Source organism: Daldinia vernicosa (assembly GCF_022497035.1).
Source record: "Daldinia vernicosa strain CBS 139.73 unplaced genomic scaffold F5Y00scaffold_3, whole genome shotgun sequence".
NCBI lineage: Eukaryota > Fungi > Ascomycota > Sordariomycetes > Xylariales > Hypoxylaceae > Daldinia > Daldinia vernicosa.
This window is the reverse complement of record NW_025953919.1, coordinates 946,372-1,078,357: the sequence shown is the minus strand read 5'-3', so window position 1 is coordinate 1,078,357 and position 131,986 is coordinate 946,372. Positions and strand designations below refer to the sequence as shown.

Below are 131,986 nucleotides of genomic sequence, written 5' to 3'. Positions count from 1 at the left end.
TGAGGAGAGTGATAACGCGAACTTGGAACCCATGTTTAACTTTAGAAGCTTAGCGGAGATGGTTGGTGTTCCCCTAGACGGCGAGGCCCAATCACCCGGAAGCGGAGAAGCGAGCCCGGGAAGTAAATCGGCGGAGGCCGAAGAAGCTCACGGCGAACACATAGAACATGTCGCAGATCATCCGGTCCAAGAGGAAGGAGACAAGAAAGAAAGCTTACCCAAACTTGATACCCGTCAAAGCAACCAGAACGCGGAAGAAGAGAAGGGAGAAACTACTACGCCGCCGCAACTGATGATCACCCCCGAGACCCCAGCGCCTACTGGCGATGACGACAGGGATTCTAAACAAATTGGACACATCACTATGGCGGATAAGCGGCAAGAAGTCGCACAATAGACATTTTTTTTCGCCATTATTTGATTCTCGCTGCAGAGGCGGTTTCCGGTCAGGGTGATAAATGGGACTGAAGATCATGAATATCTGCATTAACGGGGAGGCTGGCACTGTTGACTTTCTCTAGTTCGGAGTTGAGGATTGTATACATAGATGGTTGGCATTCACAGGCGATATAAGTTAATTCCCCTGAACCAGATCGATGAAGTATAAGGGGGCTTAATCCCTCGGTTGAAGTAAAGATCTCTCCGCGCAATTCTATTTTCTCCTATGTGCTGAGCCTCGTCGTAAATGATGGTTGACATCGCCACAGCATCCAGTGGTATATCTGGCTCTACTGACCTAGAAGAGCCAACTTCGATTTAAGAAGTAAATAGAATCATTCGTCAATGGTACATATTTAGCCTTCACGCAGGTAGCTAGTCAAGTGCCTACCCAGCTTTGTGTTTAATAGTATCTAAGTTATTTAACATTCATGTTTTCCCTACAGCGCATGGGCGAGAATTGGCTATTGGAACGATATTCACATGAGCTTCTATCTGTCTGCAGATTTGTGGTAAGCCCGGAGGTAGGCAACATTTTGGTACCCAAGTGTGATTATATTCATTTCTTCATTACTATCCAAATACGCTTCACGTACTAATCAATAGACATACGAAGGTACCTCTCAGGTAGGTAAAAAAGAAATTTACAGCTCAGTGGGATTCTTTGCTAGGATGTATTTCTAGGAGCAAGAGAGCCAGATGTGAAGACATAATACCTCGTCCGGGTTTTTCCATTGCCCTAAGTTTTACATGTTAAGAGTACATATGGATCGCGAAGATCATAACGCCTCGATGGGTGTAGAATCCCAATCCTTATACGTGTTTATAGCGCTATCAGGGTTACATCTTATAAACCCCGCGCGAGTCTCTGTACCGAAGGATTTTTCGTGCATTATAATGTTTGGTACATTTATATAGTTACCTCCTATATAATGGATAACGGTAACTCCTCAATGTTCACACTCACATTAGTTTTAGCAGCATGCTTGGCAAGAATCCCATCGTTGGGCGTAACACCGATATCAGCAGACTTTCTCGCATTGACGAATCCAGGCTCGGGACTACTCCAGCTGTAGTCCTTCCATTGGCCCAGGACCGTCCACATCTTTTCTACTACCCCTTGGATCTTCTGACGACGATCCAAGCTCCATTGCCTTCGTTTCGACCGCTCAATATCAGAAGTCTCCGGTTCGAGGCCCTCGATTACGCTCTGGAATACGCGGCATGTTTCTTCTAGTTCGGGGACGCTCGAGATGCCCATGACGCTTACGCCGACCCGGTCCCCGGTCGGTAGCTTTTGCGTACGACTGCCTCTAGATGCGCCGATTCTTGACCAGTTGTCCAACGCCCACCGGATAGCCACAACCTCTAATTTCTCGTCCGCATCTGCCGCGATAGATACCAAATCCTGACATGTTTTTCTCAAACCCTCCGGGCTTGGATGCCACGAGGCTAAGGGACCGGTAGCCGCGCCTCTGGTTGTTAGCAGGCCCATATTAAGCATGCTAGCATTGAGGACGACGTCGACTCCTGCACTCTCAAACCTAGCCATAGCGGAAGTACCCAATGTCGTGTTCTGTATGGTATAATGGCCGTAGCTCAGTACGGCGTCGAGAGGCTCTCCCGTCTCATGGAGAATCATCTCGGCGAGGGCGCACAGCTTCTCGACGGGGTAGCCGCTGATACCAACGTAGCGAATAATACCCTCGGCGCGTAGGCGACGCAGCTCGCGCACGGCGGCTAGCACCTCAGGGGGCGAGACGAACTCGACATCATGCATGTAAACCAAGTCCAGGTAGCTGGTGTGTAGACGCTCTAGACTTCGCAGGACCGAGTACCGGACCCAGGCGGGGCTATAGTCGAAGACGTCAGAGGCGATGCGGCCGGCTTTAGTAACGAGGAAGTAGGAGGAGCGGGGATATGCCGTGGCGACGGAGGGATGAGCTAGGGCGTCGCCCAAGATTAACTCCGATGGTCCGTAGTATGGCGACGTATCGAAAGCGCGGACGCCGAGGTCGAGAGCGCGCGATACGATAGAGATAGCTGGTAGATCGTAGGGGTTTGGAACATATTGCGTGTTGAAGGTAGCGGTGCCTAGGATTAGAGGAGGGATGGAATCGTGGAGGGGCCGGCGCGGCGGGTTGGAGTCGGAGTCCGGAGGAAGGGAACCCATTATGAAGGATACGGATTCTCTCTACCTGTCTACCTATAGATAGCAATATAATGTACACGGTATACGGACAATGAGGCTACGTATACGAAAAAAATGAGAGGTAGGTAAGAGTTTGAGATGGATGAATATGAAGGGATATTAGATATTAGGGGGAATAGTTAAGGTAGACTCTATACAAGCTAAGTTAAGTATCCTAAGCTTAGAAATATAATCGAGGGATTTTCAGGGTCCCGGCAGGTGAAAGTGGGGGATGATGAACTAGACTATACTATATTATAAACTAGTGCAGGAGGTGAAGATCAATCTAGATGAGAAGAGGCAAAAGGTTGACTTTGTTGTAGTTTAGGTACTTATATGTGTAATCCTCCGCTGACGGGGTCGCAAACTAAAATATTATATCGGTCATGATCGTCATTTTGGTTGTCTTAGAAAAGCCATAATATTGAGTTAGGTATTTAAGTACAAACGAGACCAGCTAAAAGCCAAGATGGAATTTTGCTTATTCTGCAAGCGGTCCAAGACGGGAGAGGTGCTAACGCCGCATACACTTACACTTACAAATGTATAGATGTAATACCGACTATACATACCGACTATACCGACTGTCTCACATGAAATCAAGATATCCATGTTAGAGTCCGTCTTTCCGATCAAAGCCGATCCGATAGGAAAGGAGGGATCGGAAAATCTGGAATCTGGAATATCTAATGCAAGATAAGAGAAGAGAAGAGAGAATCACGTCATCCAGTTCGAATCTTGCCCTATTCCCCTTGCCTCGCCTTAATCCGCATGCGGTTAACCATGTGGCGCCGTCATTGTACTACTGCGCTACTGCGGTACATACCGAGACGAGAACAAGTTTGAGCGCAGCCACTTCTTGGGAGCCGGAGATAATCATGTGATTGTGCATCTCTTAGGAGATAGGAGATAAAACGAAATATTGCATTTCCTCTCGGATTACGAAATCCTAAACAAGCGAAAGTCTATAGAGACTGAGAAATGAGATGTAGAAGTCTGAAATGCGTTTTTCTTTATTATTATTATTATTATTATTAAAAGTTACGAAATAAATCAGACTTATACGAATACTTATGACTCGGGATATTTCTGTCAAAAATTCTAGAAGCTTACCTGTCTTTTATATAACTACCTAGGTGAGTAAGTTCTTATACTCTTGTCAACAATGTCGCCCATAAACCATGCCTTGTCACATGTTCAATACGTTTAGGAGTTAGGTAGTCTTCAGCCCTCCGGGGATCCTTCGGAGCGATCGTCTCCAATCCATAAGTTGAAATCATCGGAATGCCGGACTAGCTTTCTGGGATTGCCTCGGGTCAATAGACGGCGGCATGGCAGATCGGCAGCATGAACTTTGCCCTTCTTGATCAGAACGTTTGGTATAAGAAGACTCATCTCGGCAAATTGGCGCGATGCATATGCGCCGTGGCTCGTTTAACCGCCTCAACCTAGTACTCGGCGGTATTCACCGCATCTACCTACTAGGTTTCTCGTGATTTTACCTAGACGATATCTTCACGTAGAATTTGAACTGGCCTTTTGATCGTGTTCGATTAGGTTCCGCTTTCAGCCCTCCCTATATTGGATAAGAGCTAAGCTTCGTAGTAGATTGAAGCTTAACATACCTACTGTTGCCAGCATCGGTAACGTTTACCGGTCTCCGATGGGCTTGGATATGCTACCGGTATCGTCATATAGCATGATATAGTTATTACATCGAGTGCGAATATTACTATAATGCTGCTGGTCTAGAACGCTACTGTGTGTCACGACTACGTCTCGCAATCTCACAGTTTGAGCCCCAAAACTATCTGTTAAGAGGAGCCACTTGGATGCCCGTGGGTATGGAGCTGTCTTATTATTCTTGGACATTACATTCCTTAGTTAGTTACCATTTTGTGGAATGATATGTCGAACGGATACTGGCTGAGGAATGATCGTGAGATGAGGGCTTGAATTGATCTGAGGAGACAGCTATCTACAGTGTGTGTGTATGGTCTCCTTATAGGAAGCGAGAGGGTCCACACTAGGGCTATCCACCCTGTTGGCTATAGACCTTGTCAGTCCGACATGATACCAATTAGTTATAATGGGGGTTCGTTCTCGTATTGGCTTTCCGTAAACCTGGCTATATTAGGTACTAGGGATACAAGGTCTCTGTCTATTCTACTAGGTATGACTGAGACCATGACGTTTAATTATCTGCTGCCATATTGTCTTTATGTAGGTTTTCGACATAATAACGCTTGGTTTAAACTACGCCCATACCTCTATACCCCCCGATCGGGTTCAGCACTGACCCAGTATCATGTTTATGATTATTCCTGATGTCATGCTGCAGTAGTATGAGGCAAAGGAGATCAGTCATTTTATATACTTCTTATTTACGTATCTGGGACACATATCGCGGATGCCTTTGTTATGCTATTCCAGGCTAAATTGCTGGCTTGGAGTAACCCAGGTTGAGAAGTTGATTTCCATGTGGGGACTTAGGGGTATAGGACATCTTCGACAAAGACATGCCCGTTTTGACTCGACAATTGGAGAAGATCGTCTGAACTCCTTCGTGAATAATTTATTGGCAGAAGTTGTAAGCGGAACGTAGTGGTAAAGTAAACCCATTTGAAGATTCAGGCTAATGTTGTCTCCGGGAATCCTTGCCAGGCGTCCGAAAGACCCAATCAGGTTGAGGGTAAAACTAATGCGTTCTACTTATGACATATATATGCAGGGACGTACGCCTCTCGGCCTCCTCTCGCTACTACGTGGGCACATGTTATTATAAGACTACAACTGTGTCTTTTCCTAACTCGGGTTATTGTAACCAGGCGACCCCACGCGGAGCGACGAATTCCATTTCCGAAGTTTGATGGCAGAGTATAGTGAAGCCTGCGGTATACAATATACCACATTTAGAAAACATGTCCTTGGCGTGAAGGTTATTCCGGTTCTAGTCAATCTGCCATTTATGCCACGTTAGCTTCAGCCGCGCTAAGAGGCGTTGGCCCCCTTCAAGCGAATGTAGCAAGGGGCAACTATGGACCCTCTTGATCTTACATCACGAAGAGCATCCGGCGTGGTATCCTAGATGGTACCTTGATATGCAGAGGTGCTATATTGGCCTACCCGTATTGGCCGTTCCGGAGACAGCTCTCCAAATTAATTTCTCTCGGTTGAAGCCATGCCCTGTATGTGACGACGCTGTTGACGGCTGTTGATATAAAGGGAGGGGGGCTTCCTTCTAGACACTCGTGTCGACTCGTTGGTTATTTCTGTCTGCTCAACATCCCCCCAAAAGAAAAATCATGAAGTGGTCCGCAGTCGCCGCCGGTGTTATTGGCCTTGCTGGGTCTGGTAAGTAGAGTTGTCAAGTCTTAAGAGAAAGTGAAAACAGATGAGCCTAGCACTTACAGTACCGCAGCTCTCGCCCAGCTGGACTCGAGTCCATTTGTCGACGCTGACACTGGAATAACCTTTCAGTCTTACACAAGCACGGACGGTATTACTTACCGACTGGCTCTTCCGGCGGAGGCAACTGGCGATGCTGGCTATGATGTGATCCTCCAGGTCGTGGCACCGGTAGAATTGGGCTGGGCCGGATGGGCATGGGGCGGTGCTATGACATACAACCCCTTGACTCTCGTATGGCACGACGGAGACAATGTTCAATTTTCCCCCCGCCAAGCTACGTGAGTGAAGCCTTTAATTATACGAATACCTAACTTAGTTCTCAAACAATTTCTAACTAACGAACGTAGGGGATACTACTTACCTGGTCCGTACGAGGATGCTAAGTACACGGTCCTTAAGGGCACCGGCGTGAACGAGACGCACTTCAAATTCACGGCACTCTGCACAGGTTGTGCTAGCTGGACCGATTTTGACGGGAACCCATACATTCTCAACGGTGCCGGAGATACCAACTTCGCCTACGCCTTCTCATCGACCCCAGTTGAGGAGCCGGCAAACCCCGAGTCGGGCTTCAGCATTCACGACAACGTGGGACGATGGATTCACGACCTAGGGGGCGCTCGATCTGACAAGTTCAATGAGTGGGTGACGACCAACACCGTTGCGTAGGTGAAGATAGCTCGACTAGTTAATGAGGTAACTTGGACTTATAATCAGAGCAGTACGGAGCTAGAGCTATAAGATTCGAAGTATTCGTTAGGTATCGTGGCGTAGCTTATACTAGACAGGTGCCTATGGCTTGTTGGATTTAGGGGGAAATGAATAGAGAAAAAATAAATAAATCTAAAAGATGAAGAGACCGTTATTATATGAAGAGTGCGAATAATGTGATAGCCAGCGCCAGCAATTGATTTAAAGACGTCTCATCACGTCCGGGTTGATGTTAGTGGATGCTTATCCGTATATGATGATAAGGGGGAATCTCACTTATAAGGTATTATTTAATTACAGGTTGCTTTGCTGGCTACATGAATTCTTTTTAAGTGGGTACCTACAGATAAGTACAAGATACATGGAGGTACTTATGATAAATTCTTTTTTGGTTTGGCGCATCGAAAATGTTGTACCTACCAAATACCAAAAATACATCGTCATTCTTGATAGCTTCAATGTTTCTTCAACATTGATATTGCTACCAATGCCTAATAATCCTCGCCTTCCTCTCGCTTCAGATTGAGCAGTAGAGACGTCGTAGCACCTTAATGTAAATACTTAATAGTCATTATGGCTCCTACAAGGAAATCAAAAACAAATCAACCTCCATCGCCATCGCGAACCTTGGTTCTCGACAATGGTGCGTACACCATAAAGGCTGGATATGTGGCGGGTGACGTCGTAGACGAGCCTCGTATAATACCGAATTGCATCGCCCGAGATCGCAATAAGAAGATCTACATTGCTTCCGACATTAATAAATGTACTGACTTCAGCGAGGTCGCTTTTAGGCGACCCGTTGAGAAAGGCTTCGTCGTGAACTGGGAGGCCGAGAAAGAGATATGGGAACACGAATTCTTCGATGACAAGGCTCCTCAACCATGCGATCCCTCCGAGACTCGACTACTGCTAACCGAACCCCCAAACTCCCTTCCTATACTGCAGACAAATTGCGACCAGATGGTATTTGAGGAGTTTGGGTTTGCCAGCTACTACCGGGGAATTGGTATGTCGCGGTCGTCTTCTATAAGCCGTCAAAGATGGCCCATAGCTGATAACCATTGTCCCAGGTCCGTCTCTCAACGCCTATCACGACGTGCAAGGTATTCTTCGAACACCACGAGACCCCGGGACCCTTGCTCAGCTTCCTGCCGAAATTCTACTCCTCATCGACACCGGGTATTCCCATACTACTGTTACGCCCCTTCTCCAGGGCAGGCCCATCCATCCTGCTATCCGAAGATTGGATGTTGGAGGTAAACTCTTAACTAATTACTTGACGCGGTTGCTTTCGCTTCGTCATTATGACATGCGTAACGAGACGTACATTGTGAACGAGATGAAGGAGGCTGCCTGCTATGTTTCTCTCGATTACAAGGGAGACCACGAACGTACCTGGAAGGGCACAAGAGGTGAACATCGGGACACCTATCTCAATGGTGGAGGGATAGCTAAAGATTACGTGCTCCCCGATTTTCATACGATAACTAAGGGTATTCTCCGGGATTTTGATCCTCTTCGTGCCTCAAAGGCTCGAAAACTGGCAGCTGGGCGTGCTGGAGAGTCCAACGAGGATGTGTTAACTCTCCGGAACGAACGATTCTCTGTTCCAGAATTGCTATTTAATCCTTCAGATATTGGTATCCGCCAGCCAGGCATTGCGGATCTCGTCATGCAATCTCTACGCGTTCTACCCGTCGGATTATGGCCTGGTCTCCTTGCTAATATCATCGTTGTCGGCGGCAACTCTCTTTTTGACGGATTTGTTGAACGACTACAAAAAGAAATCGTGCAGCTCGCTCCTGATGAATGCTTCGTTCGAGTTGCTCGCCCTGTAGACCCGATAATTAGCACATGGCTAGGTGGTGCCAATCTAGCCAAGCATGAGAACATCAACGCGCTATCTGTTACAAAGCAAGAGTATGAAGAGTTCGGCGCGGCGTGGGTTGCGCGCAAGTTCTCCACCGGCTTGGAGTTATGATTTGCCTGGAAACGGAATCACTTCTAGAATATAAGCCTCACGCGCTGATTTACGTCACAGATGATAATATTGAACCGTTTTGGCTCTAACGCATCGCTTACATGCCAAGGCTATTCTGGATCTTTTTACGTATGAAAGATATCACTACATCCATACGCATGTTAAGGGAGCACTTCCCTGTCTAAAGCACCTGTTGCTTCAACGAGGCCCATGACATCCAGAGAAGTTTATACTCTATTATTTGACATTACCTGCGTCTCCCTGGCCAAAACGTTATTCCTAGGAGATATTAGAGCAATTAGCGTCCTACTACGGTAATTGAGACAAGATCGACATTGACACATATAGGCCGTGACGACTGGCCTTATGTCTATCGATATTGAGAGGTTGATCCACGTTTCAACTGTCGAAGTGGCCATATGCAGGAAACCCGGAGAGTCTTAGATCCTCCGAAGTTGTATATCAACTGGTTTTACTTGCTACATGGACGAATTTGGATAATAACCCATATGCTATAAGGTCGAACACGCAGTAATATATTTACTGAATAAAAACTAAATCTGCTCATTCATAACTGAGTTGGGTATCATCGTGGCCCTCGGACTCGATGGGCACGCAAGAGAAATAATTGCAAGGCCGCATGTCATGTCGTTGACCACGTCTTACTACAACCAATATCAACAATACACGCCCAACCGACCGTACCAAACATAGGAGTGGCAATGGAGTAGAGAAACCGTAACGCCGCTAGTAACCATGGAACCCTAGGCCACGGACAGTTAAAGATCATAGTCATAATGGGTAGCAAATTAATCATAATAGAATACTCGATACTTCATAATCGAGCACTTATACCTCTGAATGGGCTTTGCCGCTAATACATCTCGCGAGATCGGCGACCGCTTCTTCTCGAGCACCCTGTGAATAAATAATTTGTTAGTTAACTCGCGAACCACGTACTGTGGGAATGGAATAATAATCGTACAATCGCACTAGAATTCGAAATTAGCTCAACTCAGAGGAACCCGTAAGGGCGAGACATACCAGCGTGAGCGTAGACCCTTCGTAGTGGATGATGCAGTACCCGCCACCACAAGCTCTGCAAAGCTTCTGGGTATTGGCGATGCAATCTAGACACTGAAATTTGTGAGTAAGTATCAGAGGTCCTATACAAGGGGAAACCATAGAAACATACGTTGTGTTCGCACTCCCAACAGCTCCGTTTGATCTTAGGGATCTCGGGGTTCTAGAGCCAAGCATCGTTAGCAAGGGGGTTCGTAAAGCTTCCACACAATGAGACTCTTAAGGAGAAAGTATATTTGCGTCTGGGGATTATCGCCGCATACAATTTCCGGGGATGACCGAAAGCAGTTGATATCCACTCTCGCTATCCCTACACGAACTAGGGTCATGGGATAATACTAGGTATATTTCCCGCCTGTATGGCCGCTTCGCAACCACTCAGGGCGGAAAGGGGTTCCGAACTCCTGGCTTTGCCTCTGCGGATGTTGGGTAGCAATTAGGACAGTAACCGTTCCGTACCTTGACGTTAGACGGCTCAAGAGCTGCCGATTCATGCTCGGCTATGCCGTGGGTCTGACCGACGATGTGCACGAGCTGGCCACTTAGCTCTTGACGGCTCGGTACCTGGTAGCAGGCCTCGCACCACCACTGGTCGCAGCTGAAGCAGTACCGCTCGCGAATGCATTCCAGACATCTCGGGATGAATTTATGCGCACCCTCCGTCCCTTCGGATCTAAAGTTTGGCTTCGGGACAGTTGCTGCTTTGATAGTCGACGAATGAAGCGGAACAGGTGCCAGTAGAGGTAACTCCTCCGACGGAGAGTCTCCGTACACCGTAAAACCCTCCGGTGCGGTCCCGCAGGACGCACATCCGCCTAGTGCAAAAGTAGCAACGTTCCATGGACTCTCGGTGCCAGATGCTACTCCACGCGGCGTAACTGGTACCTTTCCAAAGGCGGATGAATTCTGATGACGAGGGCTTGTGCAGAGCACAGCGTCGAACTTGATCACTTCCCGACAGTCAAGGAGTGTCTCAGCCCAGCCGTCCGTGATATGTTTTCCTATGATGCGGCCCTTCTTATGGTACCAATCGTCTCCTTCGCTCTGGATAGACTCGTTCAGCGCATGTTGAGATTTATGATTCCAACCAATACTAATCTTAGCACCTCTCCGAGCGGCGCCATGTTGTCTAGCTATCAACGGGATAGATCGCGCGGGAGCGTCCTTCGTTCCGAATACGTATAATGCCTTCAGTCGAGGCGTGTCGTCGGGCCGCGTAGATCGACAAGCGTAGCGCAAGCTTTGCATCAGCTTGCGTTCGTTGAGGTTCTTCACATCGCGGATGGAGAGAATGCGCACACGCAAGGTGGGGTCGACAAGGATATCGTTACAGAACTCGGCGGTAACGGAGAGACCGTCGAGGACGAGGGTTTGGACCTGGTGTAAAATATCGCGTCGGCGGATGTTCCGGAAGATGGTGCGTAGAGGACCCGAGTAGAAATCGTCCTCGGTTATGTTCTCGTCAATCTGGACGTTGGGCCAGATCTCACTGCCATGATCGATCTTAACTCGGGTTAGGTCGAGGTGTCGGAAGACGCCGGAGGTGCGGTATAAAAGCAGATCGCGGAATGACGGCGAAGTCGCGGCAAGGTTGACAATACTCGAGATAGGTAGGTAGGGGATAATTTGGTGTAGGACGAGGGAGTTGGTGAGTAGGTCTAGTAAGGGATTGGAGTTCGTCGAGGCGTTGCTAGATGAGTCGCGCGCGTGTTGTTGGACGATGGCTCCAGATGCCATTACATGCAGACACAGACCAGCTGCTGGTTAAAAGAAGAAGAGAAAAGAGAGACACGATGAGATGACGAGTCGGTGGAAAAGAATTAAGTTAAGGTTTCTGAATTTAGATTAAATAAAGAAGAGACAAGAGAGATAGGTTGGTAGTATGTAGTTATGTATAAAAAATAAGAGGTAGTGGATTCTAGGGAGTCGAGTAGTCTCTTGTCTTGTCTTGTCTTGTCTTGTCTCAGGGTTGTATGCAACCCTTAGTCCAATAACTATATGTAAGTAGACTATATATAGACTATATGCAGGCAAGTCTACCCAACTTGAATAGGAGACAGTGAGTAGTAAACTGATGTTGAGAGATAAATAGACAGATCTGCTTGCTTATTACTCTACCTTGTAAGACAAATATACTGCATGTCGAATAAGAGACATGGTAATCTAGGTATACATACCTAGCATACCCCTGGACGTAGAGGGGACACGATGAGGTGTTTATTATTATGTATTATTATAACCCCTTCTTTATGATTTGCCTCGCCTCCATCACCAAGACCGTCGTATATGATTAGGCATAACAAAAGCATTGGTAAAGGCTTCTTCATTAAAATGGCTGCACTATTGCGTATAGTTTGGGTAACGATGGCAATGCAATATTCTTGAGGGTTTGCCTTTCCTTGGCAAGTTGAGCCGACAGCGTCGCATCGCATCGCACGTATGCAGGATCATAGACTGTAACTGGTCCTTGGGGTGCATGTCCGGGGGGAGGAAGTAAGCTACCATTACCACCGATGATGATTGTTGAGGCCAGCGCAGCATCGAGCTATAGCTCGCTCTCGAATCTAGACTTTTACACTTTACGAACGTCGAGACTTGGGTAGCACTGAATGTATGGTAGTGCGTAATGTGTTATATATCTAAGTATATGTATGTAACGCATCTTTTTTTTTTTTTTTTGTTGGTGGGACGCTTCGTGGAGTCGGTCAGCAATTTGTTGTTTAGGTAAATACGGAATAATAAATCCAGTCTTGAATGAGATCGTCATTGTCAACCATCTCGCTATCGTGCTTGGCTCTTTCTTGGCTCCCCTAAGATTCAAAATCGCATCCGTCTTGGAACGTCTTGGCTGTGTATGTATCCGTAGTCTACCTACCTTTAGTGCGTAGAAATGCAATATACAACGGCTAAAGTTGTCTGACAATATTATGTTTATCGTTTTTGTATAAGTGGTAACTGCGACGAAATAAAGTGATGCGGGGAGAATAGAAAATAAGACATGTTTTCAATAAATGTACGCAATAGTCTTGGCTGTGTCGAGTCTCGCTGTGTCTACCTATACTTGTCGTTGACTCTCTGTAAGAGAACCCGGCTTATTTTTATTGATACTACCGCGTGGATAATGCTTGTTGGTAGGTAACTCGATCTTGTGACTTTATTTTGACAAATAAAAGGAGACTTGGACTTCCATTGATACTTATATTATTTTGAAATACCTAATAGTTATAATCCGTACAAGTGTAATATATACATGGCAACCTAGGTAGAGAGTCCACTTTCAATAAAAGACATCATCTCTCAAGTCAATGCGCGTTGCCGTATTTGTATTTTGCATGTTAAGGAGTTCTCTTCGCGCGCTAAACGGCGGAGATACCGTACGTGTATTTTTGATTAGTAGCCCCGGAGTCGCGTCGGCAATCTACGGAGCGACTCTCCGTCTACTTGTAAATCGTAACAAGTTAAAGGGAAGTTATAAGGGCGGGGCAAGTACCTTACAAGTACCTGCTAATATTAGGACGGAAGCTGCGTCATGGAACTCTACGGAAATGGCTGACTGATTTTCGTCATTTTCAAATTCAAATCCGTTTTCAATCCTTCTTCATTCACTCCTCTACAAACGCACGATGATTTCCTCCCCACAACTTCATTTCTTATCAGGGCGTTTTTAAAACCCCGTCTGACCGTTGCCCCATCGTAGTCACTTCTAATTCTTTTTCTTCTTCCCCTTGTTTCTTCAGGTATGTCTCTCCCAGTCTATAAACTGGCTTACCTCGAAACTTGTACAATACAAACGACGCCGGTCCAACAGCTAGATATTGTCTGATTCCATTGTAATTCAAGATGGAAGAACAACCCGAGATCAAGTGGTCAGCAACTTTGAATGTCGCCTCGCCAACGACATACTCTTCTAGAGATTTGAATGGCGACAAGATTATCCTCCCGCAATCTGCTCTCGAGCAGCTACTTGCCGCTTCGACTTCGTCTTCCGTCTCAACCTCGGCTTCGGCTACGAACCCCCTCCGGAATTCGTATGCTTCGACATCCTCTCGAGCCCCATATGCTTTCGGTGGCGACCCGTACCAACAACTGCCGAGCCCTCTCATGTTCCGACTCGTCAATCCTTCGAATAACAACGCGGTCTATGCCGGCATACGCGAGTTTTCTGCGCAGGAGGGCGAGGTACTGTTAAGTCCGTATCTGTTAGAGGCTCTAGGGATCGAATTAGGCAAGGCGATACCAGGAGATACCCCTGATGCTTCTAGTAATGAGGCCGTGGTACCCCAAATAACCGTCCATGCCAAACCTCTGCCGAAAGGTACCTACGTTCGTCTACGACCCCTGGAGGCTGGCTACAACCCCGACGACTGGAAGGCGCTTTTAGAGAGACAGTTACGCGAAAGTTTTACAACCCTCACGAACGGTGCCATCTTATCAGTGTCGGGAGGCAAAGGTGAAGTTTTCCGGCTGCTGATCGACGGGTTTCGGCCTGAGGGGGATGGTATCTGCGTAGTGAATACGGACCTTGAAGTTGATATCGAGGCCCTAGACGAGGAACAGGCGAGAGAAACTATGAGACGGATCATGGCTAAGCAGCAGAGGGCACCCGGGACCTCCGGTGGTAGTTCAGTCGGCCAAGAGCTCAATATCTGGAAGTCTGTTAGCGGCCAAGTTCTCCCTGGGGATTACGTAGACTATGAGCTACCCTCGTGGGCTCGATCGAGAATTCTCGAAATTGAGATTAGCGAGCTGGAAGACGAGTACGGCGTAGACCTGTTTGTAAGCCCCAAATCCACGCGACAGAGGGCGCTACCTCGCCAATCAGAGCATGTATTCGGTGCCTTCAACTATACGCAGGACGGCAGTAAGCGCATATCCATTGAACCTACCAATGTCGAACTCGAGAACGCCGAAAGTGTGCTTATCTCAGTCCACGGATATTTGCCCGAGTCGACATCCACTGAGCCAACTGATCTCTCCCCTCGGCCGTTTAAGTTGAGGATTAAGAACGCGATGACGGTAGAAAGAGCCGCAACACCCGGTTCGATGGATGCGGAACTACAAGAGAGATCTCCGGATGAAGAACAATGTAAGAATTGTCTTCAGTGGGTTCCTAAACGCACCATCACTCTGCATGAGAACTTTTGCCTTCGTAACAACATCTCGTGTCCCCAGTGTCATAATGTCTTCCAAAAGACGTCAGACGAATGGAAGAATCACTGGCATTGCCCCCACGACGAAGCACATGGCTCCTCGGACATGACGAAAGCGAAGCATGATGCCATTTACCATACCGAGCGACAATGTCCATCCTGTCCGTTCTCGACCAATTCTATTCCCGACCTCGCGCGTCATCGCACCACCCTCTGTCCCGGCAAGATCATTCTATGCGAATTCTGCCATCTCGAGGTTTGCCAAGAAGGCGACCCGTTCAACCCATCCCCGGAGATGCTTCACACGGGACTCACGGAGCACGAGCTTGTCGACGGCGCGAGGACTACGGATTGTCATCTGTGCTCAAAGATAATCAGGCTACGCGATATGTCAACCCATTTAAAATACCACGAATTAGAGAAGGCGCACCGACTGAAGCCTCCTATCTGCCGGAATGCTAATTGCGGACGGACCCAGCATGGTGTTGGCAAGAATGGTGCTGTTAATGCCGGCACCAAAATGGGCCAAGGTCCCGGGAATGACATCGGATTATGTTCGTTGTGCTTCTCGCCACTCTATGTGAGCTTGTACGACCCCGAGGGCAAGGCTCTGAAACGACGTATCGAGCGTCGATACTTGACGCAGATGATGCAGGGCTGCGGGAAAAGGTGGTGTGCCAACGAGTGGTGTAAGACAGGTCGCGCAAACTTGAAGATAGAGCCTAAACCGTCCACCGCGCAACTTGCGCTACCCCAGATCAAACCTCTTGTAGAGTCGGTCCGTGATATACAGACACCTATGTACTTTTGTGTTGACGAAGCAAACCAACGTAGAAGGAAGTTGGCCGAGATGTTGGCAGCCGAAGATGATTGGGATCTAGAATGGTGCATTGCAGCTTGCGAAGCTGAGGGTGCTAATCTGGATATGGCAAGGGGCTGGCTTATCAATTGGGCACCGTCGAAAGAATGAAGTAATGAGCGATGGCATAGAGCATATGATGGCATATAGCATATAGCATATAGCATATGGTATGCGGCATAAACGGCGTTGGAAGATGGTTGGCATAATGATACCCATATGCAAGCATGATAGAACAATGGTTTTTCAAGGAGTGTATATTTCTCGTGCGACGCAACTGGTTATAAATCTGCTACCAGACACGACGAGCCCTGACGACGAGCCCTGCAGCTGTACAAAGTAAAGACTGTCTTCCTTAATGTATATGTCTCTCCCTTATCCGCATATTCCTCCTTATTATCTCTCCTGAGCCATGTTGGTCGGATCGAATGTTGTTACAGTTTAGTGAGACTAGGAAAAAGATGTAAGTATATGAGAAGGGTCTTTTCGAGAGCTCGTCAGCAACTACTTACGCAGCAAGAGCAGGAGTTGCTATAGTTGTATACGTTAGCTTCAATCTTCAAGCTTCAAAAGGCGATGGAAGTATTTGAAGGGGACCGGAAGCTTACCAGTCAGCGCAAGAGCAAGTAGCGCATCCACAAGTAGCGGGCTCCATTTTGAATGTTGGTGGGTTGTGGGTTGGGTTAAGCTAAGGCTTATGAAAATAGTAAAGATCGCTTTGGTGTTTGAGGTCTTGTTGTTGTTATTGTTGTACGATGATGATGTTGCTATCGAGCTATCAAAAAGGGGGGAGCTTGATGGCCTTAAATATTCGTTTAAGCTGCAAGTCATAGCTACAGCCGGATCCCTTGAGGTCGTCTTCGCCCTCCTTTACAGCTATCTACGTACATGATTGTCATGATTGTATGGGGGTTGGTGAGTTGGCGCTTTACGCGGCGTGGATAGCTCTGCCTTGTTATCACATGCTGACCATCCATTCAGACCGTGATACCGAATAGGACGCATATTGGTGCGGGGGGGCAATACAGTGTTGGAGTCGTGCAACCCCAGTTATTGTTCATTGATCGGCAGGGATGTCGAGATAGCTTCACTAACGCTTTCGCCAGCTTCTGCTCGGTATAGCATCCACATTTTTAGAAGCTAGATAACGGAGGAAAGCTGCTAAATATGGCCCCAACGCGTATATAGTACATATTCCTTTCCCTATTCGAATTCGATTCCATAGTCGTTGACCGAAGCTGCTTTCGTTCACCCATCTGTTAAGCGTAGCTTTGCCAACTTCCCGATGTCTTCTCCCCACCCTTCTCTCTGTCTTCCCATCCCTTAGCTAACCGGCTTATACGCTAAGCCAGTCCGCCCCGAATCGTCGAGTGGGATTTGCCACGCCAGTAGATGGAAGGCGTGGGAGCTTCTGTTGATCAAGGCTGTAGGCGAGTGGTCAGGTGCGGTACCCGATAACTGCTGTTTGGTCGGACTGCTCCGAGTTCTGCCTCCTTCTGGAGACCTACAGACTTGACCTGCATGCGATATACATCATCGGGACCGGTCTGGTCCGTAACTTCGATAACAAGGCGCCCACGCGCGCTCCTAATCGGCTCGAGCTCGTTTGACTAATGGGAATACAGCTACGTATCGATATCAGAACTAGGACTCAGTTTAGTCCAATGAGCCAGCTCTGTTGTGAATCAATGAGGCTGCGTGGGCTGGCTTAATACGAACGGAACATACTCCGGCCTTTCGATTTCATACTGTATGCTGTGTCCGGAGTCTCACGGTAACCAACTACTTCCAACCCGCGCCAATCCGGTTTTGACATGGACTTAGTTAGGTTGGTAACTTAATCAAGAAGAGCTGCAACTAGATCCCTATAATACATATTATCTTGCATATAGCATTAGGTATTATTATGTTGGTACTACCTATAGTGTAAACGTCTGGCCAGTTCAAGTCCAGTTTTAAGTCTAGGCAACAATTAATAGCCTCTCTAAGAATCTAAAAGTGGTTACAATACCCTCAGAAAATACGCCACGTGCGCTAAAATATGTACTACAGCCGTTGAATCCACGCGAGTTGCGAGACTACGCTCTTCAGAAGCGGGCCTACGTTGAAGAATCGAAATGTAAAGAATCGCATAGTGTAACAAGTCAACGCCGGCATCCCCCACAGAGTTTAGCCTTGTGACGAGAAGAAAGTCAAGACAAATAGATACGAGTGACTAACACCGTACAATAATTAAATCACTCACATGCAAACACTGCCGCCCAAAAGATTTAGCTAATGCCAACTCTCAGAATGACCGAGTTTAAAGAAGAAAAGTGGGAGTGGGTATAAGAGAATACATAGCAACATCCCAGCCCCAAATTACAACATACGTTGAGTCCATACGTAAAATGCATGACTGATATTTACTTGCCGTGGACGCATCGTTTGCTATTTATTACCAATTCAATGATAGGTAGCCAATGCAGCGGCGTGCGGCAAGCCTTGGCGGCAAGGGATAATCTAGATTCCATGTGCAGTAGTAGGCTGCAAGGACCCTAGAAAAATATCCATATAGAAAGCTATGGTAGACCTGCAAGGGGCTGCATGTAACATCAGAAAACATATTAGTCGACGCCGCCCGTTTATAACTTTACCGGCAGTCACATTTCGACGTTTACTGTAGTGAAAATCTGCGAGGTAGTTTTGATCGCGAGTGAAAGGTACCTTTAGTGATTAAAGTGCTTTCTATATTGATACCCTCGTGTACAGTACGGAGTGGTGTTGGGAATAACGCCACAAGCCGCGGAGGCGCTTAAACGGAATACATAATACCAATGGGGTGCTTTCTTGGTCAATATAGAGGAATATGATAAGAGGCCAGGTAGGAAGTTGGAAACTGACGTTTAAATATTTTAATGAAGCATTCGTACACGTTTGATAAAGATGCTCAGTCCCAATCATCCTTTTTGAAGTGATGGATTATTATAAACTCTTAGTACCACGATATTAAAAGGAAGAATATCTACCTATGGAAACACGTGCTTTAGATATTGAATAATCGTTATAATCTACGATCTTATAACTTCACGTCGTAAAACGTGGCAATTTACTTGAATTAACTGAGGCGAGAGATTTCGTATCTTATAGTTACAGACTCTTTAGCAACCTTCTCGCAACCTTCAGTTGCACTTACAATTTCGAAGACTGCTTGAATTAAGAAGATCAAGTATTCAAATGGGATATTTTAATATTGCTTTATTAATTCCTCTTAAATCATTGAATTATGCTATAACCCCTACCGTATTGATCAGTTTTACTGGGTGGGCTCCGATATAATACTCGAAATTGTCATAGTTACAGGATAATACTTCCAGTCGCTATTTTCACGGAGAGTGGGTATATAGCTTAACTCTACCTAATCCTAGCACTGGTGCCGTCTTTGTATATGATCGATAAACTCGTCGGAGCCGAGAGGTTTCTTCGATATGGATCCGTGGGCGCCTCTGCTGTGAGAGTCCGAACAAAACGGGGAGGGGGTCCATAAGACTACCGTTTCTTAAGAGGGTATAGGAGTCGTCTAGGCTAGCATGTATAAGATATGCAGACTTTCTCGGGCCGTTCTATCATGCACACAGTGTGCTATCGTGGGTTTCCTAGTTTGAGTCAGTCATCTTGGATCACAAGGTCCACTGGCTCCTGGCGGCATCCCGCCCATAGTCACACGGCAAATCCGGGCGGCAAGATATATCGTATTATTCAAAACATTTAGCTAAAACTGCTGATTCTAGCCTGACTGAGAACGCGGGATTTTTTTTTTAGGGGGCCTGTAGATAGCTGGAAAGGGCCGGCTTAAAGATGTCGATGTGGGATGGACTAGGTCAGAACCCAGAAGCTGGAACTGTTTCGGGCTGTTTAATTCGCATGTGGCAAGGCCATGTAACGTTTTCTCGGTCGTATTCTTTTTCTTACGTTGTTGTCGCGCGAGGATCCCGAAGACGGCTTGTTGGTGGTGTCACTAACACTTCGAGAGTAAGAACACTCCTTTTTCTGGAGATAACAGAATGATTTTTTTTTTTCATATCGATTGAAATTATCCTATTTGTGAGGGGAGTGAGATAGATGATGGAGGACAGATGAGGAAACTGTCGGGGTTTAAGAATTCATGGCGCTGGCCATCAAGGTTCTACATTTACCCCTGGAAATCTGCCCAAGATGGTACAGCACCACAGCTTATTGCCGCAAAATTAACACAAAGACCGAGACAAAGCTGTGGAAGGCCACAGCTAGTTGGTTCAACTCGGAATACGCAGATCAACATGTCAAGGCGTACGGCTGACTTGACGCTGCTCCAATACAAGTCGCTGGTCAAGATATCAAACCACTATGTCTGTATTTGTGTCCGCATTCTCCACAGCTGTATAAAGACCTAACAGCACAATATATTGGAAATAGAAATGACCAATCGCTTGAAATTCCCCCCACGTTTTACGCATAGAATGAAGGCCCTCAACCCTTAAGGCTACTGTGATGCAGTCACCAGATCCAGACAGGTTAGCCCTAATCCACACTGGTTCAAAAAAGAAAAAAATAGAAGTAGAAACCAGGCAGAATATCTTAGAATTAGAAAGAAGTTGATTGAACTTGCCTAGGTTATTGCTCGGCGCCCACGGGGGGTGAGCTGAAAAGGAATACCGGCTTCGTGACCAAGCCCCCATTGAAAGATACTAAAAACATACAAATGGCTTTGCGAAAAACGCGCTGGCAATACGCATAAAAGTAATATTACAGCATAGAAAGCACAATACCATTAAGATAAGTTTCTGACATGAGGTTAGTACGTCTCTCCTCTCCTCGAGTCTCGAACAAAGAATCCTAGCTCTCAATAATACGCAGCCTTTCGAGGGATTTGTTGCTTACAGCTTTACTAAATTTAATTCAAAATGTTTCTCTACGTTATCGGTTTAATGAAAGGGAATACTTCCTTTGCAGTACGTTATCCGAAACTCATCTGGTTTAACAAGAGTTCAGACTCTCGTATGGCCTTAGCCTATATAAGCCTTTTATTGATTGAAGGCTTGCTTACGGTTGCCTTATTGTCGCGCGCAGCCAACAATGCCCGTATACATCATGCTATTCGCGACAGTCAAAAGCGAGCCGGTTCTCGGCTCATTTCCTCGAGGTCTAGTTTTGTCAATGCTATTGGAATAGTTACCAGATCTAAACCAGATATATTCTTATTTGGTCGGTTGCTTTGGCACCCTTACGAGGGGATAGGTGAGTATCTCAATGCACGATACGGGTGCCGATATACGACAGGCCTACCCCCTTATACCTAAGTAGGTAATTCTCAACAATCGACATGGGGAGTAAACAAAGTCTTCGGACTATGTTGCTTTATAAACCAGCGAGTTGAACGAAATAATAACTTAATAACGTCACAAAAGGCCCTTTTCTTGTTCGATTATTTATCCAACTAATTTTATCATAATCGCCTCCTACGTAGTCTTCATATAAGGTGGGTTAGGAACACGAAGAGATATTATTACCAATCAACCCAGCCCAGTAATTTCACAAATATCTCAGGCAGGTTGCAATCTAATTGTTTAAGATATAGTCCCACACTAAGTTGATTTGGTGAGCGAGGCAGTGGTCTAATTACGCTACGGATAAAGACACATACGGTGGCCTTTGGAATGTCGGTAGCTACCAGTATCGGTTCAGTCTTATTTGGCTTCGATACGGGGTATAGCCGGCGGAGGGGTCATGTTGGGTAATTGTGAGCAAGAGTTCAATTTGGCCACATCAGCAATTGAATGTTCCTGTGTTCCATTGGATGTCGTTGTACCTCTCAATGCTGGGGTCTTCTTTGGCTCCTTACTACCGCTTCTTGTTACCAAGTTCATTGGTAAGAGGTCTCCGTTCGCTACCTTTTGGCAGGTTTCGGCCATCCGGCGTGCGGTTAACAACCAACTTAGAACTGGTACGGACAAGGGGAATCTGACTGTCTAATTAAAACATAGCATTGCGATGGTCAGAAAGTGATGTTGACGCAATGTGATTTCTGCCCAGTGCTCTGAATGTAAGTTATTACTCCAAGCATCTTTTCATTTGTTTTAAAAACTCTATACGAACGTAACGCTAATCATCTCATCAATAGGTCAAAGTGAAGAAATTCAACCAAGCGCGGGTAAACGGCGGGAGTAACTATGACTCGATCTTGAGAGGGTCATGAAAGGGTTGAGAAACCACACCCTAATAGCTGGCCGGACAGGTAGGTATTGCGGATTATTCATTCTTGCTAGGAGGTTACTACAAGTTATAGCTTCGAGGCCAACTCTGGGAACGGTTTATTGTGGACGCGTAGTTGCGGTTCTCGGGGTTGGGGTGATACCAAATGTTGCTCTCGTGTTTGTTATCAAGCGTGCCACGGAAGGCTTCTGTGGTATAATGGTGAGTTGAGGAGTCATATGATACGCGCTTAGGATATAAACCTAAATGTGCTTCCAGATGTTTCTCGTGAGTAGAGGGATTCCTAGTACCTAGTTGTCTAGACTCTATCATTCCCCTCCCCACTCCCCCTATTGACCTTTTATTTCGATTATATTTCTTATAGCCTGTTGAAGAAAATTCATAAACCTTACCTAGGAAGCGGCTCCAGATGGGAGTGCTCCTATTTACGTCAAGGGCTGTCTTAGCTACACCTCCTCCTACAGCCGGGGAATGGAGCCGGGTCACTGTCTGCCAAAGGAACAATTGCACTAATCTATCCGTATACTGCTGCATATTATCTCTCGTTGGTTCTCTTATGTTGGGTTTATATCAGCGAAATATCCCCGCTCAAGACAAGAGACTATGGTATGGTGATTAGGGCAACGAAGATATGGCTATGGAAGTCCGTCATATCCGATATCACGCCAATGGCTATACCTGAGATCGGATGGAAGATATGTATTGTATGCCATTTATTACTCTCGAAGATAGACGCTTATTAGCAGCAGTTAGGTCTCGCGATCCAGGCTAGTCGATCAGTTCAACCTAAACAGGAGCAAGGAGTCGTAATCTCAGATGGTATAACCACCCGAAGTCACCGCAAAATTCATAGGAGGATTTACTTCACTACTACATGTGAGTTTTGATATGGATATAATAATTTTATATCCATCTTCCGACCGCCATCCACCCCATTGGAACTACATAGCGCAAATCGAAGTCAGGCCGTATATTCACTCTAAGCAGGCCCCAGCTCCTCAGGTCTAACCGTTTCCCTATATCCACGTCTGTCTATAATCAGAACCCAGACTTCACGGGCGACAGCCCCGGCAAATACAGCTGCAATAGTCTACACGGTGCCGCAATAATTGACTTGCATCCCCACAAGACACATAGATTGCTAAAACGAGTGTTACTCATGTTTAATCAGAACAGTTCCAATTCCAAACCATAAACTGCCCGGAATTTAGCTTACTTCCATGTTTTAATTTATATATATATAGGTCGCAGCAGGCAGGATAAGAGGTATTTACCTGCAAATAAACGGAGCCTAACGTGCAGAATATTTAATATCGGAACTCTTAGTGGGAGAAACAAAGTGCATACCTTAGGTACGTGACGAAGGCTTTTATAATTTCACATCCTTTAAGATAAAATCATCCTCATATACTAAGCCATACCTCGGTTATCACACTGCGTTATATAGATTGGTTGATACCTATAACCACTAAAAGCAACAATCGATCGCGCAAATCAAAATTTTATCTTGGGTTTCACGACATGTGCCGGTTTGCAATAAACACCTTACAGCTTATGTTGTGGTATCTGTGTATAGTAATAGCGAGGCGGTATACGTAGGTAGGTATGTAGAAACGAATCCCCTTTATGCCAGGGGCCGTCTTGTCCTACTTGGCTACGCGTCTTCCTACAGCCTTTATCGTATCCAAGATTACGCCAATAGCCATAATTGATATTAAATGGAAGACCTGGCTAGTATGCCATTTATCACTCTATCATCTTGAAGATTTCTGCTCGACCCTTTTTAGGTCTTCGGACTCTACATGAGGCGATCGGGATAAGAAAGATTCGCCCGTAAACAGGAGAACATCATGCCTACCATCCGTTGTATCTCAAGCCAAGACGTGAATATAACTACAGGTACCTATGTGATTACGGTATAACATCGAAAGTAACTACTTAATACTTTTATAATCCTGTAATATAAGAGAATTTCCTGTTCGCTTCATTAGACCACGACCACTTCGTGTTCCTGAACACGCCGTAGCAGGTCTTTCAGTGCCGGCATTGGCTTCCCCTCGGCTGCACCATAGGAAATACAAAGTTTCAAATGTTCCCGACCCTGGGCCCTTAATTTCTCGCCATGATGGTAGCGGTTGAACGCTTGTAAGTCGAACGGAAGCATCTGCTTCTCCCACGCCGCCAGGGGAGCAGCAAGTCCAGCTTCAGTCGTCATTTTAGCGGCCTGCTTTCCCAGCTCCCCATGGACGTTGAGCTCCTGGATTTCCCTCACTGATGCGACTACAGAACTCCATAGTTCCTCTCTATCGATGTCTTTCAATTTAGGCCAGCCCATCAATTCACATGCCGCAAAGACGGGGAACAGAGGATTTATGGAAACGGCGCATTCTAGTGCCGGCTTGACAGCACAGCGTGAAATCCCGCTTGCATTGAATATCTCTGCAAATCCATTTGCAACGGCAGGGGAGCTATCGTCGACGGTGAACCCGTCGTCCAGCTTGTCCGTGTAGGCAAAGTCGGCCTTTGCAATCAGTTCTGGATCTGTCGGGGCCTCTACTGGCAGAGTCAACGCCTTCGTGGAGTAGGCATGAATCTCGAGATGTCCGTTAGTTACTTGTTCGCCCGCTAGTCCTGAGACCTGAAGGAACCAAGTGCGTAAGTCAAAGAATATGGAACCAAGGACGACTTTCGTATTAGTCCCTCGTGCAGCATCGCCTATCGTCTTCACCAAGTCTACACCTGCCTCGTTCCTCAAAGAGGCACCATCAAGTGCAATAACAATGTAGTCATAGTTCGATCCAAGTATAAGCGACGGGTTCACAATGTAGTTGTATCGCTTATACTCCTTCAACTTGTTATCGTCGTAGCAATAGAGTATCTGAGGATTATCCAACGCCTTGGCGCGATGTGGGCGGATGAGGAATGTCACGTCGGCTCCAGCGAGACTAAGGTGATAACCGGTGAGAATTCCCATGGCCCCAGCGCCGATAATCAGAATTCGGGGTTTTTGATCCTCGGACATTTTTATTGTACAGAAGTTCAGATGAACAATACTTTGAGTGGAAAAGATTTAGGAGGGATGAGTGTTGTGACTTAGTGCTGATGCTGCCTGCCCAGTGATAGAGAGTAAAGTCTCAAACTTAGCGATCAGGTTTTATAGACCAATATCCTACGCAATCAATGCTTATATTAGCATCTTGGGACAATGCTTACATATCAATATCTTTTAGTATGTTACCTCGGCGACTTTTTGCATCGTGTACTCGGAATACTTACCCAAATAAGTATGAGTCGGGACTGGATTAGCCCATCAGCCCATATATGACCATGACTCACGGGGGACCATCATACTAAATTAATCCATGTGCGGATCTATTTAGTACTCAGAATTCATCCACGGTAGGTGTTTCAGTCCAAGATATGAACCGTAGCATTGTTTTAATACGTAGATACTATTCGCTATCTCAATGTAGAGGCATGAATCACTATAAGGAATTGTTCAAGTAGGCGGTGTATTTATAATATCTATTACGTAGGGCAGTTCATAAAGGTTCTGCCGGTCAAGTGGTAAGTTGTCCCAAGTGAAGGTGCGATCTTGAAGGACAAGACCATTCGGTGTTTGGCCATTCGGCCAGCCTCCACAGTATCAATGCAGTCTCGGTTGGAGGTTGGTCCGTATTGCATATCTAGATTGGTATCTAAAATAGACGTTTATCAGGGTTATATCAACCAGGCCAAGTATGGGACTATCTACGGGCTTGAGTGGAAACCGGTGACGATTAATAGAGAGTGAAAGGCGGATAAGCTGGATATGTAAAAGGACCACTTGCCTTTGAGGAGATGATTTTTGGGTAGAATCCAAATGTAAGATACTACTATAGGTAAATGATAAGTTGTATATGGCAAAACCATAACGATATTATCCATCGTAATAGGCGTATATAAATTTCATTAGACGTCTATCCCTTTTATAAGGCGAAATAGACGGTGTAAACATCATTACGCTTATCACGAGGAATAAGCATATCAGAGCCTACTGACGCACTTAAATTATGGTAATTGAATTGTTAATATCAATGTACCAGTACACCTATTTGATATAGCTAAGGCCTTATCTGCCCGGTATTCGGTACGTTTATAAGGTAGGTACCTAATTAGGAGAAAACCTATTTGTCCGAGTCCTCTCCGTCTACAGGGGCTCGCCCTCCGGGTAGAGGTGATATGAAGAGGAAAGGGGGGTGTGTGGTTCTGGTATGGGCCCGGGGTGGGGCCGTAGCCGGGCCGCCTTACTATACCCTATGTAAAGTTATATTGTACCGCCTCTATAATTGGATATAAACACTTGATACGTATAGTTTTATCACATCCCAGATGGATCAAGATATCTCGAAGAGCCCCAAGCAGGGGTGCCCTACCCTGTTTAGTGCTTATCCGTACCTACATAATACATCAACCACTAAAATGACAACATCTGATTCAAAAAAAGATATCGTACTTGCACTTCCTATATACGGTTCAAAGGTCATATCATCCGCATTTCGAAAGTATGGCGCCTCTTAGCCAAGCAGAGAAAGACGCACTCATTTCTAAAGTTTTAGGACAGCTTTCAGGGACACCTTATGCTTGCTCTTCGTTGACTCACCTAACAAACGGAACTACTAACTTCGTATTTCGTGGCAAGTTAGCCCATCCTATCCGTGCAGATGGCGGGGACCAAAGTACCACTACGACCGTTATCATCAAACACTCGACGGAATTTGTCGCCGTCAGTAAGGACTTTCCTATAGATCCGTCACGTGCTGTATGTGTTTCTTGCCCCTATATAAAGTCCCTATTAATAAGAAGGAGATAATTGATAATTAATCAACCCCCTGGTATCTAGTTCTACGAAGAGTCTATGCTCCATGCTCTAAACAACTTCCCATCTAGCACGACGGCCGTCAAGGCACCACGGCTCTATCTCTTCGTCCGCAGTGTAAATATCCAAGTATTGGAGGATTTTCCTGCGGCTGTTGATTTAAAGAATATCTTAGTGTCGCCAACTGCAAATAGCATCTTCACGACGCCGGTGGCAGCGTCCATCGGTTACGACGTGGGATCCTGGTTGCGTTCATTCCATATATGGACCTCTTCCCCAAATACCGAGTTGAAGGCCATCGGCGATAATGAGCCCATGCGGAAGTTGAAATACGCCATCACCTATGATAGCTTTCTAAATGTACTTGAAAATAATTTTCCCGGTCTTCTGGAAGGGCACCGGTCGACTCTAGAACAAGTCAAAGATAGTGCGACAAACGAGTTTCAAAAGACATCCGGAGATGGATATGGGGGTGAGCACTGGGGGCTGATACATGGTGACTTCTGGACGGGAAAGTATGCAATTGCTTCTTTTTTGCTTTCAGTTCCCAGCATGGCAAATACCCAAGTAAGACTAACACAGCCAGTGTCCTACTCCCAAGCAGCCCGTCGCTGAGCACTGGACATCCGGGCGCCGCCAAACTCTTCATTGTCGATTGGGAATTTGCCCAGTTCGGTCATCGCGCATATGATATCGGACAGATGATCGGTGATATCTACGAGCGGAAACATTTCTTCCAAACCGACGGTGCCGTGCCCGCGATTGAGGGGTTCATCCAAGGGTACGGAGGGCTAGGGGATGAGCTCGCCTTCCGCACCGCCATCCACGCGGGAGTTCAACTAATCGGCTGGTATACCAGACGAGCTCCAACTGCTCCTCTGCAGTTCCCCTTAGAGAAGGTTACCGATGCGATGAGGATTGGGAGGGATTGGATTCTGAAGGGGTGGCAGAAGGACCGGGATTATTTCCAGAGCAGTCCCTTGGCATCTTTGTTCAAGAGATAAGTACCTAATGTGAGCTTGGTTTAAGGCGCTTTGAATTTAATGGCGTATCGAATAACTTCGAGACCGCAATAAATCTAAGGACTATGTTAACATATCAGACTTTTGCGAGCCATCTATGCTTTCGAGAGGCGTCGCCTCAAGCAATTTTGAGAGGAACCCGAGAAAGCCCCTTGGTTAGGGACCTTCGGTGCTTTCAAGGTAATTTCAGACAATATTGATATCGAGGTACGGTTTATTTTACCCTGTCAAAACTGACACTATCTACCTAGGTACCTAGGAATGGCTTCAGGACAGGAGCATCGTGAATACCAAGCCGGCTAGCCCCCAGAATCTTAGCCTGCCCTTATATTCTATGGGACTTCAGATTCATGGCACATATTTTTTGAAACCGCTGACCGATCCGTCGCTATCCCGTCTTTCCACCCCACCGGACAGCACAACCCCGTCTGCTCCCTGTGGCAACGTTGCAATGGATCTCGCCACCTTTCCATAATCTCCCAGGAACTGATGAGCGCGGACGTCGTCCCCACGTACGACGCCATGGCCGAGCGCGACCACCCAAATGCCCCCAATGTCCAAGGCATGGGCCTCGGCGTCGCAATCCGGCTGTAAGAGTACAGAGTATATGGCTCCGGAGTAAATGACGATCCGGGCGTGTTCCAACCCAAGCAAGAAATCAGCCGGGAAGACCCATTCGGCGGTCAAATTATCTATTCGGATCGGGTGCCAAGGCGTGATGACAAGGCCGGCAATTTTGCACATGGCGATCCTATAGACGAACGTCTTCACTACAGCTGCAACGCGTCTGCTCCCAACGGGCGTGCGCACGTGTGAGCCCTTACGTAGGCTACGAACAGGTACCTTTCGACCGCTAGCCAGCGTAACCCTGCTTGAACCTGTGAAACAAGGTGCGTAACTCGAATTGAGCCGTGACATATCCAGGTATCTGGTTGTAGCAACCCTAGGACATGACTGTGTCGGCGGTGGTATGGTATCGAAGGCTTTATCCAAAGCATCCCTACATTTGGCGAAGAACGAGTTCTGGTTATACATCAAGGGGCCGGGATCCTTAAAGGAGTTGCACCTAGATGATAGGGTTGTCAGACATCGTGAGAGGGCAATAGGGGTCCTTTTTATAGCTTCCAGTAAGGGGCACTTACAGCTGCTTCGCGTGCGCATTCCACAGACTAAAGAAGTAGTGGCATCCCCATCGACTGAAATACTCTTGACGGGATAGAGCTAAATTTACTTGACCGGACGGGAGGTCACCCACGAGATCTGCCATTAGAGATCTATTGTATTCGTCGTCAAAGTGTGCGGCAGGGATATTAGCTAACAGCCGTTGGAACGCTATCTGGTGACGCTGTGGGTTGATCTCCTTGCGAGTCTCGTATTCACCATCACTCTGAAGCGGGAATAAGGATGAAAGAAATTCGCATATCATTGATCGGCTCTGGTGGTAGGCAATTTGAGCCTCGGACAGGACGTATGCGTTAGTCGTAGCGCTGTAAGCCAGGACACAGAATTCTGCGACTCTCATCCGCGAATATCTAAGCTCTCCTGCGATATTAGCTTCCGCCATAGAGGAGCCGAACCTGGCCCTGCAACCCTGGCTGTCGACACTCTCTAGATATATATCTCGAGACTGGCCGTATTGTAAGTTTCCTAGCTTTATGACAAGTCTGTTGAAGTCCGCTTCCTCTTGTTCCTGCCTGTCAATGACTTTGCCCGCTGTCGTTCTCAAGCAAGTGCCTTTGGGACTAATAAGTTCAAGCCGACATTCCGTTGCGTACGTCGTCTGAAGATGCGCAACTGCATGGACGAAAACGGTCCCCTATATATTATTAGCTAGCGTTGAGCAAGCGAACCAAATACTCATACTATCATGCCGGCGTCGGGAATGAAAGAATAGTTACCGCCACCAATCTCTCCAATGGACTTCAGGAGCCCCGATCTTATCTCGTAGCCAAACCCGAATGTATGAAGAGTCGTCGGAAGAGCTTCCCAGGTACTGCGTATCTTATGGACGTAGCCTTGGCCAGGACACCTGCGAGCGATATAAGTAAAAACTATCATAGCGGAGGGGGTATCTTAGAAGTACATGTAATTCGGCAATCCATCCGTCAATATCATAACCGCGGGGACGCGCCCTGTATTCTGCTCTCCGTCAAACAAATTAACTCCTTCCCGAATTCCGTGCCAGAGATTTGTTACGCTGTCAGCCCTCATCGCCTCGATGTTCTTGTGGGTTAACTTTTTATTCTCAGGCGTCATGGACAGCAGTTTCTGGACCACCTATTCTCGACCCAATCTCGATTAGTAGAGACACACACCGCTGGCACGTAAGGAACCTACCCGTGCTTCTCTGCTGAACGTCACAATACCAAGTCTATCACTCTCGTCTAGCGTGCTCAGAATCGTACGTGCGGCATGCTTTACCATGTCAAGGATCGATAAGCCGAAATGCTCAGAACTTAACTGCCCGTCATCTCCAAGCATCTTGGCAGGAGCCGGCGCTTGCATACTCCCAGAAACATCTATGACCAGCACAATATCACAGGGGACATGTTGGAGGTTATTATCCTTTGGCTTGCTCGGAGGCTGTACTCGGACTATCAGACCGTCTTGTGATGGTAACTCATGTATTTCCAAAGCCGCATCCTCCGCCATCGGGGAAATAGGTTGCGCAGAGTGCTCTAAGGAGTACTCTAAGGTATATTCACCCATCCCTGGTGTTAATTCTTGTCTGCGAACCTAATGATGTCGTTAGAATGTGTTGCTGTCACTTCGTATGGATATTTACCATGATGGGTGTAATGGTTTCGAGAGCGAGGGAGATAGATTTTAAATCAATCTGTAATAGTCAAGCTATATTCTTAGAATCGAACACGGCCGACTGGTTATAACAAAGAGGAGCTCGTCCTAGTAAATCTCGCTTTCACGGACGTCGTCAAAACTTAGTTACATGCAGGAAGATGAATCACAGCAAGAATATTTCTTATTTCGTGAGTATGAGTTTATAACTACCCTTTTGTTTGCTTGCACCCACATAAAAGGCAACGCCGATGCGCCGATGAGGCAGTGAGGCAGCTAATGCCATTGTAAAACTTCCTGACCTTCCTTACATGAGTAGCTCAGGGGGCTCTTTAGATTGTGTCGACTGCCGATTCTGGATGCCTCTCGTCTTCTTATTCGTCCATGGCCCATTGTTCAAATTATCCAATAGTGGACTCTGCCGGGGATGAACGAAACTTCAACGTGGCTTATACCAACAAGTTGAGCAGAGCTAATAGACAAACAGACTTTGACAGTGTGTCATTATACTATTGATTCTTAAATAAACTATGGGATTTCTCTGCAGGCGGAATTATTTGAGAATGAACTATTTTGAGCCATCTTTATCTGCAGTATATTAGAGTTAGTTAACTACAGTCTTTTTTTCTTCTTCTTTCTCCCAAGAAGCAGGGGCCTCCGGCATCTTGCGAGCTGGGGGAGTCTCAGCCGAGAATTGTGGATAATACATACCAAGCAGTTCGGCTTTAACGAAGTGGTCTACCTATTAGCGTCGAATTGAGTCGATCTTTCTAGGTAGGTGAAGTGAATAGGAGACCGAATATTTAAGGAAGCAAACTATATATGTGAAACCATGAAATAATTGTTGAGTTGTTCAATTTTCCGGATCTCTATTCCGTATGTAATAAGCTGATTGGTGAGACTGACAAGTTAAAGATCCCACTAGTTTATGCTGTGCCACCTGTGTTTACATAGAAGGATCTGGCTTAGACCAGACAACCAGATCTTGAATGCTTGTCGTAGACTTCTTTTTTACACATGTCACCTCGCTAATCTTATATCTACCAATACCGCTGGATTGGTAAATACTTGTGCTGTCTGCGTATACTCGACGACCGCACCCTAAAGGGTGCTGCGCTTTAATTAGGGATTGGCCCTGTAATTCGGGATTGATCCGAAGTACTTCCGAATGGGAAGGCTTCCCATATATTCTAAAAGTATTTTCAAACTTCCATCCATTTTCATAATATTTCGTGATATTATGAAAATATTGTTTCCTTTTCAGGATTTAATGAAGGTGGGAATAGCCTCTTATTCGCCCTAATCCTTGTACGCTATCCCCAATTACAGGGCTAATGCCTAATTAAAGCGCAGCACCCGAAGGGGGCGATCGTCGAATGTATGAAGACAGCACAAGTAATATGAGAGGTGGCAGTAACATATTTTTAAGAATTCCGCCAAGAATGCTGCCATACTCTGTACATACCTACCTACATCAGGTACCCACGAATTGTCGCTTGGACTACTTAAGGCGTCGTATCTTCTACAGCTCTGAATAATAATCGCCGTTTAATCTGTATTGAAATTGGTATGTATTGACGCGCAATTGCCCGTGCATCCATCCTATGTAAGACAAGATACAAATTCCTCGCCATTAATTACATTAGTAGATGATCGCACGCCCTAGCGTAACGATGAGAGCCGTAGGCAAAGCAATGTTATGTGCATGAGACGGGTATAGATATCCAAACCAACCAGCCCTGATCATAACGACGAGCCATAGAGAAATGCCTGGAGCGCCATTGCTTTTTATACACATCCGTCAGTACCAGTACCAGCACCAGCACCAGCACCATCGCCAGGACGCCAAGTCAACCCAATTAAGTATGTCGTAATGTTTGTGAGACAGATCATCCCCAATGTCCTACCGTAAAACGGCCGACCGCCTCTATGCGCAATAGTATTTTCCAAACCCGTTTCCTGGAGATGAGCTCTCGCTAGAACTTCTACAGAAGGGATGAAACTACCATCTTGTTTAGTAACGTCTATCTCAGCAGATAGCGACCGGTTGCCTCACCTATAGCATAGCCGCTAGGGACTGGCCGAATTCAATGGCAGCTTGAGCATTCCTTGTGCTTGCACCAGGTACAATCCGTGTTGATAACAAAGATACCGCCACATTTGCAACAGTGAGCCGCATACATGGTGAATATGTTTCGGAATGTTCGATATGAGGTCCTCGTTTATTGTTGGTATTGGTAGGAGTGTGATATATATATACAATAGCAACTGTTGCTTCTGATGCCTAGGTAGTTTCTTCTAAGGATCTGTGTAAAAGAAAATTTTTTGGAAGAAGTATGTACGAGACATTTGGGTTCTTCTGCTACGGGAGGCCGGACTGATATACACGCCGCAAGGGCGAGCTTCCCCGTCACAGTGGGAGAAGGGAAAAATATCGCAAGCCCTCAAATTTCATAGTGCAGGCCGCTGGGCCCAGAAAGACAAAGACGACCTGCGCGAGTCGCACCAAGGAAAAGCTACCCCGCATGGGATTACAGTTCGCAGAAACGAATCATAGCTTGCGGGTGAGATGCAGTAGGACCTAAGAGGAAAGGCTGAAGGTTGGGGGCTGATCGTGAAGGATCAACTGCGAGCGTGACCAGCGATTTCGCAGCCCGTCGCACCCCACGTTTGTTTTTCTCCCTCCCCGACGCCAGAATTCCTACTGGTGCGTTCCATTCCCTTAGACTATCGCAACACCTAATCGCAAGGGATGAACTACCCGTATTGCTCAGAACGCCGCACACAGGTGGCGACGGTGGTGACGACCGCTTAATTCTTGCCACGGCTTCTGATTGGCCATTGTACCGCGGGAAAAATCGGGATTTAAAAAAAGAGGCCATAGCCCATTTCTGGGCAAAAGGGAACGTCGTGCGGCTTGTACCGGATGATGTTCTGCGTAAACTGGGTAAATCGAAAAACATACGGCAAACGTGCCACTTTAGAGCTATCAGAATCCCGCAGCCGTATGGAAAAAGCCAAAACTCTGTCCTAGTTAGTCAATGTTCGTCATAGGACTCAAATGTATATATATTAGGCCGTTAACTTTGGTGTCCTATGCCCGCTCTAGACGAGCGAAAATCTTATCCCTGAAACAGGTCCTCTTAGCTTTCTTTCGATCTCGATCTGTTGTTGGGCCAATGTCGTGATCCTAATTGTTGTTTTATCACAATTCTGAGGGATGACGTTTTGACCTTCGTGGAGAGACATGAGCTGTGCACATCGCCGCAGATCTGTTCGTTCATGACCACATATGTGCTCTGCCCCGGTAAACGAATCAATTACCAGTTATATTAGCGTAGCATTCCTGTTTGATGGACTTCTCGTCAGTACGAAGGTCCGGGCTAAAAGTCTTGCACATTTAATGTTGGCAAACCACGTGTGAGTTAAAAAGGGACCGCACGGTATTACTTAAGCTATAGTGGCTAATGCCGCTATAAATACAGTGATAAGCCACCTAAACTTAGCGTATGGGCCACTATCCAAATTTTATCTTAGCAGGTGGCTGATACAGTATTAATAAAAAGGGATGACGTTCGAATACAGTGCTAGGGACCTCCACATGTGCAAGACTTTTGGCCCGGACCTTCGTACTTAATATTACATTCTTATTTGCACAATGCTGCGACGATTGGGGAAAGATGTTGATCAAGTATTGCGTAGCGCTATCTTTTGGCGCGTACGGTTGCTCTCTCAGTCTCTTCGCAGATTCAGTCACATATTTTATTACCTAGCTGTCCTACCATATATAAGCTGTCAATCGCGTGGGATGACTATGCCGTTGGATTGGCTTGGAGCTAACATGCCTTGATAGAAAAATGGCGTAAAAGAACTGTATTACGATTGCATGACGATCCAGGGGGTTGATATTAAGGTACTGTAACACGATGTCATCTTGTATGAGGTTACCTATACTAAATTTGTAATAGGGCTAGGACTACCTATTCCTCATCCTCTTAAGCCATCGATATCTAAATACCATGTCCCCTGTTTATTTAAAATCCTTCGAGTTCCGTGAGGTCCTTTTCTGTGGCACATGTCATAACATACCTATTGCAATCATACTCTAGGTATCCGGCTTGCTTACCTTAGGAACGTAGGAGTACAGGGGAGGGGCGCGTTTCGTCGAAGGAAGGATTCTTCAGCGGAGTAAAAGAGGTCCCCTTCAAAAGTAAGATCGCATGATAAAATGAAGCAAACAATTTGAGTGTTTATGTCTTTTATTGGAGTCGGTTATGGTAATAGCGATACTACTGTGTATACTCGACTCGGGATTCAAATGCTTTAGCACAGGTATGTAAAGATACAAATGAAAATTACTTAGCATATGCACATATAGTATCATATGTAGTTCGCGTGCAGAGCCGCTCCTGTGCCAATATGATGCGTGTTTGTAGGTATTGTCTCTACTTTTCGCGTTTGCCCGTTGACTGATCAATCAAGTTGTTTATAATCTTAATGACCTCGTTTCTCAAGTAGATACCTATATGTACATGTTTAGACGTTCAGGTGGTTCCCAAGGTGCCTAGGTACTTGACCGAATAGAAAAATTTTCTAATTGTTCACCGATGCTCGGCGATGTTTGCGCACTGCCTGATTATTTCTTATGTACACTTTTTAGTTGGATCTACACGTTATTAAGGATGGATAGAAGAGGTACCTATCTACCTAGTACTAAGGTAGGTAGTCAGCCCTAGAGGAAGTGGATCGGGATGGATGCCGCAGCAAGTCATAGAGTGTATCCACGTTGTTGGAACTCGAGATGCCATATGTTACCGCGGAGGTAGCTAGTGATCTCATGCATTTTGTCTTTCTTTCTTTTTTTAATTTAAAAGAAAAAGAAAAGGCATCAAACGGGGTATCGGGTTGCCTATGATACTTCGGTAGGTTATCTGTCGGAAAAGGGAGTTATTGCCCGAGCTACCTAGTATAAGTCTTATATATATTAGATACCTCGGTAAGTAAGAAGCATTACTCGGGGACTTTAAATAGGGCATAGACACATTTAAATCGTTATAATGTATTTGATGTCTTTACATATGTAAATCTAGCGGGCGTGACGGAATTGTGTTCCAAGCGCTCAGCGAACATTATACTAAAATGAGATATGATAGGTACACTAGCATGGACGTTTTGGATCCATGTCTTCGCTGAACTACACTATATCTGATGCAAGATATTCACATCGTATTGTTACGGTCGCTATTCTCCCGTTTAAGTCCAGATGGGGGGGTCTTACACATCGGCGGCATATATGGCTCACTTTGTTCATCGCAAATGCTGGCCTATTGACGATACATACTTTAGACATTGGGACGAAAAGAAGAAAAATCGAAAATAAAAAGAAGCTTTATGTAGATTGAAAACGGGAAGTGCGGATGCTACCCACCATTTCAGGGGAATATGGATCCAGGGGTTAGAACCCCAACGCGGATAAGCGCCAGGAACAGTAGTATGATTGGACCGCGGAAGCTTTGGTCAGGTTAGCGATAATAGGACTTAGCGCACACCGGCGTATCAATCACTTTTTCGCAATTTGATGTCACCATGGGGTGTAAGTTGGTTAGTGCGAGACTTCACAATATATACTGTGTTTTTATGTATTGTACAATACCTAGGTACCTTCCAGGCTACGTCGTTTGAGCGAGAGGTTGAGACGCCAATTCCTACGAACCCCTGAATTTTAGGTCGAGTCTTCCTCCTCGCGCTTGTCATCAATCAGATTCAAGCATTTAAGCCTTGCCGCGCCATTGGCTTGCTTTAGTACATACCTCAGTACATGGATAGTGTCGATCGATAGGAATCTTGTTTATTATGGTACATAGCAGTTGAAAACCCCTAAAAAGATAAATTCCGGGAAGCAAAGAAAGGATATCACGCGCTGTCGTTAAGATGCAAGCCCAATCATCTGATCTGATCTGGCTGTTTGGTCCTCCGCGCGATTTGCGTCTCCCATGTGCGAACGACCCATTCCAGCGGGTAGACGGATGATGTGCCGTGGCTGCATTGGCCTATCTAGGGCTCCAGCGGGTGTCCTGATTGCTTCTTTTTCGCTTGACGGATATCCTCTCCCTATTCGGTTTAGATAGCTTTACTAGGTACTTGGATACCCGGGTTTAAATGAGAGCTACTTAAACGGACGCTATAAGCAAGTGCGTAGTTGTTTGAGATTAAGCCAAACGATTGCTTGAGATCTTTCCCAGCATGGAGAAGAGACCCGAACCGTAGATAGAACATCACGGGAAGAATGGGAGATCGCTGCAATCTAATAAGACCGTTGCATGGCAGCTGAACACTACTCCTCTCTTAAGCTGTTGTGCAACCGCCTCAAAACGCCGCCGAATCTGATAAAAGCAGGTATTCGTAGTAGGTAGTACATTAGGTATCTAGTGTTAGTTGGCTTCGTCTTTTGGTATCTAGACTTATGGTCTAGGTTAACTACCAATTTTTTATTTATTTTTTCTTCAATACCTGTAAGGCTAGTAGATATCCACTAGTACATACACTAGCAACAAGGGTCACAAGAGCATTAGGATCGTCGTGTTCTAGAAGAAGCCAAAGTATATTAATTAATCGAGTTCCATTCCGATGATCCTCTCTTGTTAGATAAGGTCACGGAGTAGGTATAGTGTATAAATGGACTGGGTACATTATAGTCGGTTTTGTAAGTAGATGAATGATAATACCCTGGAAGAGGAATCGCTTACATACCTGGAGAATAATATAAAATAGTGGCGGATCTAATCATGTAATAGTATCGTGAGATTGGGATCCTAAGCTTAGCACAATCATAATCTTTTGAATATTGTTTGATTTTTAAATATATGGTTTGCTTATTTACCTACCTCCCAAATTCCATTCTTCCTTTTCCATTTACTCATGTCATTGCATGGTATAGCCAAAAAGATTGTCTAATCAATAGTTTAGTCGTTCCCCTGCGTATGTATAATTTGATTTATATAGGAGGTAGCTATGTTCTCAGGTTTCTCATCCTCGATATATATTCTTTTAATAATACTTTGGTCTAGCCCATTTCCTAAGTAAGTGATGTATGAATACTTTATAAGGGCCTCGAGCTCTTTTGCAATTTTAAATACCTACATAGTGCAATGATATATGTAGATATTTGAGGAATGTGCGTAGATGTGCATACATATTCGGATACTAGCCTTGGCTATTAATGCTAAGAATCTAAGTTGGATTTAGTAAGACATGTGGGAAGTAAGGATATAATTGTCCAATAGGCTATCAGATGGACATTTTTGCTTTGGAAATTCTAGAGACACAAAAGTGACTTAGGAGAGACAGTGCAATTTCCTAGGAAATAGCACTGATTATAAATAAGTAGAAAATGAGGACTACATAAAAATGAATAAGTCGTACCTACAGTACCTGTGTACATACATGTATATATGTATTGTACCTGGACACCCTTGTCGCCTGCACTTACACGCTACACTACTATATGCAGGGCCCTGCACCGTTATGCAGGGGAGGAGGGACTTCTCTTCCAGGATAAGCTCCATTTCCAATGTTCTTGGCATTAATTATCCTTGTTCATCACCCTCATTTTCCACCCACTCGGTTTTTCCCACTTTCGTCTTGACTCTCCGACTTGTCAGTCACTTGTTTTTTTGTCTTGTCTTGTCTGATTTGGTTCTGGTCCGTGGTCCGTGATCCGTGGTCCGTGTTGAATCCTCGTTTACTTGTTTACTATTATCAGCCAGTCAATCTCTTTCGTTTTTTGCTTTCTCTCGGCACTCGCTTTCCTTGTCGATTGTTCGTCTTCTCTGCGGCGACAACTCTCACCATAGTCACTCGTTTTATCCCCAGCGACAAGGCGACACTCGAACTGATAAGTGGAACGATCGGTCGATTAGAATAACTGCAACAGGCCCTGGTTATCAAAGATACTGCTCGTAGAAGATACCGAAGGAAAGGGGCACCGAAGCAAAATACAGAGTCTTGTTGTGATCCTTAGGCATTCGACGAATAATCAAGACAGCCGTTGCACAAGAACTAAGAACTTGAAATCATTTCTCATTCCAAGACCCAGAGCTCGGATCTCGCAAATTAAGCAGTCACAAAATCGGGTTCCAGCATTCATCTGCCATCAGCCTATCTTACAGGAACCATTGGTCTGTTGTGTCCGTGTGACTTTGAGTATTCTCTCCTTTGGAATCCTCTGGCATCGTATGCTACGACTCGCGGATATTCCATTCCAGAAATCTCCTTGAATCGATTTTCGTTTCTCTCATTCTCTTAGACCAGGGAACAGGATTGGCTCTTTTCGAGAAAGAGGGACAAGGTCATCTCGATTTGCTTGTCTGATCGTCGGCCGGCCCATGTGCATATTCATGCTTGCTTCGCTTTCGACTATTCAGGTTACTATCCAGGTTCCCCCATCGAATCTGTGAAACGCTCCCGACACGATTCATCCCGTCTTCAGGTAAGCCCCTCCAATACCTTTCTCCAAAGCATCTTGCAACTTCTTCCAAGGAATTGTTTCTAGGTACTATTCTAGAAACCAGGACTATTGGAATATCTACCAATCAATTTGCATTTCACGCGGCACTTCCTGTATTTGAACTCTCCAACACGTCTGTGTTCGCACCGGTGCAAGCCCCTTAACCTCATCTCCTACATAATATCAATAGCCCTAATTCATTTAACTAATTATACTTCTTTTTCGTTGTGGACAGGGATCACTTTGTGCTTCCAGAGTCGACTTTTCCGTCATTTGGCACTGCCTAAATCTAATAGTAAACCTCGAGACGTATTCAAACCTCACTGGAGTCGATCGCTTTCGGCAATTTCGCTTGCTTTCATTAATGGGATAAGGAGCATAATACCATCTCGTTATCTTATATCTTAACTTGTCTTCCACCATATCGAACTGGTTTCTTGTCGCAACTGAGAATTTCCACCCGGGAACGAAGGACGAACGCCGGTATAATTCACAATGAATCGTTTCAGGACTAAGAAGAAGGCCAAGGATGAGATCTCAACGCCTAGGCCTTCGCAGGATTCCGAATCGTCTATGCCATTTCGGCCATTTAGAAAAGGGAAAAAGACCCAAGAACCAGAGAAGGTCGAGATCGATATTTCGGCCGCCCTACCATCCAATGACGAATTCCGTACTAGTTTGTTAATGACAGGCCTTTCAGCCCGGTTCTCCATGCTGCGGGAGCAGGATGATCCAAACACCAAGATCGGCAAGGCAAGCGATGACAGTGTTCTCTTCCCTAAGCGACAGTCCAGGTTAGATTACGGTGGGTTCCGCGGCTTGGGAGATATTGCCGAGGTTGAATCGATAAGAGCAGCAGCTCCTTTCGCTAGGAAGGCCTCTTATAATTCAGATGATGCGGACTCGTTGAAGGCGAGCAGTGTCATGGGACGTTCTAAACCGACTGAGGGTAACAACCTGTTTGGCGGGCGCCAGAAGATCTACAAAATTCCGGTTGGTACTAGTTCGTCGAAAAATCTTGACGGCGGAATGAGTGGACGAGCCTTGTACGATGACGATGTTGCCTTGTCTGCTTTTCAGCGTTGGAGGCAAGCAGAGAAGGAGCGTAGATCCTCAGAAGAAGACAGGGAGGAAAATGAAGAGAGGAATTCAAGCTATATAGATGCGGATGCACCCCGCGCCGATTCACCAATACTCGATAATTACAACCAAAAAAGAGAAACCTCTTCGACAACATCATCCATCCCATCATTAGCCAGGAATTCGACCGCCGCAACATCAGTAACGTCTTCTCAGCGGACTCCTTCTCTAATGGACTGGCAGCCGTCAGCTAGCTCTACTACGGGGGTAGAGAGGAGCGTGACACGTGCCAGAAGGCTATACGAGTCTGGGCTAAGCAATGATCTCCATGAGCAGCAGTCCTCGGCTCTTTCCCGTGTCGACACTCTGACACGACAGCGTACTTTTGGTACTCTAACGCCCGATCTGGCCCAGAATTCGCCTTCACCTACGACACTTGGATTTGCCGATCGGTTTAGTAGCGAGCGAAAGGTCCTGGCAAAGTCTAGCGCGCCGAACTTACGATCTATGAGCCCCTCCGCCACTGCCTCTCCTATCGGTACTCCAGACCTCGGCAATCGTGTACCCAGCGCGACCGATATGCGATCAAATTTCGGGGGGGCGCCGCCGCTGAGCCCTCCAATAAGCGAGACGGAAGAAAATTCGATACTTCAAATTCACCCCAATGACCGAGGAAAAGCTACCGCACTCGGGGTCTTCCAGAAGCCCTTACAACCATATGATGAGTCCAGGTATGCTCAACGGCAATTACAACGGCAGCAGAGCCGGGATATGCTTACGCAAAAGTCTCGGGAGGACTTGAACTTGTCTTCCGTAACTAAGAGATCCAGTTCATCATCGTCTGGAACAAGAAGAGAATTGGAGCCTAAAGTTTATGTGGCTCCCACCGAAACCGGGTCTGCGTCAATTGAGCCTACAACGTCGTTCTTGGCTGATCCTAATGACTCGGATTGCTCTCCTGTTGCGTCGCCTAAGTCAGGCGCATCTCCTCGCGCCTTGTTGAGACGTCCATCAGACCGCCAACATCCAGCCCTTCGTGACTCTACGAAGCTGACGGAATCCGATAACCAATCTGTTCCCAGGGAGAATTCGTCGATGTCACCAAATTCGAAAGGTATCTCGCCCGCAGATTCACCTACTCTAGGTCCAGCTCCTGGTGCTGGACTAAGCGGTATGGTGCGGCAACACTTGCGAGGTGACAGTAGTGCCTCGTCAATTTACGGCGTCATACCTGCTACGTCGGGTCTAGAATCTCGTTTTCCAGCAGGTCCAGAGGATGCGCAAGATTTCCAAGGATCAGGAGTAAATGCGATTCCGTGGGAGCTGCCCGATGTGGACCGGGATTGGACATTGGACTTGGACGTCAACGAACCAATGCTAGACGTCCAGTCTCGGTCGTCTAATGTGCCTACCACCGAAGAATTTGCGGACAAAAATACCAATGCAACTAAGGGTGACGACCGAGATGAATTCGCTAGTCAGCTAGCGGATGGGGCGCGCCGAGTACGTGAACGACTAACTACGTATGTTGAAACCGACAGTCGTTCTTCCTCGCCTCGACGGTCGGAAGAGCGGGTAGATGGAAAGGAGCAGACATCTAATCCACGACAAAATGGGTTAGCTCTTCTACAGACAAAGAGCAGTCAGGGATCTCTAGTTGACCGAGGCCGGGAGCCTCCCCAATCCAAGCCTATGAAGATGCTTGGTCTTGGGGCTTCAAATGGCTCTCAAACGGCAAGCTCGGCACGGGAACATGACGACCCAGAGCAGCAATCAGCGGAAAATGATGCTCATGCTGGACTTCGAGCATTTAGACAAGCGAAGCGCGAATTACAAAAGATGAAAGAAGCAGAAGTAGAGGTTAGACATCAAACACAATCTCAGGATCTTGCTCTAGACACCGATTCTGTACGATCGACACCAACTAGACAATTACCCCCCGGACAGCGATCCCCCGAACGCGAACGGAAACCGCCGCCTATATTTTATCAGCAACGGACGTTCAGTGAAGAGGGAAAGGAGGTGCAGAACCTCGCATCCAGAGGACAGTTGAGGAATGACCGCGATAGAAGTGGTTCGGACTCTAGCAACGACGGGCGGTCAAATGTGCGGCCCCCGCGGAATCTTCAAATTGGTTCCAGTGGAACCGCTGCACGACCTCCAATGCGCTCTCCAGGCCTTCCCGGCACGGATATCAAAGGGTCGCCAATCATGCCACCGCATCCGTATCCAGGGTCTAAGAGATCTAACCCTGCAGCCACTAGCAACCTCCGCGTACAGACGTCTCGCGGGTTCGAATCGACCCAACCCTCACCTGTCTCTCCTATGCCATCACCGTTCGGCCGTAATACGCCGACCTCTGGTGTGGTTCCTTCGCCTCGATCAGGAGCATCTCCGAACCGCGGCTACGACAATGCAAGTCCGACCACAAGTGATAGCACAAGACGCAAAATCAAGACCAAGGACATTTCAGATCCTACATTCGTCATGTCGACTTCCCAAGTCCCTACCGTAGCTCTGTCAGAAGCGCCACAGAACGTATCTCGCAGCAATAGTCGGGCTGCGCCGCCTTTACCCCCTATTAACCCGAGACGAAGGCAAGATTTCTCTAGCACTCGGGCTGTCTTTGACAACTTAAGCCGACGCAGCGGTAATGGCATGGAGGCAGAGGCCCTCGACCGCAAACGCCTCCGGCCGGTAGCATCCGATGCTTCAGGACTCCAATCAAGACCTCCTAGCCACGCTCCCCCTGCCGTTCCTACGCCTAGGAGAGCCGTGACTGATGGTGGCAAAAACCCTGGCATGGGATTGCCGGGTGGTATGATTTAGTTAGGAACAACGTTACCGAATCTTTTCTTCAGAGCTGTGTTTAATTCCAAACCAAACGGCCTGACCCTTGAGCATGCACGAAATGTAATGAGATACCAATTCCAGATTCTTTTTTTCAGCTCTTCATGAGGTTATGGGACGGTTGTATATTTTGTAAATTTAAGCTTGCACTTGGCATCACGCATTTGCGTTTCCTTTATGGTGGACAGACTTACATGGATGTCGCTTGCTTATGGGGCTGGCCTCGGAGTTGAAGCGGATAGGGGGAACTTATTTACCTAATCAGCAAAAGCAGGGAAGGAGGCGTATAAAAAACGCAGCTTTAGTCTCGGGATAGTTATACTCGTACCGAAAGATGTTATATTATAGCAGTTATATCATAAAACCATTGCTCTCTACGTGCCGCTACTGGGTGTCAGGGGGAAACCCTTGCATAGTACACTTATGCAGAAGCTCAAGGCAACATCTAAAGTTATAGCCAGCATTAGTAGTTCTGGGGAGTTTGCGGGGGATTTAACACGTGGAATCGGATGCGGAGTACCTAAAATGAATAAATACATCAGACAAACCAATAGCGAATGAATCCCGGTCTAACTCCCGGTCCAACTCCCAAGCCCCCGGATCATGGAAGATGTGATACCGCGTCCCCGAAAAGCTTACACGACCGAACTTAGTGGAACCCAATCAAGGTGTATTTATGTCGTGATGATCGTCATATTCCCTCCTCCACGTCTACGCCAAGTCTCTTTATCGTAGACTGCATCAACTCGATGACGGTTGAATGGGTCCCATTGCGACTCAAGCATCCTCTCTACGGCAGGTGATCATTTCTGGGCACTATGTTTTTTAGCGGTTAAACGTCAATATCCGGTTTGTTTCCCTTCCACTATCTGGGCGCCGTCTCATGGCATCCCCCAACTTGGTGAAAATAGCGACTGGCGGTGCTTCTGCCGGCTACGGTCCCATGCAGAAACCATCAAGGATACCATGGTTCGTCTTGTTAAAACCGACATGATGCCGCGATGCATCGGCCTGGTTCTAAGTCCGACGAGCCATGCCGACTCAGTGCCCAGGATTCCATAATTTCGTTTTTAAACCCCAACTTACCCGTCAACCGTGAATGGGTATGGGTTATCCGTCGAAGTAAAGTTATTAGTGATGGCTCCCTTCGCGATATTCGCAGCTCTTGGGCTGTTTTTGTCGGCTGCAAACGCGCAAGCCTGCACTCCGCTTACCCCGTCGGCGCCGCTCAAGGTAAGCGATGGTTATACCGCCCAGGTAATCTTGAACGGGTTGAGAATACCACGCAATATCATTTTCGATACGGCGGGAAACTTACTCGTGTCCGAGCAAGGAGGAGCTGGTATTAGGAGGGTCGTCTTGACTGAGAGTGACGGAAACGTCTGTGTAGCTTCAAGCGCCCAGTTGATCCCCGATACATCGGTGAGATATCTTCGGAAGTCGTGTGCGTAGGTCGTGTACTCACCATATAAATATCAAGTTGAACCACGGAATTGCACTCAGTCAAGATGGAAAGACACTCTTCGTCTCGAACATGGCGAGCGTGTACGCGTATCCGTATGATGCAGAAGCCGGGACTGTCGGCACCAGAAAGACGTTGATAGAGGGCATGAGAAGCGGAGGCCATATCACTAGAACACTCCTTACCCCCTCTAGCGCCCCGGACGTCCTCTTGGTCTCACGCGGCTCTGATGGGAATATTGACAATACGACTACCGATGTTGAAGCCGGGAAAAGTATAATCAAGACGTTTAAGATTTCGGAATTACTTGCATCAGAGACCGCAACGAACTATGTATCCGGGGGTGAGGTTCTAGGCTGGGGTCTGAGGAACTCGGTCGGCGTCGGCGAGGATCCGTCAACAGGTGGTATTGTATGCTTCGCACTTCCCCTTGAAATTGATCATTGTACGGATCGCTAACTGGGGTATCAGTGGTCTGTTGAGAACTCGGCAGATGACATCGTCCGTGGCGGTGTCGACATTCATAATGAAAACCCGGCAGAGGAGCTGAACTATCACGGCGTCATCAAAGATACGGAAAACTCCCTTAAGGGCCAGAATTACGGATATCCAGCTTGCTTCTCTGCGTGGCAAACTACGAATATTCCGTCGAATTCCGAGATTACTGTTGGCTCGCAGTTTGGTGGCGTAGCCGGAACTCCTTGTACGTGCTATTAAGTATATATCTAAGTTAATGATTGATTGATTGGTTGGTTGATCAATGGCTGACTTTCCCATAGTCGAACAGGTAACGGCACGCAGCTCATTAGAAGAAGTTGACGAGTTCTGCCGCGCTGAACGGCAAGGGCCGCGTCTAGTCTTCCCTGCCCATACGGCTCCGTTGGATATTAAATTCAAGGAAGACGGAAGTGCCGCCTACGTTGCATTTCACGGGAGCTGGTTAGTATCCTACCTAGTCTATCCATACACCACTCATCCTCGAATGCCCATCGGCTCTAACTCAATACTCCCCACAGGGACAAAAATCCTCCTGACGGATATCGGGTGGGCAAGATCGCATTCGCCAACGGCCAGCCCGTAGCAAACGTCACGGATACTGCGGCTGTGGAGTATATCCTACAGAACGAGGACACGACTAAATGTCCGGGGGCATGTTTCCGTCCCGTAGGCCTTGCGTTTGACAAGAAGGGTCGTCTATTTATGACCGCCGACATGTCTGGAGAGATATTCGTGATCACCGAGGTTTAAGCCCATTGCAAAGTAAGAGACGAAGTAGGTCCATTGAATCAGAGCGTGGGAGATCTTGTATATCAGTCTGGCTCCAAAGTAAATGTTGAACGCACGGGAGAGGGGAGTGTATAACCACATGTCAACGTGGACTAAGGAGTGACGTGATAGATTAGAATCCTGATATATTTGCGTTTCGGCACGACGATCTGCTGACGCCGAGAGCTTACTGATCTACATTATTTCATCTACGTGCGAATTCTTTTCTTATCATCATCCCTTACGTAGACAGGCATAATGTATTCCAACGAGGCGCAGACGGTAGGAAATAGACGATCGATTTCTTGAGGGTTCTTACAAGAAGCTTCTCCATCAGGAAAGCCTATCAAACCAAGCAACGGTCTAGGGCACATAAACTACTCTACCCTTGGCCTTTAACGATGCGTCATTCCAAGTCTCTTCGATGTCCTTGAGCTGCACAGACCAGGCGGGGGTCAGCTTCCAACTGGCCACCGTCGGAACCATTGTGTGCAGCTCCTTTATTAGCGCCGGTATGCTCCAGGAACCCGCTCCCGCTCCCCGGATAGTTAGGTCGAAAGACCGGAGGAGACGGGACGGGATTTGGGGAGTATGCTGAGAAAGACCCCCGATTTGGACGTACTGTACCGGCTGCTTGGCCCGGCTCAGCGATGTAAGTAGATGTATCATCGCGTCACCATAGACGTAATCTAGAATCACATCAACGTCGTGGGCTTTGGAAAAGTCAGTTTCGGCTACGGGATCTTGGAGCACGATATAATCATCGAGGCCGTCAACGTCGGCTAAAGTCGCGCTGTTCCGCGCGATGCCGATGACCTTGCCAGCCCCCAGCGCCTTAGCCGAGTGTACGGCCAAGCGACCACTAGCACTCGTCGCACCAATGATAACGGCGGTAAAGTCCTTGGGTAGGTTGGTAGTACGCTGAGTGATGGCCATCCAACTGCTCATGGCGGGATTGAGGTTCGCGGCGAATGATACCGGATCGACATGATCAGGCAGCGGGTAAACGCTGGTCTTATCGACGTTGATACGCTCCGCAAACGTGCCGCCCTGCATGGTAAAGACATAGTAAAGCTTGCCTGTGGACTCGTCTCTGGCGACACAGTCAACACCGAGGGTGTGAGGAAGCTCCCTGGCTGAGTAGTGGGCTCCTGAGGCGCGGGAGCGAACTACTTGGTGAACCCCAGCAGCCAAGACGCGGAGTTGGACTTGGCTATCTGACGGTGCAGGTGGATTGTCAACCGAGACATACCGTGGTCCTTGGGTCCAGGACTGAACTTGTGCCGAGTGCATATTTTATTGACTTGTTAACTTATTTATTTATTCGCCTCTTCTCTGGCTTTTTTTTGGCGGTTTTTTCCCCCTTTAACTTCTTAAATAATCATTCCGCAATCATCTTATATACTTATTATATTCGTAAGCTGAGTGGATTCTAAAAGTAAAACCCGCGTTTAATTCGCCTTAACGCCGTTCATAATCTGAAAGTGGGTATACTATTATTTCGAATCATTCGAGACTTACACTATGCATCTTACATACATTATGTACACATATAGACTAGAGGTTACCCTCCGGGCAACACAAAAGCCTAAGGTTTACACCGCACCATGTTTCTATACTATTTTTATTATTTTTATAATTATTATTATTATTATATTAGCAACCTACCCCCTATTAAACTGGAGGGCACCCCTACAATAGCCCAAATTTACTGCTATTACACGGCTGGACAATACTCTCAATACCCTCGAGACCTAAGTAATAAAGAAGCCTTAAATAGACGCATAAACTTATTCTTTTCATATTTACTGCTTTATAAGGCAGGAAAATTATCTGTAAGGTAGCAAGGCATGTGTCCCAAATAGGAAATTTTTACTCGCATTCAACACAACATCCTAAGGTAAACCTTAGGCATAGAAACGAATAGGAACATACCTAATCTATGTATTGTACAAGCTACTGCGTAGCCACAGGGGCTACGCGAAACACCTTGTTGGCTAATGGCTACATGTTTTACATGTACATATGCTCCTTAAAGAAACCTATATTCTGGGCAACTAAGAATCCTCTTAGGTTAACTATACATAGGACATATACACTACATGCAATGTGAGACGTCATTTTTTTATCTTATTGCTCGGTGTCCGTAGTTGGAGATGAGGTGTTGAAAGCTGCAAATTGGCTTGTCATGTAACTGACTATGTAAATAGTTCCCGGATATCTCGGGAATGCTTTATTGTAAGTAATATAGAAGAGGCAAGATTTCTAGTTGTAAGTTGATTTCTCATATAGATTTATCTCCAGTTAGCCGACTTAGGAAAGGCAGTATAGAAGATCTTTATCATATACGGAATACGTAGGTAGGTAGGTATACTTCTGGGCCTGTCGAACTGACTACCAAATCAACCGAACCACGATCAGTTTCACTAGCCTCAGGATCTTCACCTCTCCGCAACGGGGAAGAACATGGGGTTGCTAGCCCTACCGTTACCAACTTACACATGTTGTAGGTAGTAGTTTAGCTGAAAATCCTCCGGTCTAGTTCAAGGCACACTCGGACCCTTCCCGGCAGACTGAGTCGCAAACAGATAAGTATAGATGGATAAAGATGTAGACCTAATCCGTCTGTGCCGTAGTCTTGCAGCAACACTGTAACTCTAAGGATTCGATAACGACGTTTAAAGATGTGAAGGTCTTCCATTTAAAGGCATTTAAGTGTGTAAAGAATGATGTACGTAGGCTATGAAAATGGGACGAGGAGGCATAGTGCATAAAGGATGGGATAGTAGAGCGGAAAAAGAGAAACATAGCCCCCAAAAATGCATGCATAATACCTAAAGTGCGAAGTGAGAATCCTACGAAGAAGGAAAAGATGGGGAACGTCATCATAGGCGTTCTATTTTTTGACATTTAGGTAGATTCCTTCAGTCCTTCTAGGTAGCGTTGCAGATGTACTATGTAACTATGGTATAAAAAATGCAGATAGGCAGGACGGATAACTTCATTAGGTATACCTCTTATGTAAGTAGGTACGTATGTACCTAATCTTGTGAAAGGGGCACAGCTGCAGCAATAGCGGGAAGGTGTCCACTACCTAAATAATAAATGTGTACTAATAAATGCACTAACAGATGGACCGAACTGGCCTGGAGGTCTCCTTTATCTAGAAAAAGGTTTACCTGTTGCATGACCCCTAAAAGTCCCTAAATGTCCAAAGTCTCCAAGGTCCCCTAAGGTCCCATACCAACTGCTATTCCAATTCGCCTCCGCAATTTCGACGCGAGTAACACTTATACAACTGTACAACACCCCGAACTGCGGTGTCTCGTCCAGCATCATTGGCATCGCAGCCCTATTATTAGATCGAATCGGGGGATAACAAGTAAATACCTACCTACGTAATTGGACATAATTGGTACATTTACTATAGAGTATTTTAATTAAGACGAGAACAACGGAACAAGAAAAAAGACGAAAATTACAATAAACAAAGAAAGAGGAGGGAAGAAGAAAAGGAAAAGAAAAGATTAGAGACTGGAGGAAAAAAGAAAAAAAAAAGGAGGAAGAAAAAAAAAAAAGCCTCGCGACGTGACGGCGTCAGCAATAGCGAGCATCATCATCAGCCATGTCGACAACAACACCTCGAAGCCGAAGCCCATTGACACCGGTCAGCACGCGCAGTTCATCGTCTTCGGACCACGTCGCGATACAAATACATAGCTGCCCCTGCGAAAAATGCGAAATTCACTACACCAGCTATAATAACTCCAACGGTAGCACCAGCAGCAGTAATAGTAGTAGTAGTTACAACAGCAACAGCAGCAGCAACAAGGCTAGCGAGAGCAATACGACGCGCTTCGACGTCCCCTTAATCGCCATCCCGCGACTCTTCACGGCATTGCTAGGCCTGGCGACGGTAATCCGAGTGCATACGGTCATCGACGCCGGGTGGTGGCCGTGGGAGAACAAAGTGTTATTCTCGCTATGCTGGCTGGCGCTATTTTGGAATCTAGCACACGGCTTATGCAGTATCCTAGGATACGCGTACTGGCCGTCGCCGCGGCGCACCGTCGGTTTACCCCCCGTCACGCTCGCCGTTAACGGGAGGACTATCGTGTCCTTCGGCGGCCCCGACGAGGACGAGGGCATCCGAAGGCGCCGCGCTAAGAGGTTGCAGTTTACTATAGTTGATATCCTACTCGCCGGGCCGACGCTCGGGTTTCTGATATACTCGGCGCATATCATGTATCCTTGGTGGGGATCTAGGTACGTCGGCTTGTGGCCGCCGACGATAGGGTTAATCGCTTCCCTCGTGTAAGTGTTGAGTGTTGTAGGCTGTGGGAATTATATGAGAGTGTGTACCTAGGCTAACTATCGATATGGCGACAGTTCTTCCCAGTTCCTCACCGCGTTTCTCCAGCTGTTCCAATTCTTCGAGGCCAAGGTTGTCGGCGTGCAATTGACGATGCAGGATATATACGAGAAGGACGACTCCGCGGGCCGATTGCAATTATAGAGCGGGCAGGCGGGCGGGCGAGCGAGCAGGCGCGAAACGTGTGTCTATTATTCTTTTCTTTCCAAATCAGAGCGGAGCGGCGCGGAGCAAAGCAAGGCGAAGCGCAACAAAACTACGATGGTTTTTTGTAATAAATATTTAGGAGCGGCGTGGGGTGTTCCGAAAGATACCAAGCAAAGCAAAGCAAAGGGCGGCATTGCGCATATACTCTACCACATAGTCAGTTGGCGTGGGCGTGGGCCTTGATGATACCACAAAGGAGATAGAAATATATCATCTCTCATCCACCGCATTGTCGGCTTATAATCTCCTTTTGACGGCATGAGGTTTCTCTATTAATGAGCATTAGGACAACGATTCGGAATTACACGAGTTAAGTCAGATATCTAGGTTAAGCCATGGTATAAGATATCGAATGGTGAGTTGCCTCTCAACGGTAGCGATTCATGGTTTCTTGACTACGGCCTTTGGCGCAACGCCAGGTTAGATGCCATCGTTAGGTAGTCAGCTGGGTTACTGTAAGTGTGAAGGGCAGACTGATGTGTCCAGTTTGCCTTGGTTGGATACTTGTGATACTTAGTGGCGCTTATGATTTACTGCTACTATGTACGAGGTAATTGGTATATGATAGGGCGAGCACTAAAGACAAGATTGCGCCATGTCTAGGTATGTAACTGAGCGTAGCGCTCTCTCTATGTATTGATTGATTTGTCCTATCTATAAATTACCCATCTATGCTGCTGACCATGCCATATTAACAGCTATCGTGAGCAAGTCTCAGTCTTACTCTAGTTTAGCGGTCTTCCTCTCATAAAAAGAATGAACGCCTTGCGTGATGCACATTTACAATATGATAAATATAAAAAAAAAAGACGTCTTGTCTGCCACGGCATGAGTCCCGACGTATTCGAAAGAAAACACATTATAAACATCATCTCCATGGACTCATCCGTGGTTTTACGTTTTCCTCGTCCTCATCTCTTTACTCCTTCTTGGTCTTCTTCTCGTTCTTCTTGCCCTTGGGCACACGCGCGAGCCAGTAGAGGAACAGCGCGCCGAAGATGTTGAACACGATGTATGCCCAAAGAATACCAAAGTTGCGCCATCGGTCCTCTGTTCAGTAAACGTTAGCTTCAATTCCGATACATTGATCGACTTTATTTCCCAGATGACCGGCAAATACTCGACGTGAAGGGGGGAATAACTTACCATAATAGGCGTTGGCATTTGCCAAGTACGTATTTGTCTCCAAGACTGTGCAGTAACTGCAGTTCGACGTACGACCTGCGGTACCCTCTTCGATATAACCGCCAGTCGCAAGGACGTAGTTTTGCAGGTACTCGCCACAGGTTTTGGCATCAGGAGGGTCGAAGTGTACAAATTCATTGGTGGCACAATGTACTTGAGTATTTGCCACCGCCGTTGTTAACATGGCCGATACCAGGTATGAGAACGGACTGACGCGGTACATGAAAATCCAGAAGCGAGGGAAGGTATCGGGGCTAGCAAGGACACCACAGAAGATCAAGCACAAACTGAACATCAGGTTGGCAATGTTACCACCACCCTCGGCCGTTTCAAAAGCAGCGATGATCATGTCGGTGAATGTCGAAGTGAAAATAAGGAAGGCCCATAGGAGCAGGAACATCAAAGCACCGCGCTCGGTCGTTTGGCCGGCATCCGCAGCGTTCCTATAAAGTCCGACAGGGTAGTACCAGCAGACGAACATGAAGACAGCCATAAGCGTATTCCAGGGGAGCTCGACGATGATCTGCGACAGCATGAAGACCTTCCAGCCGTAAACCTTAGATGGGCGCTCGCGCACCTCGTAGAGGGATCTTTGAACAACGAAATGCGGCATTGTCTGTTGAACAAGCTGGCCGAAGATGGTCAAAATGTTGAAGATGGCAAACATTTGGTTTTGAAGACCTTGGATCGTGTTGGGGGCTCTGAAGAAGACGAAACCGATAAAGAGTGCCACGAGGATACAGAGAATTGCCTTAGAGTAGATGTACGATGGGGTTCGCCAGTATTGCTGGAATACACGGGATGTAACCTCCCACAGCTGAGTACCAAAGCTAGCGGCGTGCTCGCGGTAAGATTGCGGATCTTCAGCAGGTGTTGGGATATGCTGCGCTCCATCCTCGAGACGTTGAAGCTCGGCCTGCACGTCTTTATATTCGGGACTGTTGCGCCACGTCTCGAACCAGTCGACGTTGGTCTCGCTACCTGGGGCGGCACCGATGGCGTCGAGCATCCATTCAGCAGGGTTGGCATCTGCAGGGCAAGCCGGAGCGCCGTTGCGTTCGAAATAGCTGGTCAGAGTCTTGGAGTTCTCTCCGATTTCGCCAAAGTAGACAGTCCTTCCGCCCTTGGCAAGGAAGAGCAGACGGTCAAAGCGCTGGAACAACATGGCCGAGGGCTGATGAATAGTGCAAAGAATAGCTTGCCCACTCTTGGTGAGCTTCTCAAGAAGATCCAAAATAGCCCACGAGGTTTGGGAGTCAAGACCGGAGGTAGGTTCGTCGACGAATAGCAATAGAGGAGGCTTAGCAGCGAGCTCAACACCGATCGTGAGACGCTTGCGTTGTTCGACGTTGAGACCCTCGCCCAAGACACCGACGACCGCGTCTGCGTACTCTTCCATATCCAAAAGCTTAATCACTTCGTCAACATAGGCGAGCTTCTCAGCACGCGGAACTTCAGCAGGTTGGCGAAGGAGAGCAGAGAAGTTGAGAGCCTCACGGACGGTAGTAGTCGACAAGTGAAGATCTTGCTGTTGAACATAACCGGTCTTCCTCTGGAACGAATGGTCACGAGGATGGCCATCGACCAACATATCACCAGTGATAACACCCATAGTAATACGATCAGCCAAGGTATCAAGGAGAGTTGTTTTTCCAGCACCCGAGACGCCCATCAGCGCGGTAAGAGTACCAGGTTTAACCCAGCCGTCAACATGATCCAGAATTCGTCTCGGTTCTCCCTTGATCTTGATGTCATAGCAAACGTCCTTCCAGTGGAAAACGCTAGATTGTTCCTGTAGGGCACCACCCTTCTCAGCAGGGCCGTTGGCGCGGCTAGCGTTCGTTGCGATGGGGCCAACACGAGGACCCTCGCCTTCCTCGATATCGCCCTTCTTCTCCTTGAATTGGGCAGGCTTGTGACCAAGTCGGAAAACCAGCACTTCACCTTTTGACTTCTTCTCGGACACAAGTTCAGCAGCGATCATATAGGTAAATAGGAAGAAAAGCATGAAACCGATCAGAATACCAAAGTTTCGCCAACGGTGCGAGCTGTAGTACTGGAAAGCCGAGTTGATATACGCATCGCCATTGACGGTTGGACGTCCAGCTACACTACCGGGGTTACTGCAAGCGTGGTTCATCGCGCCGATGCCGTCGCCGCTGCCATAGCCTGGGACTTGAGGACTCGGTACGAATTGGTCACATGTAAATTCACGGTTCTGGAATTCGTTCACCATCAAAGACTCAAAGGCATATGCCAGGGGATCCAGATAGTTGAGCCAACGGCACCAACCGAGCATGTAGTCGATAGGAATGACGAAACCGGTGAAAATAACGAGGTCGAGGATGAGTATCGCAGCCGGTACCATGGCTTGGGATAGAGTACGCGAAGCCGAGCCAATCGTGCGGAAAATCATACTCATCGTCATGACCGTAAAGAACATAATGAGCAAGTAGAAGAAGAAGGGTCCTGGCTCACGTCTCAAGTTGGTGATGAAGTACAGAACCAAATTAAAGGTGAGACAGTTGGCAACCTTGTAAGGCATGTCGACAAGCATAGAGGCGACAGCTTCCGCCGAGGGGTGATACAGAGCGTAACGATTGTGTTTTTCGACGATGGGACGTTGGGCATACAGCGTGAGAATCTAGCAATAATTAGTATTGGACAGCCCGGAAGAAAATATTTCGAAAACATACCTCTAGGGCGCTGGAGAAAGCATTCATGAGACAGGCAAAGAACAGAAGAGCGCCACGTTGGTAGAAGCTCGAGGTAGCCGGTTGCATATTGTAGAACACACTGCCAACGATCAGGGCCATAATAAAATTACCAACGAGCGACCCGACTGTCAGACTAGGGTCACCAGTGAGACGTCGCCAGCCACGCCATAGACACAGCAAGATTTGTTGCGTGTAGGACATGGTGTATGGAGACTTGGATCGTTGACCCGCAGCCTGTTGGGCCCTCCTTGAAGCTCGGAAGGCTTCCGCGTCCGGGCCGTTCAGGGGGTGTTCTTGCTTATACTGCTCGATCTCGGCTTGCAAGGCCTGGTACGCGGCGCTGTTCTTCCAGGCCGTGGCAAATTCGTCCGGTGTTCGCGGAGCCTTGCCCTCAAATCCTGGCCGGACAATACGCTCTATCGAGCTGGTCATCGAGGTTAAAAAGTCGGGAGTCGTTTGTCGGGCGGGGCACTCGAAGCCTAGGTCGATGAAGTACTGCTTAGCCTCGTCTGCCCGACCGAAGAAGATCTGTCGACCTTCGTACAGGACGAGAGCCTTATCGAAGAAGTCGTATGCGGTTTGGGGAGCTTGGTAGATGGAGACGCAAGCGGTAGTTCCGAATAGTTCCGTCTCTGTTCGGAGCGTCTTACAAAACTCCACGGCGTTGGCACTATCCAAACCTCGGGTACTGTTATCCCAGCATTGTAACGGCGCTCGGCTGAGAGCAGCTTCGGAGATAGTGACACGCTTACGCTCACCTCCGGATACACCACGCACGTACTCGTTACCAACACGAGTGTTCACGGTATGCGAGATACCAAACATGGCCATGGTGACATCCCTTAAATGGTTGCAGTAGGTAGTCTTGTCAACGCCGGGAGGGAGGTGGCGCGGAGCACGAGCCGAGGCTGCGAACGTCAAAGTATCGCCGACAGTCAACATTGGGAAGTGAACGTCGACTTCTGCCGTATAGATGGCTTCACCGCGGTGATGTTTATGCATCTCCTCGGAGGTCAGTCCCTGGTAGTTGAAGTATGAGCCCTCTTCGACATAGATACCGTTAGTCTCGCCGGCGATCGTCTTGAGGAACGTCGAACAACCCGAACCCGGAGGTCCAAGCACGACCAGCATCTCCCCCTTGTGAACGACGCCGTCGAAGTTGCGTAGAATGTCGATTTTAGTCTGGCCTTTTCCGAGAGCTTTGCGAACAAGTCCCAGCCCTTCTAACCAAACATTAGCGACGTCCTTTTGGTAATCTGTCGCGGCTCCGAAACCGTGAACGTTGAGGTTCTGGAAAGCAACACCCGCAGTCCGGAATTGCGCGCCCCCGTGGTCGGCCATCCGAACGACGGCCTTGGCCCAGGCGCGCGCATTGAAATGAGGGGAGTGAGGATTCGTGGGCGAATCCTCGGAGCTGTCTAGATAAGGATTATTCCCGGTGACTCCAGTAGCGTTCGATTGGGTAGTATATCTGCGAGCGAGGTCGTGTACTATAGACTCGCGTCGCTCCAGCTCGGAATCATCTTCCACCTGAGTCGCAATGCTCGAATCTGCCGTGCCCTCCTTTTCGACATCGTGATGCCGTGCCGACGTCCCCTTCTCCTCCTCAATTTCTTGTTGGTGCGTACTCGACATTGGAGGCACTCCTGATGTTTGGGCTGTGCGGTCGTAGTTGTTAAAGGGGTTGCCCACAAAGGACATATCCAAGATTGTGGCGGAAGTCCACCAACGCGATCACGAGTTGTCCTCCCAATAATAAATAACTGTTCCCGGACGATTTCCTGTTTAGGTCACGATATGATCGGTTTAGCTGAGATAATTATAACGGAGATAAGATTATATAAGGTAGAAATGATGAGGTCTAAAATAAAAAACGACCTTTCCGTCCCGTTATAAAGTATAGTATTAAGCCGGGTGTTAGTGGAGAGACGTCTTGGAGGAAATAAGGAGAGTAAGAAAGAGAAAGCCTCGACTAGGTAGCCAACACTCGCTGGGCTGAAACTAAAAGAAGAAGAAAATCGATTAACAGGATGGAGGGAGAGGTTTTTAATATCATTCGCCTCGTTTTCGTATTTTTCAGGGTCTTTTCAACCCGTCTTGTTCCAGCTAATACTTTCCCAGTACCACGTCTACTACAAACATACCTTGTAGTGTAGCTATGTACCTAATGTAGTAAGTTTCTACACTAAGTTTCCATGTGGCTTTATGGGTACCAAATCTTACGCTATAGAAGGTAACTATGCTAACTACGGTAGGCACCTGGGCAGAAACAGGGGGCGATGCGGACTCTTAATGAAGTGCGAACACCTAATAATGATTCATAATGGTGCATATAAGCGCGTTTATGCAAGTTTTATGCTGCTTAACTCAACCTTAGCTAGTGGAATTAAGGATAAGTGCTTAAATTTTTAGTGTCTGATACCATTAGAGTACATCGGCGAGGAACTATCGATGCCACATAGATGAAGTACTGCATAGGTACCTTAGTCTCCGCCGTCTTTGCCCCACCGTTCCCCAGACGGTCTTTATCTCGGACCCCGTCATTTGCCGGTCAACGGGGGATTATCAACACCGCAATACTACCTACTATTGGAAATCTACATACTGGGTTCAATCTTTGACAAGAGCTGAAAGACGTTTGCTATGTAACAAGCCTCGCAAATTCGATCTAGACTTGGGTATTTTAGGTATTCATACAGTAGCATGCTTTCATACATAAATTCTTGATCGTGGCTTTGTCACAAAAGCACATCATTCTAATATGTCTCAGCCCTTCCATGTCATAATAGCCACAAAGTCAATTTAAAGTAAGACGAGCCAATTATTATTTTTTATCACCGCCGTATTATATCATCATACTCCAAAACCGTTTGCTTATACCTATTAACTAATACGCAATACTTAACGGCTACGCGCATTCGGATTATACCACATCCGCATGTATGTTGCGTCTGATGATCCAATGTAAGTGACTTTGTTCACTTCGTATTATATCTACTATGTACTAAAACATTTGAAATATTATACATACCTCTTACCTGGTTAGATATTATAAAAACCCAATCGACTTGATGGATGCTACGATTCGATCTTATCAGCGGGTATGACCCGTTAAAGTATTGTATTGTACCAAACCATCAAGATATGGATTTGTTTAGCCCACGCTAGTAAAAGACACCGAACCGAGAAACGCTCGGATACATATGACTTATGCATAGTGTAGGTACCTTATTAGAAGTGGGTTGCCAAGAGTATATTTTGTGAAAATCTTAACATTATTAAGCTTCAACCAATCAAAAGGCTTTCATTCGTCTCATTCGCCCAAAATAGTAAAAAGTCCGGTGACTTATTCACCCAACTTATCAGTCCGACCGATGCAAGTAGGCAGGCCGCAAAACGATTCGAGAATATTAAGGAGCCGCACACCTCCCGAATGCAGACTCGGGGTCTTCCAACTCTCCGACAGCCCGCAACCATAAAAACCGACACCCCTCGACTCCCCCTCCAACATCATGAATGACAGATCTTACCTACATATTTAAGCATCATAAAGAAGGTATGCCAGAACATTCTACATACGCACACTATATGCATAAATAGTCCAATTATGTTAGCCAAGCCAAAGCACAGCGATGTCCATAAAGTATTTATGTACTGTGGCAGAAAGGCGTCAAAAAAAAAAAAAAAAAAAAAAAAAAAGCTGGCGCATTTACAAGGATAATCGTTTTAGTAGAGGTGCGCCACCTTTTTTGACGCCTTTTTGTGTGGATATTAGGTTATGTTTATCTCCGATAGATCTGGACCTAGATCTCGGTGCGCTTCGGGGTCCTCATATATCCGCACCCCGATACCGAATTACTCTACTTACATAAATGTAAGCCGGCTTTGTTACATAAATCGCATTTTGAAATTGTCGCCATCGTTACGGAGGTATTCGAAATATACATATACGCTCAAGGAATCATGTCATATCTCGAGATCTCGTTAAGGATCACGCGTAGATGTATTATGTAGGTACCCAAGACATGATTCAATATTATCTGACAGCTGCACACCCCTCACTTGGCAAGATTCAAGATTCACAACCAACAAAAAAAAAATCAATCTTATTTTCTAGTAGGTACTGTGCAATTTACATACGCTGTGATGTATCTCTACTATGTACTAGTCGATCGCTCAGAATAAGGGGGATCGAGGGGTTTGGGAAGGACGACTGGCCTATACCTGTGCGTCGTCCGCGAATCGGGTTTGATACCTCGTAATCGGTGCCTCGTACTCGGTACTCCTCACTACCGGGTATCATTATCTTGGCTCCAATAACATTGCGCTTATGCATATCGCAAGGGTTGTAGCGCATCCGTGTTGTTGGGAATCCTACATCAGACAGAACATGGCAGTTCTAGCGTTGCCCCCCGAACCTATGCCTCATAGCAGCATGTTCATACGCGCCATTAACAGATTCCTTACTTTTGCTGATGTGATAAAGTGTTCCCTTCTTCCGAAAGCCGGTGATCGTCAGTGACGAATTATGGGGGTGAGATCTGGTCAAGTAGTTGACCCTGGGCCTATGTATTTACACGTGCCGTGTTAGTCGGTCAAGTCGGTATGTGAAATCAATTCGTCGAAATTCGACTTGGTCTCCCAGGAACACAGGTACGGATCTGAACCCTTCTAGGTTTTTGGGAATTCAATAGGTCTACAAAAGTCATGAATCGAATTCCAGAGAGTTCCAACGAATCGATCCTAGTGTTATTATAAAATTGCTAGTTTTACGTCCGCTTTTGGTTGCTGGGGACTTCGCCCTCAAAAAAAAGATTCCCTTGCTTTACAAGCTTCAAGTGACTGTGATATCTATCTACCATGCGCACACTTGCATAGCTAATCTCAAGGGCCTGTCCCTACGAAGGAAAGTCATATAGAGGGGCCACATTCATGGCCAAGGGAGGCGTTCCTACGACCATAATGTCGGGACACATTTATTTACTTTGAGGCACTACTGAACATAGTATGCTTTATCAAGTAGAAGAGAACTGAGAAGTGATAACATTAGTATGTCGCCCATTCCCCGGCACTCACTTAGCGGTCTCGTTGTATTGTACCTAGCAAATAGGACAACTATTTCGCTTATGGGGACCTCAGATGAGAAGGGTTTGGGTGCCCCTTTTCATTAGCGCAGATGTTTGCCTAAGATGATTAGGATCACAATTTCTTATCCACGTTTGTAAGGTAGCGGTGGACTAGGTGACGCGTTTCTCCTTGATGTGTTGATCAATATCTAATGCTCTTTTCCTTACCCATATGTACGTATAATGCAGAGAGGGAAAGTATGTACATGTAGCCTCGCTAACGATACCCATCACGACGATGGTTCTCGCTACTACAACTGTATCCGCCTATCTTATCTCGAGATAGACCTACATATTAGTAAACATTTAGAATCATAATTCGGGATCCCGGATGTTCTGTTAGACACAGAGCTGACCAAGCTATACCAAGGCTAAGAACCCCGTCGAAAGAAAGGGGTCTTATAAAATTCACTACTTCGGGCTTCACTCTACGCCGGAACACCGAGTTTATTCAACCCAAGCTAGGATAAAAATAAGCCTAAATTTGTACGAATCATGCTGCCTAGCTCTAGTTAAGAAATCCTAAAGATAGCAAACTCATCCACTACACATTATCAGTAAGTCGTAATCATAAGGGTATCAATAGGCATGAAACCCTTCCCAAAGATAATCCCGCTTCTCATTCTCCTAGCTTTCCTCCTAGGTGTACTTAACGTAGAGAGCTTGGTTTGCATTAAAACACTATGGATACGCAGGAATCGCGAACCAGAACAAGACCACGCCGATGATTGGCGAATATTTTCGAGTACCGTAATGTAGCGGAGTGCCACGATCCCCGTCGTATTGGGGAGCCTATCTGTAGACCTAGTTACATGTCGGTGAAGATAAACTACCGGCTACCGCGATGGGGCCGAACGTTGAAATAGGGGTAATAGAGAGGCTGAGGTGGCCCATATGAAGATGAAGGTTTTAGTTCTACAGAAGTAAAGTTTCATGCTTTATTTTTTTTTATAAAAGCGGTCGGCTCTTTGTACATGGAAGTTTGTTATGATTATATTTATCTTATATACTAGCTTAATAAATGTCAAGAAAATAGAACCAATATCAAAACTATAGGTGCCTATCTGGGTACCTAGGTAGGTATACTTATGATGTTCATCTGATTAAATTAGCATTGCCTCTTAAGCCATTTAGAGACTTATTTACTGACCGTTAGGTGCGATGTATGTACGCAGCTGATGATGATATTCTAGTGAAGCTAAGAGAGCACTTCCCGGGTCTTCGTCACTCTAAACTTAAATAACTCAGATATGTCACTTAGATAACCCCGACTATCTCGGCGAGTGTCTGTCTATTAAGCATCAATATTCAGATGTCTTCCAAGTTTTCAGGTTTGCGAGCTGCAAATATAACTAGCCACAGGAAATAGTCACAGCTCCGGGATATCCGCATAGATAGATTTGGCGAGTCCATGATATATCGCACTCAGTTTCACCACCTTTGGTAGGTATAGAATTAGTACGCCCCTTATGAGATACCGCCAATTTGGTCCTTCCAACTTAATACTTCGTATTTTCTTAGACCACTTTCTTATACGTACCTACGTATTGTTGTATGAAGCTTATTTAATGTCTATGGTCACATTGAGTGGCTTTCATCTCTAGTAAATGCTAAGCGATACAATTATACTAATCTAGGGGACTTGGGCAATTTGCTTCACATTATTTAGTTAGAGTTATACGTATGGCTAGCTATCTTATGAGCTCTAGAATTCACGTATATACTATCCTTCGACTGGATCTTCCGTCTCAAGTAGCCGACGGCGGAGGTTCCCACGAGTAATAATACGTGGAGACTTTGACTTTTTAAAGGCGAATGTGGCAATATAAGATATCATCAAATTCTCTTTACTGGGAAATTTCTCAAATGTTACTACGACTTAGATTTAGATATTAGACCTATAAGCGCCTGTTTACCAGGCTTCCCACTTGGGGCTATTGGGACCGAACCTATCGCCGTAATGATAACCGGAACTGCGGCAGGACTGACTTTCTCCTTGACCAACTCCCTAAGGGTACTAAGATCGGGGACACGATCTTTAACTATTGTAATAAAGGCGGTAGCGGCCTCGCCCGTATTATTGTTTGGAATACTCATGACATACGCGGCGTCCACGTCCGGGTGAGATAAAAGCGTATGCTCGATAGCGCTGACGTAGAATACGTTGGCATTGATGATAACAATTCCCCGCGCCCGTCTCGTTAGATATAAAAAGCCCCGGATGTCGAGTGAGCCCTATTCTTGTACCTTGTTGGGCTTATTTTGCTGCTGGCGAAAGTAATAACTTGGCCCGTTACTGCACCCTTCCGTCGTAGCACGTGTGGTGTTGTTAGGCTTGAAGAGGGCCGCAAGTATACAAAGATGGGACCTTGGAGAGCGGAATAGTAATCTCATCTGCCAAACGATTCGACTCTTGGTGTATTTTCGACTTGAACTTTGAGGCACACTAGATCAAATAAATATCAACCTTCTAAGGTACCTAAGTATATCGACGACATCGTCTAGTTTTATATTCACGTAGAGATTCGCGTTTCCACACGGGCTAACGTTAATCAGGTAAGTATCCAATCTCGAGACTCATCGCCACGGATAATTTTTATCATTGATCTCAATGCCAATATATTCAATAAAGTAGATGTCATTCATTAGAATACACTGTTTACGGCAAGATCCAAGTAGTAACACTATTAGCTAGGATATTGCCACTCCACGTCTGGCCGCTGGCCGTGTTCAAGGTGACATAGACATCATTGCTGAACGTGTTCTCAACTACGACGGTACGCGTGCCGTCCGGGTTCTTCGATGCGACCGACTGTACGCCCGAGTACCCGTCGTAACTATAGCTACCGGATCCGCTTAGGATAGTCGCACCTTTAGGGATGAACTTGGAGTACTGCGCCAACGTATAATAGTCGACGGTGAATTCGTACGTGCCTGCGTTCTGGTCTACCACGAATAGACCACGGCACGTCGCACACCCCCCTTGAATATACGGCCCAAAGGTGCCGTCGGCCGCCTCGGTCCACGTACCTAGAGTCCACATCAACGAACCCTCGGCCCAGTTCTGTAGCGGCCCAACCGTATTCTTAGAAGATTGGTACCACGACGTCTGCGGAGAAGTCCAGCATTCCGTCATATATTGGGATTTGCCGGGGTTTGCGTCGTGAAAGTCGCTAAGAACGGTCCAGTCTAGATTACCCGCGTAGCAGTGCCACGCGGCGGCTTGGACATACTCGCCGGCTCCGTCGATCACGGTCTGCGGATAGCTAGGCGTGTCCGTATTGTGATCGTATGCCCAGATCTGCGTGTTCAAGTTGGCCGCACGTAGGGCTGGCCCGATGTAGTCATGCGTCACTTTAGCAGCTTCGTCGGCAGTTTGATACATTGTTACGTGGCCGCCTCCTTGATTATTCAAAGGCTCATTCTGAATGGTAATGGCATCAATCGTGACACCTAGCCCTGCGTATGCTTGAAGATATTTCACAAAGTACTGAGCATATTGGCTGTAGTATTGCGAATCAAGCCAGTTGTTGTCGGCATTCCCGGTGAGAACCTATAACAACCCTGTGAGCGAAGATTGATTTACTATCTGGGCTTGGGAGACCCTTACCCTGTTCAGTTTCATCCAGCCCGGAGCACTCCACGAGCTCCCGAAGATAGTAGCATCGGAGCGGATACCTTTTATCTCGCTTAGCAATTTCGCCATCGCCGTTCCTCTATCTCCTAAGTTGAAGTTGCCAAGGCCCGGATCCGCATTACCGTTGCTATCATCGTACGTGTAGGCCGGCGGTCCTGATAAGTCCGATGCGGCAATAGTATGACGCAGTAAGCTGAAGCTGGCTCCGTCCGATGTAAATAACTCTCTTAGAAGCTGAGATCGCTTGTCATCGGAGAGTGCATCGATGACGGTGACAGTAGCGTCTGTCACAGAACCTCCAAAACCATTGATCTTCTGCTTGTACCCAGACTCCGTGTCATCAATGCTTAAACTCCATGTTGATGCATCCCCGGGGTTGCCATTACCAGAAACGGGAGCATCAACGGCGCTTAGTTTGTATTTGAGGTCCGATGAGGAAGCGTATGCTTGAGGTGATGCCTGGCCAGCCCTAATGGATATATGTGAAGAAGAGGCGAGCACCTGCCCAGAGAGAAGAGTGAAGATCCCAAGCAACATGCTGTCAGCGTAAGAGGTAGTTATCTCTGTTAAGTTCTATAACCACTCGCATAGTCCATGAGAAGAGCATGGGAATGGGAATCTTAAGTAGATCATTCACCACATCCGGTTTTCCTTTGCGAATCGCAACAATGAGACATCATCCCTGCGATGTAACCTGAAGGATAACTAGACTGCTCCTTTGGCGTCCCCATGTGGAGTGAGAAGCGAAGGCGTCAGGGGTCCTTATCCAGATCTAGTAGGTGGATATCGAGATCCCAGATCTGATGAATGACTCGTCCATCTGGGCGTCGGACAATTTAGAGAATGAGAATTTGATTTTATAAGTGTAATCGTAATTAGAAGATATCGTTTCTATAGCAAGTCCAAAGTATACGGAGGCGCTTCGTCAGTATCAACCCTTTCTACCAGGTACCTCTAGGTAGCTTACACGTTACATAGGTGCGTCAAATAAATATTGTGCTACCTATGTATGAGATTGGACGATGCGGCTGAGAGTAATTAGCCAATAGTTGAATGCTTAACGACTAAAAATAGATATGTATACCTAGTTAGGTACATTTTGAACTGGGGATGCCCATTACAAAGTTGGCTTCCTAAGACGCTAGATCGGGGGAATTCTCAACAAGTGATTGGTACTTAATATTCGGCATATGTCTATCTGCATTATGGCCCTCTAAGACCGAGCGGTGAGAGAATCATTTGAGTAGCCGTAAGAATCGCAACTAGTCTTTATTGTCTTAGCGTACAGACGATGCCACTCTACAACTACGTAGCATGCTGTCCGGGCCGACTCTCAATGGGACATTGTAGGTAATGTCATGGCTAGTTACCTGTTCGTCCCCACGATCTATGGCCGGTGTAGAATGTGCTTGCAACGCTGATTTGTCGGTTCGTATATCAAAGTGCACTTTCAGCTCGTTTAATCATTCAAAGGGGGGATTTCATTCAGAATATCGTGTCAAAAGTCGCTGCCTTAATTACCTAGGATTGCATTTATTCAGGAGAAGTTCCCTGCTAAAAGCAGAAAATGGAGGGTTTTAAGCCGTAATTTTAGAACCAAGAGCCACAAGACTGCCATGACTATTAGTATGCAAGGTGTAGGCGAGTTCTATAAATATTAATAAACTACCTGATAAACTAGTCCAAATAAGCCATTCCAAACAGCAAAGAGGCAACTCAAAATGAATAATGTGTATAGTTTCGAGAAACAACTATCGCGGCCGACTTACTGCCCACGTCGACTTGGTAAAAATATACATTCTATAGTTTAGTAGCCTAACATAATGCTTGACTCGAACACGGTCAACTCATCGACTTGTCACTTTGCTTTCCGGACTGAAAGAAAAGGTGTTAAATGATCATCATTTCAACTAGCATGATGAATTCAGCTACTATATCCAATGAATTTTTAGCAACATCATCGACAAGGTCCCATTTCCTATTTTCTAGGTATATCTTATAGCCAACCTCGAATACCACTCCCGTATATATGATTCTACCTGATAAGGAATTGAGGGGCGCACAGACCACTAACTCACAAAGTAATTAAGATCCATATTTATCTTCACGAACGGAATTACAGGCAACAGTGACTCAGGCACTCATTGTACATAGTAATGAGGCGTTGCTGCCTGCGTATCTACGCATATATAAACAATAGCTAAATCCTAATCCTGTAATCCTAACAATACCTAACCAATACAACAACGATGTCACCACTTATCTAGGGAATCACAATATTCCGTTGTGAGGTTCTACCTAATCAACATAGTTATTGTGGAAGCTTTACGTTTATCGTTCTTTCGTTCCATCTTCATCTCTTCTACCGTACTATTTCGAGCCATGTCTTAAGTTAAATTTCCATTACCTCCTCTTATACCTGCAACGAATAAGGGGATAATAGAAAGCAGCAGAATTACCATCCGACACCCTGGGTATAATATTGCGTACCCACCCCTATTACGGTTCCTTAAATTTGGTAATGAAGGTGTTGATTACGACTTGGTTTACTATACTGCCTGTATCATAGCAGGCAACGTATGGTCCGATAATCCTGCTCCTTATTTAACTAAAGAAAGAAATCGTAACTCGGCACGCATAATCCGTCCAGATGACGGTATTCTCCGCGATAATCAATACTACTTTCACGTACCTAAATGCGAAACGCGTTAGTCTTTACTATAAATACCTATTTACAAATCTTTATTAACTTGATATCAACTTGATATTAGGCAAATATCCTGTTACGCTTTCTTTTAGTGACTGGGTATTTCCCCACGATGATGTTCCTCAAATATGGCGCGATTTAGTTGTCAACCAACTTCCTTTAGAAATACGACAACGACTTCTATCGATATTTCGCGAAGCCATCATTACCCGCGACGGTTCTTGCCGAATAACCCAATCTATTACTGCTCTTAAAAAAGCCCACGTTGTACCTTTTGCTGAAGCCGACTGGTTCACAAAGAATGAAATGGATCGATATAATATAAGTCTTTTGAGGAGTAGGTTGATGATTAATGACGTTGGTAATCTTTTCGCGTTACGCGGAGATATCCGTTAGCAGTTTAATCAGAAATACTTTACTGCAATATTAAAGATTGTTGGTAACGAATATAAGCTGGTAGGTTAGATGCTTTAAGGGAATTAAGTATATTTGCGCGAGCAAGAATACCTATTCCATAATCGGCTATTCTAACAGTTGAATAATATCCTTAAAGAGTACTTATTTGCTCGTTTTGCTTGGTTAATCTTCAACAGTACTACCTTATCCTTCCTTCCCACGAATAAACGTCCTGTAGCTGTCAGATTCCGCCTGGAGGCGGAATCTGACGAGGAATCTGAAGAGTAAGAGATTGAACATCCTCCCGTCAAGCTTCTTGTTGAAAAAATATCGTCTATGGCTGCCCTTCCTGATTTACGCCAAGGGTTACCCCCCGGCTCGGGGGAGGGGGAGGGGCAACATGACGATGATGTAGATCTGTTTTGGTCTATTGAAGAAGAGAAGCTGGTACACGTCAATCAGATTGATTACCCGTTCGGTGAGCCTGATTATGACAAACCCATAATGTGTAATTCTAAATCCGAGGACGACTCCGCTATCTCAATTCCTCGTTAGTCTCGGCAGTAGTTTCAAGAGTGAAAGCAGTAGCTTGGGGAGAAAGAACAGTTTGATAGTCGTTTGGGGGGGAAGGGAAAGCAGTGGAAACTCGCAGAGCGGGTTATGTGAAGTATACAGATTGGCGGACTTCGTCCTGGTCCTGTCACCTCAACTCGTTGCTATTCTTACATAAATTAAATATTTCTTGGTTTTGGTCGTTTCGTATTTCATGTCTTGATGCTAATTGAGACGACTTTGATATAAAAAATTATGAAGTATTAACAACTCGATATACTCACGCCGACGTAATCAAAAATAAATAGGAACATGCGGATAACTAAAAGTTGCTTCGATGTTGTGAGATATTTCAGTGACCTAAGGAGCGTAGGGGCGGCGTCGAGGGTGTCGTTTCTTGGTTTTATGAACAATTCCACATAGTCACTTAAGTAGACAGACTTATTATCTTACTCTTATAACAAATCTTCCAAAATCTTGCACACCGAGTCAAACCTCGTATCTTCTGCTGTTTTTGGAATCTGATATTATGTACCGAATAGTAGTATGTGCATATCGAACCTATATTAAATAGGTACCCAAGGTATATAAGTGAACATTCATGTCTCATTCCGCCATCACTCATTAGGGCCACTTGCTAGTAGCTTTGAAAATTTACCTTCCTTCTTCCATTTATGACTTGCAGATTACTCTTCCTTATCAGCCTCTGCCTCAGTCTCATCGTCGTCTTCGAGCCCCCAGTCTGTAAACTCCGTACCACGAATCCAGCTGAGCCCTTTCCGCACTCGACTCTCGCGAATGGCCCGCGCGTCCCTTTCGTACACGGCGCCCGTGATAGCAAGCGCCAGGACGAATACCCACACGTCTCCTCCCTTCATGGCGCGCCACCAGCGACGCTTGACGCCCACCTTCCACAACGAATCCACGCTCGCTCGTGCGCTGTATAAGAACACGCCCCGGCCCTCCTTGCGTTCTACCCAAGCCCAGAGACCTGCTAAGAATCCGCCCAAGAAGAACCGCTGGGTCGGAAGGAACGTGCGCGGGAACCAAGATTGGAAGAAGCAAATGCTAGCCCATGCTGTGGAGATTGCACCTGTAGCGAATGTCGAAACACGGAGTACCCTTGATAATAGGCGGTTCAAGAGGTATAGCGGCGAGTTGTACAGAAGTTTGTAGCGTGGCAACATGAGTACGGAGTAGAAGAGAAGGAAGAAGCGACCCATACGCGGAAACGAGCGTACCCAGAAGGCGAGATAAGTGCGGAGGCACGAAGGGTCCGAAGGATGTAGGGTAGCGCAGCTGAGAGAAGTGATGAGAGGGTGGGCTTGCGAGGTTAAAGGAGCAACTGCGGTTAGAGATGGAGGTAGGGTTGGTTGGTCGGGGAATAAGGTCGGTGAGACGAACGGCCTAGAAAACTATTAGCATCTTTCGTCATCGGATAACGGTAGAGTATTATGTAGCATACGGCCAATTAAGTTTAGCCATCCGGGCCAGGCTGTCAGTAATCTCCCACACGTCTGGCCATCTGATGCCAGCGGGGAGATTCTCTGGGGCCTTGTGGAGGTAGGTGGAGGTATTCTTCCAAATGAAGTCGACGAGGCCGACCGGAGAAGATTCTCGGTCGAAGACGACGGCGTGTAAGAGCTGCCCGAAAGCAAAGGGCTGAAGCATCCAGCTTCCCCACCACCACGGCCGCTCTCGTTTGACGACGCCTTTCCCACCAGCTCGGGTCTTCCAGCCCCATATCATACCCTGATCCTCGCACAAATTCCAGCCAAATTCGAGAGCGCGGAAAATGGCTGCGATGGCCAATGTCACTCGTAGCTGCTGCGAGGGATATATGCCCAGAGCTAGCCCGGCCAAGCTGGCCCCAACTGCTGGGGCGTATGGCGATGTCAATGTCTGGTACGTCTTCGGATTACGATTACGGAATGGCGCTGCTGATGCGTCTAGTAGGTGGGCTCGCAATCGGCTTAGGAAGCGGAATAGGAGGCGATAGAGGAGTAAGATGGTAGATAGAGACAGCGACAGTCGAAGGCCAGAAGACTTATAGAATGGTTGTTTCCTTGACGTAGCCGCTCTAAACACAGGTTAGCATCAGATACGGTTGGGTCTTAAAGGTCATTTTAAGGGCATACCCTTTCTGTCCTTTTACCCTTGCTAATATAGCCTCGTAGGCTCTCATCCCTAATCCGGTTGCGACGAAGACGCGTAAAACATCCCTGATGGTACGCGCATTATACGTATCTCCCCTGCTGATGCTTCTGTTTGCAGCCTTCTCTTTTCCTTTACCTCTACCCGCATCGTGGCCTGATACGGATGCTCTCCTACCGCCATCCATATACTTCTCGACGGTATTCACACTCGGCATTCTCTTCCTTAGGAGACGCGATCGCGATAGAACATATTTGTGGAGTGTCTCATACTCGCGAGCCGAGATGGTATATCGTAATGCATTACGAAGAACGGGGTCAACTGCCGATCTGGGTTTTGGTTTCGAATTTGCTCTAGGTCGAGAGACAACGTCAGGATGGTTCGGAATCTCGAGAGGAGAGAGGATAGGAAGCCTAGAAGGACCGGCTTCGGATGCCATGGTGCTTGGGTCAGTGGCTTGGGTACCCGTGGGCGGTATTATCGGGATATTAGTGCCCAACGAGAATTCGGGTTGTAGAGTCGATTAATTATTAAGTTACAAAAGATTGGCTGGTCGGTGTTCGTGTTTATTTGCAGAATCTGCAGAAGACGTGCAGGGAACCTTTTTTCAGCTCAACGTGTGAGTCGCCGAACCATTTCAATTCAGCTGCTGCAATACGACGTCGTGCTCGCTAGGCTTGACCTCACGGCGAGACCAAGAGAATTATCAGTGGATGATAACCCCGTTGAAGAAACAGTAGTGGTTGGGCATGCCACAAGTCGAACGATACGGACAAACATTGATAGGCGTCTTGTGGTTGATGGTGTTAATAGAGTATGGAGGTTATTGCAAAAGAGGACAATGGAATTGGAAGTTGTATTGCCCTCGTCTGGCATGAAAAGCATGAAAAGTTCTAGGGAATAAGATTAATTGTATTGTACAGTACATAGGTACCTATGTACATTATGTTAGGTACTAAGGTAGGTACGCTTTATGTGTGGAGGGCACTGTCCCACTACGTAAGATTAGATGGTACCGAACGCTACCTCCTAGTATGTATTCCGTACCTCGGCTCAGCTAGCATGTGAGCTGTCTTGGCTGTTGTGGGGTAAACAGCTAGCCGCTTCGGGGTATTTATGCCACTAGTGGGGGTTTATTAACGAGGGAGATGGCTACGTACCTAGGTACACTAGCGTAACACCACCATCGTCATCGTCATCGTTGATAATGCATGAAATATAAAATAGAATATGCATTGGTTTACCTTACCGAAACGAGGCTATTGTACCCCTTTCATTAAATATCTTTTACGTTAAAGGGGAGATGACTAACAGCATAGTTAGTATACACTATTTCTATAGTAGTGCGGATCCGTACACTATGTTTAAGATATGAGTCGGATTTATAAGACAACATATTTCATGCGTACCTGTAACACCATCTAACAATAGTGTATTTTCAAGTTCGTCTTACGGCAGGTAATTGTACAAATAAATGGCGCTTATAGGTAATTGGTAACGCAACTCATAAAAGCCCGATTCGTTATACCCAATGTTTTATATAATTCATATAATTCCTTAATACAGATTAACCTGCCGGGTATATCATATGCCATGTCTACTCTACTTTTATCTAAGCCCATAAAGCCTTTCTTTAAAGAACTTCATTCCAACACTGTACTTTAGTTCTCTCGGCTCTCTAGGCTACACCCTTGGTCTTATCGCTACCATCACTTGGCTCCGGCACGGCTTCTACGCCCTCAACCTTGCCCTCCAGTCCTTCTACGTCCACATGCGGCCCTGTATAGTTCTTGCGCCCATCAAATATCCATGTGACTCCGGCGATCAACAAGATCACACCAAACGCCACGATACAGTAGTTCATGTTTTCGCTCGTGACGGGTATCTCGGGTGGGAAGACGAATAGTACTGTCGTCAGGATCGTCCAGCCTATGCCGATCTGTTTGATTCACCCATTTGTGTTAGTTTACATAATTGCCATGGTAGAATAAGCTAGGTAGGTATTTATGTGAAGAACATAGTGCTATAAGAAACTCACCAGATTCAAAATCCAGCCCACTGCTCCCGACAGCTTGAACGCTCGATTTTCTGGTAGCATTCTTCGCCCGCGGAGTACATTGATAGAGGGCGGGATGGCATACGTAACGCCGAGAGCGACAACAGAGGCCGATGTAATAGCGTTAAACGTGCTGGTAGACCCGAGGAAGATACAACCGAATACCACCACCCAAGCGGCAGTCCACAGTAGCGCGTTCAGCGGAACATCTAGACGTGGATGCACTTGCGCCAAGATTCTGCTGAACGGGAGTCCGCGATCTCTCGCGAATGCGTATGACATGCGGCTGCTTGTCGTCATCAGCGTCGTGGTCGTGAACAACATACACACAAGCGGGAACATTAGTAGGCATACGCTGCCTGCCGGGCTGCGTGTCGCGTCCATGAATATCTGGAGCAACGGTCCCGCACTTGACTCGATCACCGCCTCGATATCGTTTACGCAGAAGAGCAGGCAGCTCAGGAATATGAAGCCGGTTACCACTTGAACGCTAGGTGTTAGTTACCAGTCCTCTAAATAGGGGTTAGGTATGTGATGTGATATTACGTACTGCCAATGCCAATACAAGCCAGCATGATGCGCGGACCCCTTACTTGGGGCTGCGGAATTTCTTCGATCATATGAGCCACGGCATCAAATCCCGTGAGTGCGAAGGCACCCTGCAGCAGTCCCAACAACCAGGCCATACCATCGGGCCAGCCCACCTCATTGATGAAGTCGCCGTACACGAACTTACCGCTCTGGTATTCAGGGGACGCGCAAGCTAAGATCGTGATACTGATCACCACAAACCCCGTCAAACTCCAGAAGAAGGCAGCCTTGGTGAACAGCGGTAGCAGACGCGTCGAGAAGGCATTGATGAAGAGCGCAATCAGCGTGAAGCCGATATAAATCAGAAACTGATGCCAGGACTCAGCCTGATAGTTTGGGTGCAGCAGCGCAATGATATTTATTATAAACGTACTGCCGAGCAAGCCTCCCGTAGCCGTCAGCGCAACCCAGCCGCTGACGTTGATCCAGCCCGTCGCATAGCTAATGCTGCGGCTCCAGTTCTTCCACGCAATAATGGCCGCCCAGTGATATTGCCCTCCGGCGGTCGGCCACGCGGAGAGAAACTCGGCGAGGGAGGCGGCAAGGCATAAGTTGCACACGCCGGCAACGAGAAGACCCCAAACTACGGCGCTAGGGCCGCCGGATGGTAAGGCTAGGGTGATGGAGGCGGCGAGGGCGGTCCAGGTGTTAAGGATAGCAAAAGCTAGTCCCAACATTGAGATCATAGAGAAGTTACGCTTGAGTTCCTGCTTGTGTCCTAAGTGCGCCAGCGCAGCAGCATCATCTTGAAGGACGATGCTGTGATTCGCGCTGCTGCGCCGCCGAGGTTGCTGTTGTTTAATCTCGTCCATTGTTGTTGTCGTTGTTGCTGATGTCGTAATACTTTTCGTATCATTCGTATCGCTTCTTATTTTTTTCTCTTATTCTTTTTCTATTTGATTAACCAAGCTGAGTTATAAATAAGATCATGTAAGCCAGTTACTTCGTATATTACCGAAGGTAACCGTATGAGGCGTTGTATAAGTATTTAAGTGTCAAGACTCAACATGACCGTACTATAAGCGAGAGTGTAAGCGGCGCGGCGTATGCTGCTATATACATATTACTCGAGCTGATGTGAAGAAAAAGAGAAAGAAGAAGAGTAAAGATGAAAAGAGCATAACGGGAATAAAAATGAATAAGACGTAGTAGGATCACTGATAATCTAGCTTTCCTACCCCTGCGTTAGTCCGTAGTCTTCAGTTCCCTCTTATCGGCATCCCTACTCGATCCTACAGTATTACATTATTCTCTTTGTCCGCCCGTTCGTCAACGCTGTGGGTCTTGGTAAGATATATTTACTAGATGTGGCACAGCAGCACGCGGATAGAAAAGCTTGAACCTTGGAGCCTCTACTTTTTGCAAGGACGATAGCTTAACTTGCAGATCTAAGCAGGGGTACTTCCCGTCTTGTTATTTCGCATTGGCTGGGAAGGATCCCTCGCCCGTTAGAATGCGACGTCATGATCTAGACTAAAATGATTAGGGTCTTTACATAATAAGGTTCCTCCAACGTCTTACCAGCTTACATAGACTTCCCCGCGCGAGGGGAACGCGCTAATATGTATGGGGAGACCGATAGGAAATGCGCTACTGTATCGACTATTATGAGGTAACTCTAAACATTATGTGACCAATCGTAGACTATCCCCTCCACTGTTTTAGTATTGATATATCAGGATTAACTAATCAAAGAAGATAAAATGGGTTTACGCTATCAGATTGGCTAATTGTATTTATTATAAAGGCATATTGCAATTAAATCCTACGGACTTTACCGATTACTGGGAGATGCTAATTTAAAAGATATGTTAGATAGCTCTTTAAATCGAGAGTTAAGGATACTATTATCTCGAAGAGTGTGCCGGGTTGAGCTTATACATGAGGTATAAAGAAACGTACCTACGACTTGAAACTCGAATAGTTACCTATTACACTGGGTATCGCACTTCTAGGTAAAGAATATATGTTAGTTAAGTTTAATAAAACATGTAGTGTTAGGTACACTAACACCAACGCTAGAGGTTGTCAGAAATTCATGGTTTGTTATTCCACTATTAACACTATAGGTCTCGAATATCATCATGTGAGTCAAAACACTTTTGGTTGATCTAAGGCTATCTGAAGACCCTATCAAGACACGACCCGGAAACAGTACCGTTCGTTAATCCCCTCTAGCCTATCCTTAATCTGCGCTTGGCCGCGCCACAACTCTCGACACTGTTCATCGTAATCGTGTACCCTAAGTAAAAGGTCTATGAAACCTACTAAAGCAATTCCCTCGGGATAGACAAATGTGAATCCACTCGCAATCCGCAATCCGCAACCCGCCAAACTCCGGGGCTTATGACACCATGCTCGAACAATACCGCAGAAACATCCATCTGCAAAGGGGGGAATGGGGTATTATGTGAAAAATGCCGATTTTTGCTCAACCCTATCTTTGCCGTCCTTAATCCTGTACTGTACTGTCTAACAACTTTCGTAACCCTCTCATCCGTTTACCCGCGCCCGCAAGGTATTCGTGACTAACCTAACGGGGCGAAAACATTCTTTTTTTTTTTTCAATGAAACCTCGATATGCCGTTGAGCCAAGGCGACCAGGAACCGTCAGGTATGCATGCATATGCAATACCAAGTCCCCTAGTCCGTCCTTGACTTAAGTATGTCCATGAAGAAAAGAGGTGGAAATCATACACCAGTAAACACCAACCGCAATGCCAACGAAAGACCAAACCGAAACAGTTGATACTAGAAAGTTGTTTTGTTATGTAACGTAGGAAAAACGTCATTCGTCGCGTACCAACGTATCAAACAATACTATCGTTCACACGTGAGCTCGTCGCATCATTCGTCGCGTACCAACGTACCAAACAATACTATCGTTCACACGTGAGCTCGTCGCATAGTGTGCCAATCGGTCAGCTAAACCATGGAATCGGGGACACTATACGATTGGGGTGGCAACTGCTGCTGCGGCGGCCCCGAGACGGCAGAGAACTGAGGGACCCATCTACGTACGATCCGAGGGACTTCGGCTCCTCTTGGCTGGATGACTTCTTCTTGCCAATTTAGGACATCCCAAGGTTCAACAATAGCGTAGCGTCGCTGTGCTGATAGCCGTTCCTGGATTCCCTGGGAGTTGGGAACAACTCCCGCACGAACTGCCTCAACTGCACGCATGCGTCTGGCCTCTCTCTCGGCTACGACATCGGCAACCGCGTGGTACCGGTCTTGGGCGGTGTTCCAGCCTGAGGCACCATCACTCTCGGAGGTGAGCACGACGCGGAGTTCTTGGAAGGGTAAATTCAACAAAATGCGCGAGAGGACCGGAGAGCATTTGGCAGGACCGCGCGAAAGGGGGGCGCCATCCTCAGGAAGAGCGGCCGGTAGGTCGCCAAATTTAATACTGGATAGACGACTGGGCTTCGCGTTGCTACGCATATTCGTGCCTCTAGCAATGGTAGGTGCCATGTTGCCCGTAGGCGAAATTGCGGCAGCAGGCGTCGCCGGGATACGGGATAGCTTCGGTGGGTCGGCTACCGAGTGATCAAGTTCAAAGTTCGGCGGGAACGCATTGATGAGAAAGTTCATCGTAGCCTGCAAGAGGAATCTAACATCTGGGCTGTATCCAAAATCGAGTTCGACATCTTGGTCGTTGTCGTAGTTGACATGTCGCTGGATGGTGCCCTCGAAGACGAAGCCTAGCGCTTCTTCGACAGTATCCCAAGTGATAAAATCGGCGGCCATGCGTAAGCCACACAGAAAGACATCGGGCATGTGCAGGAGATGTCCCGCGGCAGCGTAGCCCAAGCAGAACTCAAACCGATCGGTCTTACCGTCGGCAAAGTGCAGGCCACTGGCCGCGTCAGCCACCATGGCAGGGTTAAGCAGCGGGAAGAGATACAGCCGCCGTACGGCACTCCACCACGCATCAGAACGTAGGTACGGGTCGTCCGACGATACTGTGATAGTGTGAGAACCCAAATCCGTAGCACGAGCAGCCATAATGTGATGCTTGAGCGCTGGGCTACGAGCTAGGATGAGCTTATGGCCCGTGATCTTGACAGGGTGGTGTAGACACTTGGTGGACACCAGCTCCAAAACACAATCGGTTAGTTCGCCGCTGTCGAATTGATCTTGAAAGTACATGATGCTCTCTCTCAATCCTATATCGAAGAAACTAGGATCACGACCGAAAGGTTCAAGGGGCATGAAGGGTGGAAAGTGGGGAGCCGGATGCGGGTGACCGACGGGATGCTCATGATGAGTATGATTACTGTACGGAATGCCGTTCGGGGGAGGATAAGGGTGGATAGCTCCGTTTTCGACGCCGTTCGGTTCACCCGAGGCATGGGAGCCGTGAAGGCTATGGGGAGTCGAGATACCGAAGCGGCCAACGGTAGGCGAGAAAGGATCAAACGGAGGGTGCGGCATGGGGGCCGGTGCCTGTCCGTACGTGTCAATGCCGGATACGGGTACTATGTCGGGTCGAAACTGGGTATTAATCGGACCGGGAAAGCCGTTACTTCCGGAGGGAGCGTGGTGATGACCATTTGGCTGCGAGCGAATATGATTGTCGGTGTCGACAGCTACGGGCGGAGGCGGAGGTGGAGGAGGCATAAAACCTCCGGGAGGAGGCGCCGGTGATGGAGTATGAGAACCGGCAAACCCTCCAAATACGACACCTCCACCATTACTCATAGGGGGATAGTGCTGGTAGCGGTGTATGTGGGGCTGTCCGCGGATGATCGTAGAATCGGTGTGCTGGTCGGCAGATGGCTGATGCTGAGAGTGGGTCGACGGATGTTGAAGCAAATGATGGAAAGGCGGTTGCCGGTCAGAGAGGATTGTGGGCGAGGTTGCAGATCGGGGCTGCGAGACATGCTGAGGTGCATCGTGGGCGCCTATGAGCTGTAAGAGTTTGAAGTCGGATGGAGAGGGTGTTGCTTCGAGATGTGGGTTACCTTGACTGGTCTTGTCATTCGCCGAGGCGGAAGCGGAAGCGGAGCCGGATCCAGATTCAATAACAGATTCAGCGTCTGGCGCGAAGGTCGCAGAAGAAGGCGCATGACGAGGACCATTCCCATTGCCATTGCTTGTTCCGTTGACACCGTTGGCGGGCAGGGGGGCATCGGAACCCTTATTATCGCCATTATGCATGCCGTTGCTGAGGCTGACCGTGTTGGTGGGATGTTCGGGCTTCTCCACACTGGAGCCGTTAACTTGATTGTCAGAGGTCTTGGCTAACTGAGTAGCTTTTGTGTTGTCGGAGACGGGAACATGGTCAGCATGATCGATCAGAGCGGCCTCGAGGGACGAAGCGGGGATGCCGTTAGACGAAGAGGCAGTTGGGACACGTTTGTTCGATTTGTTGTTGGATTGCTTAGGCATCATAGGAAGAGGAATGGCAGGCAATACGACAGGTCGAATCGGCGCAGCTACGGACACCGGTTTCTTCGCATGGCTAGAGACGGCCTTTCCAGGCTTAGTCTGACTCTTATGAGGTGCCATGATGAAAGGGTAACGTATAGGTTCTCTCGCTAGCCTTTGTCGACGATGGCTTGTTATCGGCAGTCGGAGGCGATTCGGAAGAGAATCCCACAAGTTAGGAGAAGATGGAGGTAGGAATTAGGTGAAGCTGGTGAGCGCAGGAGGTCCGGGGTGTGCGTGGTGGGATGAGCAGGGTGTTAGGCATTCGATCGTGGCCATAGAACCAGGCCCAGAAAATTACGACTCAGCCGGAGCTCAAAGGTGTCATAAGATTTCATTACACCATACCAGAATCGATTCGGGGTCGATCCAGAGTCGATCCAAGGAGTTGGCGCAGTAAGACGGAGAGGAAGAGGAGAGATATAGAGGAGAAGAAATATGATGAGGGACTAGAATGGGTTCAATAGTGGAGAAGGGATAACAAGAAGATGCGAAAGTGACGAAGCAACCAAGATGGAAAAGTGGTGCTACTCAATCGTTCGTCTATGATGGGAAGAAAAAGGATTAGCTGGGAAACGATAAAAAAAGAAGACTGATTATGACTGTGGGTTGTCGATTCCTGGTATCTTTAGGATAGGCAGGATAGGTATCTGTGATCTGTTGATCTGTGATCTGTGATGAACGACGGATGGTGGTGGAGGAAGTTTGGGGGCAGCTCTATACCTAAGCAGCTTTGGCGGGGGGACGAAAAGTCCGAGAATTTTTTTTACTTTTTTTCTTTACTGACAACTGTCGGCGGCCGTTGCTCAGATCTTTGTGGAGCCAAGTAGGTGAATGGTACCTGCCTGCCCCGCGCTTTATGTTCAGGTTGCTCCCTTATTAGGTAAGTACTATGTAGCGTAACACATGCGGTGACCTCATACCCTATGCAAGTATTGTACCTACCCAATAACTCGTAGATACCCCAGCTGCCCGGCTGCCCGGTGCGTTCAGGCTGACATGGAAGTGCTTACCCCGAGACACTGGAAACTTACAGGTTGGGCAAGAACAAAGTGGCTTTTGAGGAGGCTCTTACAAGTTATTGCAAGCCACAGCCCTTTTCTGACTTAACATTAAAATATCAGATATCAGATGAATTGAATTGACTTGCGTCGGTTAGTAAGCTTCTACCGTATTTTAACTACCTACCTTAGGTAATAATACCTATACATAGGTACATACCATCTATTCAATTTCGCAACGGCCACTCTGCAACATCTTCCTGAATCCGAACTTCGTTCTTAACCCATATTACTCCTGCTCGTTGACTACGATTATCTGATAGCGTATCGTCCATACTGTCACCTCGCACTTTAGTGTACGTTGCCGGGGGCCTCGATAAATTAGAAGCTTGTGAGTATCCCGAATCCCGAACTCGACAAGATTTGTTAAGAGCCTTGCGTTTATCTGTCGTATATCGGGGTAGCTCGCTTGTATTTTTGCTCCGGCTGTAATTCGAATAGGCACTCGTAAAGCCCCTCGTCTTAAGATATAGCGGACGTAAGGTAGGAACACCAATACAAACCATGGCCACAGCAATTTCTGCGCCGGCCCAAGCGAAATAAGGTACGAAATTTACTAAGTTTTTCCCTATCAGAGCATTGTAAAGAATATTGGCCTGACGAGTTCTACTTACGTGTGTAGTTAAACACGTTTAGCTTAGATAAAACTACCGTCCTAGTAATACCACAAGCCCCAGCACTGTACTTGGGAGTTAGCTTTCTTTCAATACGTACAGGGAGCTTACATGAAAAAAAATGAAAAAGAAAAAAAAGAAATTGAAGAAATTGAAGAAAATTCGTAATCACTTACATTACTCCGAGGCTCATTCCACTTGCTAGCATAACTTTCTCTCGTTGAGACATAGGGAGAGACCGGATAAACAACCAAGGGAATATGGCGAAGAAAAAGTCGCAGATGCTGGACCAAACTGAAGCTATTATCAGCACTCTAGCTAACGGAAGTACAAAGAAAACAATAAACCTTACCTCCAAGGCCAACACTCAGAGGCTGAATTCGTATATTCCATACCCCGGGCGTCCTCAACGGATCCCAACTTGCTTTGATTGGGGTCGTTTGATTCCACAGCATAACCACGAGGATGAAGGACGTAGCAGTAGTGATGACAACGGCAGTCCAGAGTGCAACCTTATGCCACCTGACCTGAACTACTCGAAGGAGAAACAACCCCATCGATAGCTTAGCCATCGCGTTCCCCGTTATAGCAAAGCTATTCGCGACGTAAGTCCAAAATATAGAATTCGCAGTATCGTCGATACTAAGTGTCCAGAAGTTTTGGCCTAACCCGTAATGGACCGAGATTTGTATGAAAATAGCAAATAAAAGGAAGAATATCTATATTACGAGAATTGGGTCAGATCATGTACCTAGGACCTAGGTAGCAATTAAATTTGGTGCTAAGGGGGGTTTACGTACGCTGGTGCATGCGTACATATAATCCTCAGCGCCGACAAACTTGATGATTCGAATACGTGTATATAGTCGGAGAGCTACCAAAGCGAGAGAGAGAGCCGCCATCGCCCACATGGCGTACGCCAACTGGTGCCCCGGATTCATCGTAAAGATGGCCAGTCGGTACGATAGACGCCGGAAAGGTGAGATAAGTAGAAGAAAAAGCTGGCATGCCGGTCACTTTTAACCTAGAGACCATGTGGGCGAAGAATGGCCCGAACCTAGTGGCCCCCGGGCATCGATCGACATCGGATATGGAAATATGGATAATACCACGTTGACGGCACGTCAGGTTATCGGTCCAGATTGTGAACGAAGCCGGGGCATACTCCAATTGCATTGCACAGCGGTCATATAGCGTTCGCGTGATGAGGATACCCCCTGATGATGATAGGCCGAAGAGTCCACATTTTGTATAACGAATCGATAATCATTATACACGGATCAATCCATATTCGCCATTATTTTCTACTGGAATTGGACATAATAGTTTCTCTTGCTTTCCGGATTGGTTGGAATATAGAGGTTTCTAGCCAATTAGAATGAAGTATCGTGCTAGGGTCATCCCCCCTGACTAACCGGCACCGCCAATGACTCCTCATGGTGTTGTGACAGTTAGGAATACTACCAGGGTTAAGCGCCCACGATATACTAGAGTAACCGATGTAGAATATAGCTAAACTTGATATAAAGTCGATTAACTAAAGTACATATCAAGTGACAATTCTCGTTGGAGCCAGGAAATAAGACAGAGTTTACGGATTAACTACTATTCGAGCCATAGTTAAGTAGATCCCTGAGAAGTCTATACTGCCTTTAAGATATTGGCATTTCCACGCTCATGTGTATGAAATGAGCTACCCATTGTTGAGTCCATGCCTAATTTGAAGTTGTAATAGAAACATATTTCACTAATTCTCGTCCCTTCTTTAGGTAGGTAATATGCGAGCCGGGATATTTGCTCTATGAAATCAAACTCCGATTCCGAGCAGTGGGCCTATTGATTGTGAAATTTTCTAATTTAAAGCTGTTCAAAATCTATACATAAGGCATTGCTATCGCAAGTATAAATCATCAGACCGTAAACCTCCAGTCCTCTTGTTCGGCCATATTCTGCTTTGCAAGTACCCTCGGGCCTTGTTCGCCTTCTTCAAGTCCGTTCCGCTTAGCCTCGGTGCTGCTTCTCCACCGCCACATCCGGCCGTACACCGTCTGCTCCCCCTTGCCCTGGAGGATCTTGACAACTTCACGGCCGAGGATAGGCAGGAACTTGAAGCCATGGCCGCTACCCCCGGAGCAGACGGCAACCCCGGGACGCCCGGGCACGAAGTCGACCACGAATGAGTTATCGATACTGTCGGTATACCAGCAGAGTCTAGTGGATGAGATTCCCAGTGGGACTAGCTCGGGGAAGTTTATTGTGATGAATTCTATCGTACGAAATGGTTAGCGAGATGTTATAGATCGGTTTAGAACTAGGAGCTGAGTTTTGCGTAGATCCTAACCTTTGATACCGTTAAGTGCGTCAATCGGGATGCGAGTCTCCTTTTGGTCAGTAACGTGTGCGGTTTTAGGAACTGATATTCGCCGTCCGCCGACGTCTTCGAAGTTTGTCCACCTATTGTGAAATATATCAATATAAGTCGCACTGCTAGACGATATGAAATGGAGAATCTGACTTTGTGCTCCGCCAGCCAATTTTGAAAACGCCATTTCTGTCTCTTGGGATACTGTATACATCCTTGCCTTGTCGAGAACCCAAAGTTATCACCGGTTGGTTCTCCGAGGCGAATCGATCCCACAGATCGGTCCGATCTTTTGGGATATGGATATTAGCTACGGAACCGGCTGTAGTCTCGAGCAAGCCCTGGACCTCCGGGATCAAAGACGGAGTCCATCCACCGCCTATTATATCGTATCATTATTGGTAAGCAGATATCTTATTGTAGACGATATATATACCTTTGTGACTAAGAGAAAAATAAAAGGCTCACCGGCTACAACAACTAGATCGGCAGATAGTTCGAGGCCGTCAGCGGTAAGCACCACCGGGTGATTGTCTTTTGCTACAATATCGACTACTCTACCACGCACCGGATCAAGTATCATCTTAACACCGGCTTGCCTCGCAAGATGCTGCGCCCAAGCACAGCTCTTGTATGCATAGACGAAGCCAGCGGTGGAATCGAGAACTGCCTTGTGCGTCCCGAACCTCTCCTGGCGTCGGCAGGGATCGAGCTTGTGCGCCCAACCTCTCTCTTTTGCCCGCGCGATATCTTCATGTCGAAAAGTGTATTGTTTAGTATGACTTATCAGGATATATATTTTACGCCCTGAACCTACCTGCCTCATCATCGCTCCTAAACTGGAACTCCCTAATACCCTCACGTTGCATATTTTCCAACGTTGCAATTTCGAAATCGCCTAGTTCCGTCTCGGAGCTCATCCGTAGCATGCCTGAGTTCCACCAAAGTTTCCTCTCGCCTTCTCTCAGGCGCTCCGGTAGTTCGTCGGCGGATACCGCGGCAATCTCGCGGTTCCATTCGTCCCACATGTCAGCAGCCTCAGTAGCTAAGCGCTGGTATTCAATCTCAGATCCGTAGCTGAAACGGATAATCTTGTTCAGGTCAGCCGACGCCGAATCGATGCCTGATAATGGATCATAGGCTGCTGAGGCAGTGTCCTGCATGTCAAGGACGGTCACGTCTTTGTAGCCGGACCGCGCGAGCCATAGTGCTGTTGAAATACCGAATACGCCTGAACCGACGATGATGATTCTAGATTCGGGGTGGAGTGCTGCCATAACTTCGACTTGGATACAACGGAATAGAGAACGAAGGAAGGTTGTGAACGACTCTATTACTATAAATATCATCACGCAATATAACCCCGCTATCTATATCTATATATTCATCTCCACTCCTGTCACTAGTTCCAATTTGATGGAATATCAACTTCTACCTTACAGCGGGAACAGAGTATTAATAAAGCTACCTCGGTGTCTTATCTCATGAGTTCGTTTTATCTTTTGACTATTGAAAATTGGTTCAAAGGTACGCACGATAGTAGGATGGAAGTCAGGATATTAATTGCTAGGCTTTTGACGTAGTATCGTCTGGACCCTAGGACATAATTCTGTTCGAGCCAAAATACTTTCAAGTTATATGACAAGCGTCGTACGGCTTTTCTATTGTTTTGTCTATCTTAGTTTCGAAAGGATGCTTAGACGGTAGACATAAGGTGATGCGGTGGAATTATTTACATAGGGAGGAGAATAGCGGACGTTTACATCAAATACCCTCTTATTTATACCGTCCGTGAATAATGCCGTCGAATTATAGGAAATTGATTCCAACACCGACTTGTAATCCTTTCCGGCCCTCTTCTCCCCGCCTCATAACCAACGGCAAGCTGAAATTCAGCTCGAATCTTGCAATTGGGTGTGCATATACGAGCCCCACGCCAGCGGCGATGCTAGGTAGTCCGGTGCCGAGGTCCTTGGTGGCGGAAACCATGCTGTCGAATACCGTGCTAGCGCTTAGGCGCTGGTTGGTCGTCTTATCGCCATTTCCGGGTTTGCTCTTCATCGCTACCAGCCGGCCACCGTTGGCAAAAAGCTGTAGCCGGAATGGAGACTCAGGTCCGACCCGGGGTAGAGGGATAAGCATGTTTACACTCCCTGCCGCAAAAACATCGCCGCCGAGGGCATCGTTCCCATCCCTAGGACCGAGACCACCTAGTGAGAAACCCCGGACGTCTGTCGGCCCTCCGAGGGTGAACCGATCGTTGATCCGGCTTGGCGACGCACCGCTGAAACCGTACGTCAAAGGAAGAGGATAAAGTAAACCCGCTCGGAAGCCGCCGCCGATGGATACGCCAGAGGTTCCACGGATCCCGGGTATAGAGATGGGTACTGCGCCGGCAACCTCCAGCTCGGTCTTGGAGAAACCGACATCTCCACCTAGGGATCCCCACCCGGCAAGCTCCGTGGCCGTCTTGACGAGGTATCCGCTTTGCGGTAACATAGGGTTATCTCTCCGTTCTCGCTGGAATAAGTAAGATATAGCGCTCTTGGTAGAGTCTCCCGCATCGCCTCGAACAGTAGGACTCGCTTCTGCCGCAAGGCCCGTTAATTGCCTCCAGGCACCGGAGTAACCAAGCTGATGTCGGTCACCATTGTCCTTTAGCCAGTGCAGCTTGACGCCTCCGCCTCTTAGAACTTCCTCGTGACTTGCCCATGGCTTCTGCGTGCTACTAGCGAGTCCTTCAATACTAAAGCGCAAATTGGGATTGCTTTGTATCGGGGTAGCGAATTCGGCACTGTACGCCGAACGTGTTCTCGTACCAGCCGAGGCATTTAGTGAAAGGGATTCGGCGCCTCCGAATATGTTCCTCCATAACATAGATCCATACGCGGAACCTTCTGTGTTGCCTAGGTCTGTGCCGGTCTTGAGGAGGAGTCGAGACTTTTCGCGTACACGAAGAGAAATATCGAGGTCTGTTGGAGTGGAAGACGGGTCGAGATGGGGCGGCCGAGACAAGTGGAAGAGAATGTTGGGGTGGAAAATGTCTTCAGAGATGATGTTAAACCGACATAAAATAATGTAGGGGATAATTTAACACCGTACCGAATTTCTGCAATTTCTCGACTGCTCCACTCACTTGATCCAGCATATCAGCAAGAGTGTAGTCGGCATTGCGGCTGTCGTTAAGGAGAGGTTGGAATAGGGGGGCGAGGAATGATTCGCGCGTATGCCTGGCGCCATTGATCTCGATAGAAGAGAGGGTGACGGGAAGTGTTTGATTTTGCAATAGCTAGGAATAAATATAAATATTAGCAACCAATAACCTCATAACTTAGAAAGCAGCTGAATAGGAGAGATATATGACGAGGCCTACCAATTCGATTGCCCTTTGCTCGGATTGGGCATCAAGAGCGTGAGCCCGTTCTGCTGCCGCTTTCTGCTCTACCGATGCAGTCTCGGACTTGAGAAGACCTTCGAAAACCTGCGGATTATATCACTTGTCAGTTATTGCTACTAACTATACGGTCTATAGCTGTAAAATAATCAGGTTTATCTCACATCATTATTCTCGGTAAGGCTATTGCGAGCCATATTAGCTAGCAGAGATAGCTATGTGATGTATCTTCCTCATGTGATTTGATTGAGAGACTGCTCGGGCTGAGAATTGTAGATAATGACCTACTATGTAGGTTGATGGGTCGGCGACAGAGCGCACCAAAGCTGAAGCTCGGCACGATCCGGAAGGATTCCACCCGGAACCGTGGATCCTGGGGATATGACCTAATTTGTGGCACTTGAGCTTTGAGCTTTAGGTGTGGCTGAATGATGTTCTGCAGATGTCCCACTTAAAGAATTTAGACTTTCTTTGTCAGCAATCCAAATCTATCAGGTAGGTACGAAGTACGTATCTAATTAAAGCCTGTGATTCTCATTCACTTCTCTTTAACAGGGGCCTTTTCTTGTCATCATCAGCCTCATCCTACCTACTACTCTTCAATCGTAGCCCCTTCTTTTTTCCTCCCCCCATCCAGCGATCACGTCTAGTAAAGATTTCCACTGGACATATTTATTATTAATCCCTATCTACTTCTTGTCTGCTTTTAATAGAATTCAATTTGACCCTATACTTCCTCACTGCGTCGACTGCGAAGCGACTTGCAGCCATCGTGACACATTTCCTTTCTAAGAGATACCCTCGCTAGAACACACCCCACCGCATCATGGCTAGCAAGCAAGCAAGCAAGCGCGTATGCCTCCGCTAACCCCCTCCCTATTCTTACATGGATATCTATCTAACCTACATGTTCTCACTGTAGTTGGCCCGTGAATATAAAAGCATATCCGAGAACCCTCCTCCGTATATTAGCGCCCATCCGTCAGAATCTAACATCCTCGAGTACGTTCCAATCATATCCTCTATATCCTTAATTATCCGCAAATTGCTGACAAAAAAACAAGATGGCACTATATCATAACTGGTCCCGAGGATACTCCATATCATAATGGCCAGTATTGGGGAACTTTAATATTCCCGCCTAACTACCCCTTCGCTCCACCAGCTATTCGGATGCACACACCCTCCGGCCGCTTCCAACCATCCACACGGCTCTGCCTTTCCATCTCCGATTTCCATCCGCGATCTTTCAATCCAGCATGGGAAGTCTCGACGATCTTGATCGGGCTGCTGTCCTTCATGACTTCGGAAGAGATGACAACAGGTTCCGTGTCGGCTACAGCGCACGAGCGACGAATATTCGCGGCCAGGTCTAGGTGGTGGAACTCAACAGGAGGTGGCTCACATGCCAAGAACCCGGCACAGAAAGGGAACGTGAAGGCCGGAGATGGCGGCGCAAAGTTTAGAGCAGAATGGCCCGAACTAGACAAGGAGAACTGGCGGTGGATGACGGAGAATAACATCGACGCGACAACTGGAGCTAGGAATGGCGGAGCGTCATGTGGACCACAGCTAGGCATCGCCGGCGGTAGTGGCGGGCAGACTCAAGCTGTTGTCGATGCCGTTGTGCAGCGACGGGATGCTGGCACTAGTTGGCTTGGACGCAACAAGTTACTAGTGTTTGGAGGCGTTATATTTGTTTATGTGTTAATTGCCCGTCTGCTCGGAGAAGGGGAGGGTACGTCATAATTCACGGCAGGGAGCGCAAGTATTGTTCTTTCAACGGCTTGTGTTATTAGCCGTCGCGCAGAGTTTTCTGGGGTGCTTTATTGAAGCCCACTATATGTGCCTACAGTCTTCTCTTGGACTGGTATACAGGCTGATTATAGGGCGGCATAGACTGATTTCAGCAGAAGAGCACCGAAGGGACCTCATCGACCTCATCGGGAGTCGAATTGGGTGTAAAGACTTAGGGCGAGAGGGGATCGAATCTCGTAATAATGTCTCGTATGTCCTCATGTAATAGATACTTAACAGCGACACCATTTCTAATATTTGCTACTAATGAATCGAGGATGCGAGGAGTAAATCGGCTAAGAATATTTCTTGTTAGGCAGGTACATACCTACCTAGGTACCTATCAACTCATTCCCTCCTGCCTCTTGTTCGTTCCTTCCTACCTCTTGTTCGTTCCGCTCCTGCTTGTTTTTGTTTTTGCCTCCCGGCTCTTGCCTTTACTGTTAATCGACAAGACTTGCCTAATTTACCGCGTCTACTCGTCTACTCACGTTTGAACACTTAAATATTCTTCTACATACATTAGGCACTCAAGATACTTACCTTGGGTAGGTACTTTTGAACGTCAACCCATTTCTTTTCACCTCCTGGCTCGCGAGCAACGTCCAAGCAACGTCCAAGCAACAATCTCAACGCACCTGTTTATTGTCCCTTGGTTTGATACCTTCTGCACTTGGGTAGTCCAGTAAGTTTCATCCAGTCCTCGCAGTCCTTTAGGCGCATTCGCGGCATCAGCTGTCCCTTCTCATATTTCCTTTCATTCTGATGTGTATCGTCATCGCGTGTATCGTCATCGCCTACAATTTATCGTGCTATCAAGCTGCCTGTCCGCCGCTAACGTTCCAACTCTCACTATAGATCTTCTCTGACCCATGCCGCATTGCCTGTTATAAGCAGTCCATCGATCTTATTATTTTCCGTACCGTTCTGTTGTGGTTGTACACCAGCCCGATATTTTGAGGATTTGCACCAAAATGACCTCTATTCAGGAGACTCCGCTCAACGCCACGAGCACTGATGTGCCGTTAGATCCCTGTGATGATGCTACTACTATTTCCACTGAGGTCGACGTCTCGCAACCAGCAGTCTCTCCTAGCGAAACTGATAAAATCACAACCGCCTTGGAGACTATCGATGATGATATCTCGGTTCATTCTGACGTAGTCTTCGGCGGCCATCACCGGGAGGAATATCCGGTCTTTGATTCCGAGAGTTCCCTCAACATGGGGAAATCAATCATTTACTTTGATATGGACAGCGATCTTGATATTCCCCTCAGCACTCATCACAGCCCTATCGTGTGCAAGGTCTCATCGGCTCACCTTGCTCTTGCATCTCCTGTGTGGCGCACCATGCTATACGGCAATGATGCCGTTAAGAGATCAAACGCAGAAGATTGGGTGGTCTCCATCGATGGCGATGCGCCCGCCTTGATAACCCTCTTCCGTATCATTCATTATGAATTCAACAAGGTACCGACTAGAGTGTCTATAGATGAGCTCCATTCTATTGCGGTCGCCATTAGTCGATACAGGTGTGCTCATCTAGTCTATCCTTGGGCAGAGACGTGGGTCAACAACCTCCGGAAATATGATACCGCCAAAGAATATTACCGTGACTCCCGCAAGGCCGTATTCATTGCCTGGGTATTAGGTGACGCTTCGTTCTTCGTCAACTCCCTTAGACAACTCGTTCTTAATTCCAAGCTAATTGATGGCCGACTGGTGGACGCCGAGGGAAAGTTATTGTCCGGTATGGAAGACATCCATAAGGACCTACCCGGTAAATTGATACTAACAAGGATTCTATTCTTGATTGCTGGCTAACTTTTATATTTAGGATGGATTAGTACTGCAAGATTAAGGATCGTCAGTCAAATGCTGAATGCTCTAAACAAACCCTTCAGACGACATACCTCTGCTGATGGATCTTTCGAGCCACCCTTCTGCAAGCTAGGTTCGCAACAGAAAGAGTGTGAAACTATGATGCTAGGGTCCATAGTCCCGCAACTCATAGCTGCTAAACTATTCCCGGTACCTAAGCCACCTGAAATTACGGACAGCATAAAGACTCTGCAATCGAAAATCAACAAGATCAAGTACACACCTTACGAGGGCCGCGATTGGATGCCCCACCTATCCCATGTTGGTTGTAGCCTTGGATATAGCGAAGCGGCACAAGAAAGTGTGGCAAATATGCGAATTCCGCTCGATTTAGATTTCATGATCGAATTGCATTTAAGAGCTCACGTCTCGGGTGTCGAGAAGAGCCAAGGTTAAATGTTACCGAACTTTTTTCACCAGATGAACTCGACGTAATTCGACCACGCGGCTACACTAAGGAGTAGTTGGAGGGAGTGGCCGATAGTAAGGAACCAGTTAGGTATCACCTTGCTATTTTATCGGCGCGATAATTATTTTAGAGGTCGTCGAGACTTGCTATGAAGAGTGACATATTGAAGGGAGTGGCACTGAATTTGATGCGTGGGTTTTCCCTTCCTGTTTTCCCAATCGTCCATTGACTTTACTTTCTCTACGATCAGTAGTCCTAAAGTAAGCAACACGGCCGATAATAGGAGGAAAAGTGATGTTCGAGTTTGTTTCTCGCTTGTTAGAGGTTAATACCGAGGTAGTTTAGGAGGTAGTTAATAATTCATGCTCTTATATATGGACTCTGCCATATCAAATTTGGTACCTATGTTTATTAAAAACATTGACTTCGCCGAAGAGGTTTTTAGAGCAACGAATGAAACTAGTTGGTATTGTTATGACAACGACTGTTTATCTATATAAATGATAGTAACTTGATGAATTCCACCCTCATCTCAACTGCTGGGAGTGAGAACCCACCAATATACGAAATATAGCTTCCGTTGCCTGCTTATGAAGGAGCGTACGTTTGGCTGTGCTTTGGAGGCACCATATAGGTATGTTCCTATATACGAAACATATGTGTAATGACCGGATGGTAGGTAATAGAACTGTGTACCTACACTCACCTTGGCTCCTAGGAATATCTGGATTATCAGATATGATTTAACTACTTCGGTATAGTTATACCAAGGCCCCTTGACTAGTAGTTATGTGCTGATCTACACCTCCGCCCTGGCTGATTCGGCATGGGTGATAATCCCTTTATTAAAACGCCGTTTTCCCGCCTTCCATCCTTCTATCAGAACGACGTACACTACAACGCATGCTGCCACGATGGCCCACTCTATGCCAATGCCTTGGTGCTTGAATACCCTCTTGTCGATAACAGGTAGGTATATGACGGGAAAAGTGATAATGAAACCCGCGAGAACGGCTCCGAAGAGGAACTTATTCCCCCAGACTGTCTTAAAGATCGAAGAGGGGCCAGTATAGGACTCAGGATACATATTAAACAGCGAGCGGGTGAAATGCTTGACTTCCCAAGCTGTGACGAGAAGTAGAAAACTAAGAGTAGCAAAAGTCGTAGCGCGCGCTCTGTAAACGTAATAGCACGAAGAGTTGTACTCTGCGTTGCAGTCGACGCCTAGCGCTCCGGGATGTGGCGGTTTGGGATAACCGGCCTCGATGGGGGTATATATGGCGGTGGTAAAAGCTGCAATACATAGCGAGCCCATAAAGAAACCATATACCATCTTGTCAACAATGATCTCTTTGGTGAATATACCAATGCGGTGATCATGTGGTGGCTTTAGCATAATGTCTGGCTGAGCTTCCTCGAGACCTAGGCCAAGGGCTAAGAAGGACGATGTGATCAAATTGGCCCATAAGATCTCGATAGGGGATAGCGGGAAGACTGATTTATTATTTTGGTCTTTGAATGCGAGACCAATAAGTAAGAGGATAACCTGGGCAATATTGGAGACCAGCAGGTGTAGTAGAAACTGAGTAGTTAATGGTCATCAGCAGTTGTTCATATATTATTAGTAGGATGTAATTCTATACCTTCTGGATATTGTCGAATAGGCGTCTGCCTTCTTCGACGGCCTTCACAATCGAGGCAAAATTATCGTCAGTGAGAACCATGTCTGCAGCCTCCTTGGCCACATCGCTACCGTTTAATCCCATGGCAATGCCAACATCTGCCTTTTTCAAAGCAGGCGAGTCGTTGACCCCGTCGCCAGTCATAGCACAAAATGCGCCACGACGATGTATCGCCTCAACCATGCGTACCTTTGTCGACGGGGTACAGCGTGCGAGTACTACCGGGAGTTTATCTAGCTGGTCAATCTGGTCGTCGGTCAAGGCATCGAACGTAGTAGCAGGCATAATGGCGTTAGGCTGGCCAGCGATATGATCATCGCTAGTGAGAATTCCTACTTCGTATGCAATAGCTGTCGCCGTCTTGATATGATCTCCGGTAAGCATATGAACAGATATTCCGGCGACCTTGCATTTCCTAACAGCATCGGCAGTTTCTGAGCGGGGAGGATCGTAGAGGCCGGCAAGTCCCAAGGGTACTAACTGGTCTTCGGCAGCTTCGCGCGAATCTCCAACGTCGGCGATGCTTTGAACGACCTTGTGAGCAATACAGAGGACTCTAAGACCTTCGGCAGCAAGCGATTCAGCTTTGGCGGTTAACTCGGCCTTAACAGCGTCGGATGCGTCTAACAATGGCAGCATTACTTCTAATGCCCCTTTAGTATATACATTCACTGAGCTAGAGCTGGCTGACGAGTATATGACAGTCATACGTTTGCAGGAAGAGTCGAATGGATGCTCTGAGAGTATGTGCGTGTCGTCTGCCTGGGAAACGGCGGATTTGCCCATACCAAACCGCATAGCGAAGACCTGGAGGGCGATCTCAGTAGGCTCACCAACCGCAACCCAATTTGGTACTGTAAGTGTCGAAGTGGTTAAGGTTTCAGCTGCATCGTCGCTAGGCGCCGGCTTACCATCCGTAACGGTGGAATTGTTACATAGGGAGATGCATTCCATGAACTTTTTCGCGGCAGCGGGCAGGTGAGATGTAGATTTGAGCTCGTCTTGCGGCTCTAACTCCTGGCTATTCCAAGCAACCCTTCCGCTGGACGGGTCGAAAGGATGAGTACAGGCTTCAACGGTAGCAGCAGACCCATCGCAAAGCCAGATCTTTCTAGTAATCATCTTGCCTTGAGTCAAAGTGCCCGTCTTGTCGGAACAAATGTTGGTCACTCCCCCAACAGCCTCCAGGGCGGCAAGCTTTCTCACAACCACGTTGCCCTTGGCCATCGCCTTCGTTCCGACGGCCATACTAATCGTCAAGACGGCAATAAGCGATTCCGGAATAACAGCAACGCCAACACAGATACCGTAGATGAGAACCTCGTCATCAATATTCCAGACGCTAGCAGAAAAGACTATGATGGCGAGTAAGACTGCCAGGGCAAAAAGGAGCAAGGCAAACTTGCTCAGCTTAACCTGAAGAGGCGTGCCGTCGAGTCCTAGGATGCTGCGCCCGCTGGCCTTTGCGCGTTTCCAAAAAGCATTTATTCTGGATATGTTATCAGTCGAACTGGGGCTAGCCCGGAGTAACTGGGCAATCTTTCCCACTTCTGTTTCCATTCCAGTAGCAGCTACGATACCTTTTCCCCGACCGCGAGTGACAGTGCTGGCGCAGTATAGCATGTTCACGCGGTCACCAAGAGGAACGTCAACATCGTCTAGCACAACTTCCGGATGCTTGCTGATCGGTAGAGACTCCCCTGTCAGTAGCGCCTCATCAGTAGATAAGTTTAGTCCGTCGACAAATCGGATATCTGCCGGGACGATGTCGCCGACGTTGAGTAATACAACATCGCCTCTGACAAGCGATTCGGCCTTGATCGTTGTGATCTGTCCCGAGCGGATAACCTTGCACGTCGGCGCGGATAACGCGTAGAGCGACTGGATAGTCTGCTCGGCACGATAATCCTGGATAAATCTATTACATATTAGCATGGAAGGCGGCATGTTTCACTTGCGACGGAAGATCTTAACGATGTGGGATTTGGAACGTACCCTACAATGATATTAAGTAAGATAACGGCAGCAATAACGCCGCCTTCGATGAAATCGTTGATGGCAAATGAGAGAGCCATAACAAGAATAAGAACCATCGTCAAGCTGTTAGACACCTGCCTCAAGAGAATCTTCCACACGGATAGCCCTTGAGCGCCCTCCATCCTATTCGGCCCATAGCGCTCCAGGCGACGAGCTGCTTCATCGCACTCGAGGCCATTCTCAACGTCGGTTTCAAGGACTTGTTCTAGTTTCTTAATCGGCAACGTATGGGGGTTGAGGTGGTTCTCTTCAACGGAAGAAGAAACTGTCTTTTCCCGAGACTTTCGGTCTGGAAGCACAGCAGCTTCCTGGTTCCTGCGGCCGAGCGAAGTTTCTGGCGTGGCATTGATGGGGCCGCATATAGGGGGCTCAGTCGACTCTTCGACGGCAGGTTGGTCTTCTACACCCATTCACGTGTCGTCGGTTAATAGCTAGTATTGACAGTCCAAACAAGATAATCCGAAAAAGGTATCTGAGAAGTTGCAGCCGAAACTAGATGGTGGGCAGGACGAGGATAGATATAGAACGACCTACTAGCCCTCGCCAATCCTACTAAGCTCACTCATTATTACTATTTAGTCCGGCGCCCAGCACCCGCCAAGGGCTCATCTCGACGCGAGTGAGGCGAATTGGGCATTAGTATGCGTGTTGGAGGCGCTGATTGGATTGGCTCTGGGCCATGCCATGGGGAGGATTACCGACGCCAAGCAAGCGGCGCGGAGTGGTAGTTTACGAAACTAGGAAAATACGAAAATATCTACCTGATTAATAGGTTAGAAGATACCTCTTAATGGTAATTGATAAGGCGTAGTAATTGGGAAATTAGGCGAATGATAGGAGATGATAGGGGGGTTACCTAGAAGCGGTCTTGGAAGCTTGGTTAGCTTTTCTCCGCCCTCTGGGAACGTCTCTGCATGGCCTTGCGTGACTTTGACGTCTATTTCTCGGCAGGCGGATAGAATGAGGCGGCGAGGCGACACCTTACTCGTTTCGGAAGGCCAAGGGACCAAGACATCATGGACTACGTAGGTATACTATTTAGTGCTGTCTCGGCTGGTCGTAGCGCACGATAGTGAGGGTTATGTAGAATAGGTAGGACTGTTTCTACCTATTTCGTGATACAGTACGTGAATGATGTTAGATAGAAAAGATAAAAGATATACCGAACCTAAGTTAGTTGAATCTCTCCGGATGAGCCACCTCCCTCCGTGGGTAAGGTAAAGGAACACCGGCATGGTCGTTCTAACACCACCCGGACATTCCGGTATTTAGGTCACTCCACTTCCCCATAGTTTCCCCATTTTGCTCCGTATTATAGGTACGCATCCGCTTCGAGCGATATTCGGTCTTAACGAGATAATGATATGCTATGTGCTTCTCTCTTGCTCTTGCTCTTGTCTTGGATCTTGTAGATCCCTGCAATGATTTTCCAGCACCACGTATCTCGTGATCGATGCCGTGCTCGTTGGGGGTGCTAGGCCAAGCCCTTCAATAATTCCACGATTATTCTTACTGGTCCACACTAATGGCGGTGAGGATATCAGCTATGCTTGGGCATCAAATACCTTCTTCCCACCGAACCAGGTTTCTAAAATTCTTGCCTCAAGCAGCTTACTCGCATCCCACTCCATGTCTACCACCACAAAGTCCGCCATTCGTCCCGTCTCTAGTTTACCGGTATACTGGTCTGCGAAGCAGCTGTAAGCCGAACCCTCCGTACCCGCTGCGATTGCTGCTGCCAGGTCCAACGCGAAATGCGGGTTGACCCGGTCCGTTAAGCCTGGCTCTCTGGCTGAGCGCCGCGTTGTCGCCGTGTACGCATTTCTCAGCGGTGCATGGGGTGCAGTGGGAGAATCGGATCCCAAGGCTAGTACGGCACCCCCGTCGGCAAACTCTTTATATGCGAACGCGCGTTCGTACCGGGATGGGCCGAGTAGTGACGGCCACGCTCGGAGGATGGCCGGATCGGCGTGTACCGGCTGGATAGAAGCTGTAATACCCAACTTTCCTAACCTCCTAGCGTCTTCAGGTGACGCAAGTTCGAGGTGCTCGATCCGATGTCTACGGCCGGGCGTAGCATTTTGCTCGAGAGCGTCAATGGCAACTCTTATGGTTTTATCACCAATCGCGTGTAAGGCACACTGCAAGCCTGCCCTATCTGCTTTTCTGACGACTGGCCCGAGCTCTGCAAGCGACCAGATGGGCTCACACGATATTCCATTCGAGGTATAGGGTTCCGAGAGTCCGGCTGTGCAGCCGTCTATAATACCGTCCCCAATGACCTTAATGCCTACAATACGACAATCTGGACTATTATTGGCGTTGAACTGGCGATTAAGCTCGATTGCGCGGTCAACCTGAGCGAGGTTTTCAGCTTCTGTCTTCCGAGGAGTGATGAGCCAGTGAATAGCTATCCTAATTGGTAGCCTCTCTCTCTCGCGTAGTATTTGTAAAGCTTCCCACGCATTTTCATCCATCGCCATCTCCACGAGTCCGGTGTAACCAGACGCATTATACGCCTCGACAGCCTCTTTCAATGCTGAGAGCTTCTCCTCCATCGGCGCGACTTTTGCGATATGCGGCCAGACAATTGTGACGGCTGCTGCCTCCGATAGGAGCCCTGATGCTTTGCCATTCTCGTCGCGATGAATTTTTCCACCTTCTGGGTCGGGCATGTCTTGCACGCCCATCTCGCTCAGGGCTGCACTATTACACCATGTTGAGTGCAGATCCTTGGAATCGATGAAGCTATTTAATAACGTGAGTTAATAAAAGGGGCAAAAGAGTCTCTTAGCATCACATACATAGGCCTTGGATCTAGATCGTCTATCATGCTAGCCAATGCCTCCCCGTTAGTCATGGAGTGCATCCACCCCTTACACATTATACGAGCCGCGGACGGATGTGTAGCAGCGAACTCCTTAATTGTTCGTCGGATGTCTCGTAGATCCTTGCACGCCTCTAAACCCGCCTTTTGTAGGGACTGCCCTAGCATTAGGAAATGCATGTGTCCGTCGATAAACCCCGGTAAGACTATACGACCGTTAAGGTTGTGTTTGGCTATATCAGTAACCTCGGTCGCCGAGACTTTCTCATCATCTATGCTGCCGACGTGAATGATTTTGCCGGACACGTCAACTAGCATGGCGTCTGCGAAGGAATAGTCGTCGTTCTTGGGCCCGGACCGGAAAAAACGGCCGTTATGAAATAGAGTAGCCATGGTATCGAATTGCTATAACAAACGAATAGCTGGCTGGCTCCCTGTATTTGTCAAAATATAATTGAAGTTGTATGTTGTGAGAATCCCCCACTCTAGTCGAAGGCCGCGATCGGCCATCAATAGAGAGAACCTCAAGACTTTCTCCATCCGCCCTAGTATAAAATCATAGTATAATTTATATTCACCCAAGTTATTCAAGTTTCTAATCTACCGCGCCCGTCTTTACGAACACTTAAAAAATACTTCTCGTATTAGTTAAAGGAACTATATCGGCATTGAAGTATATATGAACATATCATACTATCTTTCCACAAATATTCTCTCATTTTGATTTTTAATTCCGGAAGACCCTAACATCCAATATTTAACTGCTGTAATCCTTTCGAACATTATCTCTTCTTCAAGGGGACTATTTCATCTAATTTTTAAGCAATCCTACCAATTTTCCCTCCACATAAAGGACCCGATGGTTTGTAACATTGCCATTGCAAAGACAGAAAGTCCCACAGATATCATTCGTAGACCCTTATTTACTGGCATTCCCCGTACGCCGATTGACAACCCTCTGCAGCGAGGCAGTGAGCAGTAGTGTTTCCGCAGTAGCCCCTGAGACGAGGCTTGTTAGCAAGTTATATACTCTCGAACCGGTAAATTGTAAGAGACCTGATACGACGTACGCAATGGAGCAACAAGATCCCCCTTCAGTAGGACATCGGTAGCCGTACTGGCCAGCCCCTTCGGATCCACAAGTACCATCAGGCGAAATCGTCTCGCCATCAATGGGATCGATGCAAGCGGCTGTTGCGTTAGAGTATTTGCTCTGACACCCTACGGTCTTCAGGCAGTATTCATCCGTTGAGCCACAGTAGCCATTGGCCGAGCAGCACTTCTTCTCCCCGGGACAGGTGTAGCCATTGTTATCGCCGGCCTTTTCAACGCCACACGTCTCATCCGGTGATACATCTGACCATACAGCCGTGGCTGCTAGAAGTATGGTGACAAGAGCTGCTTTAGCGCCGAGCATGTTAACGATGGTAAATAGATTGATTAAATGGTCAAGTGTACCTAAGCTTTCTTATAAATTTCCAATCCATCCCGGGCGACTGCTTGGTCTTATATTTCTTATACGCGGATTCGTTCTCTCGGCTCCTTGTAGATCTCATCTTTTCGGCAGGATCTTCATATTCGATAGACCTGGACCACGAACGCGCGTACGCATCCCCCGAGAGAAAGACCCAAATGGATGGGATATAGATGCCAAAATTACTTATCGCCTCGGCACTCTGGAGTACATTGCAGATCTTCAGGGTCAGTTCCCGTAATAGAAACCAGACGGCGTATTATATGATTTAGCCGAACTCCCCTTAATTCCGGCTACCTCGGGGTGCAACCAATTGAGCGGCCTAGAACGAACGGCAAGTGTCCGCGGTCACGACCGATGCGGCTCTCCATCTCGTTAATATTCTGCTGTATACTGCCGGAGTCTTGGGGCCAATTTGGATCACGCCATCCTCCGAGGGACTGGAACCTCTACGTCGTATCCGGACGCCGGTCCCGTTTACTTAGGCAGAACGCACTTAGGTAACACAAAGATCATTATTTGACAAGTCATATAGACAGTATCTTAATATTGAGCAAAATCTCTCTCCTCCTTATCTTATCCGTAATTCTATCTCTAAATTTTAATATGACAATTACCTCTCTATATGTATTTTGGTAATGTAATGTTATTATGCCAAAAGTTCGTCAATAAGTTAGCAATAATCATAATTCCTTGGTCTGACTTTTAAAAGAATTTACGCCGCTATTACGAACGACGATTTAGCACAGGATCTTTTTCTCCCCGTCCGATGACTAATGATGTTGATGGAAAATGACTATTTCGTTTGTCAGCAACGTCTCCAACCAATCATTTAGTATGTAGCTTCTAAGAGTTATAGTAAGCATCATCTAGCTCATAAGCTACAGATAGTAGCTTTACTTAGTTCATGTCGTGATTGAAACTTGTCACCATGAGGTATTTTCCGACTGGAACTATTCCCCTGAGGGGAGTAAATATATAAGAATGGCATTCCAAAGAGCACAGAGCGAAACGTCGATTCGAAATAATAATATTCAAAAAGTCAAGAAAAGAATCATAAACCGATACGCACAATAAATATATTATATAAGCCTATCAAAGGAGGATACTTGATCCTAGGAAACCCATCATGACTGACTCGTCTTTTCGGAGCAATATTACCGTAACTTATATCGGCACTGCAACCGCAATTCTAGACATAGACGGTATTACCTTTTTAACCGATCCGTACTTCTCGCCCGAGGGCACCACATGGGATGTCGGCATCGCTCAGTTAACTAGCCACTACGAACCAGCCATCTCCCTTTCCCAGCTGCCACCCATCGATGCCGTCCTCCTCAGTCACGAGGACCATCCTGACAACCTGGATGAGTTAAGCCGGCAGCGTCTGCTTGACGGCCGGCGTGTTTTGACCACGGTTGACGGCGCCGCGAAGCTCCGCCCCAGACCAGGCGTACAGGGTTTGAAGCCTTGGGAAGCAACACACCTGACTATAGGCAGTACTCGCTTCGAGGTGACTGCTACGCCGTGCCAACACTTACCCGGTGGGGAGTGCACGGGTTTTGTTCTTACGACGCCCTCGTTCGGAAAGACAGGCGACCTTCCGAACGCCGTATTCTTCTCCGGCGACACTATCTACCTCGAAGAGCTGTTGCGTATTCGGGAACGCTTTCACGTCTCGCTTGCTCTGTTTAATCTCGGCGCGGCGGCCGTCGTGCTACCGGGAGCGTCCGAGCCGTTGCAGATCACGATGGACGGTGCTCAGGGTGCCCGGCTGTTCCGCGAGCTAGGCGCAGATGTGCTGGTGCCGCTGCACTTCGAGGCTTGGGATCACTTTTCGCAGGCTAAGGAGTCGCTAAAGGGTGTGCTAGACGAAGCGGGGATTAAGGACAAGGTTCTCTGGTTGGAGCCTGGGAGGCCCAAGAAGATTTTCTAGGGGGGCGATATCCAAAAGGTGGTGATAATGTTAAACAACTATTGATAAAAACCATCGTAGCTCTTCTCCTGTTCACAGTCTCAATTATATTAGGTATTCCCGCAAGTATCTATCTACCTACCTTTTCTTTATATAATACAAGAACAACTGTGGATAGGTACGTTGCTGCACCAGCGTGGGAACAGGACATGGCCTCAGGGATCGTCTCTTTATAAGGCTATTTTGAATTTGAATGTAATTGTAACATCTATACGATCTTAAACGCGGTTAACTTGTTTAGGTAGCTAACGATTACATATTTACGTGGTCTTGTACGAGAAGTTGATTCCGTATACGTCAAAATATGTTCATCAAATTATTTTCTAATTTTCCCTTGGCGTACTGACGTGCCTTTTTAATCAGTGCTGTGGGACGCACTTGCTTAAGTAATGCTTGTATGTATATTTAAGAAGTTACGACGGATAGTACGTATTTTGCCGTAATAATAAAATAACCATATAAATATAGAAATTTTTATAACCTTAAATATATATACAATTTTAATATAAATATTATTATAATTTTAAATTCTTTTATAGTAATATTTTATTATTTTTAATAAAATATTAAATTAATTAATAATTGTAAATATTTTTAAATTTATTAATAAAATTAATAAATAACCGTTTTAAAAAACTAATAAAAAAAGGTAATAAAATATTTATAAAATTAAATTAAAAATTAAAAAAAATTATTTAATCGTTTTATAATAAAGTAATTAAAATTATATTAAAAATTTAAAAAAAAAAATAAATAATTTTATAAATTTTATAAAATAAATAAAAATAATAATAAGTTAAACGGTAATTAATTAATTATTTAACTTATTTTTTAATAATTTAAAATTAAAAATATAATGAAAATATTATAATAAATAAATAACGTTTATTAATAAACGTAATAATATAATAAAAATTAAATAAATATTTTTTAAAATAAATTAATTAAAATTATAATTAAATAAAATAACGTTTTAAATATATAAAGTTATTAATAATTAATTAAATAATTTACGTTAAATATATATTTAATAAATAAATTAAAAAATTTCGATTTAATATAATTTATAAAAATGTAAAAATAAAAAGATTTATTAAATTTTTAAACGTTTATATTATTTTTATTAAAATTATTAAAATTTAATAAATTAAATTTTACGAATAATAAAAAATTAATTAAATTTTAAATTAAAAAAGAAAATATTTTAATAATAACATTAATTAAATAATAAAATAAAAAGTTAAAAAAAAAATTTATTAAAATTATTTTTAACAATTTAATTATTTTAAATAATAATTTAAATTTATTAAATTTATTAAATTTATTAAATTTAAATTTATTATTAAATTTATCGGTAAAATTATTAATGTTTAAAAAATTATTAAAGTTTATAAAATTATTAAATTTAAATAAAAGATTTAAAAAAAGGTAAATAATGTTAATATTTATTTTAAATATTATAATATTAAAATAAAAGCGTTTTAATTTTAATATTAATAAAACAAATTATTTAAAAAATTAATTTAATTAATAAATATATAAAAAGATTTTTATATTAATATTTAAGAAAATTAAATATATTAAAAAAATAAATATTATATTAATAAATAATTTAAAAATATTTAAAATTATTATTAAAACTTATAAGTAAAATTTTTTTAATTTAATTTTTAATATAAAAAAAAGTATAAAAGTATTAAAGTTATTAAATTAAATTTATATTTTAATAAATAAAATATATTAAAAGGAATTTTAAAAGAAATTTATTAATAAAAAATATAATGGTAAAAATTTAATTTAATATAATTTTAAATAACGTTAAATTATTTAAATAATTTAAAAATTAAATATAAAATTAAAATTTAATTAATAAATTATAATATTTTTAAACAATTATAATAAAAAGGTAAAAAATTAAATAAAAATAATTTAAAAAATACTTTATTTATATAAATAATTAATTACTTAAATTATTAACAATTTTATTAATAAATTCCGAAATTATAAAAACTTTAAATTATTTAACTTATTTTATAATTTTTAAAAAAATAATAAAAAATTTAAATTTAAACTTTTAAAACCTTAATATTTTAAACATTTATTTAATTAAAATGTAAAAAAAAGTGGAATTTTTTATTATAAATATAATAAATATAAACATAAAAAAAAAATTATTTAAAAAATGATAATAAAAATGATATTTAAAATAATTAAAATAATTAAATAATTTATATTTTATAATTATTAATTAAAATAAGTTAATATATTTAAATTAAAAATAACATATATATTATTAAAATAAATTAAAATATTATAGATTTTTTAATTTAAATATATAATACTTAATATTTTAAAAAAAACTTTAAATATAAATTATAATAATTATTTCCGATTTTAATAACGTTAATAATTACGCGGGAAAATAAATTAATATATTTATTAAATTTAATTTTTTATTATTATTTTATATATAATAATTATTTTTTTATAAATATAAACGTTAATATATATATTATAAATAATGTAAATAATTTTTTTTTTAAAATAATAATTAACTTTTTAAATAAAAAATATAATATTTATATAAAAATTAAAATAATTTTTATAAATAAAATAAAAATAATGTAATATAAATTATAAAATTTTAATAAAAAATTTATAAAAATAATATTATAATATACTTTTTTTATTTAAAGCTTTTTATTTAAGATTTTTTTAAAAAAACTATTATATAAAATAAAAAAATAAATAAATAATAAATATATTTAAAATATTAATAAAATAATTTTTATAATTATAAATATAAAATAATAAAATTTTTTATTATAAAAATATAATAAATTTAAACTTAAAATTTATAAATTATTTTAATAAAAAAATGTATTAAAAATAAATATAAAAAATAATAATTAAAATTTAAAAAAAACTTTAATAATTTATAAAATAATATTAAAACTATTAAACGAAATAAAAAATAAATTAATTTTTTAATATTAAAAATTAAACCATTTTAATATAAATAAAATAAAATAAATTATTAATAAATTTATAAATATAAATATAAATATTAAAATAATTAAAAATTTCTTTTATTTTATTTATAATTAAATAAAAATTATAAAAATATTTTTGAAAAAACTTTAAAAACAAATAAATTACTTTAATAAAACCATTTAATATAATTTAAAATTTTTATAATTCGTTTTAATTAAAAATAATAAATATTTTATAATAATTATAAATAATTAAAATATATAATAATAATTTATAATATATAAAATAAAAAATAAAACCGTTAAAACTTTAATAAAATATTTTATTTAATTTTACGAAATATTTTTAACTTTTTTTAATTAATTTAATAACTTTAAAAAATAAATTAAAACTTTTTAAATTAATAATAAATAAAAATTTAAAATAAATTATTTAAAAACTTTTTATTATAATAAAAATATTAAATTAATTTAATTTTTACTTTATAATTAATATTAAAATAATGTAATAAAAAAAATATATAATTTTTATAAAACGAAATAAAAATTATATATATTATAATAAAAATATTAATTTATTTTTAAGATTATATATTTATAATAATAATATACGTTATTAATAAAATTAAAATATTAAATTAAAAAGGCGTTACGTTTATAAAAATATATAAAATATATTTAAAATTTAAAAAAAATTATAAATTTTATAACGTTTATTTTAAAATTATTAATAATTATTACGTTATATTAATCGATTTAAATTATTAAGTTATAATAACCGAAAAATTTAATATAAAAAAAATAAAAGTTATATTTTTAAATTATTAAAAAAAGTATAATTTTATAATATAAATATTTAAAAAAAAAAAGTTTTTTATAATATTATACATTATTTTTTATAAATATATTAAAAATAATAATAAAACTTTTAATTTAAAAAACATTATTAAATTATTATTAAATTATATATAAAAACGTTTACGTTATTAAAAAACGGTTAAAATCTTTAAAATTAAAGTAAAAAACTATAATAATAACATTATTAATAAAAATATTATTAACGAAAAAAACGGTTAAATTAAATATAAATATAAACGTTTTAAAAAATTTATATTTAATTTATATATATATAAAACATTTAATAAAGTTAATAATCTTTTTATAATAATTTTTATTTATAAAAGTAAAATTAATAATATTTTATATAATAATTATAATTATAATTTTTATATAAACCTTATTATTTATTACGTTAATATAATAAATAATTTTTTAAAAAAATATAAATAAATTTAATAAAATAATTTTATTTAAAAATATTTTATTAACGTTATAAAATAATATAAAACGTTTTAAATAAATAATAAATCTACGTTTAAAAAAGTAATATTTAATTTTAAATATAATAAATAATTTAAAACTATTTTTAAAAAAATTAAAAAAAACTTTTATTATAACATTTTTAATTTTTAATTATTATAAAAAGTTATTTATAATTATTGTATAAATTTTAAATAAATATTAAAAAAAAATACTTGTTTAATGAAAAATTAAATAAATTTAAAACGCATATTTACGTATATAACTTTATTTAACGTAAAAAAATAAATTATAATAAAATAAAAATAATAACAATTAAAATAATTTTATAAAAAATTTTAATAACATTATTTACACCGTTAAAATGGCATATAATATAAATTAATTTTATAATAACGTATTTTAATAAAAACTTAATTAAAAATATATATATAAAATAATTTTTTATGTTAAAAAAATATTTTAACGTTTATTTAAATAAAAAAAAAAATTTAAACTTTAATAAATTAAAGATTATTAAATTAATAAATTTTTTATATAAATTAAAGTAATTTAAAATTATATGGTAAAAAAAAGTTTAAAAAATATTAAAAAAATTAAAATATTAACCTTTAATAATTAATAACGTTATATATATTAATAAAAATATTAAAAATATTATAACCTTTTATATTAATAATTTTATATTATTTAAATTTAACTTTAAAAAGTTAAAAAAATTAATTATTAATATTTAAAAAAATATATTTATTATAAATTTAAATAACATTAATTAATATTTAAAAATATAAATTTTAAAATTAATCTTTATAAATAATATACGTTTTAATTAAAAGTAATATATTAAAAAAGCGTTTTATAATATAAAATTTAAAAATACGAAAAAAATTTTAACTTTATTCGATTTAAAAACTTAAAAAAATATAATTTTTTATAATAAAAATAATTATATAAATTTAAATAAAATATTTAAATATATATTATTAATAAATAAAATAAATTTTTTTATTTATTTAATAAAATTTAATATTAATTTTATAATATTAATTTAAATATAATTTATATATAATTTTATAAAAAAATATATAATTAATATAAAAAAAAAGCAACACTAATTGCGCAGTATGCCCATTGCTGGGTGCGCAGTATGCGGGGTATAAAGCGGTACGTACCCGAGGACTACCTACCCCCTTTTTAACATATACCTTAATAACTTTACGAATTCCTATTCGAAATTTATATAATTTATACCATAATTTAGATTAGAAAATCAGCAAAATTACAATCCAGGGTGCACGTGATTCGGCCCAGAATTGGTAGAGCTATTCAAAAAGGGGGTAATTATATATACAAAGTGACATTTTTACTACTTTTTACTAGCGTATTTATTGAATATAGCCATATTTTTACCAAATAAATCGGTAAAATTCCAGGCTCTTTTTTATAATATTGGCTATTCAGTTATTTAAATATTAAGCCTTTTTCGAAATTTATCCGAGCTGTATTGGTAAAGTTATTAAGGTTGAAAGGTTTGGGGATTACAGGGGATAAAGACCGCTAAAAGCAGCCTTAGAACAGCCACTATAGTTAAAGTTCATACTTTCAGCCGCATCCGGGCCAATACTGGCCCGAATCACGTGCACCTTGGACCGTGATTTTGGTCTTTTTCTTATTTAAATTATGATATAAATTATATAAAAGTCGGACCAGAATCCGTAAGTTTATTAAAGAAAAGCTGCGGGAGGCGATTTTAAGCTACCCGGGAGCATACCCCGTATACTGCGCACCCAGCAAACGGCACACTGCGCAACTAGTGTTGCTTTAAAAAAAATAATAAAATATTTATATAATATTAAAAATTAATATATAAAATATTAAATATTTTATAAAAATTATTTATATTATAAATTTAATAAAATTAAATTATATAATATAATAAATATAAATTATATTTTAAATTTAATTATTAAAAAATTAATTATTAATTATATATTTTTTATAATTAAAATATTTATATTATAATTATTAAAATTATAAATGATTATAATAAAAAGTTTAAATAAAATTAAATATATTATATTTATTACCGTTATTATAAATGTAATGTAAATATATAATTTTTTAAAAAAATTAAATTATATGTTTAACGAGCCGATTATATTATTATATAATAATACGGTAATTATTATATAATTATAAAAATTAATAATAAATCGTTAAAAATAATATATTAAAAAAAATTATTATTATATATAATAAAAAATAAAAAATAATTATATTATAATATAATATATAAATAATAAAAAAAATTTTATTAATAAATTTATTAAATTTTTAAATAAAAATAAATATTATAAATTTATAAAATTATTAAATATAAAAAATTAGAAATAATTTTATAATATATTTATAAAAACGTATAAAATATATTTATTTAAATAATGTTTATATATATATTTAAAAAATTATAATAAATAATATATATTTTATTATAATAATAAAATAATTATATAAACATAAAAATTTCCATAACCTTAAATATATATATAATTTTAATATAAACATCATTATAATTTTAAATTCTTTTAAATTATTAATAAAGCCATATATCTTAAAGTTATTTAATAAATGTATCTTATTTAAAAGTTGTAAGTTGTTATTAAATTAATCAATTTTACGTGACTTAAAAATAATTTAAATACTTATAATTTCTTATATTTTTATTTATATATTAAAGTTTTATATCTTAAATATATATATATCTTTATTCCTTAATTAAACTATTTATATAATTATAAACGTTTACTTATTTTATAATAATTAAAAGTTTTATTACTTATATTTTATTATTTAAATTAAAAGATATATTTAATTTTAATTACGTTAAATAAAAAAGTTTATATAAAATTAAATTTACATTAAATTTATAATATAAAATATTATAAAAAAAGTAATAACCATTTTTATTAAACTTTTTAAATAGTAAAAATAAAATAATTAATTCGAAAGACTTATTAAAAGTAAAGAGTTTTAAAATTAATTTAACTTTAAAAATGTTAATATTAAAAGTAAATCCCTTTTATCTTTATTTTTTTACCCGAAAATATTTAATTTAATTAATTATTAAATTAAAAAATTAATAGCGTAAACAATATATAATATACCGTTAAAGTTAAAAAGAAACAAAAAATCTTTTAATTATATAATAACCGAAACTATAATTATTATTAAAATTAATTTTATAATTAAAATTAATTAAAGATTTATAAATAATATAACTATTTATTTAAAAATCTTATAAATATTTAATATATAATAAACAATTATAAAAAAATTAAATAAATATATTAAAATTATAATATTTATAAAATATTATTATATAATTTATATTTTAATAAATATTATTAAAAATATATATCTTTTTTTAAAAAAGATGTTAAATATAAATATATTTTTAAAAGAAATATAACTTTAATATAAAAAGGTTATTATACCTTTTTTAAAGATTTTTAAAGATTAAAAAACTTAAATTTTAAAATAATTTATTATTATAATAAAAACCTATTAAATTCATTTATTTAAGACTTTAAATATAAAATATTAATTTAAAAATTTTATAATAATAATAAAAAATATATTATTAATATAAATTAACGTTATAATAAATTAAAAAAATAATAAAATAATTAATTAATCTTTAACCTTTAAAAATATTACGTTAATATTACAACGTTATTTAATTAATAACAAACGTTTATAAAAAAGATTTAACTTTATTAAAAATTTTTTCAAACTTATTTATTAAAAAAAGAAGGAAGATATAATTGATTTATTTAAAAAAGATAATTTTAAGTTTAAGAAATTTTTATAACTTTTTATTAATAAGAAATATAATTAAGGTAATTTAAATAAACATAAAAAAATTAATATCATTATTAATTTATTAATTAAATCTTATTTTAATTAATTTAAAAAAAAATATAAAACTTATAAAAGATTTTATACTTTAAAATAATATTTTTACGCCTTTTTAAAAAAGGCTTTTTATTATTTTAAATTTTATAAAAGTTTAAAAACTTTTATTAAAATAAATATAAAAAAATTATTAATAACTATTAAAATATAAACTATTAAAAAAAATAAAAAAAAGATTATTAATAAAATTAATAAAAATTAATTAAATAAATAAATTATTAATATTAACAAATTAAATAATTTTATAATTACTTAATTACATATAACTTTTTACATTAATTAATATCTTTTTAAAAATTTAATTATTTTAAATTTAAGAATTATAATATACATATTTAATAAAATTTTTAAATTTAAAAATTTTAAAATAACTTCCTTTAAAAATTACTTATATATAAATAAAAAATTTATAATTATATTAAAATATAATAACATTAATATAAAGATTTTATATAAAAAATTATATATTATATTAAAATTATTTAACATTACTTTTTATAAAAATTTTACTTATAACTTAATATTATTAAAAATATTACGAAAATAAAGTTATTAATAAGATAATAAAATTATTTACACCTTTTTAAAACAATTAAATAATATAATTATAAAAGAATTTATTAATTATCTTAATTAATTTATTTTTAAATATATCCCTTATAAAATCTTTAAAACTATATTTTTTACTTTATATAATATATTTAATATAATTACTTTATAATTACCTTTTTTAAATATAATAATTATTTAATACTTAAAATTAAATCATTTAAACCTTTAAACCTTTAAAAACCTTATAAATATAAATAAAAAAATAAGAATTAAAAAACTTATTATAATTAAATATAAGGTTTATAATATAATTAAAATTAAAAAATAAATTAATTAATACTTTAAAAAGCTTAATAAATTTCTTAAAATTTAATTAATATTTAATTTTTACTTTATTTTAAACATTAATAACGCCATAAACCTTATATTAATTATAAATAAATAAATAAATATAATTTTCAATTATTATTTCTTTAATAAAATTAAAAAAACTATTATCTTAATATTAAAAAATTTAATAAGTAAATTAAAAACGTAATATAACATTACATTTAAAATATAAAAATTTAATAAAGAAATTATTAAGGTAAAATCAACAGTAAAAAAATATCTTAAAAGTTTATATATAAAAGTTAAACCTTTAATTAATTATATATAAACATAAAACAAAATCGTTAAATACTTAAAAAGTATAATAAAGGATAAAATAAAAATTATAAAAACTTATTTAAAATTATTTATTTTTTTATAGCTTAAAATATATAAAATAATTATTTATTTATATAATAAAATTTTTTAATATATATATAATTAACGTATATTTTATAATCATTTTTATACTTTTATTATTATTAATTTAAATATTATAACATATAATTAAAAATTTTAATAAATATATTTAAAAATATATAATTATAAAATATACGTTTTAATAAAAAATATTTTTAAAAAAGTAAATTATTTAAAGAAATTAAACCTTAAAACTTAAATAAACTATTTAATTGGTTATATTTCCATAAATATATATTATATTTAAAACCTAATAATTAATATAATTATAAAAATAAAAAATATTATTTTTAATAAAAATATTTTATTTAATAATAATTTATAAAAATTAAAAGAAAAATTACATAATAATTTACTTAAATATATAATTAAAAATTATTATTATTAAATACTAAAATTTATTTAAAATTCTTTATAAAATAAATTTTTAATATTTAAGATAACAGTTAAAATTAAGTAATTAAAAAATGCGGATGTATTAAAACTTATTATTAAAATTATTAAAGAAAAAATTATAAAAAAAATAATATAATAAATATTTATATTAAAGATTAATTAACTTTAATATATAATAATTAAATTTATTATAATATTTATTTTAAACCCTTTTCCTTTAATAATTCTTTTTACAACTATAATATATATTAAAACGTTAAATATTTTTAATGTTTTATTATTAAAAAAAGATTAACTTACCCTTTAAATTTAATAAACTACTTTTTACGTTAATTAATTAAGAGATAAAAAGGATACTTTTAAAGGATATATAATTAATAAAATAAAAAAATAATAACTTTTTTATAAATAATTTTTTTAAACTAAAGGATAAAAGTTAAAAGAAAAAATAACGTTAATAATAAATTAAAATAAACCTTAAATAATATATAAGAAATTCTTATTTAAGGCTTTTAAAAAACTTTATAATATTTAAAGATATTATTTTAAAAAATATTAAAAAAAAATTAAAAAAATATACTTTAAAAACTACCGTTAAATAAATATTTAAAAAAAGATCTTAAAACGTAATTTCCGTTATAAAAATTAATAAATATTAAATTACATATAAATATATATTTATAAAATTAATAAATATAGTTATTTTTAAAAATATAAGGTAAAATTAATAATATAAAAAAATTAATAAACCTTTAATTTAAAAATCATATATATAATTACTTTAACTAAAAAATTATTTTAAACATTAATAATTATTATAATTAAATTTAACCTTAAATTAATTTAATATAACGTTATAAATACCTTTATAAATGTTAAATTTAAAAAAGATTTATTTATATATATATTTTTAAAATATTAAAAAAAAAAAAAAATATTATTATTATTTAAAACTTTATATAAATTATAAAAATCGCTTTTCCTTTAATAAAAAAACTTAATTTAAAATCTTAATAAATTAAAATTTACTTTAATATTATATAAATTATATATATTTATATAAAAAAACATATTATTTTTTATTTATATAAATAATATTATAATTTATTTCTTTACTTTTAAACATTAATAAATTAAAAAAGTAATTAATAACCTTAAATAAAAATATAAATTAATAAAAAGAAATAACCTTTAATAATTTCTTAATATTAAAATAATTTATAAATAAAAAAAATAATTAATATAATTAAATTAATTTTTATATTTTAATAAAATAGTTAATTTTATAAAAGATTTAATTAAAAAACTTATTATTTTTATATTAAAAAATAAATTATTATTATATAATAAAAAAACCTTAAATAAATTTATTTATTATTATTAATATAAAATAAGTTTTATTTTATATATTACAATAATTATTTAACTTAATATAATTTTTATTTATTTAAAATTATTAAAATTTAATTATAACTTTAAGTTAATACATTACGTAATAATTAATTAAATAATATAATACTTTATTAAAATAAAATTTTTTACGTTATAATTAAAAAATAATAATATTTTTAAAATAATTAATAACGCCTTATTTATTAATAATATCATTAATTAAAAAAATTTTTAAATTTATATAATAAAGTTATTTAAAAAAACAATAAATTAAAAAATTAATAAATAAAATATAATAATTACGTTTATAATTAAAATTAAATTATTAACTTTAATTAATATAATAAAAAAGATTATATTTATTATTAAACTTATATAAAAATTAAAAATTAAATTAAATAATTTTACCATTTTTATTAATTATAATAATAAATAAATTATTAAATTAATAAATAAAAATATTAAAACTTTTAAAATTAAATTAAAATATATAAATATATATAATTATTAATTACAATAAAAAGTTAAAAAGAAATATATTAACGTTAATTACATTAAATTTAAAGATATAATAATTAATAATTTAATTAAAATATTAAATAAAAATAAATTTAAAAAATTTTAAAAATAAATTAATTTAATAAATATTAAAAAATTATTAAATAAAAGGATAATTAAAACTTTAAATAAAAAAATTTAAAAAAAACGGAATATTTTAAATAAATAAAAAGATTTAATTAAAAAAAAATCGCTTTAAAATATTAAATTTATAGAATTAAATTAAAAAAATTATTTAAAATTATTTTAATTAAATTCGTTTAACAGCTTTATTTAAAAAAATATATTAAATTAATTAACCTTACGTGATTTAAGGATAGCTTAAATATTTATAATTTCTTATATTTTTATTTATATATTAGAGTTTTATACCTTAAATATATATACATTTTTACTCCTTAATTGAACTATTTGTATAGTTATAAGCGTTTACCTACTTTGTGACAGTTGTAATACTAGTGTAAATACTCCCATACTCGAATATACACTTATACATACATGCATCTAAAGAGGTATGTACATTAGGTATTTAAATATGTACTTACACGTGCACAGACCACTCATGTCATCCCGCGGGTCCAATTGCATCCAAGTTCGCCGTGTAGAACCTTACCTAACCTTCAAAACCAGCATCGCCGGCCACTCTCAAGATCCCGTCGCCCGAGAATTGAACCACCACCACCTACATCACGTACGTCCACCTGCCCACCTACTACCTCCCAACTTCCAACTTCCAACTTCCAATACTGCACCTCTAAATTCCACCATCGAATATTTCCCCCCAAGCATCTATCTAACTTAACTCCCACCCGCTAACAAACACACCACCAGACCAGACCAAATGTCGGCCCCAACACCAGCCTTCTTCGCCGGCCCCCTACGGTACTGCCGCTGGGCCGCCCGCGAGCGCCCCGCATACTTCTTCTCCGTCATCATCGGCGCCGTCGGCCCTCTAATGCTAGCCACCGTGCCCCCCGCCATGAAGCGCCTGGGTTACGAGCGCTCCCCGCCGATCCCCTTGACGTATCCCAGTACGTATTATCTACCTACCTACCTACCTACCTACCGAGACAGAGATGAAGATCAATATGAATATGGGGATGAGGATAGGGATGGGGATAGGAACATCGGGATAACAGGTGCTGATGAGAATAAATGCATGCTAACGAATACCCGCAGTTCCTACCGGTCCGCGAAAGACGCTAACCGGCTACGACGACTGAGCGCTATTATGTATGCATCAAGTATATCCGGAACATACCTACCTAGGAATAGGGAGGGTATAGGAGCAGGACCGCGGATCAAAAGGCGCATCTATATGTATATATCAATATCAAAACCGCACCCCAAGCGCCTCAAGTCGTCAAACCTCGGAGCAAAGTATGAAGACGGGGCTAGGCGGGATATCCTCAAGGGGGACGGGGACGGGGACGTATTAAATGCAGCTGCATGAAAGAAGAGTGCCCCCTCAAGCCTCACTATAATCAATCAATTAAGTTAAAAGTCATCATCTAGTTCAGTCCAGTTCAGTCCAGTTCAGTTCAGTTCATTTCATTTCCGCACGACCAGCGCCGTGTATTCATCTATTCGTTTACTCGTTGGTTATCTGCGTCTAGCCCGTCCCATCTAAGCGAACTATCCCCGTATCATCTATCCTGGAATTCGGGAATACGGGCTACGTAACAGAACAACCCTCCGCGCGCCGTATATCAAGAGTGCTAAAATCTCAAGCAAACGCCCGTCTATGCACCAATGCTCTGCGATCGCATCTTCCAGCGCACCGCGGATGGCCGCTTTCTTTGGGTCAGACTCTATCTTTCCCTTTGGATGAGATTCCATTCGTACTAGGTCATGTGTCAGCTCCAGTTGTGTTTCCATGTAGGCATATTGACTTACAACTCGTCCATCGTCGTCTCCGGTATACACCAGCTGCGGCATCGGGGTGATGCAGGTGATCGCGGCCTCCGTATTGGTCCCCGTCTCGCTGCGCGTATCAATGTGGTCCAGTCGTCTTACCAATTCCAACCCCCACTTGCCACCCTTGATGATCCGTTTCCAGATATTTACCCTACCTCTCCTATGTCCTGTAAAGATGAGATAGTTCTCTAACCACTCATTCCCCGACCCTTCGTAGAAAGAGCAGGAATATACGTAGTCATCGGGCTCGGAGCATACGTTCTGGTCGAGTATCAAGTCGCCATTGATTGTGTATAACGTCACATTCGGCCCTGAGCATAGCATTATCTCCCCAGATACGTCATTGATGCGAGCACACTCGACAGCTCGAGTGCTCGATAGCTTTCGCACAAACTCGAGACGATTCATATCCCAGAGGAACGCGTGTCCGTCTCCGGAAACCGTGACCAGCGTGCTAAAAGCCTTTGACACCGCAATTGTCGTGACCGGAGTCTTGTGTCCGAATAGTGAAGAACGATGCATGAGCTCCACGGGCTTACCTGAGGTAGTCTGTATGGTGAACACGGACACGACGCAATCCTCACCGGCAGTGATCAGCGTCTTCGAATCGGCCACGACGATGCATGATATTTGGCCTGTATGCAAATTTTCGCTAACGCCCGCACTCTTTCGATTCTCTGTGTGATAGAAACGCACACTGTTATCCGCAAATCCCCACTCGAGGTATTTGTCGAAGAAAGGGGGAAGGTTGAGGCGGAAGGGGGATGAGCATAGGAGCCGATCTAGTTTAGGCGAATATACTAGGGACGCGACCCTCTCGCGACTTTCGAGAAGAGGGTGAGGTATCCTGGCAAGAGAATGGCTGGCCGTATCCAGTCTCTTCACTGGAAATGAGACGTTCTCCCGTGGCGGATGGGGCTTGGTGAAGACCTGATGTGGTGTCTGTCCGAAATTATGGATAATACTTGTTGTAGCATGTCGTTCGTCTGAGTCCGTAATGTTATCAAGATCCTTGGCACCGTAGTAGGAGAGATAATGGAACACGTTCAAGTTTTCTACGGCCGCTTCGCCACGTTGCTTATGACCGAATACCAGGTCGATCCATAGATGAAGGTTTTGGCTCACGTAAGGACTCTCTAATGCCTCGCGATGTTTCGCAACGAATATCTTCGGATCACCTTTGGCCCATGGAGGCAACTCAACGTGGTTGACTCGGCCAGCAGAACCTTGCCGGTCGCCAAAGTTATATCCATTTACGTTCGTTAAAAAGTCTGGGAGGTAGAAGAACTCTGGTATTAGCTCTCGGACATCGGATCCGTTATCTTGCGACGCGGATTTCCACGATCCTTCGATCGAGAAGAAAAGTCGGTCCGCGTGGTCAAAGAAGCCACCTTGAAGAAGAATGAAGGATTGCACAAACGGAGGCAAACGGATCAAGTACGACGCAACGATCATGGCAGACGAGTAGTGCGTGCCGTAGTGGAAAGGCTTCTCGCCAATCTCAGCTAGACTGGTGTATCTAGTTTGGTAGTCAAGCTGCCGTCGTGGAGTCTGGGCGCCCATAGGCTTCGATAGATCTCGGAACGTGGCGGGATTATTCAAGTCTAATTCTTCGCTCGTGTAGTCTGCCAGGACCCAGGGAAACACTGGATATTGGGTTAAGTCATTAAATGTCCGACCTGCCATTGTATTCACGAGCATTAGATAATGGAAGTTAGATATTTCGCCTCGTTGCCATCGTCGCATGAGAGGATTCCAGGGAGAAGAGTTGAAGATGCTGCCGAATTTTGATCCAAACGATTGAGGGGACTCTTCGAAGACTTTGAGCGACTCTAGACGCCAGGCATCCTCTGGGTTGGGCAGCGAGTTAGCTCCCGCGGTGTGCGGAGTCTTGTTAGCGAGCTTGGAGAATATTTCGTCTCTCATCGCCGGATTCCTGGCAGTCAAAAGATAACTACGACCGTCGGTAAAGAAGACTTCGATGGCCACATCTCGGAATAAGAACCGGCGCTTCGATATACTTATGACATCGTGCCACTTCCAACTGCGGGAGTCTTGAGAGGCGCGGCTTACGGCCTGACGGTTTTCGCTAGACTTGGCACCGGTTATGATCTGAGAGAAAGGATCACGTTCTTCGGCGGGTGCTTCCCATACGTTTACTATCTCCCCATCCGCACACTGGAAGAAACTGTCCATCAAATAAAGAGCGTTCTTCCCAACTAAAAGAATACCCTCAAATGCTTCAAGACCATTGACGCGGGAGACGTTGTAAACTTGTTGAACGGTGTCGCCCTGCTGTAGGCGTCTCATCACTCTCCTATTCTTGTCTTCGAACCCGTCATCAGCATCGTTAGGATCGTTCGGGTCGTCAATCATCTCGAAGTCATCCTCGGGAATAGCTGTCTGTCCAGGTTTTGCTTCAACTTGAGTACCGGCCGGAGCGTCATCGGCGTCATCTTCAGTGACCTCGTCTTGACTGCTTATCTGCCCCCGGGGTATGGATGGAGGTGCAGGTTTTCTTGAAGCAGGAGTCGCAGCAGGAGGATCAACTGAATCTCCTTTAGAAGTAGAAGCTGTCGGTTGATCTATCGTTTTGCGTTTGGGTTGGTACTGGTCATGGTCGGTAGAAAAGTCTGGTAGAAGCCGGAGGCGCATACGATTCCGACCTTCTGTCCTGTCAAGTTTCCACTTGATAGGCTTAGGATCGTATAATACGGCTCCTGGCCGGTTAAGGTCCTTTTGCATCCGGGAAAATGAGGAGGAAAAGAAAATGACATCATCCTGTTGGTCCTGCATAAGGCGCTGATGCTTGAAATGCTCAGACGCGTAAATAGACTTCATCCAGGCAGAATTGGCCATGTCATGGCGTAGTAGGATATTGTCCCGTTCGACCATTTCAGAATGCCATCGTTTCAGAGTCTCTTTCCGCTTTGCCAATCGTGATTTAGCTGTTTCTGTCGTACGTTGGTTTTCCGTATTGACGAATTCTTCCCAGGCCCGCGAGAGACCCCCCAGAAATAACGCATCAAGTGAAGGCCGATGTTCATCAACCCAGTCGATGAATGCGTCTGTATCAAGTTCGGTAAGTTTCTGGAAGTCCGTTGCAAGCTGGGACTGGTCTGAGGCGGATGTCATGGATAATCGAAATAGCGATGCGCATTCGTTTGGTTTCTGCACGAGCATGATGCGCCAGATATTGACAGCAGCAAGTCGTACGGCTCGCCTCGTATCTACTAACTTAGTATAGAGTTGGTACCAGAAGAGCTTCATATAGTCATCATCGGGTGACAAGGACTCTAATACAACCATCTGCCAGTAGAGTATCTTCTCCATTGAAAAATTTGCCTCCATCTCGGTGGTTTGCGGATCGTCCATTTCCGAGAGTCTAAGTAGGACTAGTTTAAGAAACGAGCCTCGAATAGTCGTCACTGCTTGGCTGCATAGTCTTACAGTTTTCATTTTTGCAACGTCTGGCTTCTGGAGATATTCCAGTAACAGTCCCGCAAAGTTCAACATCGATTCGGTACCGTTCATAAACCACCCTTCGAATATTGCTTCAACCATGTGGAGACTGAACCTGGCCATGTTGGTGAGTACTTTCGGCTCGCTTAGAACTTTCCAATTAAGCTTGATCGCTGTTGATATATGAACGATCGTGCTTTTCAACACGTAGGACTCAAAGTATGCTTGGTGTTCTTGGAATCCAGGAGGTACCTTAAGGAATAAGCCGAATCCCGGAAATTCCTTTCTTACCAGTAGTTGGTCTACGAAGACGTTGATTACAAGCTCCAGGAGACCCTCGACTAACCCATGGCCAACATTTTGATCGGCAACTTTCTTCTTCGGAGACATAACATGAACGAGACGTGCCGGACTGGATTGGGTGGACTTCTGGGACGTGAGAAGTATGAAAGATGAGGCCTTCCGTAATTGACTTCCTCGATGAGTATGAGTAATTCTAGTAGAAGGTAGCGACGTGTCGGTCGCGCTAGACGTTCTAATTACGGGTGAAGCACTCGTTGTCCCGCCAATCGGGCGAATGATGACATCGCCGCCTTCGAAAGTAAGTGCTGAATCTCTAGAGTTGAGTTCTATCTCGGGATTGACCGGATCCGTGCTTACGATAGCCGGGTAGAGGGCAGACAGGAGCAGCCTCACGTATTCTGAGGATAGGGCAAAATCCTGGAAGTCCGCCGATCGAGTATGCAGGTCTGCCATGAACCGAATGACGCTCTGGAGTACCGCAGCGTTCCCGGCGTTACGTTCCGCTCGCGGTTCAAATATTTCTTAAAAGGCAATTAGTTGACATCCACGGCAATGAAGAGATACTCACCTCGTGATTCCAGCTCCTTTTGAAGTGACATTGATCGTGCTCGTAGTCTTGTCCCCAAACTTTCGTGTTTAGTTACGGCCGGGTTCGAATCCGGTGGGGGAGAAGCTGGATCCTCCTGGGCTTTAAGAATATCTTTCAGTGCGTGCTGGATCATGGCCGTGATGATTGACAACGCATCTGGGTTGGCGATTTTGCATTTCCCAAACGTTTCTAATAAACTGAAAAAGTCGAAATTCTTCTCAAAGTCTATTTCTGCGACATCATATCCAAAGAGGATGCTGAAGCAGATGGGCCAAAGAGTTGCAATATCCCACCACCGCTTGAGACGGTGAGCCATGATACAGAAACCCCCAGTCTTCCCCGAAAACTTATTAATATAGGCCGTCCCGTGCGTAACTAAAAGTCTAGCAAGTATCTTGCAGCCGTACGTTACGATTTCCGGGTCGTTTTCTGTGAGAAGATACAAAAGCCACTGGACCATCATCAGCTTGGATTTTTTATGCAGTGGCCGTGCGTCAAGTACCTTGTTTGTCACTGTCTTAGCGAACTTCCGAATAATTGCCAAGTTCCCCTTCTCGCATAGCAATTGGCTATACATATCTAAGAGACGTATGCCGACCTCTCTCTTCGTGAGCAACCGCACGTCATTCCCGCCCGCTCCGTTTACATGGACCAGCGGTCGTAATGGAATATTATGAGAAGGTCGACGATTAGCTGCTTTTGGAGTACGCGGAAGGGATCTCGAAGTGGGATGAAAAGCATAAGTAATGAACAGAGCGAGTGATTGATGAACCTCAGTGTTATAGTTGCATTTGACGAGGCATTTGATAGCGCTTATGAAATAGGGGAGTACAGCCTCCAGTAGAGGCTCCGACTTAATGGCATCGAGAAGCCTTTTCACAATTCCTAAAGCACGATGATGTTAGTGTAAATCAGGGCGCTTACTTAGATCCCAAGTAACTCACGCATTCGAAGTAGCCTGCGGTTGTTGTATTGATGATACTTGCTCATCACGGCGAAAGTCACGAACTGCTTATAATACAGCTCTTGGACAAGAGGTCCGCATTTTCTCCAACCATCAAAATCGACTAGGAGAATGCGATAGGCTAAGGGGTTTATGATCACCGATTCAAGAGAATCTCGGTGTTTATAACCGACAAATCCCAGTACGAGGCTGAGGATCTGGACGCATAATTTGTCCTTTTCGATATTCGAAATCGCCAGCTTCTCAGTCAGCCCCTCGCTTCCAGGTCCGCCAAAACCGAGCTTAGCTTTTAATAAAATTCCCAGGATCGCATAGCCCCCATCCTTCTCCATAGCTTCGCTATTTCGCCAACTCGAATTGATACACAGGAAGACCATCTCAATAGCACGTACTAGCGTTTCGGCCGAAGAAGCCCGCTCGATTAACTTTAACGCAAGTGGCGTGAAGCCCGCCAATTGCCAGAGGGCATCGTCAAAGAATTGGGGAGTTGCAACAATGGGATTTCCAGTCAACACTGCCACGCCATTCGAACGAAGAAGCGCATCGTTAATCGAAGGCAACGCCGTATTAATAGCTATACCCGTACCGTTTTTAAGCACCATTTGTACCAGAGTATGAGCAGGCCCTCGAGACAAAGAACGATATAGCTGTGACTCGCCAAAGTGTTCCTTTTCCCGGAAGATCGAAGATGGTAATACACTGAGGACAATTTTATGCTCTGGGACCACATAGCTGGCCTTATCCCTAATAACTTTCATGATATCAGAGTCATCTTTCCCAGTACTAACCAGGTCATTACGGAGGCCCAGGGCTGCGGATGCTGTGTAGGTTTGGAATCCGCCAAGGCAGTCCTGGAAGTTCCCTTGGTAATGAACTCCTAACCGACTGGGAACCGATAGAAAATCATCACTCAATACGTCATCGAAAAGATGGGCTGTACCAAGAGACCATCTTGAATGTATTAATCCTGTACCCAGGTGAGAAGAAAGTTCACGAGGGGTTCCTAAAAATGCCTGGACCGGCATGGCCTTGTTACTCGAAGAAGTAAACGATGCAAAACTCTCTGTGCTACCGTTGGATAACGGCGGTTGAGCAGGGTAAGAAGCTCGTATCTGCTCGACAAATTCACCATTCACATATAAGGAAGCCTTGCTGGGTGTCATTGTTTTAGGTCTTCGGTGGGCCACCACAATATGATACCATCTCCCTTGCTTGAACGTGAAGGTTCTAAACCTGACACTCGGCCGCTGTGAGGTAACTGAAGTTTGTAAAATGAAGTTATGGGTATCTTTTTCGAGATATGCGAGAACAAAACAGGTTTGAGTTGAGTCAAATGCTCCAAAAAGTGTGGTATGCGATTTCGGATCAAACTGATCGATCCGCACCCACGCAGCAAATGTATATCCAGCGGAAGACTGAGGGGGGAATGGACGCCCTAAACTTGGCAGTTCAATTGAAGAGTGCCCGTTCTGGGATAAATCGAATTGTATATATGGAGGGCCACCATATTGATGCATTACCTCTAAGCAGAAATCTGATGAGTCCAAGGAGGGATTAAGTAGCAATTCTTGTGCATCTACCAGCCGGTTCACACCAAAAGGCATTAGAGATCGACAAATAGATAGAACTGTCTCGCGCTCGACATCGTTAAGAGGAGAATTTCCGTCGAAAGCAAATTTTAAGAATCGAGACAAAACACCTGTCTCGTGAACTAGGCACAGGTTGATGTTGGAAACATCTAAAATCGAGGATAAGACCTTAAGTACCAGCAAGGAAGCCGTATTTTCCGGGACCTGCTTATCGCGTGGTAGAGACTCCCAGAAGTCCACGATAGTACGAATGACCTCGGGGTTTTGCAAAGTTGATTTGGGACCAACAGTTTTTTGGATCGCCGCCTCAATCGACGCCATATGGTCGCCTAGGCGAGCAACATCGTGAACCTCGCTCCTCGTGCCCTCTTCTCCAGTATCAGACTCGTCCGGCGCTACCAGAACCCAGGGCGCAGCATCATCTAGCGTGGCAGAGCAACATAGCTGATCCAGCGCGGCATCATTTACAGCCAAGGAGAAGAGCTTCCCAAATAGCTGGCAGCTTGTCCACAGATCTGAATCGCTACCTCCAAGGCCAATACTCGCTATAATTTGCTCCAAAGCATCCCAACCACCGCCCTCAACCCGCGTACGAAAATACCGTCGGTTACCGGGATGCGCGCGGAAGGCGGCAGCGAGAGCACTGAATACGACATCGAGGAGCTTAAAGAAACTTCTCTTCTCGTCATCATCTCGCGTTTGGAGGTTATAGAAGCCAGAGAAGGACCGCAGTACGTCGAGTAGGTGGTGAAAGCCACGAAGATGCCTGAAGTCGTCTTGGACGGAGCTGGGTGGGGCAGTTGCGGATAGATATTGTTGGATTTGACGTATCTGGACTAGTAAGGGCTCGAATTTCGGGTAGCCGTTGTTTGAAGGGGCGGAGATGATAGAGGATACGGCATCGAGGAGAGACTGGAGGACTTCGGTAGCTTTAGAGGTAGCTAGCGGTGTCGATGCGGAGGTGGACGATCGATAACGACCTGGGCGTGTGGACATGATAACGGTAACAAAGCGACTAAAGTTTGGTGGGATATGATGGTCATTTGTTTCTTCATATTATAGAAACTGAGCCTGCTACTGCTAGTACCCTGTTGGGGCCTAGGCTGCCGTTTACGCCAGAGAGCATCGAAGAATTAGAGGGGAAGTTCTCGCGACGGAGGTTTGGGAATACGGCAATGCGGCGGGTTTGACTTTGTGTAAGATTTTAGGTCTACTTGATCAGTTGTCGGCGTTGAGTAGGTAGTTAAAGGATCTGGGAGTGGCTTTGATAAACCCCAGAGATCCGCGCCAATGGGTTGAGGTTAATTGTTCTATGAATCCAAAGCTCTACTGCTAGGTTCAACTGCTATTAGCAGGGAGCCTTAGTTGCATTACGTGAGGCAGTATGTGTGTCAATATGTGTGGCGCCTGTACGTACAATTGAAAGCTTGGCGCTAAACAGCTTGGACGCTGACATAATCATTCAAGTACCCAGGTACCTGCCAGTATCGAAAGAGCACTGGTAAAATAGGGGTAATGGCACGGTTCGAAATGAAACCACTTAAGAGTTAGTTCATGGGTAGGTATCTAGGTATATATACCTACCTCCTACCTATTTATATATGACAAGAGCTAATGCAAAATAATTACTTAGCAGGAGAGTCAATCCCCTAAGGGCTGAGCCTTGAATTGGCACAATATCTATCCCCCTCAGAACTGTAGATTAATCATTGGTATAAGCAACGCTTTTCATACTGATACATTCTTACTTGACTAAATCTAGAAGCCCAAAGATCTCATGATAAATTCCCAAGCTACCTGATAGTCTTTGTCTGCTGGCGTCATAATCCGCAATAGCCAGGCCGTGTCCCGGCCCCCTTCCCAAAAGGCGTCGCACCTCGATTCCGCTTTAAGCCATTCCCAATCGCATGGGTACCATCCCGATTGGTGCCAGTCAATAATGGCGGCTACACGGGGTGGAGATTCTCCATCCCTCGGAAAGACGAGTATGTTACTCCTGTCTAGATCGCCGTGCGTAAATACTATCGGTCTGTCGTCCGCCAAGCCGGCAAGTTCGGGAAAGTCACGGCGCGGGTTCCAGTCCGGTTGCAGGCGGCAGGAGTAACGCGCAAAGAAATCATGAAATTGCGTTATGTCTTCGAACGGGCCGGCATGCGGATCACCTGCGTCGCTGAAGATAATGTCGCCTACCCCTTGGTGTCCGATATGGCCTTGAGCTGTCAGTATCCTATATTAGTTACGAAATATATGTGATCTTACCGACATAGTATGGTTCCGTCTCCTGACGGAGACTGCGCCATGCCTCCACGAAAGTGCGGAGCTGCTCGCAAATTATGTTTTGATCTTCTTGATTAAGTGATGGCCACACGTCTTCTAATGTGTCGGCGTTGACAAACTCCATGTAGATGAATGTCTCGCCGTCATCATGGCACCACCCGTACAATTCCGGTGTAGGCACTGCGTCTTTCATGTATTTGTTGAAATACCATAGGCACTGTGCTTCTGCTATTGTGATCGCTGAGCCATATTTGACGACAAGTCCCAGTTCTTCGAACAGGATCGGTGGAGGCCTTGGTGATCGTGCGCGAAAGCTATTGACTTCGATATCCTTTTCTCGGATCTCCTTTGGAGACGGAAGGTCATGCCCATGTTCCTTAAAAAACGAAGAATCGCGAAATATCATATTCCTTGCGCTGGGTAGTTCTGCCACATGTATTGTCCTGGGCGCTGTACCAGTGGTGGTAGCTGCGGCCATGTTTGAGGAGCCGAGCAAGGATTTAGAATCAATTAGTGCCGCGTTCTAAATTGCTAATTCGAGTAGGTAGTCGTTCTGGTTCAGACTTCAGACCTTAGTGAATAGGCAGCCTCTCGATACTCCCTTGAGTCCCTCGAGTTGGCTTAAAAGCTCACAGCCACACTTCTTCGCCACAAACAGGTGTACATGATTGATGTTGGTCTGGCTAGCGAAGTCTAGCCGGTAGGTATGTGGGAGCATCTAGCTTTATTAATGCCGTGGTAGTTTATTCACTCTTAAGATCGGAGTTTCTTCTTCATGCTTTTCGTCCAATGGCAACATAATTCCTGTTTGGACTAAATGCGAAGTCGCTTCTTTCACCCACCACTGACAATCTTTTACTTCTGTCCTCTTAGGAAGCACTCCAGTAGCGTTGTCGGCATCTCTGTTCACTTTATTAAGGCTAGGTCCCGGTGCTGGCACCTCCCTACAAGCCGCGTCAAATGCATTAACAACATTTTCTACGTCTCTCTGATCCTTCTCTTCGCTTAAGGTAACGGTTCCGTCTTTGTTTGGTAGGCTCAAATGTGTCTCTGACACCAGCCCGATAGGGAATGCATTAGGGTTCCTATCGTCTTCGCAAACATTATAGTTGCGGATATATTCATACTGAAACCCGTTGAGACGGTCGCCTGTTACATGAATGCGGTCACCAATATTGGACTGCTGATTGTCAGTGTCGACATAAGGTAGCCAGAACGACCAATGCGCAGCGAATAAACGAGAAGGATATACAAGGACATAAATAGTTCGAAGCATAGCGTATGTATCGTAACAGACGTATATAATAGGAGGTGAGTTTAAGGGGATAATACATAGGTACCTAGGTAATTACCTAAGGTAAACAAACATATTGAGGTTATGGGACAAACGACAGGACCAGCCACTTGTAATTTTGATTGGTTGAGATTCGGTAACTGCATGCCAGTACCATTCCCAAGCCAACCCCTTCAAAGAGCTCTACCATTACGTAATCTTATAGTACCTGACTCGCACGGCTATAATAAAGGCATGCTTCTAAGCTCCGACCTATGGCTAAGATAGGCTTTTTCCTATTTTCATATTCAAACTCATATTTAAACCATGCTCAAGACATATATCTAAACCAATACTTAACTCTAGTGTTTTCAAACTCTATAAAATGCCATTGCACTCTGGGAGCGTCAATAAGCATTCCCGCACGTAGATCATAGTTGATAGGTACATGTGCACTGTGCTATGCCATCAATTTGAACTTGTCTAGTTGTCTAGTAAATTTGCATTGATGACAAGTTGTCACCGTGGCGTCCCGATAGATAATACGGTGGGAGTGATAACAGGCGGTATCCGATTCATTGGAGTCAAGTGAGCATAGATGATGGAGGGAACAACAGTCAGTCTGTCAGTATGGATGTAGTAACCGGGTCATCTTGGCAAGTCGGTGGGGGAATGTTCCCCAGATGGCTGTCAGGATGGGTAACACTATGTGGATAAGGTTTCACATGTAAGAAGTTCGGCATACTTTCTAGTGTGGCATCAGGGCGTATCCTAATTTCTAATAATGCGGTCTGCACTTCAATAAATCCGACTTCAGCATGATGTGTAGTCTGAATGCTCCAGTCTCTAGAAAGGGGAAGAGGTTGAGTAGAGCAGGATAGCACGTGTCGATTCGCCAAGAAACCGTTTTGAGTCAAGTACACGCAGCTGATCCAAGGTGCCAGGCTGGTAAATTGAAGCTGCAGGGCTGGTGGATTGAGTGGTCGGTAAGAGCCTGTAGAGCTCGGATGCTGGAAACAGATTCCAAGCCAATTAGGCTTGTACCTTACTGCCCCTAGCTCGATTGTGTCATACCATCGTTATCTGAGGCGAATCTTACGAGCTAAGTCCCTAGGTTAAGCTATGTACATGCAATGGATGTAACTATTTTGTTACAAACAAAGTACCTAACCTACATAGTGTTCCAGGAATTCGTCTTAAAATCGATTGTTTGTTATGATGGGATAATATAGCCAAGTAATATGATACATTGATCGATTTAGGTAGTCTGATATCGCGTCCTCGTGAGCCGTTACATCTGTGGCAAATCTGTAGCACTTCACTTTCAGGGTCCAAAGCTGCATAAAGGTAGGGAATCCACGTATGCATGCTGATACCTACATACATCCAATGTATCTTACTTCGGCCGATAAGATAGGGGAGACAGCATTGAAGATGGTCATTCCTTATCACTGACCAATTGCCACGATAACTCAACAGATTCAAATTGCCTATACCTGTTTAGGTGCTCATCGACAACCGCGTGAGCCGGAACCGATTGGGATGGACCCTCTCCACTGCTGAATTGTATGTACATACGGTACCTACACTACCTGTATGTCCATACATCCTAGGAGGTGTTTTTTAACTCCGATTCCGGCAGTTACCTAGTTTCTCTATGGCTACCAAGGGCTAAGGTGTTCCCAATAAGAGTGTTTAGTAAAAATCACTTGCATCTTGAGCAAGTCGGAATTCAGCATCGAAGCAGGGGAAACACAAACTCCCGGTAGATGATGATTGAAGGATTGCTGTCCTCAGGTACGATAGGTATTCTTCAAGGTACATACAATATACCCACGACTCGGGGATTTCCACCAACAAGGGGGCCTAAACCTATTCAGGGTTGGTGTTAAGGTCAGCCTGCGCCGCTAGCCCCAGTGCGAGCTAGCATTTCCGCTCTTATCTGGTTGGCTTGACGGCTGTGTGCGTCACCTGCACCGCTCCAGGCTGGGGAAGGCAGCCATAACGTAGGTTGGTACACGGTCGGTACACGGTCGCAAGGTCGGTACCTTGTCACGTAAGCTCGTGCTTTGGCTTGTAGCAGTCGCCTTTATCTCTCCCGCCTTCGCTCGTCAAGAGCTTCCTTCTTTTCTTCCTTTTCCTTCATCTCCTACCTAATCATCCCATCTTCCCATCATCAACACAAAGTCATCTTATCTTTGTGTGAATACTACACCTACCGGGCACCATTGGCTTGGTCTCTCGGATTTTTCCTTATTTCTTTACCCTTCAAGTCGCAGGCAGACTTATTCACTGGTGCATTGTTATCGGTCCGCAAACATCCATCATCTATCAACAAATCATCAATATGAGGGGCTTCATCGCTCTCTCTCTTGCCTGCGCTGCAGCTGCAGCGCCCTCGTTCAGCTACGAGACTATTCACGATGGAGCAGCTCCCATCCTGTCCTCCGCTACCTCTGAAGAGGTTCCCAACTCATACATCATCAAGTTCAAGAGTCACGTTTCCGATTCTTCGGCCGCTGATCACCACTCGTGGGTTCAGAAGATCCACGGTGATAAAGAGGAAGAACGATTAGAGCTCCGCAAGCGTGGCCAAATCCCTCTAGTTGGTGATGCCGTTGACAGCTTCAAGGGGTTGAAACACACCTTGAAGATTGGCTCCGAGTTCCTCGGATACTCTGGCCACTTCGATGACTCAACTATCGAAGAGGTCCGAAGGCATCCTGATGTAAGTATCAATCTAACATTGCAATTTATGAGTCATTTGGAGTAGTCGTGCTAACTTAGGAACTATAGGTCGAATTCATCGAGAAAGACTCGGTTGTCTATGCTCTCGGTGCCGAAGAGCCGGACCTAGAGAAGAACGCCCCATGGGGTTTGGCACGAATCTCGCACCGTAAACAACTCTCCTTCGGTACATACAACAAGTATCTCTATGCCGCCGAGGGCGGTGAGGGTGTCGACGTTTACGTCATTGATACCGGTATCAACACTGAGCACGTCGACTTTGAAGGTCGTGCCTCTTGGGGCAAGACTATTCCTAGCGGCGATGAAGATGTTGATGGCAACGGTCACGGTACCCACTGTTCCGGTACTGTCGCTGGTAAGAAGTACGGTGTCGCCAAGAAGGCCAATGTGCACGCCGTCAAGGTTCTCCGATCTAACGGATCTGGTACTATGTCCGATGTCATGAAGGGTGTTGAGTGGGCTGCTGAAGCACACTTGGAGCAAGTTGCTAAGGCCAAGAAGGGCTCTCGCAAGGGCTTCAAGGGATCTACCGCCAACATGTCTCTAGGTGGGGGTAAATCTCCTTCCTTGGACCAGGCCGTAAATGCTGCTGTTTCCGCTGGTCTCCACTTCGCCGTCGCTGCCGGCAATGACAACGCCGACGCTTGCAAGTACTCTCCTGCTGCTGCTGATAAGGCCGTTACTGTCGGTGCCAGCGCTCTCGATGACAGCCGTGCATACTTCTCCAACTGGGGCAAGTGTGTCGATATCTTCGGACCGGGTCTGAGCATTCAGTCGACTTGGATTGGCAGCAAGACTGCTATCAACACTATCTCTGGCACATCCATGGCTTCGCCTCACATCGCTGGCCTCCTTGCCTACTTCCTCTCTTTGCAGCCTGGCAAGGACTCCGAGTACGGCCTCGCCGACATTACTCCTGAGAAGTTGAAGTCCAACATTGTCAGCATCGCCACCAAGGATGCTCTCTCTGACATCCCCAAGGACACCCCCAACCTGCTCGCCTGGAACGGTGGTGGTTACTCTAACTTCAGCAAGATCGTTGAGGAGGGTGGCTACACTGCCGAGACTCCCGCTGACAATACCATCAGCATTGAGGATCTCGAGAAGGCTATCGAGCACGACTTCAACGTTGTTTCCGGCACCGTCGTCAAGGGTGTCTCTTCTTTCTCCGGAAAGGCCGAGGAGCTTTCTCACAAGATCCACCAGGTCGTTGAGGAGGAGCTTAAGGAGTTTTTCGAGGAGCTCCGTGTATAAAGTAATGTAGCAATGTCGTCCTTAGTAGAGCTTGCATGCGCTAAATATTGGGCATGGGCAAGTATGGCATAGATCATTGAGGAGTAGTGTTTTTTGGGCATTCGGTCAACTCGGCCTATTTATATTTGTACACGCAGAAATGGTCTCGGTAGTATGGTTACGTCTTTATTAGGCTTGTCTCGTTATGGCCGGAATAGCAAATTTGTCATTACCTCTCACAATTCTTGAAGCGGTACATGTTTTGGTTAATTAAATTAATGTGTGATAAAGTAAACCGGGTTCTCTAAATGACATTCGTAGAATATCTATTTCTATCTCCAGACGCATCCAACAGTGGTCTCTCACTACGGCCTCGTGCATATTTTATATTCGGTTTTCCTTTCTAGATGCATGTAAGTTAATATACACAAATATTGACAGCAACCTATATGTTGTAATGATAAGCTAACGGGCGCCTACTCACATTTAATATAGTTAACTATTGTAACCAAAGAGTAGAAGGTATAAGGCACTTGCACGCCGTATAAGTGTGGCTCCTACGTTAAAGCAACATCCATCGCGTAAGGAAGGTGGGCTTTCCTCGAGGTCCTCGAGGTTATTACCCTCCTCCTTTATCGAGTCGAACGCGAAATGGCCTTTACTGATTCTATATTTTTATCTTCACATTCCCATCTTAGCACATACATCCATCGAACTTCAGCACTATCATCTCCGAACGAGATCTTCTACGTTGAAAAGGGTGACTTTTTGGTTAGTTTATATTTCAAAGGTTCAAAGGGGTTTCCGAATTAATCCAACTTCACGGTTGGATTGCCTGATCTTTTGGTTTCCGTATGTGGACGCCATTAACTACCGTCTTTAGATTCTATCCTCTGCCCTTATTATATCCAGATACTTTATTCTACCAGGGCTAGAATGCACCGTCGGAATAGCACAAAGTTCTATCACCTCGATCGTCGAAAATCGGCTTCCTCTGCGAAAAGCGTTCATCTAGAACATATCCGTCCTGAGACGGCTAAGCGCGATGCTCAGGCTGCTGCTTCGCAAGCATTTGCAAGAGCTAGGGAACGCTCGAGTACTACGGACACGGTTTTATGGCCACCGCCGCGGAACAGCGATCCGGCTAAGGCCACTGGGTCTAGCAGTATACACGATAGACGCAATAGTAACTCTCCCATCAAGCGCCAACAAAGTGTTCGTTTCGTACGAGAGGATACTACACGCGGTACACGAAGTAATACCGTAGTCGGAAGTATGACGCCAGCCTTCATAACCAGTACATCCCAAGGTAAGACTAATGGAAACAATATTGAGCCTCGACTGGCAAGCAGTGCCTCCGCGGCGGGGATGGTCTCTGCAGCCAAAGGCGCAGCAGGTGACTACATTAATGCACTCCTTACAGGCGAGGAGTATTATACGCCCGAAGACGACATTGCTTCCGTCCCTTCATCCTATCGAAAAATCCGAAAATCCAGGTCGATGTTCACCTGCTCTGAAGCCAGCATTGCTTCACGAGGCGACGATCAAAGCCCATCCTCCATAACAATAAATCAGCTCCCAACGATGTCTATAGGATCCTTAAATAGGGGTGTTGGTGAAAGCATGCCTACGACAAAACTCAAAGCACCCAAATCTATGTCTTTCTTAAGTGGTCGCTATGATCAGTCGATGTTATTCTCCAAGCGCCGTGGAAGCGTTCCTATGGGGCTATCTAGTAACGAAAGCGTTAAAACTCGGACCAATACGGATGTTGCCACGAAGTCGCAACCATCAGTATTCTCTCGTTCAAAGTCTATCAACGCTGACAAGTTTCTCAGAAAGAGTATGAGAGATGGGAGTAACGATACCCTACCAATAGATGGGAAAATTCCCAAAGAAGGCAGTCTAAGGAACCGCGCCCGGAAGGTCTCGAACAGCTTTAAGCACAAATTGAAAAGCTTCTTTAATTTGGGTAAAGGAGATACCGACGGAGCCGAGTTTCCCCCTCAACAAATTGAGGCTTCAAAATCTCATATCATGAGCCCTAATTCTCTGGGTTATACAGGATATGATGAGTTTCAGTTCGAGCCGCCAAGTGACGAAGCGGCGATATCACGCGTCCCTTCAGGAGTTCCGTCATTACATGCCGTCCCGTCATACCAGCAACTTCGTTCACGGCAAGGCAGCGTCGAGAGCCTAAGAAGCGAAAGAAGAGCCTCGGATGAAAGATCTCGCGTGACAAGTTGGTCGAATTCAGACGCCAACACACTTAACACGTTAAGCAGCCAGAAAAATGAATGGGACCGACAGCGTCTATCAGTTATAAAAGAAAATGGGATGCATGTCTCTTCATCATCAGCAAGACCTAATGCCAGTATCTACGGCATCAGTCCAGATACTAGCGTTCGTTCTAGTCAACCACCAATACCACCACAGCCAATAAGCATTGACAGTCAAAGAATCTACTCCGCGCTTATGAAAAGGCTTAATGATACAAATAAGCATTCACGAGGAAGTGGGACTCAAAGGCAAGAAAGTGTCGACGGTTTTGTTGATACGGATACTATACCTCCGAGAGGTAGTTCTCGGGATCATGACAAACCATTGTCTATCTCGCGAGCAACCATTCGCCACGTCATTTCCGACGAGTTCTCAGACCTATCTTCAGCTAGAGCAACTGGATCGAACTCGATTTCAAGTGGTTTAAGGCTTGACGCGAAGCTGGAAGAATCCCCTCCCCATTCTACTGGTAAATTGAACACGAAGAGACAGGAGCTTTCATCCTTTACATCGACAATTAAGAGAAATGAAACCAGCGGGTCACCCTCAGTACCACATGCCGATAAACTCTCACCTCAGGCGAGAACGTTGTCGACTCGTAGCTCGGCCTTCTTTGCCAGTCCTACGTGTCATCTATTCCGCACTCGAAGTCCATACAGGCGTGCACTCCAAGACTCGATGAAAGCCGAACCACAGAATACACAAACCAGGTCCCCAGAGTTTAATCCTTGGATGCGTTCACTGACGAACCTACCCATCAGATGCCCGAGCACATGCGAGTCTGAAGTGGATAAGAAAATGTATTACGCGGAAAGTGTGTACTCTTGTACAACAGACGAGCCATTGACTGGGCCGCCGAACAACAACGTATCTCAAAATATATTAGATAATTCGCTAAGGCATCCAACTACGCATGGAGATGCCACAATATTTGTCAGTCCTCCTGTCTACCGGCCTCCTCCGCCCCCGCCACCGCCTAAACAAAGGGTCACATCTTCGGCAAGTTCTGTGGAATGGAAAACGTGGCTTTCTGCTAACGTTTCGAAACTCGAGGGCACGCCTGGTCGTACGGACACAAATGTCATGGAATACGCCGTACCATCGACTCATCCATCAGGCCATATTCGCGAAGAAGCCCAGATAAATGATGAGGATGAACATGTTCCATTAGAAGTATATAAGCCTACACGCCCGGACAGCGCGCTGGCAGAAATCGAGAACAGTGCGAGAGCATCCCCCCAAACCCCACGACATGCTCCGAAGGATCCATCCCCAGTTTATGACTGCGGAAAAGAAAATGAGGTTCCGGAACGATCTACGATCCTTTCTAAAAGTGTATTACGTACCACGCCATCGTTAGCAAGTATGAAATCGGGTACCCATGAAGCAAATGCGTCTGTAAAGAAAGGTGTGTTCGATTCCAATCACCGGAAGTCTCTCAGACACACGCCCTCTCTCAATACCCTTGCGGGTAATTCTACTCCAACTTCAACTAGGAAATTGGTAAGAAGGCAGCCAGGATATAAGGTCCATGCTACGCCTACGACGAGCCCAGGACTTGGGTTAATAGTTGATAAAAGTTCAGGAAAGTATAGTGGATCAACTAATTCGAAGCGCATATTTGGCACAATGGCATTAAACAAAACGGAAAATGTCAGCCCAAAAGATGCCGTCGAGGCTAATGTTGACTCGTACGGTGTTCAAGGGTCTGGTATCATTGGCCCAGGGGCCGACGCGAAATCAGAGTCGATAGGAAGCAAGAAGATAGTTGATCTCTTCCTTAGTAACCGGCGCAAGCGCATAGCGAGCGGCGAAGATGGTGGTGTGTTCTCATAATAGACGTGTACAACAGTTATCGGTTGGGTAATATTGAGTTGGTTGTGAAAGGGGGACAGGGAATTAACTTGAAGCACAGCACTTGTGTACTACGGCTTTTTCGAGCATCTTAGGCATAAGGAGAAGGAGCTCACAGCATTATACGATACGGCTATAAAGAACAGACGTATCGATACGAGGAGTGTATAAAAACACCATACAAACCATCGCTTAGTATGAATGGGGAAATGGCTACTTACTTACGTCAAGAATTCCCGTTAGAGCAGCCATACGATTGTAATAGAAGCAAATTAGTTCTAGATACTGTTTTTGGGCGAGCTTGGTTATGCGAATTGCTTGAAAGTGGACATTTGTATGGTCGTATGAAGGCGTTTTCACGTCCTCATGGGTAATCCCTCGGGGAGAGGGTAGAGATGTTACCTCAACAGTCCATAGCTTAAAGAAGACCAAGATGTATATTGTTTCAAAGACGTGATGTCAAGCTAGTGATACAGATCATAAGTTCATAACGCGTGCTTTTCGACCTCCCTTTTCCAAGCCAGTTGTCAGGTAAACATTCAGAATCCGTAAATTCCGGCCACGTACCATTCCGTACACGTCCTATCCTACATCCTGCTAGGCTGCCATATCCTACACATCTTCAAGCTTAAGATCGACTCTTAACCAGTTCGCTCTGCGCCGTAGCAGTCGGGCCTCCCTTGACTCTCTGGCCCCCTGTAACCTGCTTTTCTCCCTCAGTGATATCGTGGAGATTCTGACTGTTTATAGGCTCATTAGCGTGACTCTGGGCCTGCGCCGTGGGACCCCCCTTTACGGGCTGGTCTTGGCCCGTCAGTTTCTTCTCCGCGCTGTGGATTGCGGATATGGTGTGCGAGTCCAGTTTTCCGGTGTGTTGCGGGGCGGGATTGGCCGTCTATATATAATAGGGGAAGTTAGTTATGGGCGGGGTGATACTTATATATACGGTTTGAGGTCCGGGCGAGAACTTACGGAG

At 43.7% G+C, this 131,986-nt stretch overlaps 35 protein-coding genes across 35 annotated transcripts in view; 14 read left to right on the top strand and 21 right to left on the bottom strand.

Annotated features, from left to right (window-relative positions):
* F5Y00DRAFT_225123 (uncharacterized protein) overlaps positions 1-896 on the top strand; it is a 3,793-nt gene extending 2,897 nt beyond the window's left edge. The window contains exon 3 of the mRNA XM_048006126.1: positions 1-896. This exon is cut by the window's left edge and continues 1,757 nt beyond it. Within this exon, the coding sequence (XP_047869564.1) occupies positions 1-397 (397 nt within the window). The 3' untranslated portion in view covers positions 398-896.
* A 156-nt stretch (positions 897-1,052) lies between these two features.
* F5Y00DRAFT_105637 (Aldo/keto reductase) lies at positions 1,053-2,965 on the bottom strand. The gene has a single exon (XM_048003842.1). It carries the CDS (start codon positions 2,609-2,611, stop codon positions 1,364-1,366), a length of 1,248 nt encoding a protein of 415 aa, XP_047869563.1. The 5' UTR covers positions 2,612-2,965; the 3' UTR covers positions 1,053-1,363.
* Positions 2,966-5,738: 2,773 nt separating this feature from the next.
* Positions 5,739-6,987, top strand: F5Y00DRAFT_105685 (putative iron reductase domain protein). Its single transcript, XM_048003843.1, has 3 exons — positions 5,739-5,983; positions 6,051-6,318; positions 6,388-6,987. The coding sequence occupies exons 1-3, from the start codon at positions 5,935-5,937 to the stop codon at positions 6,707-6,709; spliced, it is 639 nt and encodes a 212-aa protein (XP_047869562.1). The 5' UTR covers positions 5,739-5,934; the 3' UTR covers positions 6,710-6,987.
* Positions 6,988-7,153: 166 nt separating this feature from the next.
* F5Y00DRAFT_105621 (Actin/actin-like protein) lies at positions 7,154-8,849 on the top strand. Its single transcript, XM_048003841.1, has 2 exons — positions 7,154-7,760; positions 7,825-8,849. The coding sequence occupies exons 1-2, from the start codon at positions 7,325-7,327 to the stop codon at positions 8,733-8,735; spliced, it is 1,347 nt and encodes a 448-aa protein (XP_047869561.1). The 5' UTR covers positions 7,154-7,324; the 3' UTR covers positions 8,736-8,849.
* A 1,000-nt stretch (positions 8,850-9,849) lies between these two features.
* On the bottom strand, positions 9,850-11,837 carry F5Y00DRAFT_225111 (uncharacterized protein). Its single transcript, XM_048006125.1, has one exon. The coding sequence runs from the start codon at positions 11,553-11,555 to the stop codon at positions 10,197-10,199; it is 1,359 nt and encodes a 452-aa protein (XP_047869560.1). The 5' UTR covers positions 11,556-11,837; the 3' UTR covers positions 9,850-10,196.
* An 11,856-nt stretch (positions 11,838-23,693) lies between these two features.
* Positions 23,694-25,272, bottom strand: F5Y00DRAFT_225098 (uncharacterized protein). Its single transcript, XM_048006124.1, has one exon. It carries the CDS (start codon positions 25,078-25,080, stop codon positions 24,046-24,048), a length of 1,035 nt encoding a protein of 344 aa, XP_047869559.1. The 5' UTR covers positions 25,081-25,272; the 3' UTR covers positions 23,694-24,045.
* Positions 25,273-26,548: 1,276 nt separating this feature from the next.
* F5Y00DRAFT_225096 (kinase-like domain-containing protein) lies at positions 26,549-27,946 on the top strand. Its single transcript, XM_048006123.1, has 3 exons — positions 26,549-26,859; positions 26,941-27,431; positions 27,503-27,946. Exons 1-3 carry the CDS (start codon positions 26,605-26,607, stop codon positions 27,918-27,920), a joined length of 1,164 nt encoding a protein of 387 aa, XP_047869558.1. The 5' UTR covers positions 26,549-26,604; the 3' UTR covers positions 27,921-27,946.
* A 340-nt stretch (positions 27,947-28,286) lies between these two features.
* F5Y00DRAFT_250793 (hint-domain-containing protein) lies at positions 28,287-30,590 on the bottom strand (the record flags this gene model as incomplete). The annotated part of the gene is made up of 5 exons (XM_048009769.1): positions 28,287-29,004; positions 29,081-29,754; positions 29,802-29,967; positions 30,022-30,215; positions 30,276-30,590. The coding sequence occupies 5 exons, from the start codon at positions 30,588-30,590 to the stop codon at positions 28,287-28,289; spliced, it is 2,067 nt and encodes a 688-aa protein (XP_047869557.1).
* Positions 30,591-39,735: 9,145 nt separating this feature from the next.
* Positions 39,736-43,149, top strand: F5Y00DRAFT_250792 (uncharacterized protein; the record flags this gene model as incomplete). The annotated part of the gene is made up of 1 exon (XM_048009768.1): positions 39,736-43,149. The coding sequence occupies one exon, from the start codon at positions 39,736-39,738 to the stop codon at positions 43,147-43,149; it is 3,414 nt and encodes a 1,137-aa protein (XP_047869556.1).
* A 1,158-nt stretch (positions 43,150-44,307) lies between these two features.
* On the top strand, positions 44,308-46,071 carry F5Y00DRAFT_270776 (soluble quino protein glucose dehydrogenase; the record flags this gene model as incomplete). The annotated part of the gene is made up of 5 exons (XM_048012665.1): positions 44,308-44,592; positions 44,651-45,043; positions 45,104-45,335; positions 45,412-45,571; positions 45,649-46,071. The coding sequence occupies 5 exons, from the start codon at positions 44,308-44,310 to the stop codon at positions 45,878-45,880; spliced, it is 1,302 nt and encodes a 433-aa protein (XP_047869555.1). The 3' UTR covers positions 45,881-46,071.
* F5Y00DRAFT_105351 (uncharacterized protein) lies at positions 45,988-47,365 on the bottom strand. The gene has a single exon (XM_048003838.1). It carries the CDS (start codon positions 47,189-47,191, stop codon positions 46,262-46,264), a length of 930 nt encoding a protein of 309 aa, XP_047869554.1. The 5' UTR covers positions 47,192-47,365; the 3' UTR covers positions 45,988-46,261.
* Positions 47,366-48,017: 652 nt separating this feature from the next.
* On the bottom strand, positions 48,018-48,821 carry F5Y00DRAFT_225082 (uncharacterized protein). Its single transcript, XM_048006122.1, has one exon. It carries the CDS (start codon positions 48,806-48,808, stop codon positions 48,515-48,517), a length of 294 nt encoding a protein of 97 aa, XP_047869553.1. The 5' UTR covers positions 48,809-48,821; the 3' UTR covers positions 48,018-48,514.
* Positions 48,822-49,073: 252 nt separating this feature from the next.
* F5Y00DRAFT_225080 (uncharacterized protein) lies at positions 49,074-51,048 on the top strand. The gene is made up of 2 exons (XM_048006121.1): positions 49,074-50,212; positions 50,288-51,048. The coding sequence occupies exons 1-2, from the start codon at positions 49,524-49,526 to the stop codon at positions 50,412-50,414; spliced, it is 816 nt and encodes a 271-aa protein (XP_047869552.1). The 5' UTR covers positions 49,074-49,523; the 3' UTR covers positions 50,415-51,048.
* A 29-nt stretch (positions 51,049-51,077) lies between these two features.
* F5Y00DRAFT_225079 (ABC-2 type transporter-domain-containing protein) lies at positions 51,078-56,524 on the bottom strand. The gene is made up of 3 exons (XM_048006120.1): positions 54,359-56,524; positions 51,624-54,306; positions 51,078-51,527 (listed from the first exon to the last, which is right to left on the bottom strand). Exons 1-3 carry the CDS (start codon positions 56,078-56,080, stop codon positions 51,397-51,399), a joined length of 4,536 nt encoding a protein of 1,511 aa, XP_047869551.1. The 5' UTR covers positions 56,081-56,524; the 3' UTR covers positions 51,078-51,396.
* Positions 56,525-61,775: 5,251 nt separating this feature from the next.
* F5Y00DRAFT_225068 (glycoside hydrolase family 30 protein) lies at positions 61,776-64,112 on the bottom strand. The gene is made up of 2 exons (XM_048006119.1): positions 63,116-64,112; positions 61,776-63,058 (listed from the first exon to the last, which is right to left on the bottom strand). The coding sequence occupies exons 1-2, from the start codon at positions 63,677-63,679 to the stop codon at positions 62,165-62,167; spliced, it is 1,458 nt and encodes a 485-aa protein (XP_047869550.1). The 5' UTR covers positions 63,680-64,112; the 3' UTR covers positions 61,776-62,164.
* A 3,165-nt stretch (positions 64,113-67,277) lies between these two features.
* On the bottom strand, positions 67,278-69,872 carry F5Y00DRAFT_225067 (uncharacterized protein). The gene is made up of 3 exons (XM_048006118.1): positions 68,936-69,872; positions 68,263-68,877; positions 67,278-68,204 (listed from the first exon to the last, which is right to left on the bottom strand). Exons 1-3 carry the CDS (start codon positions 69,388-69,390, stop codon positions 67,484-67,486), a joined length of 1,791 nt encoding a protein of 596 aa, XP_047869549.1. The 5' UTR covers positions 69,391-69,872; the 3' UTR covers positions 67,278-67,483.
* A 611-nt stretch (positions 69,873-70,483) lies between these two features.
* On the bottom strand, positions 70,484-72,984 carry F5Y00DRAFT_225065 (amino acid transporter). Its single transcript, XM_048006117.1, has 3 exons — positions 71,558-72,984; positions 70,990-71,489; positions 70,484-70,890 (listed from the first exon to the last, which is right to left on the bottom strand). The coding sequence occupies exons 1-3, from the start codon at positions 72,408-72,410 to the stop codon at positions 70,630-70,632; spliced, it is 1,614 nt and encodes a 537-aa protein (XP_047869548.1). The 5' UTR covers positions 72,411-72,984; the 3' UTR covers positions 70,484-70,629.
* Positions 72,985-74,523: 1,539 nt separating this feature from the next.
* Positions 74,524-77,112, bottom strand: F5Y00DRAFT_250785 (uncharacterized protein; the record flags this gene model as incomplete). Its single annotated transcript, XM_048009767.1, has 2 exons — positions 74,524-76,505; positions 76,566-77,112. The coding sequence occupies 2 exons, from the start codon at positions 77,110-77,112 to the stop codon at positions 74,524-74,526; spliced, it is 2,529 nt and encodes an 842-aa protein (XP_047869547.1).
* Positions 77,113-78,120: 1,008 nt separating this feature from the next.
* On the bottom strand, positions 78,121-79,670 carry F5Y00DRAFT_270774 (uncharacterized protein). The gene is made up of 5 exons (XM_048012664.1): positions 79,507-79,670; positions 79,059-79,425; positions 78,883-79,000; positions 78,707-78,771; positions 78,121-78,648 (listed from the first exon to the last, which is right to left on the bottom strand). Exons 1-5 carry the CDS (start codon positions 79,645-79,647, stop codon positions 78,260-78,262), a joined length of 1,080 nt encoding a protein of 359 aa, XP_047869546.1. The 5' UTR covers positions 79,648-79,670; the 3' UTR covers positions 78,121-78,259.
* An 869-nt stretch (positions 79,671-80,539) lies between these two features.
* Positions 80,540-82,393, bottom strand: F5Y00DRAFT_105211 (FAD dependent oxidoreductase). The gene is made up of 5 exons (XM_048003837.1): positions 81,886-82,393; positions 81,537-81,818; positions 81,222-81,447; positions 81,048-81,160; positions 80,540-80,972 (listed from the first exon to the last, which is right to left on the bottom strand). Exons 1-5 carry the CDS (start codon positions 82,343-82,345, stop codon positions 80,617-80,619), a joined length of 1,437 nt encoding a protein of 478 aa, XP_047869545.1. The 5' UTR covers positions 82,346-82,393; the 3' UTR covers positions 80,540-80,616.
* Positions 82,394-82,695: 302 nt separating this feature from the next.
* Positions 82,696-84,887, bottom strand: F5Y00DRAFT_225062 (outer membrane protein, OMP85 family). The gene is made up of 4 exons (XM_048006116.1): positions 84,627-84,887; positions 84,442-84,549; positions 84,171-84,357; positions 82,696-84,112 (listed from the first exon to the last, which is right to left on the bottom strand). The coding sequence occupies exons 1-4, from the start codon at positions 84,657-84,659 to the stop codon at positions 82,878-82,880; spliced, it is 1,563 nt and encodes a 520-aa protein (XP_047869544.1). The 5' UTR covers positions 84,660-84,887; the 3' UTR covers positions 82,696-82,877.
* A 313-nt stretch (positions 84,888-85,200) lies between these two features.
* Positions 85,201-86,465, top strand: F5Y00DRAFT_105172 (ubiquitin-conjugating enzyme). The gene is made up of 3 exons (XM_048003835.1): positions 85,201-85,315; positions 85,385-85,464; positions 85,527-86,465. The coding sequence occupies exons 1-3, from the start codon at positions 85,289-85,291 to the stop codon at positions 86,209-86,211; spliced, it is 792 nt and encodes a 263-aa protein (XP_047869543.1). The 5' UTR covers positions 85,201-85,288; the 3' UTR covers positions 86,212-86,465.
* Positions 86,338-86,908, top strand: F5Y00DRAFT_105168 (uncharacterized protein). Its single transcript, XM_048003834.1, has one exon. It carries the CDS (start codon positions 86,463-86,465, stop codon positions 86,754-86,756), a length of 294 nt encoding a protein of 97 aa, XP_047869542.1. The 5' UTR covers positions 86,338-86,462; the 3' UTR covers positions 86,757-86,908.
* On the top strand, positions 86,670-88,930 carry F5Y00DRAFT_105186 (uncharacterized protein). The gene is made up of 3 exons (XM_048003836.1): positions 86,670-86,944; positions 87,118-88,041; positions 88,099-88,930. The coding sequence occupies exons 2-3, from the start codon at positions 87,234-87,236 to the stop codon at positions 88,536-88,538; spliced, it is 1,248 nt and encodes a 415-aa protein (XP_047869541.1). The 5' UTR covers positions 86,670-86,944; positions 87,118-87,233; the 3' UTR covers positions 88,539-88,930.
* Positions 88,931-88,989: 59 nt separating this feature from the next.
* On the bottom strand, positions 88,990-92,965 carry F5Y00DRAFT_105152 (potassium/sodium eff). Its single transcript, XM_048003832.1, has 3 exons — positions 92,229-92,965; positions 90,195-92,151; positions 88,990-90,133 (listed from the first exon to the last, which is right to left on the bottom strand). Exons 1-3 carry the CDS (start codon positions 92,678-92,680, stop codon positions 89,351-89,353), a joined length of 3,192 nt encoding a protein of 1,063 aa, XP_047869540.1. The 5' UTR covers positions 92,681-92,965; the 3' UTR covers positions 88,990-89,350.
* Positions 92,966-93,652: 687 nt separating this feature from the next.
* F5Y00DRAFT_105154 (amidohydrolase 3) lies at positions 93,653-95,545 on the bottom strand. The gene is made up of 2 exons (XM_048003833.1): positions 95,075-95,545; positions 93,653-95,018 (listed from the first exon to the last, which is right to left on the bottom strand). Exons 1-2 carry the CDS (start codon positions 95,488-95,490, stop codon positions 93,815-93,817), a joined length of 1,620 nt encoding a protein of 539 aa, XP_047869539.1. The 5' UTR covers positions 95,491-95,545; the 3' UTR covers positions 93,653-93,814.
* A 468-nt stretch (positions 95,546-96,013) lies between these two features.
* On the bottom strand, positions 96,014-96,597 carry F5Y00DRAFT_270768 (carbohydrate-binding module family 18 protein). Its single transcript, XM_048012663.1, has 2 exons — positions 96,168-96,597; positions 96,014-96,096 (listed from the first exon to the last, which is right to left on the bottom strand). The coding sequence occupies exons 1-2, from the start codon at positions 96,512-96,514 to the stop codon at positions 96,021-96,023; spliced, it is 423 nt and encodes a 140-aa protein (XP_047869538.1). The 5' UTR covers positions 96,515-96,597; the 3' UTR covers positions 96,014-96,020.
* Positions 96,598-97,493: 896 nt separating this feature from the next.
* F5Y00DRAFT_225057 (Metallo-hydrolase/oxidoreductase) lies at positions 97,494-98,835 on the top strand. The gene has a single exon (XM_048006115.1). It carries the CDS (start codon positions 97,701-97,703, stop codon positions 98,505-98,507), a length of 807 nt encoding a protein of 268 aa, XP_047869537.1. The 5' UTR covers positions 97,494-97,700; the 3' UTR covers positions 98,508-98,835.
* A 12,527-nt stretch (positions 98,836-111,362) lies between these two features.
* F5Y00DRAFT_257627 (NADH-ubiquinone oxidoreductase 9.5 kDa subunit) lies at positions 111,363-111,744 on the top strand (the record flags this gene model as incomplete). Its single annotated transcript, XM_048010592.1, has 2 exons — positions 111,363-111,552; positions 111,701-111,744. 2 exons carry the CDS (start codon positions 111,363-111,365, stop codon positions 111,742-111,744), a joined length of 234 nt encoding a protein of 77 aa, XP_047869536.1.
* A 409-nt stretch (positions 111,745-112,153) lies between these two features.
* On the bottom strand, positions 112,154-120,512 carry F5Y00DRAFT_105134 (beach-domain-containing protein). The gene is made up of 4 exons (XM_048003831.1): positions 117,737-120,512; positions 116,772-117,677; positions 112,418-116,724; positions 112,154-112,365 (listed from the first exon to the last, which is right to left on the bottom strand). Exons 1-4 carry the CDS (start codon positions 120,339-120,341, stop codon positions 112,333-112,335), a joined length of 7,851 nt encoding a protein of 2,616 aa, XP_047869535.1. The 5' UTR covers positions 120,342-120,512; the 3' UTR covers positions 112,154-112,332.
* A 340-nt stretch (positions 120,513-120,852) lies between these two features.
* Positions 120,853-122,278, bottom strand: F5Y00DRAFT_105115 (kinase-like domain-containing protein). The gene is made up of 2 exons (XM_048003830.1): positions 121,605-122,278; positions 120,853-121,555 (listed from the first exon to the last, which is right to left on the bottom strand). The coding sequence occupies exons 1-2, from the start codon at positions 122,098-122,100 to the stop codon at positions 121,104-121,106; spliced, it is 948 nt and encodes a 315-aa protein (XP_047869534.1). The 5' UTR covers positions 122,101-122,278; the 3' UTR covers positions 120,853-121,103.
* A 1-nt stretch (position 122,279) lies between these two features.
* On the bottom strand, positions 122,280-123,138 carry F5Y00DRAFT_105111 (uncharacterized protein). The gene has a single exon (XM_048003829.1). It carries the CDS (start codon positions 122,896-122,898, stop codon positions 122,350-122,352), a length of 549 nt encoding a protein of 182 aa, XP_047869533.1. The 5' UTR covers positions 122,899-123,138; the 3' UTR covers positions 122,280-122,349.
* Positions 123,139-124,944: 1,806 nt separating this feature from the next.
* F5Y00DRAFT_225047 (serine protease 2) lies at positions 124,945-127,217 on the top strand. The gene is made up of 2 exons (XM_048006114.1): positions 124,945-125,623; positions 125,692-127,217. Exons 1-2 carry the CDS (start codon positions 125,243-125,245, stop codon positions 126,895-126,897), a joined length of 1,587 nt encoding a protein of 528 aa, XP_047869532.1. The 5' UTR covers positions 124,945-125,242; the 3' UTR covers positions 126,898-127,217.
* A 595-nt stretch (positions 127,218-127,812) lies between these two features.
* F5Y00DRAFT_270765 (uncharacterized protein) lies at positions 127,813-130,992 on the top strand (the record flags this gene model as incomplete). Its single annotated transcript, XM_048012662.1, has 1 exon — positions 127,813-130,992. The coding sequence occupies one exon, from the start codon at positions 127,813-127,815 to the stop codon at positions 130,990-130,992; it is 3,180 nt and encodes a 1,059-aa protein (XP_047869531.1).
* Positions 130,993-131,638: 646 nt separating this feature from the next.
* Positions 131,639-131,986, bottom strand: part of F5Y00DRAFT_257621 (uncharacterized protein) — a gene marked incomplete at both ends in the record, with an annotated part of 686 nt that continues 338 nt past the window's right edge. The window contains 2 exons of the mRNA XM_048010591.1: positions 131,639-131,905; positions 131,983-131,986. The exon at positions 131,983-131,986 is cut by the window's right edge and continues 338 nt beyond it. Coding sequence (XP_047869530.1) covers positions 131,639-131,905; positions 131,983-131,986 — 271 coding nt within the window. The remainder of the gene's footprint in view (positions 131,906-131,982) is intronic.

What these genes read in the sequence shown, in the direction of transcription:
- F5Y00DRAFT_105152 (XM_048003832.1), bottom strand. Translation starts at nt 92,680, where the DNA reads ATGGGTGTAGAAGACCAACCTGCCGTCGAAGAGTCGACTGAGCCCCCT. An exon ending in TTACTTAATATCATTGTAGG is followed by an intron (nt 92,152 to 92,228) that starts GTACGTTCCAAA and finishes AATATGTAATAG; the next exon opens with ATTTATCCAGGATTATCGTG. An exon ending in TATTCGACAATATCCAGAAG is followed by an intron (nt 90,134 to 90,194) that starts GTATAGAATTAC and finishes TTAACTACTCAG; the next exon opens with TTTCTACTACACCTGCTGGT.
- F5Y00DRAFT_105115 (XM_048003830.1), bottom strand. Translation starts at nt 122,100, where the DNA reads ATGGCCGCAGCTACCACCACTGGTACAGCGCCCAGGACAATACATGTG. An exon ending in GACGGAACCATACTATGTCG is followed by an intron (nt 121,556 to 121,604) that starts GTAAGATCACAT and finishes TGACAGCTCAAG; the next exon opens with GCCATATCGGACACCAAGGG.
- F5Y00DRAFT_225057 (XM_048006115.1), top strand. Translation starts at nt 97,701, where the DNA reads ATGACTGACTCGTCTTTTCGGAGCAATATTACCGTAACTTATATCGGC.
- F5Y00DRAFT_225111 (XM_048006125.1), bottom strand. Translation starts at nt 11,555, where the DNA reads ATGGCATCTGGAGCCATCGTCCAACAACACGCGCGCGACTCATCTAGC.
- F5Y00DRAFT_105172 (XM_048003835.1), top strand. Translation starts at nt 85,289, where the DNA reads ATGGCTAGCAAGCAAGCAAGCAAGCGC. An exon ending in GCAAGCAAGCAAGCAAGCGC is followed by an intron (nt 85,316 to 85,384) that starts GTATGCCTCCGC and finishes TTCTCACTGTAG; the next exon opens with TTGGCCCGTGAATATAAAAG. An exon ending in TCAGAATCTAACATCCTCGA is followed by an intron (nt 85,465 to 85,526) that starts GTACGTTCCAAT and finishes CAAAAAAACAAG; the next exon opens with ATGGCACTATATCATAACTG.
- F5Y00DRAFT_105154 (XM_048003833.1), bottom strand. Translation starts at nt 95,490, where the DNA reads ATGGCTACTCTATTTCATAACGGCCGTTTTTTCCGGTCCGGGCCCAAG. An exon ending in GATCTAGATCCAAGGCCTAT is followed by an intron (nt 95,019 to 95,074) that starts GTATGTGATGCT and finishes GTTATTAAATAG; the next exon opens with CTTCATCGATTCCAAGGATC.
- F5Y00DRAFT_225079 (XM_048006120.1), bottom strand. Translation starts at nt 56,080, where the DNA reads ATGTCCTTTGTGGGCAACCCCTTTAACAACTACGACCGCACAGCCCAA. An exon ending in CTTTCTCCAGCGCCCTAGAG is followed by an intron (nt 54,307 to 54,358) that starts GTATGTTTTCGA and finishes AATTATTGCTAG; the next exon opens with ATTCTCACGCTGTATGCCCA. An exon ending in AAATGCCAACGCCTATTATG is followed by an intron (nt 51,528 to 51,623) that starts GTAAGTTATTCC and finishes TTTACTGAACAG; the next exon opens with AGGACCGATGGCGCAACTTT.
- F5Y00DRAFT_225067 (XM_048006118.1), bottom strand. Translation starts at nt 69,390, where the DNA reads ATGGCATCCGAAGCCGGTCCTTCTAGGCTTCCTATCCTCTCTCCTCTC. An exon ending in AGGGTAAAAGGACAGAAAGG is followed by an intron (nt 68,878 to 68,935) that starts GTATGCCCTTAA and finishes ACCTGTGTTTAG; the next exon opens with AGCGGCTACGTCAAGGAAAC. An exon ending in ATGGCTAAACTTAATTGGCC is followed by an intron (nt 68,205 to 68,262) that starts GTATGCTACATA and finishes ATAGTTTTCTAG; the next exon opens with GCCGTTCGTCTCACCGACCT.
- F5Y00DRAFT_270768 (XM_048012663.1), bottom strand. Translation starts at nt 96,514, where the DNA reads ATGCTCGGCGCTAAAGCAGCTCTTGTCACCATACTTCTAGCAGCCACG. An exon ending in GGATCTTGTTGCTCCATTGC is followed by an intron (nt 96,097 to 96,167) that starts GTACGTCGTATC and finishes GCCTCGTCTCAG; the next exon opens with GGGCTACTGCGGAAACACTA.
- F5Y00DRAFT_225068 (XM_048006119.1), bottom strand. Translation starts at nt 63,679, where the DNA reads ATGTTGCTTGGGATCTTCACTCTTCTCTCTGGGCAGGTGCTCGCCTCT. An exon ending in GCTGGATGAAACTGAACAGG is followed by an intron (nt 63,059 to 63,115) that starts GTAAGGGTCTCC and finishes GGGTTGTTATAG; the next exon opens with GTTCTCACCGGGAATGCCGA.
- F5Y00DRAFT_225096 (XM_048006123.1), top strand. Translation starts at nt 26,605, where the DNA reads ATGGCGCCTCTTAGCCAAGCAGAGAAAGACGCACTCATTTCTAAAGTT. An exon ending in CTATAGATCCGTCACGTGCT is followed by an intron (nt 26,860 to 26,940) that starts GTATGTGTTTCT and finishes CCTGGTATCTAG; the next exon opens with TTCTACGAAGAGTCTATGCT. An exon ending in GGTGACTTCTGGACGGGAAA is followed by an intron (nt 27,432 to 27,502) that starts GTATGCAATTGC and finishes TAACACAGCCAG; the next exon opens with TGTCCTACTCCCAAGCAGCC.
- F5Y00DRAFT_225080 (XM_048006121.1), top strand. Translation starts at nt 49,524, where the DNA reads ATGTCGACAACAACACCTCGAAGCCGAAGCCCATTGACACCGGTCAGC. An exon ending in GGGTTAATCGCTTCCCTCGT is followed by an intron (nt 50,213 to 50,287) that starts GTAAGTGTTGAG and finishes ATATGGCGACAG; the next exon opens with TTCTTCCCAGTTCCTCACCG.
- F5Y00DRAFT_105685 (XM_048003843.1), top strand. Translation starts at nt 5,935, where the DNA reads ATGAAGTGGTCCGCAGTCGCCGCCGGTGTTATTGGCCTTGCTGGGTCT. An exon ending in TATTGGCCTTGCTGGGTCTG is followed by an intron (nt 5,984 to 6,050) that starts GTAAGTAGAGTT and finishes ACAGTACCGCAG; the next exon opens with CTCTCGCCCAGCTGGACTCG. An exon ending in TTTTCCCCCCGCCAAGCTAC is followed by an intron (nt 6,319 to 6,387) that starts GTGAGTGAAGCC and finishes TAACGAACGTAG; the next exon opens with GGGATACTACTTACCTGGTC.
- F5Y00DRAFT_105168 (XM_048003834.1), top strand. Translation starts at nt 86,463, where the DNA reads ATGTCTCGTATGTCCTCATGTAATAGATACTTAACAGCGACACCATTT.
- F5Y00DRAFT_225098 (XM_048006124.1), bottom strand. Translation starts at nt 25,080, where the DNA reads ATGTCCGAGGATCAAAAACCCCGAATTCTGATTATCGGCGCTGGGGCC.
- F5Y00DRAFT_270774 (XM_048012664.1), bottom strand. Translation starts at nt 79,647, where the DNA reads ATGAATCCGGGGCACCAGTTGGCGTACGCCATGTGGGCGATGGCGGCT. An exon ending in ATATGTACGCATGCACCAGC is followed by an intron (nt 79,426 to 79,506) that starts GTACGTAAACCC and finishes CTCGTAATATAG; the next exon opens with ATATTCTTCCTTTTATTTGC. An exon ending in GGAATGAGCCTCGGAGTAAT is followed by an intron (nt 78,772 to 78,882) that starts GTAAGTGATTAC and finishes TCCCAAGTACAG; the next exon opens with TGCTGGGGCTTGTGGTATTA.
- F5Y00DRAFT_105111 (XM_048003829.1), bottom strand. Translation starts at nt 122,898, where the DNA reads ATGCTTCGAACTATTTATGTCCTTGTATATCCTTCTCGTTTATTCGCT.
- F5Y00DRAFT_105637 (XM_048003842.1), bottom strand. Translation starts at nt 2,611, where the DNA reads ATGGGTTCCCTTCCTCCGGACTCCGACTCCAACCCGCCGCGCCGGCCC.
- F5Y00DRAFT_105351 (XM_048003838.1), bottom strand. Translation starts at nt 47,191, where the DNA reads ATGCACTCGGCACAAGTTCAGTCCTGGACCCAAGGACCACGGTATGTC.
- F5Y00DRAFT_105621 (XM_048003841.1), top strand. Translation starts at nt 7,325, where the DNA reads ATGGCTCCTACAAGGAAATCAAAAACAAATCAACCTCCATCGCCATCG. An exon ending in CAGCTACTACCGGGGAATTG is followed by an intron (nt 7,761 to 7,824) that starts GTATGTCGCGGT and finishes CCATTGTCCCAG; the next exon opens with GTCCGTCTCTCAACGCCTAT.
- F5Y00DRAFT_225062 (XM_048006116.1), bottom strand. Translation starts at nt 84,659, where the DNA reads ATGGCTCGCAATAGCCTTACCGAGAATAATGAT. An exon ending in GCCTTACCGAGAATAATGAT is followed by an intron (nt 84,550 to 84,626) that starts GTGAGATAAACC and finishes TATAATCCGCAG; the next exon opens with GTTTTCGAAGGTCTTCTCAA. An exon ending in CGAGAAATTGCAGAAATTCG is followed by an intron (nt 84,113 to 84,170) that starts GTACGGTGTTAA and finishes TCATCTCTGAAG; the next exon opens with ACATTTTCCACCCCAACATT.
- F5Y00DRAFT_225065 (XM_048006117.1), bottom strand. Translation starts at nt 72,410, where the DNA reads ATGGACGAGATTAAACAACAGCAACCTCGGCGGCGCAGCAGCGCGAAT. An exon ending in GGCTTGTATTGGCATTGGCA is followed by an intron (nt 71,490 to 71,557) that starts GTACGTAATATC and finishes CTAGCGTTCAAG; the next exon opens with TGGTAACCGGCTTCATATTC. An exon ending in TGGGCTGGATTTTGAATCTG is followed by an intron (nt 70,891 to 70,989) that starts GTGAGTTTCTTA and finishes TGAATCAAACAG; the next exon opens with ATCGGCATAGGCTGGACGAT.
- F5Y00DRAFT_105186 (XM_048003836.1), top strand. Translation starts at nt 87,234, where the DNA reads ATGACCTCTATTCAGGAGACTCCGCTCAACGCCACGAGCACTGATGTG. An exon ending in CATCCATAAGGACCTACCCG is followed by an intron (nt 88,042 to 88,098) that starts GTAAATTGATAC and finishes TTTTATATTTAG; the next exon opens with GATGGATTAGTACTGCAAGA.
- F5Y00DRAFT_225047 (XM_048006114.1), top strand. Translation starts at nt 125,243, where the DNA reads ATGAGGGGCTTCATCGCTCTCTCTCTTGCCTGCGCTGCAGCTGCAGCG. An exon ending in AGGTCCGAAGGCATCCTGAT is followed by an intron (nt 125,624 to 125,691) that starts GTAAGTATCAAT and finishes TAGGAACTATAG; the next exon opens with GTCGAATTCATCGAGAAAGA.
- F5Y00DRAFT_105211 (XM_048003837.1), bottom strand. Translation starts at nt 82,345, where the DNA reads ATGGCAGCACTCCACCCCGAATCTAGAATCATCATCGTCGGTTCAGGC. An exon ending in CGATCTAGTTGTTGTAGCCG is followed by an intron (nt 81,448 to 81,536) that starts GTGAGCCTTTTA and finishes ACGATATAATAG; the next exon opens with GCGGTGGATGGACTCCGTCT. An exon ending in CGCACTTAACGGTATCAAAG is followed by an intron (nt 80,973 to 81,047) that starts GTTAGGATCTAC and finishes TTCGTACGATAG; the next exon opens with AATTCATCACAATAAACTTC.
- F5Y00DRAFT_105134 (XM_048003831.1), bottom strand. Translation starts at nt 120,341, where the DNA reads ATGTCCACACGCCCAGGTCGTTATCGATCGTCCACCTCCGCATCGACA. An exon ending in CCGCAGGCTACTTCGAATGC is followed by an intron (nt 117,678 to 117,736) that starts GTGAGTTACTTG and finishes ATCGTGCTTTAG; the next exon opens with GAATTGTGAAAAGGCTTCTC. An exon ending in GAGACGACGATGGACGAGTT is followed by an intron (nt 112,366 to 112,417) that starts GTAAGTCAATAT and finishes CACATGACCTAG; the next exon opens with TACGAATGGAATCTCATCCA.
- F5Y00DRAFT_225082 (XM_048006122.1), bottom strand. Translation starts at nt 48,808, where the DNA reads ATGTCAAAAAATAGAACGCCTATGATGACGTTCCCCATCTTTTCCTTC.